The sequence below is a fragment of the Eublepharis macularius genome, chromosome 4 (assembly GCF_028583425.1).
Source record: "Eublepharis macularius isolate TG4126 chromosome 4, MPM_Emac_v1.0, whole genome shotgun sequence".
In the NCBI taxonomy this organism is placed as follows: domain Eukaryota; kingdom Metazoa; phylum Chordata; class Lepidosauria; order Squamata; family Eublepharidae; genus Eublepharis; species Eublepharis macularius.
The window spans coordinates 888,777-1,032,430 of NC_072793.1; the positions used below are offsets into that span (position 1 = coordinate 888,777).

Genomic DNA, 143,654 nt, shown 5'->3' on the forward strand with positions numbered 1-143,654 from the left:
TAGAGAAGTGCAGATCACTGATTGTCTATACGTACCTGAACTTAAATCTAATTTAATATCGGTTTCTGCTATGGCCAAGAAAGGAATCGAGACTGTATTCAAAGGAGAGAAATGTTTTATTAGCAATGAAGGTGAATTAATTGCACAAGGCACATTAGAAGATGGCCTGTATATGCTGGATTGCTCTGAAGGCGCAGTGAATTTAATTGAAAAGTGCACTCACAAGAATTGTACTAGTCTTATCCATAGAAGGCTTGGACATGCTAATATGGATTATATATATCAGCTTGAAAGGCAGAATCTGACTAATGATTTGCAAATGAGAAAATGTCCTGATGCAGAGAAATGTGTTTGCTGTATTCAAGCCAAAGGCACAAGACCTTCTTTCACCAAACAGAGTGAGAAGCAGACGACAAGACCACTGGAGCTGATTCACAGTGATGTCTGTGGACCCATGGGAACAGAAACACCCAGTGGAAGTAAGTACTTTCTGACTTTTACTGATGATTTTTCAAGATTTACTGTGATTTACCTGCTCAAGGAAAAGAGCCAAGTACTGGAAAAATTCAAGATGTACCTAGCAATGGTGCAGAACAGATTCCAGAGAAAACCAATAGCTATCCGCACAGACAATGGAGGCGAGTACGTGGGGAAGGAGATGACAAGCTTCCTAGCAGATGAAGGAATAGAGCATCACCTAACCGTGCCATACACCCCCGAACTCAACGGGATCGCGGAGAGGAAAAATCGTTCTCTCACAGAAATGTGCAAGAGCATGCTGCAAGAAGCACAGCTACCTCAAAAATATTGGGGAGAAGCTATCAACACTGCTGCCTATCTGCAGAACATGCTACCTACAAAGGGTGCAAGCAGCACACCATTTGAACTGTGGTACAACCACAAGCCCAATGTAAGGCATCTGAGAGTGTTTGGATCAAAAGCCTACACTTATGTTCCGAAGAAAAAGAGGTCTAAGATGGATCCCAGAACAGAAGCAGGCATATTTGTTGGATATGCACTGGGATGCAAGGGATATCGAATCCTCAACCCAGAGACAGACACGGTGAAGATCCGCCATGTGGTGTACATTGATGAAGAAGAGAAGGCAAGCAAGCCTGACACCAGAGAGTCTACACCAAAGGAAGCTGATGCAGCACAGCAGCCAGAGATTGTGCAACTCTGGGACCTGACTGAGACGCAAGAGACACCTGCAGAGCCCACAGAAAGAGAAGGGGAAGCAGAGCCAAGTGTCAGACGCTCAGACAGAACAAACAAAGGAGTTCCACCACTGAAATTCTCTTACCTGGCAAAAACAGAAGCTGTACCAGAACCTTCTAGCTGGGAAGACATAGAAGGAATGCCAGCAAGAGAAGCAGAGAAATGGAGAAAAGCTGCAAAAGAGGAAATTGATTCTCTGATCCAGAACAAGACATGGATTCTCACAGAACTACCACCTGGAAAAAGGACAGTAGGATGCAAATGGATTTTCAAAACCAAACTTGATGCAGATGGAGAAGTACAAAAGTACAAAGCAAGACTAGTTGCAAAGGGATATTCCCAGAAGTATGGAGAAGACTATGATGAAACCTTTGCACCAGTAGTGAAACACACTTCAGTAAGAACACTACTGAGCATAGCAGCAGCAGTTGGAATACTGTGCAGGAAAAGTGCATCACCAAGTGTGAATGACTGGCAAGCAGTCAAAAGACTGGCAAGATACCTGAGAGGTACTGCACAACTGAAGCTCAAGCTACCAGCAAGCGACAATCCCAGACTAGTGGGATTCATGGATGCTGACTGGGCAGAAGACATCACAGACAGAAAGTCTACCAGTGGACGAGTATTCTTTTATGGTGGAGGAGCAATCAGTTGGACAAGCAGAAAGCAAGACCTAGTAGCGGCATCAACTACAGAAGCTGAATACATATCAGCAGCAGAAGCATGCCAAGAACTCAAGTGGATTCTACAACTATTAAAAGACTTTGGGATAAATGAACCCAAACCTATACAACTCTTTGAAGATAATCAATCTTGCATAAAGCTTGCAAATACAGAAAGAATTGGATCAAGAACCAAGCACATTGACATAAAGAATCACATTGTGAGAAATATGCAAGAAGATGGACTTGTTGAGCTACAGTACTGCCCTACAGAAGAAATGACAGCAGACATCCTCACCAAGCCACTTGCCAAAGAGAAATTTCAAAGTCTACGAGAAAGACTGAACTTTGTGGACTTTGTACACTAGACATTGAGAAGGGGTGTTAGAAATAACAATGTCTGGTGTACTGCAGCAGCAAGAAGTAAGAAGAGCCTACCACGCAGGGGGCAGCAAGGATCACTTAGTTAGGACAGTGAGAGCAGCACCTCTCTTGTTTCCTGGGGGTCATTTCCTTGTCTTGTCTCCTATTGGGCTAAACAGGGCAATATCCTGCTTCTTCTCTCTCCTGCCACACTTCTTCTCTGTCTCTGCAAGATGTAGTCAGATAGCTAGGATCTATCTCTCCCCCTTTCCCTCAAGTATGTAACTTCCTCAAATAAAGCTTTTGCCTCTCTGACCAGCTCGGCGTTTAATTCCGCAGCGTAGTTTAACACTCGCTCTAACAGCTAGGACTGGCGGCTGCAGACAAGTATCAAGCAGACAGAGGTTCCCCAGATAAAAAAGGTAAAGGTGCAAGCACTGAGTCATGACTGGCCCATGGAGGGACGTTGCATTACGACGTTTTCTTGGCAGACTTTTTGTTACGAGGTGGTCTGCCACTGCTCCCCCCCCCCGCCCCACCATCTACACTTTACCCCCAGGAAACTGGGTGCTCCTTTGCCTTAGGTTCCCCAAGGCTACTCCCAATTCCCCCCCCCCCCTTTCTCCAAACAGTCCTCTAACTCTGCAAGCAGAAAGACAGGCTGTGTGATTCACAGGCTGCTCAGGTCAGGCAGGCTCCCGGATTCGGGAAAGAGATTTCAACAGGAACAGACACCTCCTGTTCTCATTTCCCCACCCCGGGTTCAAATAACAGAATCACCCCCAACAGCATCAGCTCCAGCTGCAGGGGCTATTGACTGTGACGGGTGATCCTGAGCACCTGACACTGTGGAGGGTGGATCTGCACCCCCCCCCCCCGGTTTTCCTCCTGCTCACCTTCTAGTGTGTGCCAGTTCCCATCCCATGGGATGTTATTGGTTTCGGCGAGCGTCATGAGCTGCCACATAGAGTTGTTATTGTTGTACTGCACTTTGTTTTTAATGTGATTTTATTACGCTGTGTTCTTATATGGAGTTATCCACTCTGAGTCTGCTTGCAGGGAGAGCGGAATCTACAACTAATAAATAAATAAAAATAAATATGATAGGGGCCACAACAGAAAATGCACATTTACAGGCAACAGTTGATTTTGCCCAATTGCAGGCTGCTGCTACCTGGAGAAGGCCCTGCCCAGATAAGCGAAGCTGTTGCGGCAGAACAGAGGGGGAGAGAGTCCTGCAGATGGGGAGAGCTTTGTATGCCACAGCAAATACCTTAAATGAGCCAGGGAAGCGACGGGCAGCCAATGAAGCCACAGCAGGGTGGGGCTAATCTGCATGCTCCAGCTACCACCTGGCAATGCCTGGAATGAGGTCCGCCTCTCCCATTAAGCCCCACCCCACCCACCTGCTTCGTTCATCTTCACGGGGCTTGCTGATGGTGGCGCAACTTTCTTCCACCAAAAACAGGGCCTTTACAGTTGTGGCACCGTTGGAAGGCCCTCGTGCTCTGAAAGGCAGAACGATTCCGGCACCGCCGCCTCTACAGCGAGCCCGCCGGCAGAGCCAGGCTGCCTCCGGGGCCATCGAGACACCCGTCCCAGGCTTGCTTGAACGCCGCGGCCCCCGGGCAAGGGAGGCTGGCGGGCCGCCAGGCCCTGGCTGGGCTCGTCTCCCCCCCCCCTGAAGGCCGGCAGCGCCTGGCCAGGGCTTGCAGCTGGGCCGGGGCCTGCGGAGGGCGGGACTAGCGCGCAGGAGGGGAGCCGGACGGTGGGCAGAGGAGAGGGGCGGCCTCCGTAAGGAGGGGCTGTGCGGGAGGCGCAGCGGGCACGGGCAACGGAGCCCGGGGGAAGCGGCGGCGCCGGCCGGCCTCCCCTCCCCGAGCCCCCCCTCGCCCTCCCGCCAGGCATTTCCCGACCCGGATTTGGCAAGTCCTGGGGAAGAACAACGAGTGGGCGGCACTCTCGGGAGATCTGAACCAAGCTCCAGCGGATTCTCCCCTGCAAATCACACTCTCAGGAAGCTGAAATTTTCATCTATCGCAAAAGTGCTCACAAAGTGAAAGTGCAAACAATCTTGTCCAGTGCAATAAATAGACAATCCAAGTTGATCAATCTGTAAAGTTAAATACAATCAATAAATAGCAACATGAAAATATGTATATAGACTATTAGTAAAGAGTCCAGTAGCAACTTTCACCAACTTGACTGTAGCATAAGCTTTCGAGAACCACAGCTCTCTTCGTCAGATGCATGGAGGGTATGAAGAAACTGGCCAGATATATATAGGTGGTGAGGGGAAGATATATAACCTGCATATATCTGGCCACTTTCTTCATACGCATCTGACGAAGAGAGCTGTGGTTCTCGAAAGCTGATGCGCCAGTAAAGTTGTTTAGTCTTCAAGGTGCTGCTGGACTCTTTCCTAGTTTGCTACTACAGACTAACACGGCCAAGTCTTCTGGCTCTATACAGACGATGTTATGGGCTCTCAGTAAATCCTCCGCCCATTAAATCCCTTCTCCTCTAACATCCCTTCGGAAAGTCCTCGGCGGGTCTTGAATCCAGATTCCGTCTCACGCCCGCGACAAAGGGAAGAGCCCGGAGCGCAGCCCCCCGCCCCCCGTGCGCAAGGCGGGCGTCGCTCCCGCCTCCGTCCTGCCCAAGAAACCGGGAGCCGCGGCGCGTGTTCCGCCCCCGGGCTTCGAGAAGGGCAGCCCTGGCGCCCGGTCCCGCTTGCCAGGCCCCGGAAGCCCCCTCTCCCCCACGCCCCGCGCCCGGCAGCCGGGCCGGGCCCTGGGGACGGCCTTGGCGCAGCCCTCCCCGCCCGGCCGGCCCCTCGCCGCCTGCGGCCCAGCCCGGAGCGCCGCCCTGCCCTGCCCTGCGCTGCAATCCGCTGCCCGGGCGGGACTGTTTTCGGCGGCCTCCTCGGGAGACTCGCCCGGCCGGCCGCGCAGCCTCCTGCTCCCGCCGCCGCTCGGGCCTCGGGCGGCCCGCGGCATGGCTCTGCCGGCAGCAGGAGGACGCGCGAGCGGCGCTGCAGACGAGCTGCTCTTTTACGTGAACGGCCGCAGGGTAAGCGGGGCGGGCCGGCGCGGGGCGGGGGGCGGGGGGGGGCTGCCTTCCGCGGGGGGCTCCCTGCTGCCGCCCCCTGGCCCCGGGCCCGGCAGGGCTGCTGCGTGTTGCCCCGCAAAGACCGACACGCGTCCTTCAGGCCCCCCCCCCCGCCCCCGCCGCTCAAAATCTTCGCATAGCCGCGGCTGTCATTGGCCCGCACGGGGGCGTCGCTCCTGTCGCCTGTCCTTCGCGCCCCCGGTTTGTTTGTTTAGCAAGACTGGAGTCCAGGTGCTGCGTAGAGACGAACTCGATTCCTAGGGAGGATCTTGCCAAAGCCCCCTAACGGGGCTGGACTCTTCTTGCTCTCGCTCTTCTGCTGGGCTCCCCTCCCGAAGCAGCTTGTGTTTGCGCTCCTGCAATTCAGCCCCGTTAGAGTTGGATGTTTTCGGGGGGGGGGGGGGGCTGCTGCCCTTCCACTTCAGCAGCCTGGTCTTCAAAAAAAAAAGCAGCGGGACAGGTTGTGTGGCCCCCTCAAGCCGCTCTGGTGCCATGCCCCGGTTTCCAAGAAGTCCCGTGCTATGCCCTTACAGCAAAGCAGCCTCCCCCCCCCATCTATTATGCGGGAATAGGCGACAGTTGCGGTTGGTGGTGGACTGGGATTAAAGGTGGAATTTTACAAACTAGTAACAACACACCTCTGGACTTGTGTTTTGCTGCAATGAACTCTGTCCTAGTTAGTGCAGCTCTCAAGATCTCAGCTTGCAAGCTGTGGGTGGAGAAGGAGCCAGTCAGGAACTAACTTGCAAGCGGTGTCAAGAGTTCTGGGGCTCTGGAATTTCCCTGCTGCTGGTGGAAGAGAAGCTGGAGCCGGTGGCGTCCTTTTTCTGTCTGAGAACCTGAATACAAACTCTGCAAGGAAGCGCTAAAGCAGCACCCTGCGCCTTCTGGCTCTGGAGCCAAGCATCTCTCAGCAGGGAACCAACCAAGGGTGGCCCTTGGAAAAAGAAAATGCCAACTTTATGTTAAAGTATATTGGCAAGGGGGGAGATGGCATGCAAAAATCACCAGGATGTGAAGGGAACGGCAAAGGTGGACATGGGACTGAAGGGCTTCTTGGAGGTGCTTTCCAGAAAGGGAAATGATGACGGAAGGGAACAGTTGCCAGGAATCCAAGGGCAAACCATGCGCTGTTTTATGCCAGTGCATGAAAAGAATTGTGCAAGATGCTCCTGTGTATATTTAGAGCTTATTGTGACACCCTGTGTATGCCACATCCATACAAAGGACTCACAACAGCCCGTATTTGGGCTGTGAAAACTGTGCACATTACTAATCAACATGTCCGTGATCAGTAATGTTAAATTGTATAATTCCATGTATTTACTTCATGTATACCTCGCCTTTGTCCCCAGTGGGGGCCCAGGGCAGTTTGCCATTTACTTCTCCATTTTATCTTCATAGCAGTCCTGTGAGAGGTAGGTTAGGCAGAGTGTGTGTGGCTGGCCCAAGGTCACTTATTGAGCTTCCATGGCAGAGCGGGGGATTCGAACTTGTGCCTCCCAGATCCACTGTACCGCTCTGGCTCAGTTATGAAAATGGGTCTTCTTCCGCTGGCTCTGTGCGGATCCTCTGCTCTGAATTTGGATACAGCTTGGCTCGTTCATTCCAAAAGGTCACCGACCCGCTCCCTCTCCCACGCAGGAGGCAGGGGGTGCTCAGCTGCTGTCCTCCAGGCGAATCCCCTCCCTCTGCTTGGAGGCTGAAGGGTCGAGAAACGGAGGAAGAGGACCGAGGGAAGGGTTAGGGTTCAGTCCCCCAAACCGAGAGAGGGCTCAGCAAGCACTCTCGGAGAAGGGGAAATGTCCTCAATGCCCTCCTTCCCCATGCGTCTAGCTCCGGTTTAACCCCACATGCCTGCATTGGCTTTGCTTTCCCCACCAGTCTCGACTTCTCCCATGTTTGTTCTTCTTTCTTTCTTTCTTTCTTTCTTTCTTTCTTTCTTTCTTTCTTTCTTTCTTTCTTTCTTTCTTTCTTTCTTTCTTTCTTTCTTTCTTCCCCTCCTTCCTTTCTTCTCTGGCTTCCTCCACTCTCACCTCCTCTGGGTTTGGTTGCTATGGCAACTCATTATGCTCCCCCAAACTCTAGCGATTACCGGTTTTTAAAAGGTCTGCACATCACTTTTAATGATTTAGGATTTTTTAATCCTGCCCATAGAGAGATGAAGCTGGGAAGAAGTTTCTTTTGCCTTTATTTTCTCTAATTCCAGAATCTAGAATGACAACCAGATATAAGATCAGTTGGCCCCTTTCAGGTTCTGATTGCAACGTTATTTCATTTCTTTATTTACAGTCATTTGACCAATCACATGACACGGTTATATGATTCAAGGCACACAAAGGCATAAAATGAAACAAACCAGTTTAGAATCAAAATCTAGTTACAGTACCAAATCATTTCCAAGACCTGCATATCACCAAGCAATATCTGGTTACTTGGCAGGTCGTCTTGGCAACCTCATATATCGAGTGTATCTTTGTTCTGTTATAATCTATGTGGCTTTTAACAGTATAATTGAAGTAGGGATTTTTTAATCCCCACTTTTGGATGTTTTAAAATCCATACATGGTTTTCTCCCAGGTTTTGATGTAGTTGAGGCACTGCTGATTTTTAAAAAAGAAATCTGCCCAGGGCCAGTCCTTTACTCTTGGAGATTATCGCAGGCGCCAAGATGGCACCTTGTGGGATCCCCTTGTCCTCTTCTGCCTCACATGTTCTCATAGAGGATATGGGACAGATGCGTGTTCCTGTGTGCACTGCTCAAGTCATCACATGCGCTTTGTGTTTGAATATGTTTTTGTAACCAAAGAACCATCATGACCAGTTATGGAAGATTGACATAGTGTACGTTCCGAGGGAGGGAGAAAGGAACCTTGACCAGTAAAAAAGGCTGTGCTTGGTGTGTTTTTCATTCTCCACTGCAGGTGGTAGAGAAGAATGCTGACCCTGAGCAGATGACGTTGTCTTATCTGAGGAAGAGACGTATCCTTCTCTTGTAGAGATGTGTGTTCAGAGTTGTTCCTAGTTCCTTGTAAATGACCTGGATAGCCCAGGTGAGCCTGATCTACTCAGATCCTGGAAGCTAAGCAGGGATGGGAGGCCTCCAACGAAGACCAGCTTTGTGGGAGCAGGTAATGGGAAACCACTTCTGTTAGTCTCTTGCCATAAAAACCCCGCCAGGGGTGGCTGTAAGTCAGCTATGACTTGAGGGCAGGATTTCAGTTCCCAAATGGGTTGAGATTGTGGCCTGCCATAAAACTTCAGCTTGCCTGTGGTGGGCCGGGGTCTCTTCAGCCTTCAGCTGCCTCTGACCTGTTTCCTGTCTTCTCTGGCTCAGTTTCACACACCCCTATTACAAAGAGGTTCTAGATCCCAGGTTGTCTCTTATGTTTATTGTTCTCCGGGACCGACCTTTTAACTTACTGGCCCAGTTGACAGTTGGCCACTGGCCTGGAGGCTCCCTGGCAGCTAGGAGCCAGCTCAGCCAAGGGGGTCCCTTCCATTCGGACCTGAGCTGCGGTGACAATGGCAACAGGTTTGCCATCCACACAGCAGTGATGTCAGTGAGTGTTGGCACTCCCAAGGGCAAACGTCCTTCAGTTGCCGCTGTCACTGCAACCCTGGTCCAGCCTCGGGGGAACCTGCCCCCTTGGCTCAGATTCCTCCACGGCTGCCTCAATGTACTAGTCCATTCTTGTCCAGCCACAGCGTTGCTATGAGCAGGATCTGAGCCCAGTGGCACCCCAGAGGCCAACAAGATTTCCAGGGTAGAAGCTCTGGAGAGTCAAAGCTCCGTTCTGTGGTGCTGCTGCTGTTACTGCTAGGAAATGGATAACTTGTATACACAACATAAACATGCCCTGCCTGGGATACCCTTCGTGGCCCTGGACAAACACTCCTGTTGCTCACTGCCGTAGGTCTGAGAAGGAAAGTAATGATTTATAAGATTGCAAATTTTAGTCTGAAGTTCCCTGTTTTTTCATATCACTATTTAATCTATTAAAATTTATTGTCATAATTCAAGTCTGTGGAACTTAGATTTGAGGAAATTTTAAAATGTCGGTACTTTGATTTAATTTATTTTGGAAAAGTTGTTGAATTTATATGGCTATGTAAATTCCTTTTGTATAATTTAAATTAATATCTTGAGATCAAGCCCAGTTTAGGAATGGCTGATTTATGAAATTCCCAACGAACATAGATAAAGCAGGGAGACAGCATTAGTTTATGACATTTCTAAAAACAGAGGCCAAATGTTAAACAGAAGTTCAGGAATATGAAGTCAATAAATCTTAAAGTTAACATACTAAGCAACATGCAGCTTGAAACAAATATTTGTTCTAAGTTTTTGTCACATCCTAAATTTGGTGGGCTTTAAGCATGAACATTTTCATACTGAGTATAGCTTTTTGTTTTAAATGAGTAATTCCCATTTCAAGTGATTCACAGTCTATATCTGACGAAGGGAGCTCTGACTCTTGAAGGCTCCTGCCCTGGGAATCTGGTTGGTCTTTAAGGATCTAAATCTTGCTCTTTTCCTACAGACCAACATGGCTACCCACCTGAAACAGTCTATACTAGGAACGAAGTCGTGTATTTTGCCGTCATTCCCATAAAGGCCCTCGAGGAATAGCATGTTTATACTTTTATTGCCATTTGTTGTGTGGCTGAGATGAGCCGGGTTTGGGATGGCAACTTTGGCGGTCCAGGGTGGAAAGGGAGTCGTCAACAATGCACAGAATAAGGCCCTCCAGTTATCCCTCCTTACCTCCAGTTCTTTCAGTCCGCCTCACAGGAACCAAGTTTGGGTGTGGAGGAGGTGGATGTGGTTCCTGCACTGTGATGGTCTCAAGATACGAACCACTTGCCAAGAAGATCATGTATCCTTCGGAGGAGGCCAGTCAATTGCATGGGGGCAATGATCTTCCTTCCAGAGGAGTTAGCCGTGTTAGTCTGTAGTAGCAAAATCAAAAGAGTCTAGTAGCACCTTTAAGACTAACCAACTTTATTGTAGCATAAGCTTTTGAGAATCACAGTTCTCTTCGTCAGATGCAAGAGACGAAGAGAACTGTGATTCTCGAAAGCTTATGCTACAATGAAGTTGGTTAGTCTTAAAGGTGCTCCTGGACTCTTTTTGATTATCTTTCTTGAATGCCTGCATCGTTTTTGACACACCAGCAGTGACCAGGGAGATTGTGAGCTCCAAGGAGCCTGCCTCTCCCCCTTGCTAGGCTGCATCTTTGCATACCAGGGACGAGGCTCTCATCCTATTCCTTCTGTGAGCCCCGTGTTGCAGGTAGCTGATGTTACTCATGAGCAAGGAGTAGGAACCCCAATCCCTTTCGACTAAACCCCAACCAACTGTGAAGCGAGCCAGCATGCAAAATGGAGTTCAGAAAGCAAGGCACATGAGTGAAGTTGCCAACTCTTTTGTTCCAGCAAGGCTCCAGTGCCTTTGAAAGCAGCACTGGCAGACCCCAAGGAGGCTTGTTCCAATCACTGCATGCGCACGAGAAGGACAGCTGTGCTGGTAAAGCTGCTGGTTCTGAAGCAGTTTGCAAGGGTGCAGGAGCCAAACTTGACAACCATACAGCAGAACAGCTAAGATGCCCACTTTACTGCCGCTTCCTCTTGTGTCATAGCCTCAACCAGTAGCTGGCACTGGAGTGGGCATGGGGCCCATCATTGCCTCTCCTTCATTGCCAGAAGAGAGGCAAGGACGGTGCTGGGTGAGGTTCCACAGCAGCAGCACGCGGCCTCAAGCACTCTGTTCTTTCCCAGTGCCTGCACCTTCTCCCCCCACACCTCCTTGGGAGTTTCTGCATGCCGTGGCACCCCTGCTGTGTAGTAACCGAGCAAATACTTAGCCATCCCTGGTTAGGGAGTTGCCGTGGCACTGTGTCTGCAGTTTCTGTTTTGGATGCTCTGCGGGGCTTACCCTGACAGACAAAAGGTGTCATGAGTATTTGGCCAGCTGTACCACGGGTTGGAGTGGCTGGTGGCCAACAAAAATGTCTCCCCTGTGTGGGAGAGAAGAGCGCGCACCTTGCGGGCAGCAGGCTTAGCACCCAGTGAAGGTGAGGCTAGCGGACTGACTTGCTTCCTGTCTAAATGCTGAGTTGTCAACAAGAGGGAGATAACTTCTGAGGAAGGCTAACTTCAAAATGGGCTTACATCTAGAGGCTGGTCTTACTACAACTTGTAGAAGCTTTCCTACAATATCACAAGTATGGGACTTCTAAATTTGTGATACGGGATCATATTATCTGTTATGATATTTTTCTGTCATTGATGTAAGATGCAAGGACCATATGTAATTTCTGTTCTATAAGGACAGCCCATAACTTTATTAATTATAAACCCTAATAGCCATAAATCACAGTGATTGTTTGTTGTTGGGATTTTTTTACAGTGTGATCCAGTTTGTCCCCCCCCCCCATGTGGGAGACCCTGTGAGCAACTGTTATGGGTTAAGCCAGTGCCAAGGATGCAGGAGAGCGTGCCCTCCGTGCCTGGAACGGGGGCGGGGGGTGGTCCCTTCCCTTGCGTACGTGCATGGGAGGGGGGGCGTTGTCCTGATGCCCCCAGGTGGAGGGCTTGGGTCAGTGTTCGTGTCCTGTGGTGGAGGGCCCGTCAATTCCTAGTGGAGTGGTTTTCCTTGGCAGTTTGAGCGAAGTGCTCCTGTCAGGGAAGGAACTCAAGCTGGAGAAAATATACTGCCCTGAGTTCTCTTTAAGAGCTGTCTTGTGAGGAAAGTCCGCTTTACAGGCTCGAGAGGGGGTTCAGCAGGCAAATTGCCTGCACCTGTGTGAATGTGGCAGGACTTGTGTGGTGGCACGCCTTATCTCCTCTCACAAGTTTCTCAGGGTAGGGATTGTTAAGTGGTGTTTTGCCCTGATTGGCTAGATTTGCCTTGAGATGTGACTGATTCCAGCCATGGGGGCGGCTCTTCTTCCTACGGACGTTGCTGGACCATTACTTTGGTTTGAGCATTGCAAGACCAGCTTACCCTGTTACGGGCTCTATTGGGGAGGCCCACCTGTGGGATTATTACGCTGAATCTGCACTTACCGGCACAGCGCTAAGCAGGCGGAGTGAGAGCGTCTTTCTGGCGCGATTTATGACATCACACCATGATGCCGCTCTCGTGGCACGATGACGTCATAAAACGCGCCAGAAAAGACGCTCTCACTCCGCCTGCTTAGCACTGTGCCGGGTAAGTGTGGATTCGGCCTTAGTCAGCTAGTTCAAGTGTATCAGTTAAGTTAGCCCTATTTAGTCTTTAGTAAGGATTTGTTATTTTATAGAGATGCTTGCAAAGCTTGAATTTTCTAGAATAAAAACTTTTTTGTGTGTGCCTTGGTTCACTGTCTCTAATACCACAAACTGTGTCACACTGGGTGAACTCCCACTTAAAGACAAAGGGGTAACCCCCCCCCCCGACAGCTCCCCTTTTGTTCTTTAGAGATCCTGTTATGCAAGTCTGCACCCCCACTGCTAACCTCAGGCACGTGCCAGTTTCTCATGTTTGGGAGAGCAGTGGCTTGCTGCAGACTTCCTCAGTACCCTCAGCTGCACCGTGGCTTAGTGGTGTGTGTGGTGGGAGGCCACGGATGAACACAGTTGTTGTTATTTTTGGTTCCTGTTATGTTCAGTGGGGATATTGATACTTATACCAGCATTCCCACTCCTGTAACCTTACACTGGTGCAACATGATCCAAGGGCCTTCGCATACCAACTTCTTCCAGTGCTGGCCCAAAGACATTTGGTGCCCTGGGCTGGCCAGCTGATCGCAGTGGGCACCTGCCAGATAAGTGCTGCATATCAGCCGTGTACCTGATTGCATCTGTATCTGTAGTGGGCTTCTGAGTAGATACAGAGCGAAGGCTAATGTCTAATGGGCTGAAACGACTTGTTTATCTTACAGGAGAGACGTTCTCATACTGAGTACGTGTTGTTGGCAGGGCTGTGGTAGCGCTAGGGCCAGGGCACTGCAAGGGTTCCCTGGCACCCTCCACTGCCTGGTGCCCTGAGCAATAGCCTAGGACTGCCCAGTGGGCAGACCACCGCGAACTCTCCCCAACACACTTCAGTGTAAGGACTACACTGGTGCCCTCACAATGCTGTGCAGAGACTCCTCCAGATAACCTGGTGAGCTACGTTGGTGTATCTCTGACTTATGCTGGCATTGGGCTTAGTTAGCTGTCACTTTTAGGTCAATGACGATGTTCACATCTTCTGAGTTTTGAGACTTTAATAAGATGCGTCTGGGATTGTCAGTGTCCACCTCTGAATGCTGAGATTCTCCAAGTTCAGGGTGACATCCTTAGAATTCTAAGCTACAGATAACTGTAGTACATCATGCGGTAGCACAAATAAGGCATGATAAACACTAAATATATTTTCCTTTACCCTCTAAGTCATTATTCCGCCAATGCATGCTTGCTTCCCTTGTGTTCACTGTATGGCTGTGCCGTGACCACTGTGGAAGGAATTGGGAGTACAAAAACCAGGATTCACCCCATTCAGGTAAATACATGTGGGGCAATTTTATAAATACGATATTTATTTATTTAGGATATTTCTCTGCTGCCTCTTCATATTCCCACTCAAGGTGGCTTACAATGAAAAGGACATAACATTATGAGGGCCTAAACCCAGGCCTAAATGCAGATTGAAATGGGCTGTAGATCATCTTTCATCTCCAAGGCCGCCTGAAATTGCCTCGCCATCGCTTGCTGGAGCCTCCGGCCCCTTTAGGAAGGGCCTCACATCCTGCTCTTCCAGACTGGCCAGAACTGCCTCTCTTTGTGCCACTTCCTACCTCCAGGGCCCAGCCGCCTAAACCTCCACATACATTTCACTGAAACAGCGACGCTACAGCTTTCTATTATTGGGGGAAATGGAGTCTTTGCTCTTGCGTTGTGGCCTGGGCACATTCACATAGAGTCCAGGGTCCGTGCTCATTCTGTGGCTGCAGCCATTTCTGGTCTTTTGGGGGGGTGGGGGTGGGGAATGGTTAAAACTCTTGCTGTGTGAGTTTTCTTGCTGTTTCAGTTTGCCTTAATAATGTTTGGACCTGAGCAATGGGATTGTGAATAAATAAAAGCACTAAATGGACAGGTTGAACCCAGCGTAGGAGACTGTGCTACTTCGGTGTAACCTGCAGTGCATAGACAGGTTTCATTTACCTGGGGAGAGGGGTGCCTCTTGTTAATTGAGCTGAAGAGCAAACCATGTGCCTAAGCATATAGCGTAGCCAGGCCCACAAGCCCGCTTTATTTTGTCCAGGTGTTGCCCATAATTCAGTGCCTTATCTTGTTTTAGCTCAATTAGTAAAGGAGAATACGCAGGAGTCCCACTGAGGGAAATAAACAGAGGCCTTTTTATTTGCTTATAAGCAAAGGAAGAATAATATAGCTACCAGGAAAAAAAACCGATCAGTTCTTCAGAGCGATGATGCTCCAACATAAGAATTTTTACCTTTGGGTCAATTAGCATAAGTTATAAATTACAACCTTGGGATTACATTGGTCCAAGCAAGTGACCACCCACTGGTCCAGTGGTCACACATTGGCCAGACAATTCTGGACATCATTACAATATGCACACTTCTCAATATCTCATCGGGGATCATCATCTTGCGTTAGCCTTGCTCATCACTTTAGAACATTGTTAGTCCTTTCAAGGAACATCTTCTTCTATTAGCAACATTTTGTGCTTTGCAAACAAAATACTATTTCTGAAGCTACTTAGGCTCCCTTCTGACACCTGGGAGCTCTCCATGTCCTTGACACCTCCTGCTGGACTAGGGGAAGGGACGTGAGCCCCCCTCTCTGCGTCCCTGTTGCCTAGAGCAAAGTTCAGCCGGTCTTCTACAGCTCCTTCCAGCATGATTAACTCAGAAAGAGATTTCTGATTTGCATAGCGATACAAGTGTATCATCTTGATAACCCAAACTACAAATGTTTAGCACTTCACATTAACAGATATACACTCACATGTCTTTTGGCCCCCTTCTCTGCTTTGCATAGTGAGAACACAGCAAGATTGCATAGGAACAGAATAACCCATGAAACATATTTTAGCCCATTAAATTCACTTTCCATACAGGCATGCCACAAATTCCCATTGCCACATGGCACACCCATGCCACAGTTTGGCCACCCATGTTTTATGATGTCACATGGTAAGTGCTGTCCCTGCCATAGATTTCTTTGGCATTTAGGTATCAGTTCTTGCAAACAGCCAAATCCATTACTGCAGACTTTTTAATATTTGTTTCACTAATTAAGTTGTTTTCTTTTTAAAAATAAGTGAATGTAGTTACGCTGCAGCAGTTTTTACGTTCTTCCAGGAACGGGTAGCTAAAAGCCATGGCTCTCAGTGTGGCTTCTGCACCCCGGGAATGGTGATGTCTGTCTATGCTCTATTGCGCAATCAGATGGAACCCTCAACAGAGCAAATCACCGAAGCTCTGGCAGGTAAATTGAGAAGCAAAAGCTGTTATTTAGATGCTCTATTATGAAGAATAACGGTCTTGTTTTATTGTTTAATTAGGGAATTTATGTCGCTGCACTGGCTACAGGCCCATTATAGATGGCTGTAAAACCTTTTGTAGGGTAAGTATTTCCACAATCGGATGACAGAATTGCAAGTTTAGAAGTGCCCTAGGAATGAACAGGAGCCGTAAAACATTCAGAGCAAACCTTTGAGAGCTCCATTGAAGTCTTTTCTTTAAGTCCTCTGCTGTAGTGATACTTAATGGGTTTTATATTTTAGGAATCATTTTGCTGCCAAAATAAGGAAAATGGGAGCTGTTGCTTGGATGAAGACGATTACTTGTTACCTAACAAGGAAAAGAAGGTGAATTACAGATTAATACATTCCTTTCCTCTTCATTAATTCAGTATCAAACTGGCATGACTGGGAACGTGCTTTATTGATGATTTGCAACAAAAGTAGATTGTTTATTTATTTAGATATTTATACCCTTTTCTTCTCACTGGGGACCCAAAATGGCTTACGACAGTGTTCTCTTCGCCTCCATTTTATGCTTACAACAACCATCACATGAGGTGAGCCAAGCAGAGAGGGGGGGATGACCAAGGTCACCCTTTGCGCCTCCATGGCAAAGTGGGGATTCGAACCAGTGTTTCTGAGAGCCTCCTAGTGTGAAAGTGGAACCGCTACTCCACGCTGGCTGAATAAGACACTGGCTCCAATGTACAAGCTAGACCCTTTGGTGAAAAATTCCACGCTACTTTCTATTTCTCTAGTCTTTTTTAAAAAAAAATTGAACCTGTAATCACAGAAAGTTAGAAATGACCCTGGTTCATCTCTAATCTATTTTACAGCTGTGTATCTAGTGAGGGTTATTTTTTTTAGTATAACTACAAGGATGAATAAAGATGTATATGGATGCATATCCTGTTTCCAACAGCTGCTAGCACTTTTGTAAAAGAGAGAAGGTTGTTTTAGAACCCAGGAAGGCATTTGGGGCATCAGAGCAAGCCTGGTGCTTAAGTCACTGACACTGCAAACCTAAGAACTGTTCCACTTTTCTACACTCGTAGACTTCAACAGAGCTCCGTTTAGGATTGCCCTGCCTTCTTGGACCTGCCTTGCCTAACTAAACCAACACCGCTTCACAAGCACAGCAGTGTCCTTTTAAACCTTTTGTTTAGAAGGAGGGAGATTCTGTCAAACCAAATTCTTTCCTAGGCCATTTTCCACATAGGTTATCTGCCCCATGTTCATGGCTCTGGGAAGTGTTTCCCCCCACGTTTCTTCCTGCTTCCCCGTAGTGCTGTGGGGTATTCGTGCACCACCTGGGGGGTTTCCATGGCTTTTCTCCAATCTTTCTCAAATCTGCTTTGCTCTGAAGTTTTGGGAAAGATTGCAGTAAAGCCTGGATGGCCGCTGTGTGTGTGAGTGTGGGGGGGGGGATTCAGATTTTCTGGCTGTTCTGGCAGCCCTTTCCCCAACCCTGATTGATTTCAGCGGAATTCACTTTTTTTTTTTCATTTCCAAGTTTATGAGATCGCTTTTGCTCACCAAATGTATTCTTCCTCCCCCCCCCCCTTTCCTTCTAATTTCTAAGATTTGCACAGAGTTGTTTTCAGCAGAAGAATTTCAGCCTTTGGATCCCACCCAAGAGCTAATATTTCCTCCGGAGCTCATGGTAAAATTAAATGCCATTTGTATTGTATGTTGTCTTAAGACTTATGGCTGACTCTCATTATGTGGGGAAACATGAGTTAGGGTCAGGGCTGCTGGATAAATTGCAAGTAACCTAAGATGAAGCCCATCATCCAAGTGCATTGCGAAAACTGCAGTTTGGGGGCACTTCTTGGAATTGTTCCTTCTTAGGATGGCTCCCAATATTTCCCAATTGTGACATGCCAGAACATTATAAAAAGGCTGGGGGAAAGTGAGATAGAGCCTACCAGCTGATATTTTGAAACTAGGCATTTGGACAGTGATTTGGGCACTTTAGGAAACAATTAGATAGAATTGTTGTTAGCATTTGATTAATTTTAATAACAGCAACAACAAAGTTCGATCTATATAGCACCTTTCAGGACAACTTAAAGGCCACTCAGAGCGGTTTACAAAGTATGGTGTTATCCTCACGACAATCACCCTGTGAGGTGGGTGGAGCTGAAAGAGCTGTGACTGACCCAAGGTCACCCAGCTGACTTCAAGCAGTGGGGAATCAAACCTGGTTCTCCAGATTAGAGTCCTGCTGCTTTTACCTAGTAACTTTTCACTCTCCATTCCAAGAAAGTTATATAAGTCACCCTTCTAAAGAATCCTTCTGCCCTGCTCAGCTAATGATGTCACATACAGTCAGCGTGAGGTGCAATCCCATATATGGAGGAACCTGTCTCAGGGGAAGGGCGGGGCATTGTCTTGCACCCAGGGAGCATACCTTGCCCTGATGGAACACGCCACCATTTACTGAGGGTGGTGGCAGGATACAGCCTGATCATTAAAGACTATGTGTGGTGATGCTGCTATAGTGATCTTTGGAATTATTCAGGCACTTGGAATTGAGGACGCTTCTCAACAAACTTTGTAAATTCTTCTTGATTGGGCCCTTGAAACTTCTTCGAAATCTGTGAATAAAGCTTAAAATACTTTTTTTTCCCTATCAGCTTTCCTTCTTAAAATACTTTACAAGATGAGGCAAAATGTTCCTTTTTGTCCAGAAAGTGTCCTAGCTTTTTAGCAAAAAGCTTTACGTTAGTATCTTCAAGTGCAGAAAAAGTTCTTTGCAAGCATCAAACTTCTGTTTTCAGTTGATTTCACTACTGGGATTGTAGGAGGAAGTCTCAATTCCCCTCCTAATCAAATGATTATGACTCAATGAAAAAAGTAAATGTCCAAGGAGGGTCTTTAGGAGAGAACGAGTTGAAACAGCAGGCTGGAATCTTCCCCCTCTAGCATGTCAACTTGGGAGCAGACCTCCTTGCAAGTCAGCTTGCTAGCCTTCCGTATGAAGCGACAATCTTGCTTGAGTGGGAGGATTTATTGTTGTTGTTGTTGTTGTTAATTGGACTTATAGTCTGCTCTCCCTGTGATGCAAGCTCACAGCAGATCACAACCTGATTAAAATACAATATACAATAATAAAAGTACAGCTGAAACAATTAAAACTGGCTGCAAAATTCAAGACAGACAGCGGATTTCATAGTCCTGCATAATCAGTGGGTCCACGGATGCTGGTGTACAACAATAAGCCAAGAACCAGGGGTGGGGTTCTCCCCCCCAGTAGGAGACCAAGAGGCGGCCCTCCCGCCTTAACCACCGAAAGCCTGGTGGAACATTTCTGTCTTACAGGTCCAGCGGAATGCTAAAAGATCCCAATGGGCCCAAGTTGTCTCAGACAGACAGAGAGTCTGACCAGGTTGGGGCCAGGGCCAAGAAGGCCCGGGCCCTGGTTGAGGCAAGGTGGACTTTGGGGGCAGGGATCTCTAGTAGATGTTTCCCTACTGAGCAAAGTGCCTTCCGGGGTATATAGGGTGAGAGGCGGTCCCAGTCTGCTAAGGGCCTTAAAGGTCAAAACTAGCACCTTAATCCGGAATTCCACTGGAAGCCAGTGCAGCTGGCGCAAGACAGGTGTCATATGAGCCTGGAGTGGCGTCCCAGTCAAAAGATGTGCTGCTGCATTCTGGACCAGCTGAAGTCTCTGGAGCAGGCCCAAGGGCAGCCCAGCGTAGAGTGAGTTACAGTAGTCCTGCCTGGAGGTGATCATTGCATGGATCACTGTCGCAAGGTCGTGGAGTGAGAGGTAGGGGGCAAACTGCTTGATCCGGCAAAGATAGTAGAACGCCGATCTGGCAACTGCCATGACCTGGGCCTCCATAGATAAGGAGGCATCCAAGACCACGCCCAGTCTCCTTGCCGTCAAAGCAGGTGTAAGCAATGCCCCATCAGGAAGTGGGAGCCGGATCCCTGAACCCGACAGCCCACGGCCCAGGTACAGGACCTCCGTCTTTGTTGGATTCAACTTCCGCCTGCTCTGCTTCAGCCACCCAGTCATGGCCTCCAAAGCTCTGGCAAGATCACCCAGAGCAGTATTTGGCCAGTCACCCACTCAACCACCTCACCCAGGAACGGGAGGTTCGGAACTGGCCGGTAACTGGCTGAATCAGTGGGGTCCAAGGAAGGTTTCTTCAGGAGAGGCCATGCCACCGCCTGCTTCAATGCTCCAGGAAAAACCCCAGAGCTAAGGGAGAGATTGACAAGGTCCTCCAATGGAACCCAAAGCCTATCCAGGCTGGCTTTCACCAGCCAGGACGGGCAGGGGTCCAAGGGACAGGTGGTGGGCCTCACCACTCGCAGTATCCTATCAAACTCATCCTGGGAGAGCAGACTGAGTTGATCTAACACAAATCCAGAAGACGGCCAAGGGGCCTCCAGTTCCCTTACTGTATCACTTGTGGCCAGTAGGTCGCGGTGAAGAAACAGGATTTTACCCGCAAACTAGCTCTCAAATGCCTCACAGCTAATATCCGAATTAGACAATTGACGGTCTCCCTGTTATATTAATGTTATATTTGTCCAAACATAGCAAAAAGCATTGCTGAGAAACTCAGAGTTACAAGGCTCTCTCTCAGCTGAAGACCCTAGCAGAGTCCGACACAGGCAGTGAACTGGGGCCTCTGTTTATATCTTGGGGCACTGCTGCGTTGCAGGCTCTCGAGGCATTATGCTGCTCTCTGCATTTCTCCACCAGGCCTCTCATTTTCCTGCTTTCTGCGACCAGCCACAATTCCAACCTTGTCCCATCGTAGGCGAGTGGGGAAGGCGAATAGTGGAGGGACAGGACAACCGGATGGAGTGTTGGTGCTTCAGAGCTTATATAGGCATTCTCTCCTGGAAACACCTGACCGCTGTAGTGGAAAGTGGGGACCTCTTTCCCCAAACCCTAATCTGGGAATCATCCCAGAACGTGGGTTTTCACAGGACATGCATTGAATGTTCACACATGCAGCCTTCTTAAGGGGCAAATCACACCCCCTGGGCCCTTTCAGCTCCTGAAAACAGCATGTAGGGGAGACAGGAGCCCCTCTTCCCCCATGCCATGTTCCAGATCTTAACCAAGCTCCTGCTGTGCTTTTACACAGGAGTTGCCTCCAGATGCTGGCAACGGCAATATGGATTCCAGTCCCCATCAGCAACTTGTGTGAAGTGTAACAAGTAGTTTGGTCCTCAGGTGTCACAGGGCCAAACTAGATGTAGCAGTGTTCTTGTGGCTGCCACAAGGACACCGTTGCCATTTTAAAGTGATTTCAAAATGCCACAAAGGGCCACTCCTGGTTGGCCTTGTGGCACAGAGCTCTTCCTCCCCTCCTTTTTAAGTGCCAAAACGGTTGCAGGAGGTCACCCTTGAACTGTTTTGGCAGTTGAAAAGGTGTGTGTGTGTGTGTGGGGGGGAAAGTAATCTGGGTTGGGCCCTCACAGCATTTTAAAATCCCTTTGAAATGGCAACGGCGTCCCCACGGCTGCCATGAGGGTGCTATCATGGCTAGTTTTGCTCATGGTTTAAAGACTGACATGACTTTGTTTTCTTTACAGCAAATGGCAGAACGTCAAACAGCACAAACTCTTGTTTTCCCTGGGGAAAGGAGTACGTGGATTTCTCCTGTAAATCTCAAGGAACTTCTGGAACTGAAAGCCAAGAACCCCCTGGCACCTCTCGTAGTGGGGAACACTTGTGTGGGTATGGAGGTTTAATTTCCTACAGAAGTGACCAGTTCTCTTGTTGACTTTTGGCATGCTCTGTTGTAGATGCCTCATCTTTGCCTGGGGCAGTCTGGGGCAGAAGCCCCCTCCTGAGGTACCTCCTCCAGGCCTCTTGAGGGGAGTCAGAGATGCCTCAGAAATGGGGAAGGAGAGGGGGCTATAAGCGCACCCTGCTCCCTCTCCTCCTCCATCGTTGGGCTGCCTGTCTTGGTCCACAGGCATGCCCATGCTCTCCCTCCCCCACCCTCGTTCCCCTGGCCTTTTGAAGGTTTTCCCAGGCTCTGCCTCCCTGTCCACCCATTGATGGGCCTTCCCAGGGCTGACCGGCCACTGGGCTGATAAGGTTTCTGGGTCCCACTATCAACCCTTGGCTCCTCACAGCTCCTGCCCTTCAGGAGGCAGGGGCTGCATGCCCCTCACAAGGGCAGTGCTCAGCGATGTCTCCACCATCTGAACTGGCAGTGTCGACTGTGTCTTCGGGGTCTCACTAGCCCCCTGGGTGCAAGCGGGGTCTCTCTGGCTGCCTCTTGCCGCTGCTGGGAGCCTGGGTCCACGGCGGCTCCCAGCATCTCCATTTGAGGCTCTTCTTCCATCGGCCCAGGCGGCATCAGGCCCAAGGGGCCTCCCCCAGCCTTGCCACAGCCCTTGGGAAAGCCTGCATCACTTCCCGAGAAGACCATGGCCACCTCCTGCTGCCACAAGTCCCCCAGAAGATCTGCTCTGGGCTGGCTGGAGCTCTCCGGTGGTGGGGAGAGGGTGAGAGGCTGGTATCGGGGGTGCTGCTGACTCTGGACACACAGATCCGAATTTATTCAGATGACAAGTCCTGCATCCCTTTGAAAGCTCTTCTGCTGATATGTACCCCCCTGTAACATGAGATCTATGCTGCGTCTTCCTTCATTTTCAGTGATGAGATCAGCAAGAACTATGCAGGCACCTTTCTAGTCTAGAGTGCATCTCAGTAAACATTTTGTCAGAAGTGAGGCATGTCTGCGTTTTCTAAGGTTTTGACCAGGCCTTGGCTTGTTTGTTCTGCTGCTCTTTTTGACAGCAGTGTCGTATTTAATCTGAGGGTGACTTTAAAAAAAGTTGAAATCCTGTGTTTATTCTTGAGTTTTCTCTGATTGTTTTGAGCTTGATAAGAATATTTGAGCACTCAATCCAAAGGGACATATTTTAGAAACAAGCAAAGTATTTTCCTAGGGGAAGAGTTTACAAATCAGTTAACTTTCCATGTTTTCTATCAACCTCACTATTTTCTTCCACTTCTTAGGCCCTGATATGAAATTTAAAGGGGTATTTCATCCACTTATCATTTCACCCACGAGGATATTGGATCTACATGTGGTAAAACACACAGGAAAAGGTTAGTTCCCTCTGATTTGGCCATTTGGAGACCCCCCCCCCCCCCTGTGCTTATGTTGAAGGCTTGCGACATTTTAAGAGCGGTGGGATCGTTAAATGGAAATATAGGCGAAATGTAGCTAGGTAGCTTTTTGTCCTGGGGTGAGCTCTGAAAAAGGAGCACCACGAGAGTTTTAACGTGTTTGATTATTATATTGCTTTGCATCTAATATATTCAATATGTATTTTATTTTTGCTGATTAATGTGGAGCTTTTAGCATATGTTACCATGGGTTAAATGCATGCTGCTAAGGGAAGGAGGGAGGGCTGGCTGGGTGAATGGCGTTGCCCTCAGACGGGCTGGTGGCCGTGCCCTTGGGGCGGGGGCGGGGAGGGAACTGCAGCTTTTAGCAGAGAGCTGAAGGAAGAGGTTTGAGTCACTCTTTGGGTGTCTCAGAAAGGTCATTCTGGCGAAATTAGGCAAACGGTGTGTGTGCCCAGGTCAGTCTGTCTGTATCTGAGGCTGAGATTCGTCTATCTAATCAGGCAAGCCGGGGAGAAAAGCCTTAGGGAATCTGTGTCTGTGTGGATGAGAAGAGAGTTTTACTCTGTCAGTGAAGACCTGTGTGGAAAATTAGCCTGTGTAACTGAGTCCATGAATATACCTTCAAGAAAAACACCATTATTTTTGAAACCACTAAGCTTAAGAACTATTCTGAAACCAATATGCTTATCAGAACTCTGCAACCATTACACATATGGACTTAGACATAAATTCTACTTTTGTTTTAAGAAAAAAAAGATCCCTTTTTTACCTCACAACTACCCACGTGCGTTGACCATTCTGTCACACGACCATCTATAACCGGGGTCCCCAACTCCCTTGATCCTGTGGGCTTATTTGGAATTCTGACACTGTGGTGGGTGCAGCCACAAAATGGCTGCTGCAGGAGGCATAGCCAGACACAAAATGGCTGCTGCCGCTTACCTTCAGTCACACAGTGAACATCCTTGTGCTGTGAAAGCAGCTTCTGCCAAAGCAATGTTTTTACAAATCTGCACAGCCAATCAGAAGCTATGTTTGGCAAAAGCCTCATCTGGCCCCACCCACTTTTAAAAACACTTGGCAGGCACCAGGAAAGGTGTCGGTGGGCACAGTGGGCCCATGGGCACTATGTTGAAGACCCCTGATCTATAACAAGCCTTCTTATATTACCAGTTAAACCAAGGAGGTCTAAGTCAAAAGACTTTGGTGGCACAAAAACCTATTGAGGGAGTCAGGGAGGCAACAATAGATAGGTCACACAAACACAAAAGGGAAAAGCCTGAGTAAAGTAGAGAACACCTGAAGAACTGTGTGAATGGAGAGAAGAAAAGAGTATTGGTTGTGATTGCAGCAAAAAGAGTCAGCCAGGAGGGTAGATGCTGCTGGTGGAAATGGTGAAGGAAATCCTTTGCTCAGTGGAAAATCTTGGCAGGATCCAAGTCGATCTTTATCCCTAGTTTGTAAAAAAAGAACTCTGCATGGAGACAGTTCTCCTCAGACCTCCCCCACCCCATAAGTGCCCTGACAAAAAGTACAAGCCGCTCTGCTGTTGCGTTGGATATACACAGAACAGCACTTTAACAACCTCAGTCTAACTAGCATTACTCAGAAGTAGTTTCAATAGCCCAGTGTAGCCCGATCTCATCAGATCTTAAAAGGTAAGCAGGGTTGGCACTGGTTAGTGCTTAGATGGGAGATCAACAAAGAAATCTAGGGCTACTACAAAGAGGCAGGTAATGGCAAACCGCCCCTGAATGTCTCTTGCCTCGAAACCCCTTGGTCCTGTGGTTTCCTTGAGTTGGTTGCAATTTGATAACACACAACTATTTATTGTTGTTGTTGTTGTTGTTCCCTGCTGATTTCAGTGAGCCTTACTTCCAAGTATTTGTAGGATTGGAGACTTCCATGGGTTTCCAATGGAAGTGCCATCCCTGCTTCAGGATTCAGGAAATCAAGCCATGATGTTTTCTGTGGTGCTTGTGTGACTGTTCACTTCCACTACTATTGTTGAAATGGCAAGATTGTTTTGCAAAACAAGTTGAAAGTCTGTCAACCTTGTAAAAAATAATTTGAAACTGACCCATTCACATTAATACTCTATATGTTCTATACTTTAAATGAATACACATCATAAAATGGATTTCTTCTTTATATTGTCTTGTTGCTAACTTCAGTCTGTGAAGGGGTATAGTCTGGATGAATCAGTCTGAAATGTATGCTAGTAGATTGATTCTCATTTATTTATTTATTTATTTATTTATTTATTTATTTATTTATTTTTCAGGGCTGCTAATCGGAGCTGCCTGCAGCCTCACTGTAGTGAAAGATGTTCTGACAAACGCCGTTTTAGAACTTCCAGCAGAGAAAACGAAGATATTCTCTGCTCTTTTGATTCAGTTAAAAACTCTGGCTGGAGTGCAGATCCGAAATGTGGCTGTATGTTTTTTTTAATCAAAATAACAAGCATTATAAATGTGTGTAGCAAACCCATCCACAGAGGTTTGGGGAAACTGACTGAGCAGTATTACAGATGGAGTGCGTATCTCCTGTTCAGTTTATTTTCTTCTACTGTGGGTATTTTTTTAATACTAATACATGATGTTTTAAAGCTTCTTCTAGTAATTCACAAATAGTTTCCATGTATCATAGCACGTAAGTACAGTTTTTAGTACACCTTCCTAAACAAATACACTGAATTTATTCACTGATTCTCAGGTTTTGACCCTGGTTTTATTTATTTATGTTATTCATTAATCCCAAATCCCAACAGCTCAGTCTAAAGGCAGCATGGATTTCTTTAGGTGTGATATCCACCCTTTCAACTTTTTACAGTTTTAATACTCTGGGATATGATGATATTCACAGTAATACATTCTGGGTATCTTGGGCTGTTTTTACCAATATACCTTGGTTCAGTTTGCATGTGTTGTACTCTGTGTAATTATTTCTAATTAGCTAATGTTGATTTTGTGGGTACTTTTTGATATTGAAACCACATCAGTCTTTCCTTCCTTTTTTCCCTTTATCTTAGTCTTTTGGAGGAAATATCATAAGTAGAAGTCCGACTTCTGACATCAATCCTGTTCTAGCTGTTGGAAACTGTGTCCTCAATGTGGCATCACAAGGTGAGATCAAAGACACAATTAATATATCAGTTACTATCAGTTGGCATTACTCATGTCTTTCAGATACTTTATGAATTATGAAACGTTTGTTAGAAAGCCCGTTGCTGACTATATAAGGGGAGGACCCAGGAACCTGTTTATATTGCAGGTCGCTGCCTTGGTCCCCAGAAAAATGCCAGCAACAACAAATGTGTAGCACCATTTAGTAGGGCCAGTCAAATCTCACAAAACAGCTTTTGAGCTATCCAGAACTCTTAATCAGGCTGGGTATACAGTGCAAAAGGAGGGACACGAGGCGGTGGGGCGGGGAGGGAGAGAGAATAAGTTGCTTTAGGGCATGATGGAAAACCCGCGACTCTGAGGCTTGTAGAGTCTTGCAGAGAGAGTGGGATTAGATGGGGCTGGGTACAAAGCAGGCGTGCCAAGTTGCACCAAAGAAGGGAGGGGGGAAATGGCCGTTCTTGCCCTGTGAATGCAAAAGGCAGCAGTTGCGTCCCTTGTCTCCCCAGTGTAGGTCTCTTGCATCACGGCAGGACTGCACAAGAAGATCAGGGCAGTCTTTGTATTCAGAAAGCTGGAGATTCGTTTGAAGAGTTGCACTAGCAAGAGATTCAGAGAAGGCTCAGCTGGGGGATAACTTTTGCATTTCACTCTGAAAGCTTCGCTTTCGCTAGTGGGCAATTACTCCTCCTTTGGTTTACTGGAGAAACGGCACAGGAATGCTTCTCGTGATCCTTTTTTTAAAAAGCACGTCTGACTTTAAGGAGTCAGACTAATTTCAAGTTTTGATCTTATTTATTTATTTACTTTGTTGCTTAAATACATGACGATGTATTTAAATATATATGATGTATATGTTTAAACTTTACCCTCTTACAGAGTTCTGGCACACTGAAAAGGGTCAGTGCTTCTCCTACCAGTGTGTCCTTCTTTTTGAAGATTGGCATGGGAAGGACTTCTGGGACTCTTTTCCCGAGATTGTAGTAAATGAAGAAAAAGTTACTGCTCCTCTCGGTGGAGCGAGAGAGCCCCGAAATTTGCATGGAGTTTCTCCACTGCCCTCCTCTAGCCTACCCGCAACACAAGTGCCAGAAAGGCCGTCCCAGTCTTTTCTAAGCTCTTGGGTATTTATTTTTCATTGTTTAGACGTTGATTTCCTCCATTAGGGAGAATGCGGCAGATTCCCTTGAGTGACCTGTTTGCTGATGGACTCGAAAACAACACCCTGGAACCTGAAGAGATCCTAGTATCTGTTCACATTCCACATTCTAGTAAAGTAAGTTTTCCCCCTCTTTTTTTCTAAGAAAGATAAACGTTCAGAAATCGCGTTGTGCTGGTGATTTGAAGAGCGAGAAATGTCACCATGCACCCCCCCCTCCTTCCCCGTCCCGGACTCCCAGAGCCCCTCTGCCGGCAGCAGAGATGTATTTTGAAAAGCATACCTACATGCCACGTGCAGGCAAACACATTTAATGATGGTTGTTGTGGGTTTTCCGGGCTGTATTGCTGTGGTCTTGGCATTGTAGTCCCTGACGTTTCGCCAGCAGCTGTGGCTGGCATCTTCAGAGGTGTAGCACCAAAAGAAAGGGATCTCTCAGTGTCACAGTGTGGAAAACATCTTTTCTACACTGTGACACTGAGAGATCTCTGTCTTTTGGTGCTACACCTCTGAAGATGCCAGCCACAGCTGCTGGCGAAACGTCAGGGACTACAATGCCAAGACCACGGCAGTATAGCCCGGAAAACCCACAACAACCATCGTTCTCCGGCCGTGAAAGCCTTCGACAATATATCGAACACATTTAATGTTTTAGGCTTTCATCTTGCAGCTTTCTTAATAAATTGGGAGTGGGTAACCATGGAAGAGGATCCTTTCCTCCAGCCCCTCCTCCCATTTTATGCATCTCAGGGCAAACTCTCCGTTGGCCAAGAGCAGGATCTCACCAGTAGCGAAAGCACATGTAATGCTGAGGCTGAAAGAGGAGCAATTAGCAAGTGCATAAGAAACTTACCTTTTGTGCAGATTCCTTTTTCTCCATGAGTGCAGTCAGGGAATCCAGACCTTAAAATGTTTAGGTGCCACCAACTGGATCTTCAAGCACGAGCCTGCAATGTAGGGGGCCATGTGTGCACACCTACCTACGCCTGCCTTTGCAAGACAATTGCTTACGGTGGCGCTCGTTGCTCTCTGCTGTGATGGGTAAGAAGAGCAAATAAATAAGCCTAGTTGTTGCTTTAAATTGGGGTGCAAAATTTTCAAGACATCATCAACCTAGGTATATTTTTAACAGTGTAGAGATTTTGTGTTATAATGTTTGGGGTTGAATTGGTGGCAGTCTTACTGCTATGAAAGGTAAAAATAAAGGGGGGGGAGGGTTACTTTCTCAACATGTGTAAGAAGAGCTGAAAACTGTAGATGAGCCTGGAACAAAACACAGCGTGCCAAAATGTGATTGTCCTTTAATCCTGTCTTTTAATTTCCCCCCTTGCACTTCAGGGAGAGTTTGTATCAGTGTTCCGACAAGCCCAGCGGCGGGAAAATGCTTTACCGATTGTTAATGCTGGGATGAGAGTCCTGTTTGAAGATGACTGTAACATTGTTAAAGACATCAGCATCTTTTACGGAGGTGTCAGCTCCACTACACTTGCAGCCAAGCAAACATGCCAAACCCTCATCGGAAGGTACTGTGTGATGCTTCGTATGTTATCTTTTGATTAAGGACTTATCCAGATGGTAGTTTCCTGTTCCTATCAACAGCAGTTCCAATAAGAGCCATCTGGATAAACTGTGAGTTCTCGTATAATAAATGCAGGGCTTTTCTTCTGGGGAAAAAAGGTGGTGGAACTCAGTGGGTTGCCCTTGGAGAAAATGGTCACATGGCTGGAGGGGAGTTTAGATTGCCCTCCGCGCTGCTCTAGCGGCACAGAGGGCAATCTCAACTCCCCTCTGTCTGGAGATCAGGGGGCGGGGCCACCAGCCATGTGACCATTTTCACGAGGTTCCAGAACTCCGTTCCACCATGTTCCTGCTGAAAAAAAGCCCCGAATAAATGTAACCAATTTTCACTGTCTGGGTCACATTTGATTATTTAACCATAAGCATTGCACAATTGCGTTTAGTTCCAAGTGTGCACATTGAATGCAAACCGGAATCCCTCCCACACAGAGATTCATGTTTGTACTGGGAGATTAATGTATTTACAAGGTAAATGCTTAGCATGTATGTAGCACTGACGTGGTCAAACCACTGTTCCTTTTTACGGAAGCAGGCTCTGCAAATATTTCAGTCTTTCCTGTGTTGATTATAATTCTCTGAAGATTAAGCAAAGAAAGGCAACAGCTGCATGTTTCCATTCAGTTGATCTGAGATTACACCAACTGAAATTAGTAGTAGTAGTAGTAGTAGTAGTAGTAGTAGTAAGAGTAGTAATTTTAGTCTGTCTTTCTCATTGGGACCGAAGGAGGTTTCAAGTATAATAAAATAAAATTTTCTGTCAATCAGTAAGTGGATTACAAATTATGGTAACACTTGAATCTAACAGCAAAGATTCCTAGTGAGACAAAATAATGCATTTGAGCTGAGCTGGGATTATAGAATTGGGTGGGGGGCAGAGCAATGCATAAAAACATGTCTGTATAAGGCAATCAGACAATCAGTGTAGGAATCACCACATCCCTGTTAGACACAGCTTTGCCCTTTCTCCAAGAAGGCTCCTCTGAACCATTCTGATTTGCACATTTTGCAAAATGGTAGAACAGCAACAGCGACAGCTGTGGGACTCTAGACTGGAGAACTGGGTTTGATTCCCCCCTCCTCTGCCTGAAGCCAGCTGGGTGACCTTGGGTCAGTCACAGCTCTTTCAGAACTCTCTCAGCCCCACCCACCTCACAGGGTGGTTATTGTTGTGCTGATAATAACAACATACCTTGTAAACCACTCTTAGTGGGCATTAAGTTGTCCTGAAGGGCAGTATATAATCGAACGTTGTTGTTGTTGTTGTTGTTATTCAAGCAGAGGAGTGAGGAATCAAACCTGGTTCCCTGGATTAGAGTCCTGCTGCTCTTAACCACTACACCAAACTGACTCCCTGTAATAGCCTCAGTAGACCCTTCTACAGTGTAGAAGCCACCCCGGAGAATGCGCATGAGTTGCCTTTTTTTACCTTTTTGCAGGATGGCACCTTCAGAATGTTTTTCTCAAATGACCCAGAGATAAGATGCCTATTTTAAATCAGATGTCTATATATAAACTACATTTGAGGACAGGTGATCCATGCTTTGAGATAGTTGCTCATGGATGTGACAAAACAGAGGCCGCCCTTGAGAAATCTTCATTCGTAGCCATGGAAATCAAGATACTTGATAAATATATTCAGTATTAAGTTGCTTTTTACCTGACTCCTTCCAAGTGATCCTTTATGGTGTTGTTTCATTTTAAAAATAATCTCTGTGTTTTGGAGGCCAGCAATGCAGTCCTGGGCAGAGTTGGTCCAGTTTGTATTCATGTATTTTAGTGGGCACAGACAGGAGTAATACTGCAAAAGATGGCACTGTAAGACACGTATTTTTTAAAAAGGTGAGATTTTTAAAGGTTAGGTTGGGCCCCCACCGACCACACTACAAATCTGTCCACCACCCTATATGTGAGCCTATATGTGAGCTAGGCCCTGAATTGCAGTATTTTATCGTCACCATCTGAAGAGAAGCTGTATTGTATTTATTGTATGAAGTTCTTTTAATATTATTTGTATAATATTTTATCTGTTTTTAACTGTTATTTATGTAAATTGCAATGCTGTTCTCTACCCTGAGCTCACCTGCCTAAAAATCTAATAAATAAATAAATAAATAAATAAATAAATAAATAAATAAATTCTAATAATCTAATAAATAAATAAATTTAACATTTTAATAAGGACGCCTTGGGAGAAACAAACCGTTCGGGGCGTGGGGGTGGCTTATGAGCTGTATGCATCTTGCAGGAATGGGCAGCGTTGCCTCGTGTCCTTACCCTCTGGGCGGGCGGGCGGGCGGGGGAGAGAGAAGTCCTGGCTCTTACCTCTGCACTCCTGGTCTGCATGATGACATCACTTCTGGGAAGTGACATCATCGTGTAGGCCACATGCCGCCCCTGGGAGCACTCCCACACTCTGAATTGGGCCACTGTGGAGTGCAGGAGCACTGCCGGAGCGGTGTGACAGGCCCAGGAGTGCTCCTGTGCTCCACAGCAGCTCGGTTTGTCCCAAATTGGGCCCCAAATGGGCTGCTGCAGTGTGTGGGAGTGCTGCTGGGGCAGCACAACAGTCCCGGAGTGCTCCTGCCCCCAGATGCGTGATGGTGTCACTTCCATACTCCACAGCAGCCCAAATCATGCCGGATTCGGCCCAAATCAGGCCCGGATCAGGCTGTTGCAGAGCATGGGAGCGCTGCCATGGCAGCATGATGGGCCCTGGCATACTCCTGTGATTCACAATGTCCCGATTCGAGCCGAAATCGACTTTCTCTGGCACGTGGGAGCATGCTGCGCCACCTGGGCGTGAGCCCCGGGAGGCACATTCCCCCGCCTTTTCCCCTGCCAGCGAGGTAGGCGGGGTGGAGTCTGGGAGTGGGGGGATCCACACCCCCAGTGGGGGTGGGGTTACCAGGACCCTCTTCCCTCCCACGGGTAGGCTTCCCAGCACTAACCTCACATTGGGCACAAGGATTCTCTTCTCTGGGGCAGATGTGGTGATGTCACTTCCAGACGGCCTCCAATTGGCCCCAAACGCTCCTGTAGCCAGCATGACGATGTCACTTCTAGAAGTGACGTTCGCCGTGCCCCCAGGGAGCTCATGCACGGCACGTGTTCCCTGGGCGTCTGTCTGTGGTGGCCACTCTCTAGCCACTCTCCAGCCTTGGGCCTAGGAAAGGGAAGGCAGTAGAAATCAGTGGCTCAGAGACCCACATTCATGACCGTGTCCCATACGGCAGCTTTAATCCATTTATGAATGTAATTAGGCATTATATTTCAGTACAGAGATATTAAAGCACCTGCAATACATGACCCTTGGATAGGGTTGCCAAGGCCAGCCTGGCAACTAGCAGAACAGGTGGAGGGGGACATGAGGGACAACCAGGGGTCATTTCGTAGAAAAAGAGCGGGAGGAACTCATTACCATAACTCATTAGCATATGCCACGCCACCTGACATCACCTATCCTGGCTGTTTTGGACCCAATCCTGGCCATTCAGGGCTGAAATTGGGCCCAAAATGGCAAAAAGGGGCTGAAAATGGCCAGAAAGGGGGCCCAGAATGGTCAGGATCAGGCCACTGCTGAGTGGGAGAGTGATCCACCACCTGTCAAAGGCCCAATCTGGGCTGTTTCAGCCCTAATCCAGGCCAAAATGGGCCCCAAATGGCTGAGAGTCAGGTGTTTGGGGCCACCTGTCATGTGACCTCTTTGGAGAACTGCTGGAACTGTGTTCCCGCATGTTCCCCCTCAAAATAAGCCCTGGGGACAACTATCAGCAACAATGTGTCATCACTTGCAGGAAAAAATGGAAGTGATGTCACATCTCTCTAGGAATTGCTAGAAATTCTATAGTAAAGCATAGAGTTTCTGGAAGTTCCTAGAGAGTACTGATACCACTTCTGGGGAAAACCTGGAAGTGATGTCAAGCCATCATCAATGGCTTTTAATTACTTTTCTCCTGTCAGCTGCTAGAGTGCCAGTGGGCAAGGCCTGCTGAGGGTGGTAGATCTCCCTCCCCCAGTGGGCAGATGGCAACCTTACCCTTGGGGCATCCTGAAATGATCACAGCACATTGGGATCTCTTTTCTTTCCATGATGAATAATGAAAATCTGCAGAGGTATGAATGTGGGTTGAAAAGTCAAAGGACTTTGCTGTTTCAGGATCTGATTCTAATCAGTCTCAGTAGCAGTTTGAGGCTGGGCACTGCGTTCCTGTCTGACAGTATCCACAGATGTGACCCGTGTAAGCCTTGTGGTCTGATATCTTCTTACCTCCCTGCTGAGTATATTTCAACTATTATTGTTATTACTAGACCTTGGAATGAGCAGTTGTTAGATGAAGCTTGCAGAAGAATTCTCACAGAAATCCGTCTTCCAAGCTCAGCTCCCGGTGGCAAAGTGGAGTACAGAAGGACTCTCATTGTTAGTTTCATGTTCAAATTCTACCTGGAGGTGCTGCGATCACTGAAAACAATGGTAACATCCAGCTTTGTAGATCTATATGTTTTTACAATGTTGTATATAAGCATCCTAATCAACAGACTTTGTGAAGATTTTTTGTGGTTTATTTACTTACTTGTATAGCTCTTTCTAAGTTGCTGTCAGGCATCACCTAAAGTGGGATATAAAGCAAAACTTACACAAAAATTATAAAGCAGTCAGACAAAACTCAGTAACTAACTGAAATCACTCTAAGAGTTTGAAACTCTTCTGGTCTGTCAAGATTTCAACTGGCAACAGAAGACAGTCAGTATAGGAGCAGGTGAACCCCACTTGAGACGGCATTCCGTAATGCGGGTGCCCCCATGTAGAAGGCCCTGCTATGTATCTGACCCCTCAGTAGGGAAAGGGCCTCCTTAGCACTGAGTTAATCTGTTAATCTGTTGCAGCCAAAGCAACAGTCTTGCAGCAACGAAGGCCAGATTCACCCAGCAACTTAAAATGAGTTTCGGTCTGTCTGCTGTTGGTGTCCATGCATGAAAAACAAAAAGTCAGTTTTAGATGTGCGACTACCATATTTCTGGTGTGTGAAAAGCAGAAAGGCAGTTCTTAATGGGCTGGTATGAGTTTCTGAATTAGTTGATCGGCATGCAGGGAGATGGATCAAGAATGGCATTTCAGCTTTCTGGCACTTGAAAGCTTGCTCATAATTTCACTCCAACAAGTGTGTTGTAGGATAAGCATTCAGATATGTGAAGTGTAAGGAATGAATGAAATTGTTAAAAATGCAATCCCTCTGAAGTAATCTCTTTTCAAGAACAGGCAGATTAGAGAATCAAACAGGTGGTGTTTTTGTAACAGAAGGATTAGTATTATGTCATGCTTTTTGGCGTACTAAATGTATTTGAACAAGTGGGGGACCTGCAAGGATTCGCAGGGGGCATTTCGTTGTCCCCTCCGGCACCATGGCCTCTCCCCCTTGTCCCTTTGTCCCTTTGTGCCTCGTAGCCTCTCCTCCTTTTCCTGCTTCCTTCTCTCCTTCCCACTTCCTCCCCTTCTCTCTTCAGCATTTTCCCCCTTCCCACCCCTGGCAGCCTCTCCCCTTTGGCCCAGTCGTCTGCTGCCAGCTGAGCCAGGCCCAGTTACATGGGGGGTAATCTGCAATGACTTGCTGGGGAGGGGGGGGTACTGCAGTTTTCCTTGTATCCCGTTCCCCACACAGTTCCCCCCTTCCCTCCTCCTGGCAGCCTCCATAGTCTCACTTTCCCCTGCATCCTTTTCTTCTTCAAACCCTCTACACAATACTATTATCTGCCCCTCGTGTTAAGCTGTATGTCGTAGTTGACTTCATTTATATATTACTTTCCTCCGCAACGGGGACCCAAAGCAGCTTACATCATTCTCCTTACCTCAGTATTATCTCCACAACAAACCTGAAAGGTTGGTAGGCTGAGAGTGTGTGACTGGGTCAGAGTCACGCAGTGAACTTCCACAGCAGAGTGGAGATTCGAACTTGGGTCTCTCACATCCTGCTCTGAAACTCTAACCACTATGCTACTTTGGCATTGGCTTTTGTGGGGACGGAGAGCGGTTGAACTGTATCAAGCAGCCGGGCCTAGGTGAGTCATACAAGTCGTGTGGGATCAGGCCGCCTGGGGGTGGCTTTTCGGCCTGGCTCCAGCGAGTCTCCCTCAAAGGCCAGGACAGCTCTGGAAAGGTCCTTGCCCCCCCCCCTTGCCTTTTGCTGCCAGAAACCAAGCCTGAGATTTGGCTAAATTTATTTTCCTTCATTTATACCCTGCCGTCCTCCCCAGTGGGGACCCACGATGGCTTACAAAATTCTCTTCTCCCCCATTTCATCCTCACAACAACCTTGTGAGGTAGGTTTTGCTGAGAGTGCGTGACTGGCCCAAGGTCAGCCAGCAAGCTTCCATGGCAGAACGGGGATTTGGGTCTTGGTCTTCGGGGATTCTAGTACCACACTCTAACCTCTGTGCCGTGCTTTACTCACGAAAAGGCTATCCGGACATTTCCTCCTTGGTGGGGCTCATTTAGAGGAAGCTTCCGGACTATGTCCATTGTCTCAGGCAGTATGGTGGACCTGTATGCTGATTTTGAACTTTCAGGAATTGTAGAAGAGCTTCTTCCTTCCCTCCCCCTCTCCTTGTGTGTGTCGGGTTGACATTCAATTCTGTTTCAATTCAATTAAAATGTTTCCTTCTAAAAACACAACTAAATTATTTTCTTTTAGTATCCAAATCAGTTTCCTGACTTTCCAGAGAATTATGCAAGTGCCCTTGAGCATTTCCACTCCAAAATACCTCAGAGTATGCAAATGTACCAGGTGAGTCGCGTTACTTTACCACTGCCTCATTGCACATAAGACGATTTGGGGGGATTCTGAAGCATCAGGTTTAGATTTCCTCAGATGGCCTGGAAATTAGATCACGACTTACCTGGTTATTTTGACTTTGGCTACGCAGTTCACACAGACCCACGAGGTGCTTCCGCAGTGCTGGGGTACGAAATGAAAGATGTTGCTATTATACAGCAAACTGTTGTGAATATCCAGTGGCAGCGCACCCCCTATAGAGCAGCAGCTGTTTAAAACTAGAATTTGGGGTGTGGCAGTTCTGAGAATGAGAGTTTGTGCATGACCCATTCCGCGGGTGCCCTTGTGACCCCCTTGAACTCAGCTCACAACGCATCACTCTGGAGCAGATGTTCCACACGGCTTGTTTTTCTCCCCTTACCACTGCCTCTGTCAGTGTGTGCATTGAAAGCAAAACCACAAGTCTTTCGTGCTGACATTTATTTTAGTCCGTTACTCTCATGCAAAAAATAAATAAATCTGTGTACAGCACAGACCATTGTGGGCTTTGCAATCCACCTAGCTGGCTTCCTCTTGTGAACACACGAGTTGCCGGCCGCCCTGGAGGAACAACATGCCCTTGACCTTGCAAAGCCATTTGTCTGTTCTGGGGATGCTTTCTGCCATTGTAAAGTAGAGCCCTGTATTCAGAGGGTAGGAAAAGCTATGTAGGAGTGCCATAGAAGAACAGTAGCTAAGTTCAAACTGTGGTCTTACCTCTGATATTAACGTGAAGAGGAAGAAATTGTGGCCACAGGTCCCATGGTAAATTTTTGCAAATAGAAGCGGCAGTGCTTTTTGCTTATTTCCCTTCTTCCCGCTGCAGGCCCTCCGACTTCCCTCCTGCCCTTCCTGGCAGTTCGTCGTCCCCCAGAAGCAACATTTTGGGCTTCTGTGGGAGGAAAGAATCAACGGCTGATTCCGCACACATCGGATAATGCACTTTCAATGCACTTTGCACTCAATGCAATCATTTGGAAGTGGATTTTTTGTTTCACACACGAAAAATTCAGTTCCAAATGATCTCTAAAGAGGATTGGAAGTGCATTATCCAACATGTGCAGAATCAGCCAAAGTCCCATTCCGCTCATGAAAATGCCTTCCACTAGTGGGGATTTACCGTGGAATCCAAGCCATGCGTTACGGATGATGCCAAAAGAAAGCACAACCCTGCCACGCTTTCTCTTTGTTTTCATTTTAGAATGCAGCTTGTCTAATTATGTCTGTAGTTATTGTTGCTGTGCAAAGGAGTGGAGGCTTCTAATGCCAAATTCCAGAATGAGACTAGAAAACATCTTGCCTTGGTTTTTCTTTTTGTCTTCTGTGGCGACTGAGAAGGATGTGGAGCCCGAACAACTTCCCCAAGACCCCGTAGGCCGCCCGATCATGCACCAGGCTGGTCTGAAGCACACCACGGGGGAAGCCCTTTACTGTGATGACATCCGTGCCGTGGATGAAGAACTGGTCCTGGCTCTAGTAACCAGTTCCAAAGCCCACGCAAAGATTGTGTATGTGCCACTATGTATCGTGGGAGGGGACGGGGGGGGGGAGGCATTTGAAAGTGAACTCTTGGACTGTTTGGAAAAGTTCCGTCTTGGTGTTTGACAGCAGTGAATAGGTAAGAGCAAGGAAATGGAGCTGGAGACACACACAGCTTTCCAGTAGATTCCTGAAACACACTTCCTGTTAGCTTTACTCTGTGGTTTCTTTAAGAGGAAGCCTCAGAGACAGTGGCTTGAATCCAGCCGTGTGCAGGCAGGAACATAAACTGACGTAGAGCCTCTCTACACAAGACACTTTGCCTGGAGACGCCCAGGTGACCTTCCTTTCCGTGTGGTCTTATATTCAGGTGTACTCTGCCTCCCTAGCAGTGCAGGTGTGTCCAGAATGGCAGAACAAGTGTCAGATCTTTCACTTGAGCGTCCCCCCCCCGTGTAATATGCCTTGTGTAGAGCGACTCCAAGTGCAGCCCCACTTGCCTGAGAACTTGTGCAGCACCCACTGCTTTCCTCCTTATAGCACCAAGAAATGGGGTGCGCAGGATCTCCGCAACTGGAACACAGAAATCTGGATATCATAAACTTGACTTGGCGCATGTGGTTATCGTGGTCTTCTTCCCGTGTTTCTGCTTGCTCAGGAGCTCCAGCCCAAGTGGAAAAGTTGCACAAGTATTCGGAACAGAGAGTCACAATGGGGCACATCTATACTACAGACTTAAAACTGATGCAACAGACCGTCTCACAAGAGACCTGCCAATCAAAGCGGTGAAGTCTGATAGGGGGTTGTAGGATAGGTTTATCCTGGAACTACTTTTGCCTCTAATCAGACAGGGCAACCTTGATTTAAAGGGATTCGTTTGGCCATCCCCAACACAAACCGTAATCCACCAGTCCATGGCTACAGCCATTTTGTTTTGTTTTGTTTGATACATTTACATACTGATTTCCGGCCCTTGCATTCAAGGTGGTTTATAGTGCAAAAACAGCGCCTGTGATTTAACACCCAGGGTGCAAAAGGAAAGGGGGAATGAAAGAGATGAACAAAGCAAGACAGTTCTGAAATGTGTAGGTTTCAAACTCTTTAGGGTCGTTTGTGATGGTGTGCAGAAGCTCTAGTAGGTGCCTTACAGGGGATGGCTTGGATCACCGCTTTGCTACAACCACACTCAAACATGGGCTGTGACAATGCAGCTCGTGGCATGACTGTCAGCACGCTCCTGTTTGGAACAACTTCAGCCCAAGCCCATAGGAGTCAATGGACTTACACTGGTGTAACTCTGCAGAAGATTGCAGTGCGAAAGGCAGGTGACATAGTCTTTGCTGGCTCACTGGTAGCATCAACCGACTGTCACCAGAAGGAGGGACGGAGTCTTGCGACTGCCCTTCCCGCCTCAATATCCTTCACCATCCCTGACTTCTTATTAAGGAAAAAAATAGTGATAAAAGCACAGCCGTCCCACAGCAGGTAAATGCATTGAGCCTCTACCACAAAATAATTTCTAGGCAGGGGATTCTTATATTCCATATACAATAAGGTAAAATGTACCTTAATGTTTTTCTTCCACGAAACAGTTACCAGATCTGATAGAAGAGCTTTTCCACGTAGCATTTGTATATCCAATTGGACGGTTTATCAGGTTTAAAACTGAGGTTTACCAGGAATCCCATAACAACATATAGTCTGTCTGCCCTTGGGTGCATCATATAGCCCTTGAATTTTCAAATTTGAGTCTCCAACCCTAACAACAACATTCAGTTCATATACTGCCCTTCAAGACAACTTAAAGCCCACTCGGAGCAGTTTACAAAGTATGTTATTATTATCCCCACAACAAAAAACCCTGTGAGGTGGGTGGGGCTGAGAGAGCTCTGAGAGAGCTGTGACTGAGCCAAGTTCACCCAACTGGCTTCAAGTGGAGGAGTGGAGAATCAAACCCTGTTCTCCAGATTGGAGTCCTGCCACTCTTAACCATTACACCAAACTGGCTAGTTTGTATGTGGTGTTTATATCTTTGTGTGATGATGCATTAAATAATAGATGTTTTTGTAACAGAGGTGTCTAATGGAAGTCAGCGGTGCTCTGTTATAAGCATTCTTTTCTGCCTTCATGCCAGTGACTCATCCCCCAGCTCCCCTTTCCAGCACTTTGGCCCAACCTTGTTCAACGTCAGCCTTTCTTTTCTCAGCCCTCCTCAAAGACTTGTAAAATCAGAATAGAGTTGGGCCGTGGCTCAGTGGTGTTTTAATTGCATGGTACGTAGAAGGCCCCAGGTTCAATCACCAGCATCCCCAGGTCAAAGGTCCAGCTAGGAGGTGATGTCAGAGCCTTAGGCCGTAGAGAGCTACTCCTCATTGGAGTAGATACCAGTGCTGACTTTCATGGACCCGTGGTCTGATTCAGTAGGAGGCAGCTTCATCTGTTCACGTGAATTTTCTCTGCAGATATAACGGGACCAGTATCTTTCATCACAGCTGCGGCTGTCTAATTGTCAACTGCTTTGTGTTGCTTGATTCCTCAGATCAATAGATGCTTCAGAGGCCCTCAAGATGCCCGGGGTGGTTGACGTTGTCTCTGCTCAGGATGTCCCAGCCACGAATGAGTTTTATAACTATGATGTCCCAGACATTATATTTGCCAGAGAAAAGGTATGCTATGTTTGGTCAGAGCCAGAAGGGCGGCGTGTGGTTCGTGTGTTAGTCTAGGAGCTTGCTGGGGCCAGTTGCACACTCTTTGCCTAACCTACTGCTAAGGGATTTTTAGGAGCCCTCTCCTAGAATCTGTGTGTGAGCACATTCAAGCAAAAGACACACACACACACACACAAGGGGCAAGTTTGACTCAGTAGGCAGATTCTTTCTCCTTCACTGTAAAGACTGGACTACAGGTCAGCTCAATCTTACAGTGAGGCAAGAAAGTTCCTTTCAACTGTAAACATTTTTCATTGTTTTCGATCCATAACTAAGATTTTAGCCTTGAATGTATTACTTCCCAGAAGCGTTTTGAACCCATAACAAAAGTGTGACTTCACCACTGATGTGTTTATATTACAGTGAGATATGATTGCCCTGAAGAACTGTTTGTATTTACCCTCTTGATCGTTTATTCTGTAAACAATTAGCCATTATTCTGTAAACAGTGCTGAAGGTATATAAGATTCTCTGATGTAACTGGTCTTTACACCCATCAGCCAGAGAGAGGCAATATGTGTCTGAGTTTTAGTTAAAACACATTGAAACTCATATATTTTTGTCTCACTGTGTTTGGTGTCTTGAAATATATTTAGTAATAGGGGAACTTATAATTGGCAGCAGAGTACTATTAAAAAAATTCCCCTACCACCTACCTCACAGAGTTGTTGTGAATATAAAATGGAGAACAGAACAACAGAAGCTGCTTTGGGTCCCCACTGGGGAGAAAGGCAGTTATAAAAGAGGAAAATAAATAAAATAATAAATCATTAGTAATTACTTCCTAGTTACCTTTTTTTTAAGAAATCTAAACAGGAGTTTACTTCACATTGTATAGAGGTGGGTTTTTTGCATTAGTTAAAGGTTCGTCAGTTTTTTTAAAAATCATATATTTCCTTCTCTCCATTCCCACATAGGTTCCTCCCAGTTTATAGGATAGTTTCTGTATTTGACATGACTCAGGGCCTACTATTTGTCAGAGCCAAACTGAACTAGCAGAAAAATACACCGTGAAGGTGTTGCTAGGCCCTCAGGTGGGCCTGCGTGTTTGAATGACTTCCCGTAATCATAAAACTCCCTGCACTGCTTCCCCCTAATTGACTGCTCTTCTTTGATCTGCTCGTTTTCCATGTGTAGAAAGTTATTGTTGTATTTTTAAAATATATATTATATTTTTTTATGTTGGGGAGCATTCAGATGTGATGGCTGCTTATGTAATCTGAGGTAGGCTATCCTTACGCTGTGTAATCCACTTTGGTTCTCACTGAGACAAGCGGATCATAAATAAATAAATAAAAATGGGAAAAATGTGATTCACATGATTGTGTAGCTTGGCTTTCAAGAGTTTGAGGTGCAGGCTGCTCCTTTCTTTCAGCTTAATTTTCGGGGGGGGGGCACCTGTTTGTGCAGAAAGAGGTGCAGTCCGGCACCTGGAAAGTAGACCCACGCCCTCCCTGACAGTGAACGTGGAGCGGGACAAGCAAGATACGGGCAACGTTTAAAACTAGTTTCTATAATTAGGCAGATGCCAGAATAGTCATCGCAGTGTTGGTGACCACATCAATCAGCAATGCAGATGCCACAATTCAGTCTGTGTGCCGCTGCAAAGCCCTTATTCTGCTATCCAGCTACACTGAAAATATGAGTCAGTTCTGAATTGGTGTGAATCAGATATTGCCACTGCAATCCTATGCAGAGCTCCTTTACGCTAAATCGTTAATAAGCTCGCCGATTTGTACTGGTGTAATGCCCTCTGGTGTAATGCCCCTTCCACCTTCTGACCCAGATTTAAGGTCTGATGGATCCCCGTTCCTACTTGTATCTGATGAAGAAAGCTTTGGCTCTTGAAAACTTAGACCCTGGAAACGTTTGTTGGTCTTTAAAGTTCTACTGGACTCGAATTGTGTTACGCTACTACTACAGGCTAATACAGCTGCACACCTGAAACTATCCTGAAAAAAAGTATTTCAGTTACTACCTTTTTGTAATTAGATGGTCCAACTTCCCATGTGTGTATGTACACAACTTTAAATACAGGATGAATGAAGCAGGTTTTTTTTTTAATTTTTCAGGTGAATTGTGTGGGCCAGATAGTCTGTGCTGTGGTTGCAGATTCAGACATTCATGCCAAGCGAGCAGCTGCCAAGGTGAACATTCAGTATGCACCGGAGGAGCCGGTCATCCTGACCATAGAGGTGAAAACTAGTTTTCTTGCTACTTTATAGCACAACTTTTTCCATTTATTGTTTTGCACCTAGTACTGTTTTGCACCTAGCACCTAGTTACGGGAAACTCAGTCCATAACAGCTGCATCAAGATACTTTGCAGTTACACCATTTAGGTAGCAGTCCTAAGCAGGTTTCCTCAGGCCCATGTGATTCGCTGGGGCTTACTCCCAGGATTACAACTTTCATCCCCTTGAAGCTAAGTGGGTTTAAGTCTTTGTGAAAGGAGGATATAGCTAGAACGGTAGGAGAACAGTGGCTGGATTCGACCAAGAAAATCATAGATGTCCAGAATGTGTTGACTATCTTGATTTTACTAAACTGAAAATGGAGAAATAAAGTATTTCCTGGAGCGTAGCTATATTACAAATATGTTTGTTTTATGAGTACAACTGTCATGATTTCACCATGAAAACCTAGGAGTTGTAGTTTTGAGAAGGTGCTCGCCCCCCCCCCCCGCCACCCACAACTTTACAGGTCCTTTGGGAGGAAGAATACATTTGGAACCCGTTTATTGTCTGACTATGGTGTAAATGAATCCTTTGAGTGGCTGTTACAGAAACAGCTGTAGCTATAATCCGTTTGCCCTGGGGGCGTCATATAGCCTTTCAATTTTCAAATTTGAGTCTCCAACCCAAATAACAACAACATTTGATTTATATACTGCCCTTCAGGACAACTGAAAGCCCACTCAAAGTGATTTACGAAATATGTTACTATTATCCCCACAACAATCACCCTGTGAGATGGACGGGTGAGAGAGCTCCATAGAGCTGTGACTGACCCAAGGTCACCCAGCTGGCTTCAAGGGGAGGAGTGGGGAATCAAACCCGATTCTCCAGATTAGAGTCCTGCTGCTCTTAACTACTACACCAAACTAGCTTACAGTTGCAGGACTTTAAGCCAGGAACTGATTTGCTTATTATTGACCAAGTCTGTCCAACTGCTCAATAAGCAGGCCAAATTTTATCAAAAACATATAATACCTTTAATAATTTTAATAGTGTTTATTCTGCACTGACGTAACTCCTCCCGTAGTTTTCCCTTAATATCCACAGTTGCCACCACAACATCCCTGTTTATGGACCTCTGGAGAATATTTTTGCTTTTGGCAAAAATGTGTCTTGCTCCCTGCAACCTGGCCCAGTTAGGTTTCCTCAGAAGTGGCGTCTTACCCTTGGGCTGGGAACACAGAGCTTGTTCCTGGTGGACCAGTTGATCCAGCAAGGCTGTCTTCCCAGGCCTCAGCCTAAATTGGCAGAGAGGCAGTTGACCCCCAGCTCCTGAGGCTGCATTGTGCTCTAACCAGAATCCTAATTGTAAATAGAAAGAGGCTCCTCCACCAACCAGGGAACTACAAACGGGCAGAACAAACTGCAAATGGAGGGGGGAAAACAGTCCTGATATACAGAAATCAATTCTATTGTGAAAGTCAACAGCTATATACAAGCAATACTATAACAGCATTACTCCACAACTAAACAAATGAATAAATATCCAAAGCAGGCAAGCCACTCCAAAATATATCAATATCAATATAGTCCAACAGGTGAAGTCCACCAAATGACTGGACTCCACTAAAAGGAATCCATGAGATAAGAGACCAAGTCAGTTCAGGTGAGTGTAAGAGATCGGTGAACAACAATCCGCAGTGCCAAAGATGTTGATTCCTCTCTCCTCCTTCTCTGTGATCCACACAGGGGTGTACACCCACCTGGCATCCCACTGACTGTCATCCCATGGTTCCCCCCCCCCCGCCTCAGCAGGGGTCTGAGGGGGTGTGTGATTCATTGGCTTGGCAGGCAGGTCAGCCGATGCTCGGACCTGTGCCCTATGCGCACCTTTGCTCCCGAGCTGTAATCTCAGTAAAGTTGTGGCCTCTTTACCTCCAGCACTGTGTCTGTGTGTTTCTTGTCGCCGTGCCCCCTCCCCGCTCTCCTCCCCCCATTTATTACTCGCCTGCAATTCAAGGGGCACTTGCTCCTCCGCCCAACAACCAGGGCCGGCTGTTGCCAGTTGTTTTGTGCCAAACACCTCTTCAGGGGTGGATAAAGGTGTCACCTGTATTCATATAGTCAACCATTCATAAATAAAGTACACACATACTCAAAGTACGGCATTATGTTCAATCATGCCACACCCTCACTGAAACTCACCGATATAACAGAACAATTAAATCATGAATCCATTAATTAAAGAGGGAATGTTTCTGGATACACCATTTGTGTTCCTTGAAACCGAATGGGTTGAATTTAGAAATGAACCTGTCTTGTTTTCTACAGATGATGTTATCTGTGGATTGTGTGGACAGTCATATGTGATTAGAACGTAAGGAATTTTTTAGAAATGAACCTTTATCGTGTTCTGTAGACTGTGTGGATAGTTTTGTACAACGTAAATGTAGCACAGTCACTTTAACATGATATTGTGATGTATCCTTTTAAAGAAATTGCCAGTTAAGGCTTTAAAAGCTGGGTGTGTCTGGGTTTGGCCGGTGCTTGCCGCCATTTTGACGACATCGTTTGACTTTTTCTTATGTAGATTTGGAAAAGTCTTGTATTATTTTGCATTGGGTCAGTTAGTATTTGTATACTTCAGAAATAAGATTATTATTTGTTTGACTGCATTGCACATATATGCATTCTCTTGGCTTTAAAAATACACTTTTCCTCCTCTTTTTTAGTCATTCAGACTAACAAAACGAAGAGAATGCTGTTTGGATCTGAAGTTTTCTGCTGGGGTGCATTTAGGTTGCTTTTGAAAATGATGTCGCCTGAAGTTTTCTACTTGCAATATATTTATATTTAGCTCATTTTTAATGTGAGGGAACAAGCAGGGAACTAAAACAAGCGGCGTGTGTTTTTTGCCATTGAAGGAGGCGATAGAGCACAATTCATTCTTCAAGCCGTCAAGAAAACTGGAACATGGGAATGTGGATGAAGCATTTAAAACTGTCGACGACATACTGGAAGGTAAATTGCAACCTGCTGGGTTGAAAATTGAGATTTGTACATCCACCCAAACTCTGCTGTCTGGGGTGCTATGGCTAGATAATTCACTTTCAGATTAAAATGATTTAGGTTTTTAAACTCCTGTAAATAGAATTAATGCGTACTATAGTGTGGGAAGCAGCCATTTTATATTTGAGTTCAGTCCCGAGGAATGTGAATATTAAATGTTGTCACGATGTGCCCTTTTGATACCTGTGTACAGACACTGCCTTAAAGATGCTCCTACTTCGTTGCCTGTCAAAGTTGTTATTGAGAGCTGATGTATCTGCAGCCACCTGCTGCTGGCCTCTCTGTTCTAGGCTTGGTATTTATAAGACTGCACAGATTAACATTTGAATACATTTATGAACCCCCCTCTCAGAGTAGGATGATGTCAAGTTATTAGGAAGCTGTGGGATTACAGTTTCCGAGTCCCTTGTAAAAGAGGGACCAGGTTAGGAATCGGTCCTATGGCAGGTTTTCAGCTGGACTGAGGAGTCAGTTTCAGAGGGAAGGGCACATGAGGATTTCTGTCTGCTGGAATTGGATGCCTGACAACATTCTGCTTCGTTTAAGAAATCCTCCTTTGTGTCTTGTTCCTTGGCTGAAACTGTGAATATCAACTTCCCACCTAGCAGAGCACATCCATAGTTTCCCCCCATCTCCCCCTCCCCATAACAATATCAGTTGCATCTTAATTCATCCTCAGGCAGACATTGCAGTAATTAAATCGGCCCCTTTGTCCTCCAAAGGAGCATCAGCTTCCTAACTCTGATGATAGTTCTGTAATTTGTTTGAAGTAGGATAGACCAGATATTGACTCTTCTTGGGCCTTAGGTAAGCTTTCATGTAAGCCCTCAGGAGCCCCTTCTGCACTGGGAACGTAACACTTCGTGATCCCAGACCTCAAGCCAAAAGGCATCAAATCGGCTTGTCTGGGCCCTTTCGCACCTCTCATGTTTGGTCAGTGCGGTGCCATTCTTTTTAGTCTGCAACATGTCAAAATGCATTGGGAATTGATGAGCGCTGGCGCTTTCATCACCAGTGTGTCATTGGTGACATCACAGCACCAGCCCGTTTTTGGGGGCCGGGGGGGCACACGTGGTGAATCGATGTATTGCTAGAATACTGGATCAGTCTATTTCCTGGATTTCTCCCTCTCAATCCATCAGTGCATCGACCCTACATTGGATTTTTAATTAAAAAAAAAAACAGAAGAAAGAAAAATGGAGAGGAAAGAGGGGAAGGGGAGGAATGGAAAGGAGGGGAGGGGAGGGGAGGGGAGGGGAGGGGAGGGAGTGGCTGGCTAGACAAGCGTGGCCAATCACAATGAAGTGGGCTGGCAGAGGGTGGGTGGGAGTCAGAAGAAGATAGAATGCTAAAAGACAGGTTAAAGAGCGTGCACAGGGAAACAGCAGACCTGAAAACAGATCTTTTTTAAAAAGTCGGGGTATAAGTGCTCCCAGGAAAGCCACGGAAAAGCCACGTAGTAGCCAGAGTGACGACTCACGGCAGCAAATCTGGTGCAGATGGTCACAAGAAAAACACTATGCTATGGGGACTGAATGGCCAAAATTACTCAGTGCAGGAGCGGTTTGAAAGTCGTCATCACTCCTCAGTGCTTGCCTCACGCTATAGGCCAGCAACGTAATCCTAGCCTCCCCCTGCTGTGCCCTTGTCTAAAATGCCCCTGATATTCCTTTGCCTTTCATAAGCCACTTTCCCTCCTGCTGAGGATGATTAAAGCATAGTTATATTCTGTTGGACCTTCAGTCTGGGCATTTTGGGGACTCTTAAGTAGGTATTGCCCTGTAAACTGGGGCACAGTCCTACTGCTTTCTCCCACCAGGCCAGGACTCGGGGACCTAGCTGCTAACAGTGTAATCCTACGCAGAGTTACACCAGTCTAAGCCCATTGAAGTCAATGGCCTTAGACTGGGGTAACTCTCCATAGGATTGCACTGTAAGTCCCATTTTATTTAATGGGGTTTACTCTCAGGAAAATGGTCTTCAGACTGCAGAGTTCCTTTCACCCACCGGGCCAGGCTTTAGTCTTGCTTTCTCAAGACAAACTGACACAATTTTGTTCCGATAGAGCCTCCTCAGTTCCCTGTCCTTCCGCATTCGTCATGGTCCCTCCATGTGTTTTCTGCCGTGTTTCTGACACCGTGGGAAGAAAGAGAGGCAGCGTTACCAACTTGTCCCCCGTGCTTCTCGTCTGCCTCCCTCTCCCCACCCCAAAGGCCGGACTCCTCAGTATGGGGAAATCTGATTGGAGACTTCCCCCCTTCTTTGGAATAGGTGAGATCCGCATTGGGGGGCAGCAGCACTTTTACATGGAAACTCAGAGTGTTCTCGCCGTTCCAAAAGGAGAAGATAAAGAAATGGATATCTACGCCTCAACACAGCACCCGGCATTTGTACAGGTTAGCGGGCAATTTTAGAACTGTTGTTTGTTCTGTGTGTGTCTTTAAAGCCATAAAAGGTTGGGGTCTGACATATCCAAGAGATTGCTTTGTCCCTGATGTTGTCGTTTGAAAACTGGGAACCTGGTGATGGAGTGGAGACTCAGGCAGTGCTCCGCCCTTGCGGCCTGGAACTTCTTGGCGTGGAGGGGGGCCATGTTACAGCAGCCCCCCCATAACATCAGATGGAACAGGGCACTATCTCCGTCTCTATTGAAATGGTCCTAGACCAGCATAAAACGTAACAGCAGCCCTCTAAAAATCAGGAGTTCAGAAGTGAACATTGCGATAATACACCAGACTAAAAAAATACATGTCAGCATTTCATCAGTAATTTTTATACTTTTCTTAGCTGGCAAATTTTATGGGCTGCTGCAAAAAAACTGGGTCTCTAACCAAATTGGCTCCCATGACACTAAGAAGGATAACTAGATGAAGGTAGGACATGTTTACTTTGTAGGGCTGATCCATTGCTCTGGAACATCCTTCCCCTGGAGACTTGCTAAAGGCTGAGCCTGAACATCTTCCAGAAACACGAGTTCTTTTCCAGAGGAAAGGGGCATCCATTGATGGATGGGGGTAGATTAGATGGATGGGGTAAGATTTCTACCTGAGTGCTGTCGTTTAATTGATTTGAAATCCCATGTTCAGCTCTGACCTCCTCTATGAACGGGGCACAGTCTTCGTCCACCGTCCTTACGCTCCCAGAAACAGGGAATGGCAATAATGTTGGTCTGCCTTACTGGGTTGTTACACTGTAATTATATTTTGTGACTTTGCTTTGTGATTTTATTATTGTTTAATCTTTTTATTGCCACTTTGCTTGAGTTGTAAGTTGCTGAACTTAGGAAAGGAAAAGTGTATGTGTGTGTGTGTGTGTGTGTGTGTGTGTGTATCTATCTATCTATCTATCTATCTATCTATCTATCTATCTATCTATCTATCTATCTATCTATCTATCTATCTATCTATCTATCTATCTATCTATCTATCTATCTATCTATCTATCTATAAATTTAATTTAATGAATTTCTATCCTTACCCTCCCAGCAAGCGGGCTCCAGGTAAACAACAACATTGTTAAAATACTATATAATAAATGCAATATAAAATTAATAGTATAGTACTAAATACAAAATACAATTTAAAACCATAAACCATCCAAGGTAGTAAAACAATACACCTCTTTAGCAACCAGGAAGGGTAAAGCAGGCAGGTTATAGAAGTACCAGATAAATAGTGGACCATGGCCACAGCAGAGAGGACGACCAGGTAGCCCACCCAGATATCTCAACCACTACCGTAGACCCGGCGGAACATCTCCATCTTGCAGGCCCAGCAGAATTGTAGTAATTCCCTCGGGGCCCTGATCTTGACAGAGAGAGAGTTCCACCAGGCCAGTGCCAGGGCCAAAAAGGCCCCGGCCCTAGTTGAGGCTAGGCGAACATAACGTCCTTGGAGCCAGGGAGCACCAAAAGATGTTGATCAGCTGAGCAAAGAGCTCTCCGGGGAACATATGGCAAGAGACGGTCCTGCAGGTATGTAGGTCCCAGTCCGTTTAGGGCTTTGAACGTCATAGTCAGTACCTTAAACTTGACCCCGAAGTCAACTGGGAGCCAGTGCAGCTAGCACAAAACAGGTCTAATGTGTCCTGACCAGAGTCCCGGTGAGGATGCACGCTACCGCATTTTGGACCAGCTGTAACTTCCGGGATCAGCCTCAGGAGTAGCCTTGGATAGTTACAGCAGTCCAGTCTGGAGATGACTGTTGCTTGGATCACTGTTGCCAGGTCACAAGTCGAGATAAACAGACACGTACCCAGCATCTTCACAGTAAGGAAAAGCACTGCACCATTATTATTATAAATGGAAGTGCAATGTATTTAAAGGTTAATTGAATCTGCGTTCAATTGCTGTTTCTATGAAATTTACATATTAAAGTCTTACAAAGTATTTCTGTGGCTCCAAAGAGTTTTGTGAGGGTAATTTTTGTTTTGTTTTGTTTGCAAAAGCTATATATTATGCTAAACAATATGACAGCCCCGTAAAAATGCACTATATAATAAGCAGAGTTTTCTTTTTTTTTCTTTTTTTTTTGCAGGAATTGGTGGCATCGTGTTTAGGTGTCCCCAGCAGTCGGATTATGTGCCACGTAAGACGAATCGGAGGAGCTTTTGGTGGGAAACTGCTGAAAACAAGCCTGCTGGCCTGTGTTACGGCTGTGGCGGCCCACAAGTAAGTGTGGAGAGACCACACGTGGTGGTGGTGGTGGTGGCGGCGGCGGTGGAGCTCAAGGAATGAGAACACCCTGCCAAGAATTACTGCAGCAGGGTCGAAAGAGCCGTTCACTTTTTAGGCAGCGCAGTGGACACCCAGCCAACAACTCATAAGGAAACTAAGCATGTCTATATGTTGACAATTAAATGGTATTGGATAAAGTGAGTTTATAGAATTTAAGTGCCAGGAAAAAAATTGTCCCAACATCCTTGATACTTTTATAATGTGAACCCATACTATGTGAAGCCAATGGTTCATAATCTTAAGATCGTTGTATATTTATTACTGGAAGTATAGGACAGGGTAACTGTGGCCTGGCTGCATTCAGGTGTCATAAACTAACCGGAGTTATTCTTGGGCTCTAATGCTCCTTCCCTCGACCCTCCACACACACAGAGTCAAGACTGAAAACTGCCTGGTGTCTGTTCAGACCTCAAGAACAAACCAGAATTGTGCTTTCCCGCTCACCTTCTTTCATTCTGGGAGCCAAGATTGAAAATATCTTGGCCTAGGAAAATTCTGTATGGAATATAGTCATGTTAGTCTGTAGAAAAAAAATAAATAGGAATTCAGTGGTACCGTTAGAGACTGACATTTATTCCACCATAAGATTTCAGGAGTCAGAGCTTGCTCCTCTGATGAAGTTTATGGAGTAAATATAATATTGTTCATCTACGGTCTTCCTGTGCAGTCCCACATGGGACTGCGCACGCGCAGGCCTGCCGATACCGGAGATTTTAATAGCTAAACACCACCAGGGGGCGCTCCCGCCTCTCAGCGCGCATGCGCGGCCGCTTTCCCGCCGAAACGGACCTTAAGAGGCGGAGCGCCCCTCACATACCCTCAGTTTCTCTTTCGCCGCCGATCGTTGAGGTTTACAGCTTTCTTCGTTCGCGATGTCTGAGAAGGCCTTGTTTAAGCGTTGCGAGACCTGCAATCGTAAGATGACAAGGTCGGATGGCCATTCCATTTGTTTATATTGCCTTGGGGAAACTCACAACACTCAGGCGTGCAAGCATTGCCGCGCGTTTACCTCAAAGGCCAGGGCGGAACGGACGGATTGTTTGCATGCCTTTCTCTGGCAGCGTGCGATGTCGGTCGAGGACCCTCCACCGAAGTCTTCGTCTGCTCCGTCTGCGTCCTCTCGTCCTCCTGTACCTTCGGGTTCCAAGACTCCTCGTTCTCAGCCGTCTCCGAGTTGCTCGGAGTCGAGGTCCGAAAGGATCCCTTCGGGTCGGAGTTTGTCGGAACCGACCGCTTCGGTTCCGAGACATCTAGCAAGTCGACCTCCTTCGATCTCGTCAGCTGTCTCGGCTTCACCTGCTCGTGGCGCCCATAGAAGTTCGACTCCGTCGGTTCCGAGGTCGACTCCGCCAACTCAGACCACCTCTACGGTTCCGATGACTTCGGATCCTTCTGTGAGATCGAAGGCCGTTCCTGAAAAGAAAAAGAAGAAGCATAAGCATTCCAGTAAGCATGATAAGGCAGTGTTGGAAGGCTTACTCACCTCTTCCCCGTCGGTTCCGGTCGACTCCGCTCCCGTCCAAGTGGAGCAGCAGGCAGAGGCGAGTGATCGTCCGCAGTCCAAGACTCCTCCGGACCGGGTGGCTCAGGAGGACGATGTCATTCTCCTCGAGAAGCCTCTTACCCCTTCCGGTCGGGCTCGATCGGCCTCGTACGAATCGGACTCTATTCAGTCGGCTCGGAGTCGACGGAGTCGGTCTGCCCGTCGCTCTAGCTGTCGGACCCCACGGTCCTATCGGAGCCGATCCAGGGAGAGTCGACGTCGAGATGATCCTGTCCCTCGTTACTTTAGTAGGGAGAGTTCATACTACTCGGACCGGCATTATAGAGGTGCTTCGTTGTCTCCCTCATTTCGAGTCGGTTCCGATGTTGGCTATGACCCGTCCCGCCTCCCGTCGGATCGGGTCTCTCCACGACCCCGGGCCCGTTACAGTGTTTCTCCTCTGTCGGAGTCACCTGAAAAGGAGATTGGGCCATCTGATGAGGCCTCGCCCACTGATGATTTTCGGGCCTACAACGAGTTGCTCCAAAGAATGGCGAAAGCCCTGGACCTTGAAGTGACTTCCACTGAATCTAAATTTACTGATAAGATATTGCAACATATCTATTCGGGTTCTACTCCCTCGATTGCCTTTCCCCTTATTGAGGGGTTTGCTGATCTATGGAAGAAGCTGCAGTCTCGACCTGCGTCTGCTACCGCCACTAATCGAAAAGTGGAGAGCTTGTACAGAACCAAGGACGATGCTCATCCGTTCCTGGCCGTTCACCCTCCTCCATCCTCACTTGTCACCGAGGAGATGCAAGCTCGGCCTCGCCAGGGCTCGCTATCGGCTCCAACTGACAAGGATAGTAGAAAGATCGATGCCTTGGGTAGGAAGTTGTATACTTCGGCTACGTTTGGCATCAAAGTGGCGAATTATGCCGCAATGATGGCGGCTTATCAGCTGTTTTTATGGAAGAAGGTGGCGTCTTTTCTTCCTAAGCTTCCCGAAGATCAGCGCACTCTGCTTCGGGTCATTCAGGAGGAGGCTGTTCGTCTATCCAGACACCAAATTAATGTTGGGAGAAGTATGGCTGACACTGCGTCTCGATCACTTCTCTCCTCGGTGGTACTGCGCAGGTACGCATGGCTTCGCACGACCGCCCTGCCAGTTGAGACAAGGAACAGGGTTGAGGACCTGCCGTTCGAGGGCACCACTCTGTTTTCAGAGAAAACTGACGAGTTCCTCTCTAAGAAGAGGACTGACCGTTTGACAGCCCTCTCGTATGGGGTTCTACACCAGCCGTCGCAGCAGCCTTCTCGCCCATACTATCGCTCCTTCCAGCGTGGCAGACAACACCGCTATCAGCCCTATCAAGGGTATGCTTACCAGCAGCGCAGGAGCTACCAGAGCCCACAATCTGCCTTTCCCAGACGAAGGCAGGGCCAACGTCCCAAGCCTGGTTCCCAACAGCATCAGGCCAAGGACCAGGACCAATTGCATAAGCAATTCTGACAATCACAGGGACCTGACCCCACATTTGGGGACAGGCTTAATGCTTTTTTGGATGCCTGGTGTTCAATTTGTTCCGATGTTTGGGTTTTGTCTATTATCCAGTTTGGTTATAAAGTTGAATTTCTTGGTTTACCTTACCTACGTCTCCCTGTGTTTTCTTCTGACCCCCCTCGTTCAGAGATCCTGGGAGAGCTCTCAGCCCTATTGCAGAAAGGGGCTATAGAGGAGATTCCGGTTGCTTCAGCTGGTTTGGGGTTCTATTCCAACCTGTTTTTAGTGGAGAAGAAGGATGGTGGGCTTCGGCCTATCCTGGATCTTAGGGGTTTGAATAAATTTATACGAGTTCGTAAATTCAAAATGGTTACTTTACAGATGGTTTTGACCTTGTTGCCCCAACAGTCGTGGTTTGCAGTCCTGGATCTGAAGGATGCGTATTTTCATATTTCAATTTTCCCTGAACACAGGAAGTTTTTACGTTTTGTCTATGGGCAACGTGTCTTTCAATACAATGTTTTACCCTTTGGGTTGGCCACTGCACCTAGGGTGTTCACCAAGTGTGTGGCAGTAGTGGTGGCTCATTTACGCCTCCAGGGCTGCCAGATCTTTCCTTATCTGGATGACTGGCTCTTGGTTGGTGATTCTGCTGACTCTGTGTCCAATCAGGTGTATCTCACCTTAAATTTATGTTTACGCCTGGGTCTTTTTGTTAATCAGAAGAAGTCCAAGTTGACCCCGGTGCGCTCCATCCAATTTATTGGAGTGGTTTTGGATGGTGTTCGGGATGCAGGCTTCTTGCCTTCAGAGCGTGCTGCAAAAATTAAGAGGCTTATTTCGACCCTTCAGAGGTGTCGTTTCCAATCTGTTCGCTTTATCCAGACCCTTTTGGGTTGCATGGCTTCTACTACGGCTGTGGTTCCGCTGGCCAGGTTATTTATGCGATCCTTCCAATTGTGGTTCAATTCAGTATTCTCACCGGCCCGTGATTCTCAAAATAGGAGACTTTCCGTCCCTAGGGGGGTGCTGTCCTCCCTGGAGTGGTGGCTGGATGATGCTAATTTATTTAAAGGGATGGAGTTTGGTTTTCACCAAACTCATCTGTCCGTTACTTCCGATGCTTCCCTTTTCGGTTGGGGGGCTCACTGTGCTGGCCTTTATGCCCATGGGTTATGGTCTGAATCTGAACGTGAGGAACATATTAATGTTCTTGAGTTACGGGCAATTTTATATGCATTGATCTCCTTTACAGATGTCGTGCGGAACAAGTCCGTTCAGGTCCTGACCGACAACACGACGGCGATGTTTTACATCAACAAGCAAGGTGGCACGGCGTCTGTGGCTCTCTGCACAGAGGCGATGAGACTCTGGAAGTGGGCCATAGATCATGCGGTCTGGCTGCATGCAGTTCACATCCCGGGGGTGCAGAATTCCATGGCGGACCACCTGAGCAGGCTCCACAGGGAAAACTACGAGTGGTCCCTCCAGGACAAGTATCTCGCCCCTATCTTCTCGGAATGGGGGACTCCAGAGTTGGACCTGTTTGCGACTGTGGAAAATCGCAAGGTCCTAGCTTATTGTTCCAGAGGAGGAGTAGGCCCAGAATCAAGTGGGGACGCGTTTCAGTTAAGTTGGTCAGGTCCCCTGTGTTATGCCTTCCCTCCGTTCCCGCTTCTGGCACGGGTCCTCAGCAAGATCCAGAGGGACAGAGCGTCCGTCATCCTGGTGACCCCGTATTGGCCGAGGCAACCATGGTTTCACTCCCTTCTGAGTCTACAGACTCAATCGATCCGTCTCCCGGTGGTTCCCGATCTCCTGACCTGCGGGGGGGTTCTTCACCACGACATCAGGAGACTCAAACTCACAGCGTGGTTGATCAGGCCGGGGCTGCCTTCTCCGAGGCTGTGACTAATGTTCTCTTAAATGCTATACGTTTGTCTACCAGGCAGTCTTATGCCCTTAAGTGGGACAAATTTTCTGTGTGGTGTAGTCGCAGGGGTTTGGATCCTTTTGAGTCCACCCTTTCTGAGATTTTGGACTTTTTGTGGGAGGTAAAACAGGAGGGTTTGGCCAACTCCTCAGTCAAGGTTTATCTGGCAGCCATCTCTGCTTTTCACCCTCCAGTGGATAGAAAGTCTGTTTTTTCCCACTATTCTGCCAAATTATTTTTGAGGGGATTGAATAATTTGTTTCCCCCTGTGCGGGCTTTGGTCCCTCAGTGGTCGTTGCCCCTGGTTCTGACTCGTTTGATGTCTAAGCCGTTTGAACCCTTGGCTTCCTGTCCACTTCGTTTTTTGTCCATGAAAGTGGCCTTTTTGGTTGCGGCTACTTCAGCCAGGAGGGTTGGGGAGCTAGCAGCGTTATCTTGCGAGCCCCCTTATTTGAAATTTCACCCTGAGAAGGTCGTTCTTCGTACAAAGGTTGAGTTTTTACCTAAAGTAGTATCCCGTTTTCATTTATCTCAGGAATTGGTTCTGCCGGTTTTCTTTCCGACTCCGGCTTCTGAGGCAGAGGCGGCCCTTCATTCTTTGGATGTTCGCAGGGCCATTTTATTTTATTTAGATAGGGTAAAACCATTTAGGATTGACTCTAATTTGTTTATTTGTTTTGCTGGACCGAAGAAGGGTACCCGGGCTTCGGCTCAGACTATCTCTAGATGGGTGGTCCAGGCTATACTGACCTGTTATTCTGCTGCTAACTTACCTTGTCCTTTGCAAGTGCATGCCCACTCCACCAGGTCCCAGGCGTCGTCAGCGGCTCTCTTCAGAGGTGTTCCACTCCAGGACATCTGCAGGGCGGCGACGTGGGCCTCGGCGGATACCTTTGTGAAGCATTATGCGCTGGACATCCTAGATAGAAAGGAGACAGCGGTGGGCACAGCAGTTCTGCACTCCATCTTTGAGTGATGCTTTGGCGTCACCTCCACCCAGGTATTTAGCTTTGGAATCTTCCCATGTGGGACTGCACAGGAAGACCGTAGATGAAAAACAGGTTTTACTTACCATAACTGTTGTTCATCTAGGTCTTCCGTGCAGGCACACATGCCCTCCCTCCTTCCCCGCTAACTCTCTTGGTACTTACCTTGCAGGGGGCGGCGAAAGAGGAACTGAGGGTATGTGAGGGGCGCTCCGCCTCTTAAGGTCCGTTTCGGCGGGGAAAGCGGCCGCGCATGCGCGCTGAGAGGCGGGAGCGCCCCCTGGTGGTGTTTAGCTATTAAAATCTCCGGTATCGGCAGGCCTGCGCGTGCGCAGTCCCATGTGTGCCTGCACGGAAGACCTAGATGAACAACAGTTATGGTAAGTAAAACCTGTTTTTAGTCTTTAAGGAATGACTGGAGTCCGTTTTTGGTTTAGGAATTCTTGGATCTAACTCCATTTTGTGATGGTAGCTGAATGTGGCTGTTTAACAAACTGAGGGTTGTTTCTTTCCAAGAAACAGGCATACTAACAGTGCAGTCCTAAGTGGAGTTACATCCTTCTAAGCCCATTCATTTAGGATGACATTGTAAACCACAATTTAATGCTAGGATGGGAATGCATGATTCTGGTTTTTCTGTGATGTATGAGTACAGGCTAACAGAGTTCCCAGTTGCCTGCCAATGGCAGGCAAACTCCCAAGGATCCGCCACATTGCTGGCAATTGACAGGAGGTGGCAAGCCCCCCGGGGATCATCTGCCACTGGCAGGCAACATGGGAAAGCATGCACCAGGCACGCTCCTGGTGGCGTGCGACAACATTGCTTCCTGAAGTGATGTTGTCACACTGGCTGCATGTGGCTGCATGTGTGGTCCGCGCTTCATTGGAGCCAGTTTTTGGTCCCAAATGGACCAGAATTAGCCCCACACAAAGCATGGGAGCATGCCTAAAACCAGTGTGATGACATCACTTCCTGGAAGTGATGTCATCACACAAGTGCCGGGAGTGGTTTTATGCAGTAGTTTTATGTTATACACCCTAAGATGATGCTCTGACAGGAAGATAGGAAAGCTTGGGAAGAAATTACCTGCCTCTGAGCATCTGCAGAGTGAAATTTCGTGATTTTGCACACCCTCCCTTCCTGCCCCTTGTCAATTTTCTCTTTGATCAAAAGATAATGGATTAGAAACTGACTCCAAATTCCTAGAAAGAGGAAAAGAAAAGCATTATTTAATTTCAAGGAGAAACGAGATAAAGAAGAATTAAGAGAATTTCTCTTAACAACCCTGCTCCACGGCCTTAGCAGATTTCAGTCTCCCTGCCCCCCACCTCTGGCCAAGACTGGGACGGAATTACACGTTCATCGTCATTCTTCTGTGCGGTTATATTATACTACATTGGAATTGGATGGTCTGGCTGTTTTGCTGCTACAAACCAACACGGCAAACTCCTTTGAAGCCTCACACAAGCCAATTCATCTCCATACCAAGAGGAGATGTTTACATTTACTAGCAAAGGAATGTTTTGGTTACATCCCTCTCCCCCCCTAACTGCATCTTCTCTCTCCTCCCCGCTCCTCTTCTGTATTTGACCAGTTTCTGTACCATGCATCTGACGAAGAGAACTTGATTCTCGAAAGCTTATGCTACAATAAAATTGGTTAGTCTTAAAGGTGCTACTGGACTCTTTTTGATGGAGGAAATCAGTGTGTGGTTCCATTCCCCCCTCAGGCTTTCCTTCTTTTTATTTCCCGGTCTCTTTCTCCATCTCCCTGGCGTTCCTTTGCTTCTTTATATTCCCCAATCTCTTTCTCCCCCCTCCTCCACTCGACTTCTCCTTCATTTCTCCTTATTTCCCGCCTATCATTCTTTGGCCAAGTGAGGAAGAGGTATTGATAGCTGCCTCCTTGACAGCCATTTTGGATTGGCATTCACCACCACCCCGTCTCAAAATTCCAGGGCAGCCCACAGGCTCAAGAAGGTTGAGGACCCCTGCTCTGTTGGGTTGAGCAAGCTGGGTTTCTAACATCACAGGATGAAGTACAAAAATTTCAACTAATTGCACCCCCTTCTTTTTTCCCCTTTAGGACGGGCCACGCAGTTCGCTGCGTTCTGGACAGAGGCACTGATATGTTACTCTGTGGAGGCCGGCACCCTGCCATTGCCAAGTACAAAGTAAGCAGTGGGGCACACCTACGTGCTATAGGTGGATTGTAGGAAAAAACAATATTTAAATGGCAAATTGTGCATTTAGTTCAGTTCAGAATAGTTTCACGTAGGCTGGTGCAGGCGGAGCTGAGAAAAGAGGAGTCGTATCCTGCCTCAGGTGTGGGCTCAGTGGGTTGCTCTAAGTGACCCGCTCTTTCCCAGGGCCAAACTTGACAGAATGTTGAAAGATCTCTTAATTTCGGAGTGATTCCGCACACGTTGGATAATGCACTTCCAATCCTCTTTATAGATCATTTGGAACAGATTTTTTTGTGTGCGGAACAAAAAATCCACCTTAAACTATTGATAATGTGCATTGAAAGTGCATTATCCAACGTGTGCGGAATCAGCCTCTGTCTGCATTGAAGAACTGTTGGAAGGAACACTGATCTATTTGAAGAACTCAGCTTGTTCAAAAGTAAATTCTAAATATTGTAATGAAATAGCTAGATTTCTTTACCCAGCCCCCTAAAGTGGTAATTAGGAAAAACATTTATGCTGTCTTCTTTATTAGCCAGATATGCTTTAGCCTACAGATCTCATCCAGTGTGTCCACAAGATGCTGATGAAGATGAGGGTTTTTTGCATTCTTTATTTGGTTCATTTATACCCTGACGTTCTCCCCAATAAGAACTCATTTTATTCTCACAACAATCCTGTGAGGTACATCATGCTGAAAGGGTGTGACTGGCCCAAGGTCACCCATCGAACTTCCGTGGCAGAATGGGATTCGAACCTGGTTCTCCCAGATCATAGCCCGACACTCTATTGCCGCACCACTCTGGCTCGCGCGCAATGCACAGCAGCACATATACCCAAAGTGTGGATACGTTTGTGAAAGCATCTCTCATGACGCTTACATTGGCAGTTCCTGCTGCCTCCTGCAGACCACTCTCGTGTCCATCCTCAGGGTCCACTGCCCCCCAGGAGCAGCATTTTGTGGGGACCGGTGGGCTCCGGCATGAAAGGAGGCAGAAAAGCTCCATTCTGCCTTTGAATAACAACAACAACAACAACAACAACAACAACAACAACATGCTATTTATATACAGCCCTTCAGGATGACTTAACACCCACTCAGAGCGGTTTACAAAGTATGTCATTATTATCCCCACAACAATTATCACCCTGTGAGGTGGGTGGGGCTGAGAGAGCTCTGAGAGAGCTGTGACCGACCCAAGGTCACCCAGCTGGCTTCAAGTGGAGGAGTGGGGGAATCAAACCTGGCTCTCCAGATTAGAGTCCCGCGCTCTTGACCACTACACCAAACTGGCTCTCAGCGTGATAGCCTATGTCATCATCTGGATACAGAAGACTGGAAGGAAGAATTTTGTTCTAAGTATTAAGGGGTATGTCTTCTGATATACCCAAGTTGAAAATTAAACCAGAAATTAGCTGTTTTGAGTTATCTTCGAGATATCCAGAATGGTCCCAAATGCTCCCAAATTCTAGGAGTAATGAAAATTCATCGCCCAGGATTTCAGGTGTTTGGGGTTTCAGGCACTAGAAGCCAAGAGGGAGAGAGAGGAAGATCAGGTGGGAGGGCAGGTCTATCCCTATAGAAAATGTAAGCAGACTGGGGATGCTGACTAACTCTTAATCTAGTAGACCTGGCCTCCCAGGCTAGGTCAACCAGTCATAGGAAATAATTGAGCCACTATTTCCCCATGAAGGTAGACCTGGGAAGCCAGGTCTATCAATCAGCTGTTAACATCTCCAGTCCCTTTGAATTTTAAAAGGCCAGTGACTGTGGAGGTAGACCTAAGCCTCTTATTTCAGACATCAGATTTTAAATGATACGATGGATCTGTGCAGTGGGCTTGCTCCCCTTTTCTCTTGAGCTGCATATCCCCCAGCTGAGCGAGGAAAGTGAGCGTGGCAAATGGTATTCCTTTTGCCTTGTTCTGTTTGGAGATTTACTGCCAACAGAGAATCCTTGACTGCAGGCAGATGAATGTAAAGTGAACTCATTAACAAGCTCAATTTGCATGTATAGTTGTACACATTTAATTGCATAAAATTGCCTCGTTGGTGGGAAAGAATGAACTTGCCATCAGTTTCCATTAAAAATTTGAATGCCAGTCGCAAAAAGAGCTGAGAAATCTTTCTGGTAAAACAAACAGCTACAATGCACAGGTTGTGTATGCACACAAAGTGCATCTGTTGAATTTGTCCTTTTTACACAGGCACTTTTTGGAAACCAGTTTTATTCTAAAGATGTCTCATTACTTTGCATCGACAGAGTTCATAAATATCAGTGATTTTTTTTGCACAGAACAGCTTTTTTAGAAGAAGCTTTCTCCTTGATATCCCTTTTTTACCTGATGCTGCCGCTTTAAAACAAGCAAAATAGCTTAATGCCTTCATTAGAACCAGCTAGGTCACAATAGCGAAGGGATGCTTTTGAAATGTCATCTCTTTAATAGGCCTGGTTTGCCTGTCACAGCCGTAAGAAGGTAAAATGGTCCACTTAAAGGACTGGTTTCTGTTTTATTCTCTGGTGTACAGTTAAGAGCTAAGTGGAGAATAGCAATATAATGGAGCTCTAAATAAGTGAATAACATTTAATCTAATTCAGATCGGCTTCATGAATGATGGCAGAATTTTGGCTGCAGATGTCAATGTGTACATTAACGGAGGATGTACTCCTGATGATTCTGTTTTGGTAAGTACTTCTCTAAGCTGATTTTCCAATAGTGTCAGAAATCTCTGTTAATGAAATCGGGGGAGAGTTTCCATATCCCTTTGTGGCACTGCCTCAAGGCTTGCACAATACACAACTACTTCTGGTCTTGAGTCGACATGGGCATGAACAAAAAAAAATTAAACCATGTGATTCGTCGTTTGTCAAGTTCCGTGAACCACGAAGTTCCACGAACTCTTCCTAGTTCATGAATTGGTTCGTGGTTCGTGGCATTTCAAACCCCGGCACTGGCTGCTGATGCTGAAGCCGGTGTGGGGTGTAAGAAACTGACAGCCCCCCTCTCCTGTTGCCCAGAAGTGGCAGGAGAAGGCTGTCAGTTTCAAAACACCCCGTGCAGGCTTCACCCCATCGGCTGAACCCAGCTGTGGGTGTGTGACAGTTACAGCCCCCTTCTCCTGATGCTCGCTGGCAGCAGGAGAACAGGGCTGTCAGTTTCACATACCCCTCACTTGCTTCAGCTAATCAGCTGAACCCAGCGCGTGGTGTGCGACAGTGAGAGCCCCCTTCTCCTGCTGCTTGCGGGCGGCAGGAGAACGGGGCTGTCACTTTCACACACCCAAAAACCAAGGAAAAGGCAGCAATATAGAAAATGCAAAAGTACGTTTTATCTTGTCAGTTTCGTGTATATATCATCCAGTTATCAAACGCCACAATATATTAAATAAGTAAATACATAAATGAATTGTTCCACATGAACTGATTAGTGTTCAATATGCAAAATGGACACGTGGGGCCAAATAACAAAGTCACACAGACAATAACGTTGGTTCAGTCAAGAAAGCCACACTGATTCAGTTCTCTTGGCAAGTTGTCGTGCTCCTGTGTGGACAATTCTCCAAGTGAAGAAGGCAAGTCAGCTCCGTTCGATAAGCCTACGGGTTCATGCCTGCATCATATATATCCCCGTTTCACAAGCACACGCTTCTTCAGGGCAATTATTCACTAAGCACTCCACACATCTAAATTCACAGAACCAACAAAATCACAACCACAATGGGATCAGTCCAACAGAACAATGCCGTCACACACCCTGCAGCCTGAACCATCGGCTGAACCTGGCGCAGGGCGTGTGACAGTGACAGTCCCGTTCTCCTGTGCCCGCGGGTGGCAGGAGAATGGGGCTGTCACTTTCACATGTCCCGAACTGGCTTCAGCCCATCAGCTGAACCCAGCGCGGGGTGTTTGAAACAGACAGCCCCCTTCTCCTGCCGTTTGCAGGCAGCAGGAGAACGGGGCTGTCACTTTCACACACCCCATGCGGGCAGTGGCGCCAGTCTGTCTGGTTTCACAAACCACTCACAACTCTCATGAACCGGGCAAAAAAGTTGTGGAGTTCATGGAAAATGTGTCCCCACGAACCGCATTTTCATTAACCATGAATTGGCCCGGTTCATGCATTTTTTTTGTTCCGTATTGCGATTCGTGCCCACCTCTGCTCTTGAGTGACACAGCAGAAGAGTATTTCATCTCCGAAGAAAGCAATTAAAAAAATAAAATAAATCTTGTAAAATGTTCACAAAATGGCTGACGCATTGGGTGGGAGACAGAGCGGAGGAACGGCATGGCTTGTCACTTACGATATTCTAGATAAATGTTATCTTCAGGCCTGACACCAGGTAGCAGACACCCTCGGAAACCTGCTTCGGCCTATAAGTGGCCGAGAATAGAGCTGCAAAGGCCTGGGGGGGCGGGGGAAACCCTGAAACTATTTGGAAAGAAATCCTTTCTATTCTCCAAATACTGGGGAAAAAATGAAATTTTGGGGAGCACTGGAAAAAATCCATTCCTGCAAAATATGTTCTCTTTTGGAATGAATGGAATCAATGCTTTTTAAGAAATGGTTTTACTCATTGAGAATAGGTAATGTAAAGATTTTTTTTATAAGGCAATCTATAACATTAAAGAATGGTTATTCTTGTGTATACTGTAGGCGTATAAAACATATTTTTGGCTATATATTTATTCAAATGTGACTAATTCTGTCCACAATTAATAGGTTATAATGTTATGAAGATAATACACTGTTGAAGAGTTCGACATTTTCAGTATTACAAAGTTTTACCCAAATAAGCTTGCTAGTATTCTGGTTGTGAGTGACTATGTCCATTTCCGCACGTCCTTAAAAGGGCTGGCCCGTTCACCAAACGCTGCCAGCTTTTCCTCTTCCCTCCACACGTCTCCAGTTTCAACATGGTAGCAGGCTGTTTGGCTTCTGTTTTGTTGGTGCATTTTTGAGGGACCGCATTTTTGCGACTCGCGAAAGCTCATACTCTACCTCAAATTTTGTTAATCTTATAGGTACTATTGGACTTGCTCTTTTCTACTGCTATAGACAGACTAACATGGCTACCCATCTCGATATAACTGTGTTAATATATTATAGGATGCAACAGTTTACAACTCTATCACTCCGATATCGGCTGTATTGTAATTTTCTTTGCAGAAAATTAAGGCATTTTTAATTCTTTCAAAAAAATTCTGCAACATAAAACATTCTTTCCTGGTTCAAGTTTCTTAACCACTCTTTTTTTCAAATAACTTTAGCTCATAATATAAGCTGACAGCCAGTTTGGTGTAGTGGTTAAGAGCGCAGGACTCTAATCTGGAGAACTGGGTTTGATTCCTCACTCCTCCACTTGAAGCCAGCTGGGTAACCTTGGGTCAGTCACGGTTCTCTGGAGCTCTCTCAGCCCCACCCACCTCACAGGGTGTTTTGTTGTGGGGATAATAATAACATACTTTGTAAACCGCTCTGAGTGGGTGTTAAGTCATCCTGAAGGGTGGTATATAAATCCAATGTTTTTGTTGTTGTTCTTATTACAACTCTAACGTCCTGTCATTAATGTTCCTATAATGTAGGTTACAGAAGTAGTTCTATTAAAATTGGATAATGCCTACAAGATCCCAAATGTGCGATCGTGTGCTCATGCTTGCAAGACGAACCTGCCATCCAACACAGCTTTCCGGGGATTTGGCTTCCCACAAGGAGGACTGGTTACTGAAGCCTGGATAACACGTGTGGCAGCCAGATGTGGTTTATTACCTGAGCAGGTGAGAAGAAAGAAAGGGAGATGGGATGCTTATTATTATGAAATTTTTAGAACAAGTACAAAAGTGACACACTGTTGCCAAGAGGAATCTGGAAAGTGGTTTGAAAGTATGAATGGGAACAGTAGTTCCAGAGCTCCCAGAACAAAGAGGCCTGTAGAGGAAAAGCTAACCCAGACAAGCAGGCACTCCCAGTGTAAAGGTGAAGAAACGGTAGGTAGACACCCCAACTAGGAGAAAAACACTTTCCGTTCGCCCTCCAAAGCAGCTATTTTCTCCACAGGAACTGATCTCTGTCAGCTGGAGATCACTTGTAATTCCAGGAGATCTCCAGCCACCCTCTGGAGGCTGGCAACCCTAGAAACATGTATGTCCATGAACTGTCACAGACCTTATGGAAGATTTTCCAGCAGCCCTTGCCAGGAATACAGGGGAGAGAAGCAACGCAATGTAACTGACTCTTCCATTCCAGCTTCCCGGTAGAGGGAGCAACTGTTTCCACTTTCTCCTAATTTTGGTCTCACTAACACGAATGGGTTAATGATCATCCCCTGAACCACCCGTTACTGATCAACTTATGAGCCGGTCCAGGAAGGGGGCCTGCCAGAATCTCGCCAGGTGAGAGGGGCGGTGCCCTGTGCCTCACAGCTGAACGTACCATGAGAGATTAACATTTTTATTTTCCTCTTTACCTCTAGATGTCACCTTCTGTTGAAAACGGTGTGTTATCAGTTGTTAGGAACTTGGTCACCTTTATTTCAAATTTAACAAGTATAAACCATATTTGTGACTGGAATTAAAATCTCTTTTTATGGTCTTGAGTATTACAGTTTGCAACTGTATAAATTCCTCCATAATACTTGTTTTATGACCTGGTAGCGTCACAAAACAAGTCACTGTTTTTGTCATGCTCGTGTCTGGTGTCCTTTGGCTCCCTACCAAATTTCTCCCGTATTCCCAGAAAGTCTTGGTCAGACTTGATGTAAATGTACCCAGAAAACTCATCATAATTTACCTTTTGGTGCAGCGTTTATTGCAACTCTTTGCTTCCAGGTTAGGGAAATAAACATGTACAAAGAAAATGGACTGACTCCTTATAAACAAGAGCTCAGGCCAGAGAACCTGCTTAGGTGTTGGAATGAATGCATGGGGAAATCTGAATATCGCAGCAGAAGAGCGGCTGTGAATGAATTCAACAAGCAAAATTACTGGAAGAAAAAAGGGGTGGCCATTATACCCATGAAGTTTCCAGTTGGTTTTGGCTTACGTGCTCTAGGACAGGTGAGTTTGTTTGAAAATATTCATAAATATCTTTATGTTAAAGTCTTCCGTAAAGAAGGACTTACAGCATCCCTTAAAGGAGGACTTGGGAGACATCTGTGGGTGGTTTGGGCACTCGGCACACCTATCTATTTGGGGGGAATGAGACACAGAGAAAGATTTATTTCTTTCTTTTTTTTTTGCAACATTTCTGTTGTGCCTTTTTGCCCCCTCAGGGCCACCAAAACAAGCAGAATAAAAATACATCACAAAGTCATTTTAAAGACAGAGCTAAAAACACATAAAACACCAGACAGCCAATGAAAGCGTAAGGCAAAGAGGAGGAACACCAGGCGAAACAAAAAAGTCCTTGTGTGCTGGCAGAAGACAGTGATAGTAGAAGGCAGTCTGATATCCCTTAGAAGAGACACACTTCTGGGTAGCAGTGGATACGAACACGATCTTGGGATACAGGTGGATAGGAAGCTAAATATGAGCAGTCAGTGTGATGCAGCAGCAAAAAAGGCGAATGCAATCTTGGAGTGTATCCACAAAGACATAACATCCAAATCACAGGACGCCATTGTCCCACTATATACCACGTTGGTCAGGCCCCACCTGGGGTTTTGTGTGCAGTTCTGGAGGCCTCATTTCAAAAAGGATGTAGACAAATTAGAACGGGTGCAGAGGAGAGCAGCCAGGAGACCAAGCCCTACGAGGAACGACTGAGGGGCCTGGGAATGTTCCGTTTGGAGAAGAGGAGGCTGAGGGGAGACAGGATTGTTCTCTTTAAGTACTTAAAAGGCTGTCACTTAGAGCAGGGAGGGGAGCTGTTCCTGTTGGCAACAAAGGACAGGACTCGTAACAATGGGTTTAAACCTCAGGAGGGAAGGTACCTGCTGGATGTTGGGGGAAACTTCTTCACGTCAAGAGTAATTCAGCAGTGGAATCAGCTGCCTAGAGATGTGGTGGGTTCCCCCTCCGTGGCAGTCTTCAAGGAGCAGCTGGACGAATCCCTGTCGGGGATGCTTTAAGCTGTCCCTGCGTTAGGCAGCGAGCCGGTCTTTCAGCTCTAGGATTAGGGTGTCTTCTGTTGTCTCTGGGAATAGAGTGGTAAGAGGTAAGGGACAGTTGCAGTCTTTGGTGGATTATAATTTGAACCACATCTTTTGCAGATTAGGGTGGGATGGGTCAATCCCTGAATAATAACAGGATTAAGCACATTCTCCTCCCCGCCCCCAGCGCCCCCCCACACACCAGCCTTCAGTCTTTGCTGCTTTTGCTGCCGTTGCAGTACCTCTGAACAGGTCGTTGTTACTGCATATTATATCTCACACAATGGCAGTGCTGTGTTGGCATAATATATTGTTCCTCTGGCAACAGTGATCCTGTCTCTCAGTAGATGTAACTGCAGAATCGGACTGTTCTCTGTTAGTTTTATGTAGTTTTATTGACAAAAGTTAATACCCCAAAATACTACTGCTCATTTTTAAAAGTACTGTTTCAATTTTTTTGGTTTGGGTTTCATAGGCTGCTGCGCTGGTGCATTTACATACCGATGGGTCCGTGCTCTTGACACACGGCGGCGTAGAAATGGGACAAGGACTTCACACTAAAATGATTCAGGTGCCAAGGACCGAAGTCTCTCTTGTTAACTCGTCTAAAGCATAATTTTGAGGAGATTTTGTTTTTTCTTTGTTCATTCAGCTGTGGAAAAGCCTCTTTAAAATAGCACGCACTGGCGGTATTACTTGCAGGCACAATTCCACTGGCCTCAGTGAAGCCACGTCAGGCTGTTTCTTTGCGCCCGGCATACAATGGTTCTTTCCTGCAAAACGAGGGCACTTGTAAGCTTCTTGAAGCTCCAAAGGTGCTGGTACAGACCAGACATAATGTGAAGCTGTGGTTTATATCAAACTGTGGTTGCTGTGCTTCTCTGCATACAGGCACTAACTATGGTTAGCTGGGGTCTATCACACACGGACCTCAAGTTTAAAATTGGGTTGTTAACCATAGTTAATCTTAACTGTGGTTTCACATGATGTATGAATGCATCCTGGCCTCTTCCACACTCCCCAGTGCCTTCCTGGTTAACTCCCCAGCTCGAAAGACACGTGGCTGGAACACAGGTTATGCAACTAGTTTCTGTCGAGGCAAGCCAGCAGTTGAGTCATTGACTGCAAGGAGAATCCTGGTTTCTACACAAGCTTTCTACAGCCAAAAGAACCCCTGGTTTTGTGTTATGTCACAACTGGTAGAAGTCTTGTCTTCTGGCCATTATGACGGTTGGGTGGGAGGAGGCCTAAGGGATGATGGCTGCGGCAATAACCAAATTGGTCTCAAATGATGCCAGGAGGTGGAGGCGGGTGATGGCTTTACCAGCCAGAAGGTGGCAGAAATTACTGTGATATCCCAAGTCAGGAGCTGAAATTCTCCAGCTCTGCCTCCTGCCCCAGCGTTGGAGCCCACGGGCACCATTCCACTTGCTTCAGTCCCTGAAAGAAATACAAGGCAATAGTATACGTTGAACAGACTTTGATCATTTTGTATATGTGCCCGGCCCATCCTTAAAGCAGATTATGACCGCATTCATTCCTCTTGCTAGGTTGCTAGCCGAGAATTAAAGATGCCAATGTCCAATATCCACTTTTGCGAGACAAGCACAACAACAGTCCCGAATGCCTGTGCTTCAGTCGGATCTATGGGCACTGATGTCAACGGAATGGCAGTGAAGGTAAAGTGTGATCATTAGAGAAGATGGTCACCTTGAGTTCAGCTCTCTGTGCCCTAGAAGGAAGGGGACCAGAGACAGGGTTTTCTCTGTGCCGGTGCCCTCATTGTGGAATGCCCTCCCGCAAAGCACACAATTATTGGATTTACGTTATTGGGTTTTTGGTGCAATAAACACCCAATAAACACCCATCCTTTGGGACATTTGGGTGATTTTAGCACACTGTGTGGTTTACTGGGAGAGTTAATACTGGTTTTAGTGATTTTTTTTCTTTTGTTATATAAACTGATGTGATTTTGCTACCAAGAACGTTACTGAGCTTTGGGAGGAGGAGGTTTGCGTACCCCCAATAACAGTTATTGGCCCTCCTGTCTGTTTTTTGTGTTGGGTATGTGTGTGTGTGATGTCCAGTAAGGAGAAAAGAAGCACAGGGCAATGGGGAGATGTTTGTTTATCTTTTCAGATCCCAACATGTCACACAATTAGCTTCATTAGGGGATCTGAGCCAGAGAAGTTTGCGGCTCAGACCCCCTGATGAAGCTAATTGCGAAACTCATTGGCGCCTGAAAGGATGAACAAACGTCTCTCCGTTGCCCTGTGCTTCTCTTTTCTTCTTACTGGACCTTGTTGGCGACCCCATCTTTTCTCTCTATGTGTATGTTTTGAATTGTTTGTACACTATTGTAACTGTTGTTTTAAATTTCAATTGTTTTAAAATGTTTTCTTTTTTTATTGCTTTAATGTTTGCCACCTTGGGGCTCGATTTGGGAAGAAAGGTGGCATACAAATGTTGTAAATAAATAAATACCGTTGAGGATTACTTTTGTTTCTAACTGTTTGATGAAATGTATTTTATGGCTCTGAATGTCTAACATTTATTGTTTTATTTCAGTTTTATTAGAACTCACAAACTTTTTAGAGGGGTAGAATATAAATGATTAAAATTAATCTTCCATCTAATCAAAGTTTTCTAAGTATCCATTCTTGCATACTGAAATATATTGGCAAGAGACAGATTGCCACCAAATCTATGCAACCCACTTTAGTACTTATTTAGTCAGAAATTTATTCCCAGTATGTGTCCTAATGTAGAGTCTCTCTGTACGAGAGATCTTATACAAGGATGCTCAGGTGCAGGGGGATGCGATGTTAGGCGGGAAGCATAGTTTAAATAATTTCTCCTCTCTGCGCAGAACCTACCGAGATCGTTCCTCAGATGCTTTGTTAATTTCATCTTCAGCTCCGGAAGGAGAGGTAAAATTGACAGAGCCTTTGGGGAGGCAAACCCTCCGAGGAGTGATCTCTACTGGCCCTGTGTAGAGAGGTGAAATTTAAACTATGCTTCCCAGCTAACATTGCATCTCCCTGCACTTGAACATCCTCATGTAAGATGTTTCGTGTAGAGGGACTCGTCGTTGCTTGTGAATAACTTCTGTTCATTCAAGAGTTCTTACTTTCAAGTTGGTGTGCTTAGTTAGGTTTGCAACCTTGGGAAAACTATAAATGTCCATTATGTAGCCAAATTTTCAATTATATGGTATTCCTGTTTGGAATTGAATTTGTGTTTAGTAGAGGAGACAAACATATTGCTGAGCTACCAAAGTTAGTGGGAAGGAAAACTGGAGGCCTGTTCAAATATACAGTGGGCTACTATGCATCCAGTTCCGAGGATACCCAGTTTTGACAAACATCATGCTTTTCTACTACACACCAAGCTTATTCATTTATGGAGCTTCCCCGAAAAAATGGGAAGTGGGGAAGGAATAAAGTAGACGTATTGTCGAAGGCTTTCACAGCCGGAGAACGATGGTTGTTGTGGGTTTTCTGGGCTGTATTGCTGTGGTCTTGGCATTGTAGTTCCTGACGTTTCGCCAGCAGCTGTGACTGGCATCTTCAGAGGTGTAGCATCAGAGGTGTAGCACTGTGACACTGAGAGATCTCTGTCTTTAGGTGCTACACCTCTGAAGAGGCCAGCCACAGCTGCTGGCGAAACGTCAGGAACTACAATGCCAAGACCACGGCAATACAGCCCAGAAAACCCACAACAACCATCAATAAAGTAGACCTCTAGATTTTTTCCTAAGCACCTTCTTTCTAACTATCATGGCCCAGTCTGGGCTCGGTGACAGCAAGGACTCCTCAGGAGGCGAGGGGCTTCGTGTAGCCAGCCAGGACTCCTCAAGAGAAGAGGAGCTCCATGTAGCCGGCCCTGACTCAGCAGAGGCTGGTAATCAGGAGCCGCAGCTGCTGCCTAATCGGAGCCTACAGCCAGCAGCTGAGGCAGAGCCCCCAGTACTCTCCAGTCCCAGCACCACAGGGGAAGCTCAGCCAGGGACTTCCACAGGGGAAGCTCAGTCAGGGACTGCCAGCACCACAGGGGAAGCCCAGCCAGGGGCTTCCCCCCACACACACCCTGTGGTTGCAAGTAGTTTGACACTTTACTTCCACGCCTGGCAGTTCCCTCAGCTCAGCTTTTATAGCCAGGCCTAAAGAACGCCGCAGACAAAGGCTGAGGCTGGAGCTGCAGGAGAGACAGCGCAGTGCTCGTCTCCTGGACCGATGCCAGCCGCTGGAGAGCGATGATGAGTAGCAGTAGGATGGAGCCTCAGCAGCTGGCTGTAACCCATGCCTGGCTTTAAAAGATGAGCTGAGGGAACTGCCAGGTGTGGAAGCAAAGTGTCAAACTACCTGCAACCACTCCGTGTGCCGTGTACCTTGCTCGTGCCTGCCTTTGGATCTGACACTATTGGCAACTGACCTTGGACTGTACCTGACCTGGCTCTTGGACTCTGGACTCACTCTTGGGCCGTTTCCAGATGGCTTATCTTCACCCAGGACGTTGAGCCTCATTGCGGGGAAAATGTGAAATATTACGTTTCCTCGCACGAGTTTTGTGTGATGACGCGCAAACCTCACGCGAGAAAACGTGATATTTCGCATTTTCCCCGCAACGAGGTGCGACGTCCTGGGTGAAGGTAAGCCATCTGGAAACGGCCCTGGTGTTTAGTTCATGCTCTGACCACAGTTTGGACTTGGCTTTTGACCCTTGAACTCTCCCCTTGGGCTTTGTGTTGGTGCTTAGACTTGAACCACCCTGTTTGGGCTGGCCCAGCCCGTGACACCAACACTGTGGGTTAATGATGGTTGTTGTGGGTTTTCCAGGCTGTATTGCCGTGGTCTTGGCATTGTAGTTCCTGACGTTTCGCCAGCAGCTGTGGCTGGCATCTTCAGAGGTGTAGCACCAAAAGACAGAGATCTCTTAGTGTCACAGTCCCATTAACTGTGGGTTAATGTTTAGTGATTTTTGTGGTATAAATAGCAGGACCTGAGTCCAGCGGCACCTTAGAGACCAACGAGTTTGTCAGGGTGCAAGCATTTGAGGGTCAAAGCTCCCTTCTTCAGATACACTACAATAGAAATGGAAGAATCTGAGTCACTTCATAACCAGATTTCCTTTTTTTCTGTTCTTGCCGATCTCCAGAACGCATGCCAGACTCTTCTAAAGCGCCTTGAATGTATCATTTCTCAGAATCCGAAGGGCTCGTGGAAAGAATGGGTAAGATTATTTCTGCGGATACCAACAGGAAAACAACAGATATTTGAACTGTAATAAAATATTTGGGGGGCTGGTTCATAATAAAAGATGCCTAACAGGGAGAGAAAGTGTGTGACCATTGATGAGATCGGCTTAGGGAAAGCAGATTAGTTAGTCGTTTAAGATAGATAAAGAAAAGTGATCTCAATTGGGAGGGAGTCTATCTTCAAGCAGTGGACTATTTACCCTCCTATCGCTCTGACGGGAACGTCTGGCTGATTTGCTCAACTCCCGACAGTTGGTTCTATCTGTGTTGCGTATCATGAAGCAAGCATAAGCTTATTAGGCTTATTATTTTTTACAGGCTAAAGAAGCTTTTGAACAGAGCATTCATCTATCAGCAACAGGTTATTTCAGGTAAAAGATCTGGACTCTTTGCTGAAGCCACCTGACGGACTCGTGATGACTTTACGAGGTCAACGCTTAAGGAGACTCCTGGTGCACTCCTAAACCGAGTCATACCTTTCTACGCCCATTCACTTTGATCGACTCAGAACAGAACTCTACTTAGGGTGGCACTGTTAGTAATAGAACGTCACCAAGCGAGGACCGCTCTGATCATGCATGGATGAGCTTATATTTTCATTTTACTGTATTTATTTATTTATATTCAATTTATATTCCGCCTTTCCCACACCTGCAGGCTCAGGGCGCATTGATGATGTAACCTTTTTAAAATCATGCTATGCTATGCTATGCTATGCTATGCTATGCTATGCTATGCTATGCTATGCTATGCTATGCTATGCTATGCTATGCTATGCTATGGTTTAAAAATGAAGAGTGCAGGCCATATCATATGACCTTCAGGAAGAAGATATTTGCTCAGAAAGTCTGAATACATTATTGATGGAAAACATTATGGGGGGGGCTTGCCCACAGAGGTTCATGTACTTAGTTAAAGTATAGTTCATCATGGTGGTGGTGATGGAAAGCGCCTTCAAGGCATAGTGACCACTACTGGGGTTTTCAAGGCAAGAGGCTAACGGGTGGTTTGCCATTGCCTGCCTCTGCAGACCTGGTCTTCGTTGGGGGTCTCCTATCCAATTACTAACCAAGGCCGACCCTGCTTAGCTCCCAAGATCTGATGAGGCCAGGCTTACCTGGGCTATCCAGACCAGGGCATAATTTATCATACAGAAGTCTCTCATAGATTCATTTATTTGAAAGAAAACTATAGAGTCCATATTCTCATTGTGAAACTAGGGAGTTCTGAATGTATAAGACTAAGTACACAGCTACCACCCTCAAGGTAGGACCTGGTGTTGCCCCAGAATCACAACTGATTTCCAAGCTAGAGAGATGAGTTGCCTGGAGGAAATGGCAGCTCCAGAGAATTGGTGGTCTTGTTAAACTAGACGGGCTGGTAGGAGGAGAAGTCCTGGAGTTTGAATGCTGTAGGAGGCTTGCTTCTCTTATGGTATATCATGGAGATGAGGATAAACTGAGTGATTATCACTTGTTAGGACATTGAAGGCCGGAGGGTGGCTGGGGACTGAGAGAGGGACAGGACAGCTGTTAGCTGCCATCCTCCTCTGAGGGCCAAGCTACAAGTGACGAATGACAAGTGAACAGACTCACATCAAGTGGAGCACAAGTGAACAGGGAGGAATACACGTGAGTCTGTTCACTTGCCGTTAAAGTGTCATTCGTGACTTGTAGCTTGGCCCTGAGTCTTCAGGGGAATTTTTCTCTTCAACAAAAGCTGAAGAGGATTTTGAAAGGTTTTTAACCTGACTGGGTAGCAGCCGCTTATTCTGGCACATATATTTAGGATCCAATGGTTAGTACAACATACCAAAGGCGTTGTTCTGCCAAGGGGCAGTGGTTCTTTTTGAGGATTTGGACACAATAACCTCTCAGATGCTGAGGGAAGAAAGAAAGTTTATTACACACATTATAGAACAGTACAAAGAAAGTCAGTGCTCAGTGAGATAATATACAAAATACAAGACAAACCACCCATAGACTAGGAAGAATAACAAAAGAGAAGAGAAAGATATCACCCATGCTTCCATGCTCTTGTACGATTGCTGGTAGCCCCCCGTCAGCAAAGAGCAAACTCCTGATGGCCCGGTACTGCACGGCACTCTCTGCAGTGAAGTCCGTGCCGAGGCTCTGACTTTGGCTGGCTCTGCCTCAGATTTATATACATGAAAGTGTCGATAGGGTCACCTGGTCCTGCCACCCTCCCTAACAAAGCCTGATTAAAGGGAGGGATGATTGATCAGAGGACCAAGGCCAAGGAATGCGGTCAGTGTCAAGCTGGCCTTGGTGAACTGATGAGGCCAAGCGCCTGGCACTTCTCCAAGGCCTGATTGCCCGGTCCTCCCCTGATCAAGATATAAGCTCTTTGAGGTCAGAGCTTACCTCAGCCAGAATCAGCACCAGCTGGCAAGAGCCTGCATCAGCAGAAAGTGAAACAGAGCAACAAGACATAATGTAGTGTAAGGCACATATTCAAAGGCTTATGTGAGCCAAATATGGCTCTTTAGGCAAGATGGATGGACCTATGGCACCACTAATTCCTCGGAATACACCCTTCTTCCGCAATTCCCATTACAGGCGTCCAAACAGAACCTTGCAAGTGATGTAAGGGGGGAGAAAAAGGTGGGGGAAGCGATATGACGTGGGAAATTTTTAGTTTTGATGGGTGGAAGTAACTTCACAGGAAGAGGAGGAGTTGGAGGAGCTGATCTTTGGCTTAGGTGGGACATCACAGGATGTGATGTCACATCCCTCCTCTAACTGTGCCCTCCCCAGGCACTTGTCTCAGATCTTCAGGACTTCTACGCTAGAGTAGCCGAACATAAGACTGAGAGGAGTGTTCCTTCATGTGTGCTAGTGTACTGGCTGGCCATTATTTGATATTGGTTTAAGTGGGCATTTGGACTAATCCAAAGAAAGGCCTTTTTTATATTGATGCACTAGCAAATCAAGTAAGTTGAGGCCTCATCTTTTTTCATATGCTGAACAATGTCATTGCTGTGGCTGGCCCCATTCCATACTTTTCATTCCCACTGCTCTTTCCGCTTCCTTCCAGAGGTTACGATGCAGACATGGACTGGGAGAAAGGGGAAGGCCGCCCATTTGAATATTTCATTTTTGGAGCCGTTTGCACTGAGGTTGAAATAGACTGTCTGACTGGAGATCACAAGGTAACCGCTGGACTTCACTTGGGAAGGAAGCAAAAGACGACAGCTGATCATCTACGTTACTTTCAAGGGCCAAGCTAGACGGGCAGGTTTTCAAAGAGTGGGGTCTGGGTTCCCCAGACGCAGCTCAAGTTCCCTGCAGCCACACAGCAGCTTTGGGGAATGGCTGTTAAAAATAAAGGAGAGCCCAAAGGGCCTCAGGACTCATGATGACTTTACGAGGTCAATGCTTAAGGAGACTCAAGCTGTCCCCCATGTCAGAATAGCAGGGGAGGGAGGTTTCCCCCCCTGTTTTTTAATGCTGCTCATGGAGTATTCTGTTCACATGGAGCAGTAAAAATGGGGGGGGGACACTCCTGTTGTGCTATTGTGACATGAGGAAATGGCTTGAGGGGGGAGGGGGAGCCCTTCCTCCCCCCACAGAGGCATTCTGAGGCCCTTTGGGCTCTCCTTTATTTTTAACAGCCATTTACTTTTTAACTGCTATGGGGCTGCAGAAACTTCAGTTGGGTCTGAGGAACCTGGACCCAACCCTTTAAAACCTGCACGTCTAGTTTGGCCCCAAGTCAGGTTTGAAAAGTTTGGTATAGCTGAACTTTTTGAACATTCTTCAGGTCTTGCTTATCCTGTTACAAAAAAACAACCCAACCATGACACGCCCAGCTGTTTTTCTCAGTTCCTGTAGCCCTGCTTCCTCTCCCCTAATTTCATACAAATTACAACTTGTACTTTTTCACAGAATATCAGAACAGACATTGTTATGGATATTGGGTGCAGCATCAATCCTGCAGTGGATATCGGTCAGGTATGTCTTAAAAATTTTTCTGATGAGTCCTTAATCTCTTATCTGCACACACATCAAAGGGCACATCCTGCACTGAATGGGTATCCTGTCATAAATGTAGCAATATTAAAACCAGAATTAATCATATGACTGCTACTCAAAATATGTAGATGTGAAGTGAGGCACATGGCACAAATGTCTAGGTTTACCAAGACTGTACATTGAAAAGGAAGTCAGAAAATAGAAATATTGGTAACAATGCAATGTTTGATGGTTGTTGTGGGTTTTCCGGGCTGTATTGCCGTGGTCTTGGCATTGTAGTTCCTGACGTTTCGCCAGCAGCTGTGGCTGGCATCTTCAGAGGTGTAGCACCAAAAGACAGAGATCTCTCAGTGTCACAGTGTGGAAAAGATGTAGGTCATTTGTATCTACTCAGGAGGGGTGGGGTTGAGCTGAGTCATCCTGTAAGAGTTTCCCAGGGTGTGGAATGCTAATGGCGGGAGGCTTCACTGTGTCCTGTGGAGGTTCTTTTGCATATGGATTGGTACTTGATGTGCTAATCTTCTCTGCAGGGCTATTGTCGGGGATAGAATGTTTTGTTAGCCTGGTGTTTTTCAGAACTGGAAACCATGCTCTGTTCATTCTTAAGGTTTCTTCTTTCCTGTTGAAGTTTTGCTTATGCTTGTGAATTTCAATGGCTTCCCTGTCTGACAAAGTAGTTGGAAGTGTTGTCCAGTATTTTGGTGTCCTGGAATAAGATACTGTGCCCTGTTTGCATTAGGCTATGTTCAGCCACTGCTGATTTTTCAGGTTGTCCAAGTCTGCAGTGTCTTTCATGTTCTTTTATTCTTGTCTGGATGCTACGCTTTGTGGTCCTGATGTAAACTTGTCCACAGCTGCAGGGTATACGGTATACTCCTGCAGAGGTGAGGGGGTCTCTACTGTCTTTTGCTGATCGTAGCATCTGTTGTATTTTTCGGGTGGGTCTGAATACTGCTTGAAGGTTATGCTTTTTCATAAGCTTTCCCATCTGATCAGTAATTCCTTTGATATATGGCAAAAACACTTTTCCTGTAGGAGACTGTTTTTCCTTGGTTGTTTGATTCATCCTGGGTTTGATTGCTCTTCGGATTTCATTTCTGGAGTAGCCATTTGCCTGAAGTGCGTGGTTTAGATGATTAATTTCCTCATTGAAAAAGTGCGGCTCACATATCCGTCTTGCACGATCCACTAATGTTTTCATTATGCCTCTTTTCTGTCGGGGGTGGTGATTGGAGTTTTTGTGTAAGTACCGATCAGTGTGAGTTGGTTTCCTGTAGACCTTGTGACCTAACTGAAAGTTTGCTTTGCGGATGACCAATGCCAAGACCACGGCAATACAGCCCGGAAAACCCACAACAACCATCGTTCTCCGGCCGTGAAATCCTTCGACAATACATCAAACACCTCTACGGGGAGGAAACATTCCAACAGACCCGGAGATTGGAAACACTTCGGAACAAGAAAGCACATCTACTCTGTTCTTTAACCTTTCTCCTATGCTGCAGGGACACGAGAACCATTCCATCTTTTCTCACAATTAAAAGAATCTTCAAAACCACACAGGCGAACCGCATTTATGACCGTCTAGAACAGGCCCTCTTACGTGAGAGAATCCACACTACCCGCAGAGAACTTGCTGCCACAGACAAGGAGCTATTTTGCTTGCATATCAACACCAGCCATAAAATGAGAAGTCAGAATTGGGACAAGGTCGATAATCTCACCTACAGGAAGATGGAACAAGTTTTTACCAACCACACATCCAGACAGAAGCAGAAGTTTAACAAACTACAGGAAAAAAGACAGACAAGCCCAATGCTCGACAATGCACGCATTGTCATCAATCTGACAGACCATCAACTCTCACCAGAAGAAACCTCCATCTTGGCGAAGGGAGGAAACTTTGCAGTCACCCCCACCAGAATTCCTGTGGAAGACATCATTGCAAATGTAGAAGCTGCCATTCGTCATCTACCTGAAGAGGAAGCTGAGGAAATAAGAGGAGAGACAGCCAGGATTCTACGAAAGGCAAAGCTTCCCACCAGCAATATAACACGCAAAGAGAGAAATGCCATCAAGACCCTCAATGCAGATCCAGACATCATCATTCTACCAGCTGATAAAGGCAATGCTACAGTGATCATGAAAACAGAGGAATACAAAAAGAAGATTAAGGAACTCCTGGACCCCTCCACTTACAAAAAACTAAAACGAGATCCCACTTGCAAAATCACCAGGCTAACAAATGCGCTGATCAAGAATTCCTCACTACATCCCGACACGCACAGAAAACTATGCAAGACTGAAGCACAGCCGCCTAGACTATATGGACTCCCCAAAATACATAAGGATTCAGTCCCACTCCGACCCATTGTGAGTGCCATTGGTTCACCGACATATGAATTAGCTAGACATCTGGCAGATCTCCTGCAGGACCACATCGGGAAAACCTCGTCTTACATCAAAGATTCAGCAGATTTCATCAACAAAATCAGTTCTCTGAAACTTAATCCACAAGACATACTTGTCAGTTTTGATGTTGTATCCCTGTTTACCAAGGTTCCAGTAAAAGACACTATTGCACTTATTAATCAGATTTTCCCAGAGGATGTAACAGCCTTATTCCACCATTGCCTGACAACCAGTTACTTCCAATGGGACAACGAATTCTATGAACAGATGGATGGGGTGGCCATGGGGAGCCCACTCAGCCCAGTTATAGCAAACTTCTACATGGAACATTTTGAAAAAACAGCTCTAGAATCAGCACCCCACAAACCTAGTGTATGGTTCCGGTTTGTGGATGATACATTTATCATTTGGAGCCATGGGGAGGAAGAATTGATGGGGTTTTTGAATCATCTCAACAACATCCACCTGAACATACAATTCACAATGGAGAAAGAAATCGAGGGAAAACTCCCATTCCTGGATACCTTGGTCATCCGCAAAGCAAACTTTCAGTTAGGTCACAAGGTCTACAGGAAACCAACTCACACTGATCGGTACTTACACAAAAACTCCAATCACCACCCCCGACAGAAAAGAGGCATAATGAAAACATTAGTGGATCGTGCAAGACGGATATGTGAGCCGCACTTTCTCAATGAGGAAATTAATCATCTAAACCACGCACTTCAGGCAAATGGCTACTCCAGAAATGAAATCCGAAGAGCAATCAAACCCAGGATGAATCAAACAACCAAGGAAAAACAGTCTCCTACAGGAAAAGTGTTTTTGCCATATATCAAAGGAATTACTGATCAGATGGGAAAGCTTATGAAAAAGCATAACCTTCAAGCAGTATTCAGACCCACCCGAAAAATACAACAGATGCTACGATCAGCAAAAGACAGTAGAGACCCCCTCACCTCTGCAGGAGTATACCGTATACCCTGCAGCTGTGGACAAGTTTATATCGGGACCACAAAGCGTAGCATCCAGACAAGAATAAAAGAACATGAAAGACACTGCAGACTTGGACAACCTGAAAAATCAGCAGTGGCTGAACATAGCCTAATGCAAACAGGGCACAGTATCTTATTCCAGGACACCAAAATACTGGACAACACTTCCAACTACTTTGTCAGACTGCACAGGGAAGCCGTTGAAATTCACAAGCATAAGCAAAACTTCAACAGGAAAGAAGAAACCTTAAGAATGAACAGAGCATGGTTTCCAGTTCTGAAAAACACCAGGCTAACAAAACATTCTATCCCCGACAATAGCCCTGCAGAGAAGATTAGCACATCAAGTACCAATCCATATGCAAAAGAACCTCCTCAGGATACAGTGAAGCCTCCCGCCATTAGCATTCCACACCCTGGGAAACTCTTACAGGATGACTCAGCTCAACCCCACCCCTCCTGAGTAGATACAAAGGACCTACATCTGTTCCACACTGTGACACTGAGAGATCTCTGTCTTTTGGTGCTACACCTCTGAAGATGCCAGCCACAGCTGCTGGCGAAACGTCAGGAACTACAATGCCAAGACCACGGCAATACAGCCCGGAAAACCCACAACAACCATCGTTCTCTGGCTGTGAAAGCCTTCGACAATACAGTGCAATGTTTATTTTTCAAAAATCTGGAAATACAGTCATAATATTAACTTATTTTTCCCGCTTTGCAGTGTACGAGTCTATCTTTTTAAACTGGAGTCAGTTTTTTGTGCCTTGACCTGGAAGTCCCAGGTTGGCCTGAACTTGTCATATCTCAGAAGTCAAGTAGAGTCAGCCCTAATTAGTACTTGGATGGGGTAATAATAATAATAACATTCGATTTATATGCTGCCCTTCAGGACAACTTAATGCCCACTCAGAGTGGTTTACAAAGTATGTTATTATTATCCCCACAACAAAACACCCTGCAAGGTGGGTGGGGCTGAGAGAGCTCTGGGAGAGCTGTGACTGACCCAAGGTCACCCAGCTGGCTTCAAGTGGAGGAGTAGGGAATCAAACCCGGTTCTCCAGTTTAAGAGTCCCGTGCTCTTAACCACTACACCAAACTGATAGACCACCAAGGAAGGACTCTAGTGTCTGGGCAGAGGCAGAGGCCCTGGCAAACCACTTCTGTCTCTTGCCTTGGAATCTTATGGGGTTGCCGTGAAGTGGCTGCAGCTTGGCAGCACTTTCCACCATCACCACATTTTTATATGTTTTATTTTTTAAGATTTAATTTATTGCAAACACTACACAAGTTGAAAGCAGTGGCAGCCAGCGTGTCACTTCTCGTTGGCAGATTGAAGGTGCCTTTGTACAAGGTCTTGGGCTTTACACAACGGAGGAAATCAAATACTCCCCAGAAGGAGTCCTCTACACGCGAGGCCCAGATCAGTATAAAATTCCTGCAGTGTGTGATATCCCGGAATATTTCAGCGTCTCCTTGTTGGCCTCTTCCCAAAGCACAACAGCAATCTACTCGTCCAAGGTAAGAAGCCTAAATCCAAGCCACGTTCAACACCGAAGAACCCCATTACTGAAGTAAAAGCTACAAAGAAGCTCTTCATGGTTTAGTTAGGAAGATAATGTTATCTTTTTTTTAAAAAAAAATGGGATGCAGTCTTGCCTGCCACTTTATATATGCACTGAAATTAGCAGGATCTAAGTGTGCATAGTTGTGGTTAGGATTATACTCACCATTGGTTGTAGTTCCAGGAAGTTGTCGCCTAGTTCGGCAACATGTGGCCATGATTACTCTGGTATTGCTCCCGCTGAAATGGTCGGGCAAAATGGTTCCCTTCAGACAGATCTGCAGATTCGCTTGGGACTTCTGGTAGTGGGCCAACCAGGACAAAATATTGTTTCCTAACAGGGGCATACTTATTATTCTGACATTTATATCCCAGACTTCTTCCTAGGCCCTCGAGCTTGATATGCTTGGAGCTTTCCCTCATGGAAGCCCTGTCTGATAGGTTAGTCTGAAGGAGGGGGGCGAGCCAGAAGTCAGCCGTGGCTCAGCAGAGATTTGAATCTGGATTTCATTGTTCCTACACTCTAGCCAAGGGTGCCCAATTCAGACGGTTGCATGTTCAAGGATCTCCCTTAAGTGGAATTAACTGGGCTGCATTGTGAACGTATGTAATGACACCAGGCCCTACTGCACGAGTCTCAAGATTTGGGATTTGGCAACACTTAAATATGACTATTTATGACATCCCAGTACAAGAAGGCAGAATCAGATTGTGTGAAAGGGAGTGACCCACCCAGCACGCGCTAAGCTTTCCCCCCCAGTCCTTTATCTGAGACCAATTCCTGAACATCCCCAGCACCTAGATGTCCCTCCCCCTTCGGCATTCTGCCACCTCCGATCTGCTGGCCCTCAGTCCCCCTTGGCAGGTCGTTCCCTCCTGTCCTCTCATAGGCAGAGAGGACACAGGGATGCCAAAGACAAGCCTGGAGCGGGAGCAGGTGCGTGGTGTGAGGTGTGAGTGGAGAGAGACTGCCCATTGCTCATGGAACGGTATCATTTGCCTCGTTTTGTTTCTTCCCTTCCATTTGCCACCTCGGAGGAAGTGTTCCAGCCACCGGGACTTACTCTGCTCTCCTTTCTGTCCCCCGCCCCCAGCAATGCCACCACTGCCGCCATTCTCTTCTCTGCTCTCACCCACTGCGCCACCAGGCAGAAGGCAGAGTGTATTTCTCCTCTGTCACCTCTCAGCCTTCTTTCATTGAAGAGATTATGTATGCACCATTATTGAATGGCAAAGAATTGCTTGTAGGGATATACAGTTTCTGCAGTCTTGTTAACTTTTGAAGGACTACTACATGTGCTGATTGAATAATTAAAGCTCATTCTTTCATGTGTTCAAAAAGATTTTTTTTAAAAATTAGAAATGACTCCACAATTAACCTTGAGTAAATGGCGAAGGGTGCAGGACTTAAGAATATTACTCGAAAATTCAAAATAAGCTAATGATGAGAGCAAGCTGATGACATACATGGAGAAGTGAAAGACTGTATGTTAAAAAACCCTCTATATTCAACATGCTTCCAAAATCACAAAGCAAAATAGTCACTGCCTGTCTTCTTATGCATTTGTTTTGCTTCGCTCTTCTTGGGACAGGGTCTGGGTGAATCGGGGCTTTTCCTTGGGTGCTCCGTGTTTTTTGCCATATGGGACGCAGTGGCTGCTGCGAGAAGAGAAAGGAGATCGCCTGGGGATTTCGTGCTGAACAGCCCCTTGACCCCTGAACGCATTCGGATGGCCTGTGTGGACCAGTTTACCGAAATGGTAAAGAGTTTTGCATCTGTCAAAACACCGTGTAATTGGTTCCCGTTCATCCAGTGAGGAAAGGCAGTCAGGACTGGTTTTATGTCTGTGTTCCTGTATCAACTGGCAGGATTGAAAATCTTCTTACAATAGGAGCCCTGTCCCCCAGATTAAGCAAACCGTAATCTGGGGAATTAGATAGCCCAGGTGAGCCTGATCTCATCAGATCTCAGAAGCCAAGCAGGGTTGGCCTTGGTTAGTACTTGGATGGGAGACCTCCAGGGAAGACCTGGGTTGCACAGGCAGGCAAACCACCTCTGTTCGTCTCTTGCCATGAAAATCCCAGCAGGGGTCACCATAAATCAACTATGACTTGAGGGCACTCTCCACCACCCAAGCTTGCTTAACATGGAACCCCCACATATTTTCTGGTTAGCTCCTCAGTGTTAACTGTGGACCAAGGACCTACTAGCTTCTGCAGAACACCAAGGTGATTTAGCAATGACCCTTCCAAACTGATCATTCCTCCTTGTTATTTCTTCTAGATCCCAAAGGATAAAAATAAGCAGACTCTTTCTTGGGCCATCTCCCTGTAAACGCGACACAAGAACAGATACAAAGGACCTACAATGGCGCCGACTTCTTTGACTAACATCTCCCAACAATCAATCAATGCGGGTCTTTTTAACTGAGTACCTACTTTCTCATTGAGGGAGAAAAATACTGCGAGCTTCATATTCCATCTCAGGAGAGTCAGCTTCCTGCATTTTCAGATAATATGATACTAGAGGATTACAGCTTAATGGGTTATATCAGCTCCCATACTATACAATGGTCTGCGATAGTGGAATATTCAGTCAACATCTCCAGAATATGAGAAAAAGTTGTTTTAGGGTTGCTGAGTGATAAAAACTGTATTCAAGTGAGAATAGCATGGTGTGCCACAGGTTTCTGTAATGTTCCAAGCCATGTGGGGGCTGGGTGTTAAGACTGGGCTTAGGCTGGAGTAACTCTGCTTAGGGTTGCAGTGTTAGTATCTTTCCAGAACCTCAAGAGGCAGATGTGCAAAACAAGAGCATGGAAGGATTTGTAAATAACTCTTTTTAATACAATTTATTTTATTTCGAAAAACAAAATAATAGTAAGAGGGGATACAGAAAGAAAAAAGGAGATTATATAACAGTTATGTAAATCAGAGAGAGTTATATATAACAAAATACATACAACAGAAAATGTTTCTCCCCACCATTCCCTTCATTAAATTTCTTAAAGACACTTTCTATAAGATACAATAATACTTATATTAAAATACATTTATATTTAACATTTCAGCTACAAATTTGGTAACTAATGTGTTTTACGGATGGCCTTAGTTATTCTTGATTTTCAGCTACAGTTGGTGAAAGACCAAGAAAAAGGCCTTGGGGCTGTGGGGGGTGGGGGGAGCTTGTTGAAAATGGGAACTGAGTGTCCGGTTGTGATCAAAAAGGCAACTTCCACGGTAGTGATAATCAGGAAAGGGACCGAGAAACTGCATGTGTAGCTATGCCCTAATGGAAGTTGCTGGTGTGGCTCCATTTGGACTTTTCAGTTTAGAGAGAGACATGATACTAGTGGTTTATAAAATTATGCAGGGCCTAGAGAAGAGAAGAGAGGCCATTTTCTCCTTCTTCCGTTATACTTTATCTCAAGGGGAGCCCAACGTGGTTGATTCGGAGCAGCTCCATTGGGCACATCCCACTCGACAGGGCTGGCCTCCCCCGCCCAGCCACACACGTGTGGGGGCGAAGGGGGTGGCCTGCTCCCTGACTCTGACTCCCCTGTTGCCCAAACGATCTCTCTATGCAGATGGGGGGGCAGCCTGGTGAAACCTGCTCCCAGGTGTGCCCTGCTGGGCAGGTCCTCACGGGGATCTCGCTCTGGCGGTTGCCACGACTGCCACCTGCAGGGGATGAAGGGGGCGCTGTCTTTAGATGGCTTCATGGGGCACCATAAGGCTATTTTATTTGACAGAGCTTTTAATGGGGTCAAAGCTGCAGTCATTTTCTTCGAGAGACGTGTTAACGGGTTTGACTGTATTGTATATGTTTTTAATTTGGAATAGTAAGCTGCTTTAAACAGCAAGAGAAGGGCAAGGTATAAATATTGCCGTAACTAACAAACAAAATAAAAGGCACTGTTAGTGTTGTGTGCCAGTGTCCTTGGTCTGAGTGGTGGTGGGCTTTGGCACAAACAATGATCACCAGTAAGTTGTACATCTTGATGCAACAGTTGAGTTTTAAGCCCAGAACCTTCATCCTCCGGGTTCCTGGTCATGCAGACGTCACTCTCATATCTCAGCAATTGTAGCTGCCCCAACCAAGTTCGCTTTATGCCTCCACAGTAGAGCAGCTTCCTGACCAAACTTGCTGCTGGAACATACATCAGGTGTTGCTAAGAAGGCGGAGCAATGATCCACCTTTGCTTGCAGGTCAGCACTGGAGACCACTGCGCATAAGCCTAGCAAAATATTTGGTGTGGGATCAGTGGGACAAGGATGTATGTCCAGACATGCAGCACCGGATGAACTCCCCAGTGCTCCCAGATGCCCTCCATGCAGATATGCAACTTTGGATGCTGTTCAGGAATGCTGCACATTACGAATCACATTCAGCGTAGGATAATTACATCAACAGCTGTTGGCAACAATTACTAAATGGAACCTCCATGTTCAGTGGCAGTATACCTGGTACAGCAAAAATGTTATCATGGAAGGCTTTGGGCTCTGTTCTGTTGCTTGTGGACTTCTGGGCAACCTGGATCATTTCAGCAAGACGCAGGTCCTTGGTTAAATGACTTTTATTCAGGAAATCAGCCTTTTCCCACATACACAGGTCCATAGGAGTACATGAAAGTAAAATGCATATGAGCATGACAACTTCCCATTGAAAGGAGTAAGTTTCAAAGCAGTTACTGAACTATGTATTGTCGAAGGCTTTCACGGCCGGAGAACGATGGTTGTTGTGGGTTTTCCGGGCTGTATTGCCGTGGTCTTGGCATTGTAGTTCCTGATGTTTCGCCAGCAGCTGTGGCTGGCATCTTCAGAGGTGTAGCACCAAAAGACAGAGATCTCTGTGTCACAGTGTGGAAAACATGTTGGCAGGTCATTTGTATCTACTCAGGAGGGGTGGGGTTGAGCTGAGTCATCCTGTAAGAGTTTCCCAGGGTGTGGAATGCTAATGGCGGGAGGCTTCACTGTATCCTGAGGAGGTTCTTTTGCATATGGATTGGTGCTTGATGTGCTAATCTTCTCTGCACTAATCTTCTCTGTGCTAATCTTCTCTTCCAACTACTTTGTCAGACTGCATTGAAATTCACAAGCATAAGCAAAACTTCAACAGAAAATAAGAAACCTTAAGAATGAACAGAGCATGGTTTCCAGTTCTGAAAAACACCAGGCTAACAAAACACTCTATACCCGACAATAGCCCGGCAGAGAAGATTAGCACATCAAGCACCAATCCATATGCAAAAGAACCTCCTCAGGATACAGTGAAGCCTCCTGCCATTAGCATTCCACACCCTGGGAAACTCTTACAGGATGACTCAGCTCAACCCCACCCCTCCTGAGTAGATACAAATAACCTGCCAACATCTTTTCCACACTGTGACACTGAGAGATCTCTGTCTTTTGGTGCTACACCTCTGAAGATGCCAGCCACAGCTTCTGGCGAAACGTCAGGAACTACAATGCCAAGACCACGGCAATACAGCCCGGAAAACCCACAACAGCCATAGTTACTGAACTATATACTCACACAACCCCCTCCCTCCTAAACCACAAGCCCAGAAGCAGCCTGGGAAACATCTTTGGAGTTCATACACTCGGCAGACAAGATACTGAGAACTGCAACATTTCAGACACCCAAGGTCAGTTCGAAGAACATCAATAGGAGAGATTGTCCACAGCCCTGCCAGCTGCAGGGTTATGCTGTGAGAGGGAGAAAACGAAAGTGATTCCCAAAGCTATGGACCCAACCTGAAGCGTACCTATCAGTTGCCACATTAGATCAGTACTGACAATCCTGAGTTAACTCCATAAACAGTCTGAGAATCCACTAGAATCCTAATAACAGGAAATCCTAACAACAGGAACAGGAAATCGGGTTACACCAGGATTATGATTACAATAACTGGCAGTAGAACCTAATTAAATTATAATTGGCATTTAAGCATCAGAACTAACATTGGCATGGATGAATGGGTACAATCAAACATGACAACACCACTCCTCAGTATTCAGGAGTTATTTCTCCACAGTAGGCCTTGCTTATTTGCTGTAGTTGAAGAATTTTTCCTGTTATGAGGATTTTTTGTCTCTCTTAGAGGCCTAAGGCTGCTGCCCTCCCAACACATTCTACCTTGTATTCTAGACACTCATCTGACAGATAACAGCTAAGGTTTGCTTAGTATGGAATATGCTCTGGTGATCTAGCTCGTGACCTAGCTAGTGTTTGAGTGCTTCTGGGCTTTGATTTGGGGTGGGGGGGGGGGGGAGAAGAGATTTTTGCTTTCTTTAGATAGATCAGTGCCTTTTCTCTTTGTTGCTTTTAGTCTTCAGGCCTGGTTTAATGCTGTTCACTAACTAGAGTTTGATCTTAATTAGCAATCTAGAGAGATACTTAATAAAGGTATGATTGTTTTAAAATGGAAAACCAGTCTGTGTTCTTATCTAAGAAGAACGTTGTTTTATCACTGGACAAGGCATGCTGCTGGAGAATATTAATGGATAGGATCCAGCCAAAGTTAGACATATTTGCCCCATTCGTTTCAGTGGGACAATCCTCAAGTTTAACTCTGCCCAGTGAGATCTGTAGACTTTCAGTCTAGGGGAAAATCTCTTTGAAGGCTCATCCAGTGGCTGTGCAGTTTGAGATCCAGTTTGGTGGAGTGGTTACTCTAATCTGGAGAACCAGGTTTGATTCCCCACTCCTCCACTTGAAGCCAGCTGGGTGACCTTGGGCTAGTCACAGCTCCCTCGGAGCTCTCTCGGCCCCACCCACCTCACAGGGTGTTTTGTTGTGGGGATAATAATGGCATGCTTTGTAAACCGCTCTGAGTGGGCATTAAGTTGTCCTTTATAATGACTTATAATGATCTTCCATAGGGATTGTAAAGCTTGACAGAAAATGTAACACTGGGAAATGAACTGGAACTAGCCTTGGTATTAGCAAAAATTTGGGGAGATGTGGATATTCAGAACAGAAGTCCAGGGAAGGGAGGAGCTGAAGTTTAAACTATTGAATCCATATTAACTGCTGCACAGTGTAATATTAAAAATTATATTAAATAATCTAAAGACTGCCTAGTGATGCTTCTACTTCAGACCAATTGTTGTTAAATTGTTGAACTGTGGAGATAGCTTTAAAAAGCACAGTTTGAAATGCTCAGCGGTGCAAGAGCTTTTTGCCATTTGTCAAGTACATGGCTATTCTTGGTTTGTGATCGGTCTGTTGCCATTGGAAATGTTCAGTTCTATCATTGTGATGCTTCAGCATCTTTTAACTTGGTCTCTCATGTCATGCATCTCAGTTCAATAGAAATTCAATAAAGCTTGGTTGTGATCATTACAAAAGAATGATTTCTTTGACAAATTTAAGCATACTGCAAGGTAAAATAATTTTAAACTGTGGAGATTCCAATCACTGGAAGTGGGGGAATTTCAGGTTCAAATAACTGATTTAAATAAAGTGTCCATTGTTAGCAAACTAACAAAAAGCAAACTAATTTGTGTTATGCTCAAAAAACATATGGATTAAATTGGAACAGTCTTTATACAGCTTCAGAAAGTAAACTGTAAATTTAATTCACTATTATTACTATTTTAAAAAGTGGAATCTAAAAGATAAATAATGTATTTTTAATAACAGTGTGGCCTCAAGATTCATGACACGTTTTGTAAACAGGTGTTGGTTGGAATCTACACCACCAGGTTCTTGCCAATATTCTTTTTGGTTTTAGTTTGTCCCTTTTCATTTATCTTAGAACTGCTCTGTGCCCCACCTCACAACAGCTAACCAACCAGAAGCAACTGCTGCTTGTAGTTATAGGCCAGATTTGGAGTGAATTGGACCTAGATGAATTAGTGGGCAATACCGCTGGTGACCCATTCCCCGGTATACAGCCTTAATATAAATACATAGTGCTGTCTGATAATCAAGGAAGATACTTTTCACAAGATATTTTCTTAACAAAGATAAGCAGCCATTTTTAATGTCATATATTGTTGTATGAGATTAGGACTTTTTTTCTGGGAAAAGAGGTGGCAGAACTCAGTGGGTTGCCCTTGGAGAAAACGGTCACATGGCTGGTGGCCCCGCCCCCTGATCTCCAGACAGAGGGGAGTTGAGATTGCCCTCCGCGCCGCTCAGTGGCACAGAGGGCAATCTCAACTCCCCTCTGTCTGGAGATCAGGGGGCGGGGCCACCAGCCATGTGACCATTTTCATGAGGTTCCAGAATTCCGTTCCACCGCGGTCCAGCTGAAAAAAGCCTTGTACGAGATTATTTAATTGCTTTAAATTAAGATTCTGTTATTAACCAATTTCTTTAAAAAGAAGCTTGCTGTTTTAAATTATACTTATTTTTCATCAGTTTTTATCCTTCCAGACACATTCCTTTGCATGATAGAATTAAAAAAGGTTTATATGACTGAAAATTTCTAAAGTTGCTTGCAAGAAAGCTTAACTGGAACTCATAGGGCTTGCCTCAAGGAAATGTATTGGCTCGAGTCTGATGTCCCACTTCTGCTTTCTACCTCGCTGCCCTCTGCAGATGTGGTCCCCTTGCACACCTTGCTCAGGCAGGATATATTCTTGTGCGAGTGGGAAGCGCCTAGTACCAAAGGGCTGCCTCCCCAACAGAAGACAACGCTGGTCAGGCAGAAGGAAGGCAGGGGAGAGCCAAGCGAGGAGGAGGTATTGGCGCACAGTGAGGTCCGGGGCCCGTTTATTCAGAAGCCAAGAGTCTTAGACTCATGAGACAAGAGTTATGGAGCAGGAAGACCTGGTTCAAATCTCAGCAAAACCAGCAACTCGCTGGCGTTCAACTCTGCAGCTGTGACTGTGGAGTCAAACTGCTTCCCTGACCTCCTAGGAGTGCCAGCAGGTCCCGAGGAAAATGTCCTCCTGACCTTTTTAATTGGGGCTGAATGTGTGGAAATGAGAGGCTGAAGTTTTTCATGGCATGAAGGAGAGTCACATCTGGTATGTGACATTCCATTAAGCCTGTTAAAGGGACAGGGCATTTTTTCCGCCAGACCTATTAATAACCCTAGCCTCTTCCTTCCAGCATTAATAGCATTGCCTCATTCACTCTTTATGAGTAATATGTAGCAATTGCACTTGATTAATTGACTTATAAATTTATAAATTGTATGCTCCTGTGAGTGTATTCTCTTTTGGATTTTGTCTATTTGGTACAGGAACAGCCATTTTTGTTTAATTTCATTGTTACGTATGGCTACCTTTAAGGAAACATTAGCCTTCACGGCAGAAGAACAGCATGAAATCTTGTCTGGTATGACCTCGCTTATGAATGAGTCCAGCAATGCAATTAAGGATGAATGGGACACTCTTTCTTTTCTCAAATCTAAAAAGGTTAAGTTTGACTTGCATGCCTCCACCCTTTATGATTATCATACTACCCAACGTATCCCGCGGGGACTTAGGGTCCAGAAACCCCCTGGAATGTTTGGGGATGATGAAGACTTTAAATCAGATTGGGCATCGATCCTAAATAAGTGCAGTTTTGATTTGATGTTATTAATCATTAAACGGTGTAAAAAGGAGAGTAATAATCTAAAGGAGGAGATTCAGACCTTAACTGAATCACTCAAGGTTCCGTTAACGGATACGGTGTATGAGGAGAAACTGAAACAGGTGGAACAGCAGGTGCAGCAGTTTTCTGCCCGTATTAAGGAGGTTAAAATTAAGAAATATAAACGAGACACGTTGGACTATTCAAATAACAGAGTTTATCTCTGGTGGGATAGACCTGGAAGTAACAAAATGGGCCAACGTAAAGTCTCGTGGGCTAAACCGCTTAGCACCTTTTCTGATTTGGAGACTTCAGGGGTATCAGATAGCTCAGGGGACGAGGGCCCTAGTGGTCGGAACTTGCGTACTAGGATTATATATCCCAATCAGAGATCTTTTTTAGACAGGGGAAAGAAACCCTTTCAAAGAAAGAAGACGTAAATTTGGTATTTAATTTATCCTCTCGCTCTCTAAATAACTTAGAACTCTCGGCACTCAATAAAGGACTAGGTTTTGTCCCTACACCCAAATATAGATCATTGCAAACTCGCATAGATATTTTCAAACTGATCCGTCAGGTAAAATTGAAATTGTTTTTCAAGTCCTTACCTCCATCTACTAAGGAATATCTATTACCTAAACGCCTCAGGGGCACTTCCTCCTTTGTTCCACCTAGTACAGATTTTCGACTGGAAACCTTTGAATTTTTAGTTTTGAAAGAGATTAAGGCATTGGAAAGTAATCCACACTCTGCTTGGCATAATTTAACTTTTGGGGAGAAACAGACTTTAAAGAATTTACAACAGGACGTGAACCTGGTTATTAAGCCAGCAGATAAAGGTGGGGGGGTGGTCTTAGATAGGAGCACATATGTGCAGGAAATATATAAACAACTACAGGATACCACCAGTTATTTACATATTCCCTCAGATCCTACAGACCATATCTGTGGTCTTATTAAAGTAGTCCTGGATGAAGCTAGGGAGATGGGAGAAATAGGAGACACCTTATATCAGGCGTTACAAGTGAAATCTCCCAGAATACCCTTATTTTATGTTCTTCCAAAAATACACAAGGGAATCTTTCCTCCCCCGGGAAGACCAATAATTTCGGGCTGTGGTTCTGTTTTGGAACCATTAGCGATTTTTGTTGATTGGATTCTTCAACCTGCAGTATCCCGCATAGAATATCTCATTAGGGATACCAGGGACTTTATTAATAAGGTAGAGAACTTTGTCCTTGAGGAGGATATGATTTTTTTAACTATGGATGTTAAATCACTTTATACTATAATCCCACACGAGGAGGCTAGATCAGTAGTGGAAGAAATTATTTATGATCAACAAGTGGTCTCTTGCCCTTCGACATTTATTATGCAGTTGGTGGATTTATTTCTAGAGAAAAATTATTTTTGCTTTGAGGATAAATTTTATTTTCAGATTAAGGGTGTAGCGATGGGGTGCTCGGCAGCGCCGAGCATCGCCAATTTATTTATGTCACGCTGGGAAAAACAACATATCATGAACTTATCTAATCCATATAGAACGTGTATATATTTTTTTGCTAGATTTTTGGATGATTTATTTTTCGTATTCAAGGGAAAGGAGGAAGTGGAACCCTTTTGCAATTGGCTGAATACCAGAGATAATAATGTTCAGTATACTTGGACTTATGATGGACAGGAAATTAATTTTTTAGATGTGATTACTTATAGGGACCAAACTAATAAGGTTAAGATCAGGACATATACAAAGAGCACTGACCGGAACTCATACTTGGAATATGGGTCGTTTCACCCACAGCATTTAAAAAGGAATATTCCCTATGGCCAATTATTGCGTATCAAACGTAATTCATCAACAATGTGTGATTTTGAAAGGGACAGTGAAAATATGTGCAGGGATTTCCTTAATAGGAATTATCCCTGGAGGGTTGTTCGGGCGGCCCTAAATCGTGCTAGGGCCACTGATAGATCACGCCTGTTTGAGACACAGCTCCAGCAACCAACACAGAGAATTAAATGGGCTCTTGACTTTACCCCTTTGACAAATCAGATTATCAAGATTGTAAATAAGCATTGGCATATTGTTGAGGGTATTGAAGGATGTGAACAGCGCCCCGTCTGTGGATTACGCAGAACAGGTAGCCTAAGGGATAGGCTTGTCCATGCTAAGCTGGGAAAACCGCAAGTTGATTCCAAACTCCCGTCAGGTACCTTTAAATGTGGTCACTGTAGTGTGTGCAGACTTATTTGGGAGGGGCAGGAGATACAGATTGGAGACAGGAAACTGATACTGAAACAATTTGCTACCTGTCAAACTTACAATACGGTTTATATAATTGAATGCCCATGTAAATTATTTTATGTTGGATGTACTACTAGACCCCTTAAAGTACGTATACTGGAACACATGTCTCGAATCCGGAATAGAATATTGGAAGCGCCTCTAGTTCAGCATTTTGTGGAAAGAACTCACGATGAGAGATGTTTTAAAGTTGCGGTCCTTGAGGTAACAGATCAAACTGTTCTTTTACGGAGGGAGGCTTTTTGGATTCATGAATTACAAACAGTTAAACCTTCAGGCTTGAATAACGAACTTTCTTTGAATTGTTTTTTGTAAAGGGTTTTCTGATAAATGAATCCACAATTATTGTAACAAGGGTTTTACTTGAGAATTAGAAACGGTCCCTTTAAATGAAATGGTTGATTCTAAAGAATTTGCATAAGAGATACCGATGGACAATAGGGAGGCTGCGCGAATCCACATGCAGCCACCGGTGTCCTCCCTCTCCAAGGGAAATTCAGAAAATACAAGAAAGCAACAGGTCTGTATGGGTAAAATGATGAGGAGTTTATTTTTTATTATTTTTTAATTTGCTGTATTGATAATACAAAGGTTATGTATGAATATATGTATGTATTACAGCGGTATATAATGCCCCTGAGGAAGCAAATGAACGAAATCTGAGCTTATACAGCCGGCAGTCAGATTGGGCATTAACCATCATTTGGAATACTACCGCGGCGTAATATACTGGGAACCTTTCCGGAGAAGAGGAAAGGGAAAAATTTCGTTTGGGACACTGTTGCTTTAATTTGATACAGAAGAAACCACAAGGGAACAACACTTAATGAACTTTTTGAACTTTTTCATCCTGATTCTAATGGACTTAAATGAATGAGGTCACTCTTTATGAGTAATATGTAGCAATTACACTTGATTAATTGACTTATAAATTTATAAATTGTATGCTCCTGTGAGTGTATTCTCTTTTGGATTTTGTCTATTTGGTACAGGAACAGCCATTTTTGTTTAATTGCAATTGAGTGGTGCCTACTTCTTAAATAATATGTCAGTTAAAAACATGTCACGGTGTGGTCATTGTATACCTCCATTCAAAGTCCATGTCATTTAGACTTTCATTGGCAGCTATTTTGTCTCATTAAGAAGTTCAAGGCAGCAATTTGTGAATCTTGCTCAGCCAAGCAGAACTGTGAAAAAAGGAGTTATTTTAAAAGTCAATTAATTGTGGGCTATTGGAGTCCTCCCCATTCACTTGTCACGGGCCCCCATCTGTCAGGTCTGTGTTTCCCAGGCTGCTATCAGATGCCATTATATTGCAAATAATGGGTTTATTCAAGCTCTTTATTAGACTTCATGTGGTAGACACATTTGTATATAATTTTACGGTGTAACAATTCCATTTACATAAAATATAGGCAATTATGTGAGCAAGTCCAAAAGCTGTGGGAGGGAGGGAAGATCGTCCGTTAAAATAATAAAAGCTAATTGAAAAGAAGGAGATAATTTAGGACATCAACAGGGCGGCTTCATTGTCCTCCTGTTGACAGAGAATCTCTGTTAAAACTACTCAATGATTTTGCTTGAAATACCAATACCAATATTGATATCTCCTCTAAAAACATTTTCAATATTGGATAAATAGTACTTTTGCTCTTCAAAATTTAGGGTGCACACAATCCACTTTCTATTGAAATGGGTGATATAAGTAGTACTGGGTTGGATCCATAATTCTCTCTTAATGCTTTAATTTTTTCAAAAAAAAAGAAGAAGCTGCTGCTCTGATTATTTAATGAAATTTTGTGCTAGGGACGAGCTTCTGTTCATCCCGGCAACAGTGATCACAATCAAGTATGTAAAGATACCTCTAAGTTTAAAGACACCTGTAAATTTAAACAGATTTTTCTGAGCATGATTTGTTTTTTGTTATTGTTCAATCCTCCTCCTCTGCAAAGAAGAACTATGCACAAATACCCTTGAGGATGCTAAAAATGTGCACTGGGATGGATGTGCCTTGCTGTCTCGCACCGGGGGGAGGCGTAAGAATAGCTAGAGGACCTGCCTGCCTACTGCAACACCGCATGGACGCTTGTGCCATTTCTTGCGCAGGCCTTTGCAGAACGGCACCTGCTTTCCCCTCTGCCAACAGTTCTTTAGAGCCAGCCCAACTGATGTAAGCTTCCTTTCCTTTACTGGTTTCCTAAAATGTTGAACTAGGGCTCCAACAGGAATGTGAAATTCTCTCCAGAAGACTTACCAAACTAAATGTGATGGAAGAGCTGTGCATTTAAAACAGGATCTGGACCTCTCTCGTTTCATGTGCCTTCTTTCATCTCGGGAGGAGCCTGTATCCAGCCTTAGGTTACAGGAAGTTCAGCCAAAGGACCTCTCCTCCAGCCTAAAGAGCCTTCTTCCAACATACAGGGTAGCTCTTAAACTTGTGCCCTGTTTTGCTAGATGATTGGCATAGATCAGGGTTCGAACATTCAGCCCAGCAGCAGTCAGGCTAGGGGGTCTGGATTTGCGTACGCCTGAAATGTGGCCTGCTGTTTCACCAGAGAGACACCTGTCCTGAACAACTGAGTGGAGAAGCTGATGTACACAGCAAATAAACACTCCTCATGAATGTATTTGTTCAAGGAAAATGTCCTATATAAAGCAGGCCTACAGGCTGTTTCAATGTTATTTTAATGGTTTGTATTTCTGTTAAAGATTCGGTATTTTTTTCTGTAACATCTGAAGGCTGTTTGCATCTGAAAACACACAAATATGTGCTAGTTGGCAACTTTTGTCCATTAGCAACTCCCAGATTACATTTCAGATATGAAAATGCTTTTCAAACACTACTGAAATGATGTGGCTGACCCATATCAAAAACCTGTGAAGCAGCTCTATCTAGGGTACTAGGCAAGTCCAACAACTTGTCTAACACAGATTGCATGCCTTGAATGACTGGGATGCACATCAGAGTATCTAACTGTGCAAGATCTTCTAGGCGTTCATACAGATCTCCAGAATATCTGGGATCCTTTGGTAACATGGGCCGAATCCACACTTCCCTACTTTCCGCTTTTCATATGAAATAATTGCGCTGGATTCTATCCTGCAATGTCCCAGTCTATGTTCGCATCCTCTCTTTTACTGTGCCAGCATAATGCTATACTCCGTTCACATCCCTGGGAGAATCGTACGATATGGGGTAGGTTTAGATCTGCTGTTGCTGATGACATCATGTAGCCTTTTTTAAAAAAAATTAATGCTAGATTTTCGCTATATCGATTTTCTGCTCAGTTGCAATGGCAGGGCCACACCCCCATTGATGCCTGTGATTGGTTAATGTTACCACTCAACTATAATTACAGGATAGCGATTTTTCGCTATACCGATAAAATCGGTATCGGTATGCCGATTTTTAAGTAATTTTTTTTAATTAAAAAAAAAACGGAAAGAGTCAACCTTTGCAGGCACAGTCCGCTTGTTAGAAATTACCTAGGCTCTCCTTCGGCAGTGAAGCATTATTTACTGTAAAAAAAATGGCACCCCCTCCCCGTGATGCCTCCACAGACTTTTTACAACACCACTTCCCAAACCGCTTGTGGGTGATCTTCATGAACGGGATTGCGCAATAGCGCTAGGAATGCCCCCCCTTAAAAAAAATAAACAGGATGGGGGTGTGGGCATGCCTCGGACAGAGTTGGGAGAATTGCTTGGCAAAGAGGGACGGTGTTCCGGAAAGGCAAGAAACAAGTAGGGGTGGTTAAGAGGGGGCGGTCTCTTTTGGAACCGCTGCTATTTGTTCACATGCATGGTGAGAACTGTGCAAGAGAAGCGTTTGAAAGCGTGACAACCTCGTCTGAAGCGCAGCACAACAGATACAATAGAATGGTGGGATTGAGGTGAGAGTATGTGAACAGCCCTCTGAGAAGCGCATAAATGGCGGGAAAATAGCGGCAAACTTGAGCCGTGTGGATTCGGCCACGGTTATCCGTAATGACTCTCTAGAGTCGCTTTTTGCTGTGTTACTTCACACAAAATAGAATCTTCTGCGTCCAAATGTCATGCACACATATTGTCCAGACAGACTGACAGTCATGCACATAGACATTTCCCAGTGCTTCTGTGCTACAGCTACACGTGCAACCTCAGTCTGGAGTCTGTATTCCAAAAGGCACTTTATGTTGCCCCAGCTGCATATTATGGAAAGTAAAACCAATACAGGTTTTTTCAAGATCAGTTGGAGGTTTAAAAGTGAAAAATATAACCCCCCTGCTTTTTAAACAGAGCAGAAAATGATTTTGGAGGTCAGGTAAAACTCTCACAATGTTGTTGAACCTTGTCATCAGAATGAAGAGTCAAAATCTGATTGTAATATACTGGCTGTTGCATTTTCTTTTCTTTTTTTAAAAAAGCAGCCGTGCCTAAGAGCAGCCCAGCGCGAGCATTTGGAAGAGAACTGTGGACTTTAACAGCTAGTTCTGTTCAAAGCCGCCGTTGAAAAGGCTGGTTTGGTCACTCGAAAGCTCATTCAAGATTCTTAACAGCCTTGCGGGGCGGGAGGGGGGGGGAATGCATTTGAATGATTTTGCTCGGCTGCAATCTGCTGCAATCCTCTCTCGTTTTCAAACGAGATGCTAAAATTTAAAATTGGCCATTCTGGAAGTTATGCAGTCCTGCTGAGAACAACAGTCCTGCTCCACTGCCTGGTCCTTTACTTTGTTACAGAATGTAAACTAAAACGGATGCTATGATGCTCTTTCCCTGCTGACCGGCATCTAATGAAGCAGAAGTGAGAAAACTCTCAGTGCCCTGGCGTCATGTCGGTTTGGGGTGTATTTCCATCAGCCGGGAGTTCCAGTTCAAACAGAAGCCTCCATGTTGGGAGCAAAGGTCTTGCTCCAACCACCACTCACAAAAGCCTCACTTTGGGGGGAGGGGCTGTGTCTCAGTGGCAGAGGAGCTGTTTGGCACGCGGGCTCCCAGGCTCAGTCTCTGGACCATCTCCAGTTTAAAGGACTGGGTAGGAGATAAGGCGGAAGATCTCCACCTGAGACCCAGGAGAGCTGCCGCCAGCCAGAGCAGGCACTAGAACACTCCATGGACCAAGGAGTTGATTCAGTATAAGGCAGCTTCCTGTGTTTGAACCAATGGAAGGGACTGCTTTGTAGGCACAATGGGGTGGACCAGATAGAGATGCGTGTCCTGTTTGAGAAAACAGTTCACTCAAGAGCTCTGCCTGAGCTTCAAAGCGTATGTAACGTGGAGGGGGGGGTACTGGGTGACAGTCCTTTTATCCTCTTTCTCATTACACCTGGATGTTTACCTGTTAATGCAAATGCAATCTCAGCAGAGCTGGAACTCATCCATGATATTAAAAGGAGTTTTATTTTGGGATTCAGATGGTGTGCATCCCCTTTCAGAGGCCCTTTCATTTGTTTTTTTGTAGCTTGCAAAAAGTGCTTTACATTCTTTATAGTTTGCCCTCACAAAAATCCTGTGAGGTAGGTCAGCATTCCCAGTGCTCAAACTGGATAGTAATAATTTGCCAGAGACTTCACAGTGGTCTATGCAGCAGGCTGCACTGGTTCTTTTTTAAATATTCCGCTCACGTCCCCTTTTCTGATCAGGCCGTTCTTCCATATGTGAAAACTGTCCTAAGTCACGGCTTATGATGATCCTCATCCACACTCAGTCCAACTGAAATTCACAAGGGTTTGCTCCTTTCTTGCTGGCTATTTGATAGACAGCCCTGAATTCTTTAAATCGTGGGGCACAGCCCAGCCAAGCTTCACCGAAGTGTTCTTTGCCCGTAAAGAGGAAGTCCCCGGCCCCTTTCTTGACTTTGCACTGCAGAAGAGTCTTGATGGGCCCACGCCACTCGCCGGTTGACTTATCGTCCTGAAAGATCTGGGTTTTCTGCCTGTAGACCTGCAGCGCAGCCACTTCAACCTGGGACATGTGATTCTCCAAATCGTGACTGACGTTCTGGATTGAGCCTCTCACCACTAAATAGAAACACAAGACTGTTAAAAAGAGGCTTAAAAGGGAGGCGGTTCTTTCCTGTTATTATTGCCAGACCAATCTAGGGTTGCTGTCCAACTTCCGGGTGATAGTTGGAGATCTCCTGCAATTACAACTGATCTCCACGCCCCAGAAATCAGCTTCCCTGGATAAAATGGCTATTTTGGAATGTGGACTCTATGACATTATACACCACTGAGGATAATGAAGGATAATACACCACCACGAGATAATAAAGTACTCCTCTAGTCAGCTTAGAATCTAAGATTGAGTCAATTTCATCACGTGGTGGTCCATCTATCATTAGAGGAGGGGGCTGGGCTGGTGCAGGGTGCCGCTTGTTTTCTCCAGGTATTGGAACAGTTTCTTTAGCAGACTGGAATGAAATACTGGATGAACTTTTTTCAGACTCTTTGGGAGATCTAATCCCACTGTTACTGCATTTATTACTTTCAGCACCTTAAAGGGGCCTATATATCTCCATCTGAGTTTTTTGCTTGGCTGGGTGCCCTTTAGATTCTTAGTAGACACATACACCTTGTCCTCTACTTTCAAATCCCATAGGGGAGATCTGTACTTATCTGCTTGTTCGTTATAGTCCATTTTAGCTTGTTCCAAAGTTTCCTTTATGATTTTCCACTGACTGCTGATATCAGAACACCATTGTTGCAAGTCGGGTGTCTTCCTTCCATCTAAGACCACCACTTCTTCTGGGGCTGCCCTCGGCCATCTGCTATGCCCGTATACAGACTCCCAATATTTGTTTAAATAGCCTGCTCCTGGACTATTTTAATGACTTTTAAAAAATTATTATTGATTTTTTGTTTTTGTGACTTTTAATGTATTTTTGATGTTGTTAGCTGCCCTGAGCCCATCTGTGGGGAGGGCGGGGTATAAATCAAATAAATAAATAAATAAATAAGCCCCCCCCCAGTTAACTGTATACTGCTCTAGTAAAGGCTGACAAGAGGAGTATTTTATTATCTCGTGCAATGGAAGTTTTTCCCTAAGAGTCAAGCTGAGTGGGTCAAAGCCATAGACATTAGAGCCCCCAGGCTTTTAAGAGATTTTCACAAGAAATACCCACAAAAGCCAGGGGGAGGCTAATTTTCAAGGTGGCAGAAAATGTCAGGAGGTTGGCATCTACCTTCCTCCCCGCCCCCCCCGCCCCCCGCTTCTTTGGGGGATGAGACCAGCTGCAGTCCCTTTTCCCTTTCAGAGGATGTTTAGCCTGCAGCGCTGACGAGCCGACCTTGAGAGCCCGGGTTCTCACATTCTGGCCCCCAATAGACTTGGCTTGAAAATGGAAGCACTTCACGTAATTGTAAATGGAAGTTCTATTGACTTCCAACCAATATTGAAAAATGATTTTAGCACTGTTCTCATGTATAAATAGATGGACCAACTCCTATTATCTCAGTTTTATAGGAAGGTGGAGCAAATAGTGAAAACTTAAATTTCTCTCCATAATTTATATCCATATATATTTTTTGTGCAAAAATATCACACTTTTGGCTATAGGGTTTTACACTACTTTTGGAATTGGGGACACAATGACCCTCCAAGGAAACCATAGTTTGCAACCTGAATTGTTGGGTATATAGTAGGAGCAGGTAAAAGCCCTGTCTTTGCAAGCTCTCAAAGCTTCCCTTATGTCCATAGCCACATGGAAAAGCTCAAATTGAAATGTATCACCATTTTGGGAAATGGGGTCATTCTATTCCCCTGCAAGCTAAGTCTGGGAGTTTTTGTAGGCATCCTCGAAACCTCCTCACTTTTTCCAGACTTGATGCAACCATTCAGCATGGAACTTTAGATGACCCCTAGCCATCTGTCCACTGAGCTGATTGTTTCCCTCTGTTGTGCTATATCAAAGCTGCTCCACAGCTACTCTGAAAAGCTTAAATTGAACTGTATTGCAATTTTGGAAAATGGGGTCATTCTACCCCCCTGCAAGACAAGCCTGGGGATATTTGCAAATATCCTTTGAACCTCTTCACATTTTCCAGACTTGAAGGAACTATTCAGCCTGGAACTTTAGATAACGCATAGCCATCTGTCCACTGAACTGATTGTATCCCTTTGTTATTCAGGAAGAGCTCTTAATTATAAGGCTCCAACATGTGTAGCCTGAGGGCAGATTACAAGACGGCTAGCAGAAAGAATGAAGATATTTTCTCTTCTTTTTGTTAACCCTTTAAATGGCAGGAATGGAATGGCCTTTCTATTGCAAGGTTCTGTTACATGTCTATTTTTTCCTTGTCCTGAAGAATAACTTTCTTCAGAAACGCAAGACAAAGAAGAATACAATTTGAAATCAGGGTCAAAAATACCCCTCACTGAAAACATGAAATCCTCATAGAAATGTAATGGGGTAAAATTGATCCCATCACTTTTAAAGCACAAGACACAGTTTATTTTAAAGAAAATAATCATTTTAACCGTTATAATACTGAAACTGGCACTATGTGTGATTTGCTTGCTGCTGCCACCAGATGTGAGTCAGCCACATGGTGGCAGCAGCGGGAAACACATGTGGTAAGGGTGGGCAAGTCACACACAGTGGCAACAGTGGACAAGTCACACGTGGTGGCAGTTTCAGTATAACAGAAATTATTGCTTTCTTTAAAATAAACTGTCTTGTGTTTTAAAAGTGGAGGGGGTCAATTTTACCCCATTTTAAAATTATTATTATTATTTATTATATTTATATCCCACCCTCCCTGCAAGCAGGCTCAGGGTGGGTTACAACAGAAGATAAAATATACAAGATAAAATCACAATAAATTAACACAGCTTTCTACTAAAACTCCTGCTCACTGTATAAAAACCATATAACATCTGACAGAGATGGAGGTGCAGCTTAACCATGCGTGGTCACTCATATATGTGGGGTAGATGGTCAATGCCCCCTACAGACATAGAGGAGACCAAGAGAGAGGCTCATTTGGTGGAAACCCTGATGGCCTCAGCCATACACCTGGCAGAACATCTCCGTCTTACAGGCCCACCTGAAAGAGACAAGATCTTAGCGGGCCCGGGTGTCCTCAGACAGAGAGTTCCACCAGGTCGGGGCCAGGACTGAAAAGGCCCTGTCCCTGGTTGAGGCCAATCGAGCCTCCCTGGGGCCAGGGACCACCAGTAGGTGCTTACCGGCTGATCTCAGCACCCTCCGGGGAGTATATGGGAAGAGTTGGTCCCTCAGGGATGCTGGTCCCAGTCTGTTTAGGGCTTTATAGGTTAATACCAAAACCTTGAACCTGATCCAGAACTCCACGGGAAGCCAGCATAGCTGCTGCAGAACTGGAGTTACAGGTGTCCTGAAAGGCACACCCATCAGGACACGGGCAGCAGCATTCTGGACCCGCTGTAATTTCTGGGTCAGGCTCAAGGGCAGCCCTGCGTAGAGCGAGTTACAGCAGTCCAATCTGGAGGTGACCGTTGCGTGGATGACTGCTTCCAGGTCACGGGTCGAGAGAGAGGGAGGAAGCTGCCTGGCTTAGTACCTGGATGGGGGCCCACTCGGGAAGACCAGGGTTGCTCTGCAGAGGCAACGGCAGACCACTTCTGCCAATGAAAGCCCCGGCAGGGGATGCCGTAAGTCAACTGTGATTTGACAGCATTTTACACACCTCTTAAAATCCTTACAGTTTGTAGGAACTAAGCTGTTCCACTCCTGCACATTCATCGCGGCAACATCAAGTAACGGCTTGCATGTGTGAACAAACCACCGTAGATAAGAACATAAGAACATAAGCAAAGCCATGTTGGATCAGGCCAGTGGCCCATCCAGTCCAACATTCTGTCACACACAGTGGCTAGAAATCCAGTGCCATCTAAAGGACTGTCAGTGAGGCCAGGACACCAGAAGCCCTCCCACTGCCTTCCTTCCAGCACCAAGACACAGAGCACCACCTCCCCACAAAGAGAATACCATCTATCTCCTGTGGCTAATAGCCACTGATGGACCTCTGCTCCATATATTTGTCCAGTCCCCTCTTGAAGCTGGCAATGCTTGTAGCTGCCACCACCTCCTGTGGCAACGAATTCCATGTGTTTATCACCCTTTGTGTAAAGTAGTATTTTCTTCTATCTGTTCTAACCCGACTGCTCAATAATTTCATAGAGTGCCCACGAGTTCTTGTATTGTGAGAAAGGGAGAAAAACACATCTTTCTCGACCTTCTCTAACCCATGCATTATCTTGTAAACCTCTATCATGTCTCCCCTCAGTCGTCTTTTCTCCAGGCTAAAGAGCCCCAAGCGCCTCAATCTTTCCTCATAGGGAAAGTGTTCCAACCCTTTAATCATTTTAGTTGCCCTTCTCTGTACTTTTTCCAGTGCTATGATATCTTTTTTAAGGTGTGGCGACCAGAACTGTACACAGTACTCCAAATGAGGCCTCACCATCGATTTATACAGAGGCATTATGATACCGGCTGATTTGTTTTCAATCCCTTTCCTAATAACCCCTAGCATAGCATTAGCTTTTTTTATGGCAGTCGCACACTGTGCTGACGTTTTTAGTGAGTTATCTATCATGACTCCAAGATCTCTCTCTTGGTCAGTCTCCGCCAGTTCAGACCCCATCAACTTGTATTTATATTTTGGATTTTTGGTTCCAATGTGCATTACTTTGCACTTGGCTACATTGAACCTCATTTGCCACATGGATGCCCACTCTTCTAGCCTCGACAGATCCCTTTGGAGTGCCTCACAATCCTCTCTGGCTTTCACCACCCTGAACAATTTCGTGTCATCTGCAAATTTAGCCACTTCACTGCTTAATCCCAATTCCAAATCATTAATAAACAAGTTAAAAAGCATTGGACCCAATACCGACCCCTGTGGCACCCCACTGCTCACCATCCTCCACTGTGAGAAGTGCCCGTTTATGCTCACTCTCTGTTTCCTATTAATTAGCCAGTTTTCGATCCACAAGAGGACTTGGCCCTTTATCCCATAGCTACTGAGCTTACTTAGGAGCCTTTGATGAGGAACTTTGTCAAAAGCTTTCTGGAAGTCAAGATAAACAATATCTATCGGGTCTCCCTTGTCCACTTGTTTGTTCACTCCCTCAAAGAACTCTAACAGATTGGTGAGACAAGATCTTCCCTTACAGAACCCATGCTGAGTTTTCCTCATCAGCTTTTGGTCATCAATGTGCCCACTAATTTTATTTTTGATAATAGTTTCCACCAACTTACCCGGTATTGACGTCAGGCTGACTGGCCTGTAATTTCCCGGATCTCCCCTGGAACCTTTTTTAAAGATGGGGACAACATTAGCTACCTTCCAGTCCTCAGGAACAGATGCAGAGTTTAATGACAGATTACATATTTTTGTGAGGAGATCTACAAGTTCACACTTGAGTTCTTTCAGAACTCTTGGATGTATGCCATCTGGGCCCGGTGATTTATCAGTTTTTAAATTATCTAGCAGTCGCATAACCTCCTCTCTCGTCACCTCAATGTGACTCAGGTCTTTCAAAACCCCTCCCAAAGTCAGTGCTTCCGGAGTGGGCATGCACTTCTTATCTTCCACAGTGAAGACAGAAGCAAAGAACGCATTCAGCTTCTCGGCCATTTCCCTATCACCCTTTAGTAATCCTTTTACGCCTTGGTCATCCAAGGGCCCCACGGCCTCCCTAGCTGGTTTCCTACTTCTAATATATTTAAAGAATTGTTTATTGTTTTTCTTTATGTTCTTTGCAATATGCTCCTCATATTCCCTTTTTGCCTGTCTGATCACAGACTTGCACTTTTTTTGCCACAGCTTATGCTCCTTTTTATCAACCTCACTCCGACTAGTTTTCCACTGCCTAAAAGAATCCTTTTTACCTTTTACAGCTTCTATTACATTGCTTGTTAACCATGCTGGCCTTTTCCTAAACCTATTTGTGCCTTTCCTAACCAGCGGTATATATTTAATTTGAGCTTCCAGGATTGTAGTTTTAAATAGTCTCCAAGATTCCCCAAGTGTTTTGACCTTTTTTACTTTCCCTTTCAGTTTCTTCTTCACGTACCCCCTCATCTCAGAAAAGTTACCCCTTTTGAAGTTAAACATGGCTGTGTTGGTCTTATTTGGCAATTTCCTATTTATACATATGTTGTACTCAATAACATTATGGTCACTGTTCCCAAGTGGTGCAATCACATTTACATCTCTCACCAGGTCTTCAGCATTACTGAGGACCAAATCCAGGATCACCTCTCCCCTAGTAGGTTCTGTAACCATCTGTTCCATAGCACAGTCATTGAGACAGTCTAGAAACTCACTTTCTCTCCCCCGATTCGAACACCCATTGGCCCAGTCAATGTGTGGGTAGTTAAAATCACCCATTACAACACAGTTTTTTTGTTTAGCAGTCATCTTTAATCCTGTCATCATTTTATAATCCTCCTCTATTTTCTGATCTGGAGGGCAATAACAAACTCCCACAGTTAAGTTTCCATTTGGGCCCGTAATTTCAACCCATAGCATTTCCAGAAGCGAATCTAATTCAGTTACCTTCTCAATCTTACTGGAATGTATACCTTCTCTGACATATAGAGCCACCCCACCACCAACCCTTCCCTCCCTATCCTTCCGATATAATTTATATCCAGGAATCACCGTGTCCCACTGATTTTCCTCATCCCACCAAGTTTCTGATATGCCCACAATGTCTATGGATTCGCCCAACACTAAACATTCCAGCTCCCCAATTTTACCTCGGACACTTCTAGCATTTGTATATAAACACCTGTAACTTCCCCGGCACACTTTGCCTCGAGACGTAGTTAGGTCATCTGCACTGTTTGTCTCCATCTCAGTTGACAACTCTAATCTATCTCCCTGTAGAAGTGTTATACCTAGCCCTTCATCTCTCTGAGATGAACCATCCTGAACCAGAGACACTTTATCTCTTGTCGGCTTTCCCCTAGCATTTAGTTTAAAAACTGCTCTGCCACCTTTTTGATTTTAAGTGCCAGCAGCCGGGTTCCTTCTCGGGACAAGTGGAGACCGTCTCTCTTGTACAGCTCCCGCTTGTCCCAAAAAGAATCCCAGTGCCTAACAAACTTGAACCCTTCCTCCCTACACCATCGTCTCATCCACGCATTGAGACTCCTGATCTGCGTTTGTCTCTCTGGCCCTGCGCGTGGAACAGGTAGCACTTCTGAGAAGGCTACCTTGGAGGTCCTGGCCTTGAGTCTCCTGCCTAACAGCCTAAATTTTTGTTCCAAGACCTCACGACTGCATTTCCCAACATCGTTGGTTCCAACATGGACCACGACCGCTGACTCTTCCCCAGCACTATCTACCAGCCTATCTATAACACGCGTAATGTCCGCTACCTTCGCACCAGGCAGGCAAGTCACCATACGGTCAGAACGCGGTTGTGCCACCCAGCTATCTACTTGTCTAAGGATCGAATCACCAACTACCAAGAGCCTCCCTCCCGCCCCACCCAGGGATGGTTCCTTGATGCGAAAGGAAACCTGCTCACCAACTGAAGAAGAGGTCCCTTCTGAGGGCATGTTCCCCTTATCCTCAATACGGTGCCCTGATTCCACAAGATCCTCATTCTCCTTGACAACAAGAACGCTGCCATTTTTAGAGTGGGACACATCTGTCCTGTCCCTGAGAATCTTGTCCTCGTGCCTATCTAACTGTCTCCGCTTCTCCAGGTCAGCCACCTTGGCCTCAAGGGTACGTACTCGTTCCCTGAGAACCAGGAGCTCCTTGCAGCGAGCACACATCCAGGACTTCTGACCAGAAGGCAGATAGTCATACATGTGACACTCAGTGCAATACACTGGAAAGCCCCCAACCCCCTGCTGGCATTCTGACTTCATTATTCTGTTTTAGGAATAACACACTAAGAGGAAAGAAAACGGCTATGATCCCCCGGCTAAGAGCCACAGGCCAAGAGCCCTTTAGCTCTCGCCCTTCGGCTCGCGCCAAAGGCTCGCGCCCCTGCCCAGCAGTTGCCTTTTCAATGCAAAAGGTCACTTCCTGCTAAGCACAGGAGGTGAGCACAAAGGGGGTGTGTGGCTTGTACTCCAGCAACCCCCAGCAGCCTTACAAACACACTCACCCTCAAACACAATCAAGCCCAAACACACTCAGCCTCAAAACTACACTCAAATCAACACAAAACTACACACAAAAAGCCCCAAAGCTAGAGAGGACCACCCTTAGCTTCTCAGCTTAACCCACCACAGCCAAGAAAGGCAAAAAGCCCTTACCTCCTCTAGCAGCTGCAGACCATGTGCTCCTGAGCCCAGGTGACTCTGCCAGAGGCCCAAACTTTTGCATAGCCTCACAGAGTGCCTCCTGGCAGAGAAAATTCACTCATTTGGCTGCCGGTCATGTGGACAGTGGAGAAATAGCATACGTTAACACGGCTAATTCTCTGGAATTAATACATGCGTGTATGAACCAGCCCACTTTGTAACCAGCCCATCGTGTAACCTAAGAGACCACTGAAAAGCCAATTCATGTGACTATTTTGGAGCTTTATTCTCAGTCCCTTGGTTGTCATCTCTCCATCCGAGAAGCCTAACTCCAGTGCAGCACACCACCATGCTCTGTGCAGCCCATGTGCTCAACAGTGGCCTCAGACCCACGAACCAGCAGGGCCGCATCTCCCAGTGTGGCCCACACAGCCGCTCTGCTCCTCTGACCAACATCTGTGTGGGTACTCCTTCCCGCAGTGCTGCTCAATCTACAGATTTTCCCAGTGGCTGTTCCTGTTTGTGGAATAGCCTTCTTGAAGCTGTTAGGAAGGCTTCCCCGATGCAGGCCGAATAACTCTGGCTTTTAGCACCAATGCCTAATTTATGATATTCAGATTTGTTAGTTCTAATGAATTTTAATTGTATATTGTTTTTAACTAGAATCATAACTTACACAGAGTCTTCTTCTAGTTTTAACATGTTCTAAAGAAACAAACATACAGGACAAATGCAGCAACATTTAGATGACTGCAAACATGGACAGACTGGATTCTAGCTGACAATTTCCCTCTAATTCAGAAAATAAGTCTATGAATGAATAAACCTTAATTCTCAGTGAGAAATGAAAGCAGAGGGGCTGTTTTCATCAGGGCAGATTCCATTTGCAGCCAAAATGCACCCCAATCAGATAATCAATTACAGAATTTGTTTGCAAAATAAGGCATCATGTACATCTTTCTTTTGGGGGATAATTACCTCACACATGTGATGCACACAAAGAACTTGTTTAGGAAGAGCTCAGGGGCTTCCTCAAGTAATCCAATTTCCTGGAGACGCTAGGCTTTTAGCATAACAGAGGCCCTTTGTTCTGACCCTCCCCCTGCCTCCATGGGCTTCGGGTCAGCGTCTTTGCCTCAGATGTGGTCCAGTCTGCTGGCAAGCTGTAACGCTCTTGTTCCACCCGCTCCGAGTTGCTCCTCCACAGCTCATGGCCCAGCAGACTGAGGATCTCTGTCTGAACAACCCTAAAGCTCCAATTCACTTGGACTGTCATTTAGACTTCCATTAGTACCTATTTTCTCTAATTCCACCCCACCCCCACCCAGCCCAAAATTTTGATGATAGTGATTAGTGAACTCAGGACATGGATGTCAAGCCATAAATAGACTCTGAGCCAAGCTACACGTGACGAATGACACTTGAACGGCAAGTGAACAGACTCGCGCGTATTCCTCCCTGTTCACTTGCCATTCAAGTGTCATTCGTCACGTGTAGCTTGGCCCTTTGTTAAAAGGGTTTTTTTCCTGGTCTGTTGGTGCTTTACCGATAAATGCCCCCCCCCCCATTGTGCGTCCCTCACTGCCACACCTGTCAGTTGTGTTGTGCCCCCTGCTGCCCCGGCAAGGAGAAGCGTGCCTTCCTGGAGACCCAATACCTTCACGTAATAAAAACAACGGGGCCAATTACCTCTGAAAGCAAATCGAGGTGGGCAAGAACCAACCAGCTTAAAATGAGCATAAGAAAATGACTCCGCGAATGGTCTGGGAGAACTGATTCAACGAAGCAAATGCAGACCTAGTCGGTTCCCGGATAGAACATTCCTCCAAGTGCCAAGTAAGTAGCTCAGCGCTTTTCAAATAAAAAGCAGGGATACAATGTGGTTTTAAAAAATCAGCATGAAGTAATTAAGCCCCCCAATATAGTTAGAGAATAAGGAAAATATGCACAAGTCTTTGTGTTGGATCGCATCAATTATTTCTGTGTAAGCAAGAAGGGGGTGATTTTCTGTTACGGAATATAAGACCACGTCTTAATGCTGAGCTTAGTGGAAACTCAGTGCCCCCTGCTCTGACCTTGTTACATATAGTGCTGACCAACACTCCTTCTGTTTAGTGTGATAACTTTAACAATAGCAGATGTTCTCTTGTCTGCCCACTTTCTAAGAAGCACCCTTCCCTCTTTGGATATACCCTCCCTGTTATTATCTCTTATCTAAATTGCTCACATGCGTAACGTTCACTACCAATATGCAGGGAAACAATGCAGTTTTAAAAACCAATAGATGCCGCTTTGCTAAACTGATAGCTATAAATGACCTCAAGCCTGCAACAGTAAGACATGTAACTGGTGATGCTCATTGTCATATTGTACTGTATAAAAACTGGAAGCTAAATGACGACATGCATTCTAGCTTGGCTGGTTTGCTTTGGGTAGCCACCCTAAAAAAGCCTGTCTCTCTTTGCCAACTGAATCACTTTGAGTGTTTCCTTGCTCTCTAAGATCCGACCCATACTGGGATTTCCCCTGTCATTGGCTTCTTAGAAATTCCTTGACGTTTCTCCTTCTATCACCCTTAAAATAACATGTGGCATAGGTGCTCCAACGAAGTCTGTGCCGAAGCCCAAGCTGTGTACTTCTTTCTCCCAAATAAGGTGCAAATCTTTAGCCCGCTGCAGAGTGAGCAGCTGCCTCAAACACCCATGCCGTATATCATAGTACAACTATGCTGCGTGCCAGAAGGTGCACCCGGACCTCACCTGTGAAGGGAATAGGATCTTTAGCCAGTGCAAGCCTCTCAACCAGCCTGGGCTCTTAAATTAAAAAAAAAAAAAAGATGGTTTGAAACGGGAAAGGAGCCTGTTACATGAGTCTACTAGCGTGCCCCACTTTAACATTCCCCCAACAAGGAGGGCTGCAGTGCATCAAGTTGATCTCAGAATAACTTCTGCAAATCTACTTACCAAAATCACTGCTGCAAACGGCCATGAGAAGTTCCAGATGGTCACAAGGGCGACACTTTGCTGGAAAATAGAAACATCCCACAGGAGACAAAAGGGTCTTTGCTAGCAGGCGTCTGAGCATATGCAAAGAACAGCAAGCCTCGCTCAATACAGGAAGATGGACACATGAGAAGAAGCAAAGCCAGTTTTCTGATTATTACCATGTTTTTAATTTGCAAAGTACTGTCCGGTTCTAATTCATGAATCTTTGTAAATGACCTGCAGAGTATTTGAATCCTCTGAGACTGTACACGAATATATATTTCAAGTGAACGAAAAGGACCATTTGCCCACTGTCCATTTCCCACAGTGCACAGGCTTGGCATTTGAACAGCAAAGCCCGGGAGACCAAACTCCTGCCCTCGACCCCAACCTTCCACCCTCAAGGAAGTCAGGCGTGGGAGAAAAAATGGCTGGGAAAGGGCCTCCATATTGTGACGCTCTAGGAATTTCCCCGTTTCAATTGTCTTTACCACTGAGGTTGTGGAAAATTCCTACAGCATCAACCAAGTGAACATCCTGTCCTCCCCAGGCACTGAAATATCCCCGCATTTGCCAAGGCAGCACTGCCAACTTTAACAGAGTGCCACGTACAACCTGGGTTGCATCTGCACATCATCATTGGCTACTGCGCAGTCATAATCATTTCCAATGGGTTGACATCTCCACACAGGGAAATGCAACTGCAACTGACTGCGGAAGGGCACCAATAGTGCAACACGCAACGATGTGTGCAGCCCTGTTGCGCCAGGCCTCCACAGCAGGTGGCCAAGTGATTTGGAGAAGGCTTCCCTGTTTTACTTGATTTCCTATCAGGTGAATATATGGAATCTCTTTTGTTCTCAAAAGCTACAGAATTGGCTAAAAAATGGCCTGGGCCTTATATGTAAAAAATCCACATAATATTACTAAGTTTCGGGGGGGGGGGGGGTAGCTGTGTTGACCTGCAGTGGATCAGCGGGATTTGAGTCTAGTGGCACCTTAGAGAAAAAGGGAGCTCTGACTCTTGCGAACGTACACCCTGTAAATCGTCTTGGTCTCCAAGGTGCCATTAATGACGACGTTACTAAGAGTCCCGTGACAGTAAGAGGAGTGGAGTCTACAGGGATGATTCTCCTCCAACCTTGAAGATATAGAGCACGGGACAGTAACTGGAGGCACCTGGGCCAGATCTGGCCCACCGAGAAGTGATGTCTACCTGGCTACATCCTAAATGAAAGACAAGGGGTTTGTGGACAAAATGAACATGCTGGAAGTCCACACAGGGGTCCAGGGCAGGGGCGAGTAAAAGCTAAATGCTGACCTTCCCACCGCCTTTCACATCCAGATCAAAATGGCCATTCACAAAAAGTAGTTGCTAATCAGAGCCATTCGGTCAGACTTGCTCTCCTGCCTGGTCTGTTCAGTCAACCACAAAAGTGTGAGGTTTTTAAAAAAGGGTTTTATCTAGCTTTACCTGTCATGTTTTTATTGCTTCATTTTTTTCTAAGCCACTCAGACATTTCCATGTGGAAAACGAGAAAGAAATGTCAGCTAATAAATAAAATAAGAACTGGGAACAGAGGGCTACATAGCACTACTTTGGATGATGTAAGATACCTTTTAAACAAGGTGGCCACAGACTGGGTAGTAATGATCGTGGTGCTACTGTGGACAATAATACTCTCAAGAACCCGCATTTGAGAAGCAACACAACTTCTGCCGCTTAGACTGGGAAGGACGGCAGGAGCAGAGAGCAATGTCGGGGGGGTTCCTGTCTGTGTGGAACCAGGTCCCCACAGTTTCTTTAAAAATGGCAAATGCTTTGCTTGGGTGGTGGGGGTTGTTATCAATAACTGCTTTCAAATATTTTTTTAAAATTTTTTTTCCTATTTTATTGTTTTAATGCGCATTTTAAAACTTTTTTTATACAAGGATTTTTACTTTAAGGTGCTTTAATGGACCTCCAAGAGCCAGAAAGACAGGCTACAAAATAAAATAAAATAAGCCTAGCCACTTCTTGACTGAGCCTTACCTTCCACAAGGGCCATTTTCTGGAAGCCTGTCGTGCTCTGGTTGCTAAGCAACTCGTACTGGAAATGGGCTGTCCTGCGGCTGAGGTCCCTCTGGGGACTGGCCTGTAGGAAAAGGGCCACCCGCTGAGGCGTGTGGGTGCTGAAGCAAGACACCTGGTGCAGACGGGGCGCCTCCGACTCGCTCACCAGCAGGTGAAGCTCCTTGTCCTGCTCCACGTAGATGTCGGCCCCTCGGAAGGTGCTGGAGGGCTTGATGCAGACAGCAGTGTGTCGGGCACTTGACAAGTTGGGCTCCAAGATAACGCGGAGGGCTCGGGCTGGGTACATCCATTCTAGAGAGCCCTCGGTACAGCGGAGGTGAACCTGCTCCACTGCACGCGAGTGAAGCTCCCAGCTCAAACCACTGGAAAACAAGGGGGTGGGTGAGGAGGAGGACAGGAGAGGGAGTCAAGGAATGGCAGTCCTAGGACTTTCATTCCGTTCCCAGAAGGCTGGTCAAGTATTCTATCGATACTAAAACAGGATAAGACATGGGAAAATAAGACGTTAATGATAAGGAAGAAATGGTCTAGATCTAGAAGATGGGTGAGAGGAGGAGAGACCAACCAAATTATATTAACGGAACTCCAGAGAGTGCGCTCCTGGTTAAAGATATAAAGTAGATTATTTTTGTGGTCGTTCCTCGGGGGGGGGGGGAGAAAAGGGGGAAAACAAGTCTGTATCAGATGTATGGATAGTTAAATTTATCCTGTATGTATATGTACATGAAGTATAGATTGTACGTACATCAGTACAATAAAAAAAAGGTTGGTCAAGTCCAGGGCAGTACGAATTTCAGGAAACAGGCAAATGTACCCAGCTGCGGGGTGTTTTTTCTCCATCTGCTGTAGTGCTAAAAAAAGCAACAGCTGTCATGTCTGAGCCCCATCCATGCCAATTTTAATGATCCTTTTGTTCTGAACCAGTGTCTCCTGCTGTAACTCGATGCCATTTTACCAATGCCATAACTATTTCTTTCACAGGCGTTCACAGGTGTTTATCAGCTTCCAGTGTTTCTGACCTTGTATCTACTCCCTCTCCAACTTTGCTGTTTTGTTTTCTAGTGACTCAACTTGATATTACAAATATGTGAAACATTTTCACACAAGAAGAGCGCCAAAACCTTGTTTATGATTGGGAGGGGGGGAAAGAGCAGACTTGAATGTTAAAAGAGAAGCTCTCTCACATGTCATTCCTGTCAACTTTTACTCTTGCTGCTTAGATGCTTGCCTTGCTTCTGAGTAGTTCTATGGACATATATATGGAAATGATCTGATTTCTGAATAAAAGCCATTTAACCAAGGACCTGTGTCTTGCTGCAGTGGTCCAGGGATCTGTCTGCCAGATCCTGCCATCCATAGCCGGACAACAGCAGGGGAACTTTTTAAAGAGGTACAGGGCCCCTAATCAGGGTCACGGTAGATGTGATTCACAAAATGGCTGCATCCATACGATACTGAACACTTGCTCTTTGGATCTAATCTGGATCCATTATGTCAGTGTGCACCTACATATTATTTATTTATAGTGTTTTAATTGTTTTAAAATATATGTTATAAATTGTATGTTGTTACACTGCCCTGAGCCCGTCTGACGGGGAGGGCGGTCTAGAAATGTAAAATAATAATAATAATAATAATACAGTATAGATGAAGCACCCTATTTCACACCAGTCCACACAACTCACACAGCAGCTGCGAACACAGACACCTCTGTATCGTATCACCATGAAAAAAAAAACCCTTCCCCAAACCAACTTTCAAAAATGCTTGTCATGCGATCTTGGAAAGGGGAGGAGGAGGGGGTATTATTTACGAAACAGAAGCCCAGAGCGCTACTGCTGAATGCGTTGCACAATTTCCTGGATTGTGCTTTTACTCCCATTCTGTATCTAAGAACCATTTTTTATATGCTGGTGTTTAATTAATAGGAGAGGAAAATCAAAGGGTGAACATATTATATAATCTGTCAGCCATGCTAGGACACTGTGCATGAAGAAACAGGCTTGAGAATCAAACGTGTAAACATGTCCCAAGTGGATGTGTGGCTCTTTTCACTGGATAGCTGCATCCAAAGCTAACCAAGACAGATGTCTGATGGTGTGTTTATTCAGATATGCACGTGCCTTTGGGGTGCAGACGCAGAAAGAGCTACTGTTAATGTGACAATTTATTCTAGATTATTAGAGAGCTGCTGTGGGATAGTGGTTAAGTGGCTGGGCTATGAATCAGCGCCCTGCTAGTTTGACTCCCATGACTGCCGTGAACTCTGCAGGTGGCCCTGGGAAATCCACTCCTCTCCGCTCCAGCTCCCCAGCTGTATTGTGGGGATAATAATAACACTGACTTTAGTGCCCCACTCAGAGCGGTGAACAATCTGTCCAAAAGGAAGGTATATGAGCACACCGTTGTTGCTGTTGTTGAAAACATTTACACCCCGCCTCTCTTCCCAATGGGGACTCAGAGCAGCTTACATCACTCTCCTCTCCTCCATTTTTTCCTCACAACAACCCTGTGGGTTAGGCTGAGCGCGTGTGTCTGGCCCAAGGCCACCTGGCAAGCGTCCCTTACGGAGCAGGGACTCCTACACGGGTCACCCAGATCCTCGTCGGTCACTCTAGCCGCTACACCATACTGGCCCTCTGATTTTATTCCACCCTTCAGGATAACATATTAAGTGGTTCCCTTCCACTTCATTTCATCCTCACAAAACCGCTGTGAGGCAGGTTGTCTTAGCACAACATTGCCCAGAGGATTCCAGTCAGACTGGGAACTGGGATCTCAGGTGTGCCAGGTCTATCACTCCATTGACTGCACCAGCGTACCCCAACACAGTGCCTGTTGGCGCCATGGTGGTTGCTGATGGGGGGGGGGGGTTGGTACCTGCTTCCTTTTTTCCCCAAACATATTTTCCTCCAAAGCAAATATCTAATCCTGGCTTTCTTCCATCTCTTTGGAGCAACAGATGTCCAAGAGGCATCACCTTTCTGCCTGCAGTGCAGACAGCTTCTGTACAGAAACAGCAGTTTTCATCACAGGAGGCTGCTTAGCTTTGAACCTCCCATTATGAGGTCATTGGTTCCAGCTCCTATTTTAGACATTTGGGGGATGGTTGTGCCTCCCCCCCCCATCAGCCATTTAGTGGAGGTGCCCGTTCTCAAAATTCCAGAAGTGTCCACAGCTGGAGGAGGTTGGGGACCCCAGTACTACCCCATACTGACTGTTCCTACATGGGTTAGTTACCCTGAGTTTGACGCTGCTGGGAAGTGGTTTCTCTTCTTCCCTAATTCCCCACTGCATTTGTGCACTTCCTGGGGTTTCTCAAAATTTACTCCAATCTCCCCAAGTTTCTTCTCTTTGGGGGGGAAAGATTGGACAAGACTGCAGCAAAGCCACAGATGGGTGTCACGGAAGTGAGAATGTTTGGATTTTCCCATTCCTGCCCCCCACATGGCAGCCATTTTTCCTGCCTCTGTCCCCACAGCACCTGCTTCCTTCTCCAACCACCATCAAGCTTTAAAAAAAAATATCGAACATTATTATAGATTATACCATTATAATGATATAACAATTTGTTTATCGGGCTCTCTGAATTCCCAGCTTTTAAGTTTAAAAAAAGTAAGCCTCTCTCTAGCCCCTTTCATTTCTGATATATAAGGGGAAAGGCATATTTGTACAACTAAAGGGGCAAGAGACTGAACTCTTTCAAAAATGAAAGCTAGGAATTTAAACAATCTCCTATACATATTATTTCATTATTATGATATAATGATTTCCAAATGCCAATTTTAAAAACCCTGAAAAACATCATTGACTCTTACACTATTTTTGAGTATCTAATATTTAAAGGCAACCTCAAATATGACAATATATTTTATTTGTTAATTCCTTGTCACGCCCATGTTGCAGACCTGAACACGTCCCCTTTTATTTAATCAATTCATGCATTCCGCGTAGTGCTCAGGGGGGAAATTCAGTTTAAACATATTTCTTAGAAACTCTAAGTACTCAGTTCTGTTAGACTAGGAACTAATAATTAGCATTTTAAGAATAATAAACTTTATTTACTGTATAAACTTGGGACACAATCCAGGCCAAGTTACGCCCTTTTGATAGATTTCAGTGGGAGAATTCAGCTTAAAGCCTCTGCCCTCAACATGGCCACCGACTGCCACCACCTTCCATCCTGCCTTTTGGGGTGTTTTTGCCCCTGGTCCACTGCTGAAGTGGGCTGCAGCACAATGCAGGGGAGGGTGGGCAGGAAGGAGGCGAAACGCCATGCTGTAGTCAGGTCCCTGCACGCCTTCTCTTTTCAGCACCCCCGTTCCCAGTCAAACAGCCTAACACCAGTTCCAGCCTCTTCTGCAGAAGGCCCTTGCACTGCTGCCCAGTTTGGGGGCTGGGCCTGAAGGAGCAGAGTTTGAGCTTCCTTCTCAGCATCTCTGGGGGAAAAAAAAATCTTGGGATGAGGGGGGGGGGGCAGCTATGTCCTGTTTGTTTGAGAACTTTTTTCAGACTTTGACCTCAATATAAGTCAGGCTATACCCGTCCTCAACCACCAGTCGAGGGTAAGACCTTCCTGACACCGCCTTCCCTGTGCCATCCCCTGCCTGGCACCGCTGGGTCCCCCCCCCACCCACCCCCGACTTGCTGGCCTAAGCACTCACCCCGGCTCCTTCCCAGAAGTCTCAGAGTCTCCGGAGATCTTCCCATCCTAGCAACCAGTATTGGCCACATACGCATATTTTCAAGCTACATAAAGTGTTCTTCTCCCAAGGAGCAACTGTATCTTTGGACAGATGAACTTATTGGTTCTCCCTGCTGAATAGCTATTATAAATCATTAAATGAGTCTCTTCACTCTTAACTATGCATATCAAAGGCACAAATTACCTTTTTTAAGAAAGTAGGTGTATGCACACGTGTGCACACTTTACCCTAAGTTGATAACGTTACTCTGGCTGTAAGGACCTGCTAGACTTCCTTCTTTGTCAGGGCTTTTGACGGGATATGAGCAGCAAACATCTTCTAAGGGGGGAGGGAGGTATCTGGGGTTTTCAATTTTATTTAGTTTTTAACTTGTAAATAATTAATTTGCAAGCCACCTTGAGCCCTGCACATGGGCAAAAGCAACAGCCGCCCATCCCCACGTGCACTCTCTGCGGTGGCCCCACCTCGGGACAAGCCCACCTGAAGAGGTCAGGAAGGGCCCCCCTCGCTCGGCTTTCCACACATGATGCAAAGCTGAACTACTCAAGAGAGCTTTTTGCTCAGATGGGACAAGGAAGTGTCCTCAAAAGAGATGCATAAATGAGGGATGAGGACTATAGGTTTTACTACGATGTACTGTATGTTGCTGTGAATAAGATCCTGCTGCATAGTTTCTATGCTGTTTAATATGCCAAGTCTTAGAGAATTGCTATTGCTCTGTTTCAGCATTTCTTCAACTCTGTATTGGATTCTTGTTAGTTTTAAATCTCTGCAAATTTGCATTTATATATCCTATTACATTGTTTGTTGAAATGTGTTTGAAACTGATTGTGATGACTTACACTGAGTAGTCTGCCTTGAGTCTCAGTGAGAAAGGTGGAATATAAATAATGTAAATAATTTTTATTTCGTTCTACTAAATGGGCTTAGGGCCAAGCCACAAGTGACGAATGACACTTGAACGGCAAGTGAACAGACTCGCGTGTCTTCCTCCCTGTTCACTTGCCTTCCACTCGCCCTCCACTCGATCACTACGTGATCAAGGGCAAGTGAACAGGGAGGAAGACACGTGAGTCTGTTCAAGTGTCATTTGTCACTTGTGGCTTGGTGCTTAGTCCCAAGAAAGTTCTTTTTCGGACTAATCCTTAATGTTGGCCTTCACAACATACAAGAATTCAGATTTGTTCCATTCAGTTTCTCAAAATTCCAGCAGATTATAAATAGCAATTAAAAAAACTACAAAATTATAATCCAGTCACAGTGAAGCACTTTGAAAACCCCTTTGATTCCTTAGAGTTAAGTGCTCGCTTTTAGATCTCTTCTGGCAAAATTAAGAACCTAAACAACCTCAACTTCGACTGGACTGTGTTCTTAATGTTTACTGTTTTATTCAAGGAGATAAGTTGAGTTTCAAGGGCGTTTCTGCTTCTGAAATTGGAGGCAGCTAGAACTGATTCGGCGGACGAGACCTGGACATCCCACACTGCGCAGAGACGCTGATACGCTTTGGCTGAGTTCACACGTCGGGGTTTTTCTGCGCAGGCCTGTCTGCCAGGGTCTTTCTGGCGAGGAGGATTCCCAGGACCGACCGTCTCCATTCCGATTCGGAAGCCGGAGAAGCCGAGGCAGGGCGGTTTGCGCAGAGCCGAGCCCAGCAGGACCCGAAGCGGAGCTGCCTGCAGGCGCCTGCCTTTAGGGGGGCATCCACACGTGCTCGGGTGCCGCGCTCGCGTTCGGTGGGAGGCTCCGTCGCGACTGGGTTTTTCCGCCAGGCCAGGGCAACCCACGGCTGCGAAACGTGCCCCGACAGCCCGCCTCCCGCCTCCCTTTCTGCGCCGTGACCCGAAACGCGCCCGCCCCACCGCCCGCTTACCTGCCCTTCCAGCTGCAGCGGTCGGCGGGGCAGCCCCGCAGCAGCAGCAGCAGCAGCAGCAGCCAGCCCTGCGGCAGAGACCGCGCCGAGCGCCGGCCGCAGCGCTCCCGCTGCCGCCGCGGGGACATGGTGGCAGGCGGGGAAAGGCGGGCGCCCGCTTGCCCGGCCGCACCGGCCGCGTCGTTGCGAAGACGAGAGCCGAGGGGGGGGGGGGGAAGGCGCCCGCTCCCCGCCGCCGGGAGGGAGGGGCTGGCCCTCCGGGGCGCCCCCTCCCCCCACCCCCCCCAGCGCCGCGCATTTGAAAGCGCCGAACCTGCAGCCGAGCGGCCTTGACGGACGGCCCCCGCCTCCCCACTCCCCCCCCCGCGCCTCCCGATCCCAGAGCGTCACGACGCAGCGGCAAACCTCGCCGCCGGCCTTTGTCCCGGAGAGGCCTCCGGAGCGTGTGTGTGTTGGGGGGGGGGGGGGTTGTAAACAGGCCTCTTCCTCCTCCTCCTCCTCCTGCGCGGCGCTGCCCCGACCGGACAAGACCCCTTGACGCCGGCTGAAGCTTGCGCGGAGCAGCGTTTTCTTCCTTCAGGCGCAGAGGAGGCTGGAGGGGATTCGCCGTCGAAGGAGCCGTCCGCGGCAAACGCCTCCCTCGCCTCGCCCACGGGGCCCTCCGTCCTGAGCGTCGCAGCCCCGAAGCTGCGCGCCCGGGTTCGTCTGTCGGATGAATGGTGCCTGCTGCGCCCCCTGGGCACAAGAGTCTCGTTGCCCGCTCGCCGGCTGGGAAGGCTGGTCGGAGAAGGGAGTGGGGAAAGGGGGGATCCAGATGATTTTGAACGGATCCTCGTGAATTTATATGATTTTTTATATTGAAATAAAACAAAAGGGCTGTCATACAGCATGTCCCAGTCTACTGACAGCACCGAAACTACCATGCACCCACCGCTCCATGGCACCGCCACGACACAAAAATGTCATATAAAAGCAGGGATCCTCATGAATTCTCAGAATTTTTAAGTGGGGTCGCCCAGAACTCACCATGCAATTCCATATCATGTTCATTGCCGCAGAACGCACCAAAAAAAAAAATCATGCACCCACCAATTTGGAGCTCTGCCATGGTGCAAAAATGTGGTTCAAAAGCACAGATCCTCATGGAAGCTCTGGATTTTTACATGAGGTGGCTCAAAATTCGTGTTGTGTCCATAGCCACAGACTGAACCACCAAAATTAGACACCCAGAGCTTCATAGGGCTACCAGGCCACAAAAAGGTGTTTCCAAGGCATGGATCCTCCTGGATCCTTTGGATTTTTACAAGGGTGACCCAAAACTCTCTGTCCAAGCCATTATTGCTCCATAGCCACAGACTGAACCACGAAAATGACACTCCCACCACTTTGGTGCCACCACGGTGCAAAGACCTGGTTCCAAAGCAGAGATCCTTATGGATCCCCTGGAGTGGTACTTGGGGTCAACCAGAAAACAAACCCCCCCCCACCCCCACCCCCACCCCACTCTCTCTCTCTCTCTCTCTCTCTCTCTCTCTGGGTAAAAAGAATAATTAATAATTATATGAATTAATTAATAATTCATATGATTTTTACCTTTCAATGAAATAAAAACGCTTCCATATTGTAGATCATGTCTTACTCTTACTGCGACAGGGAAACTTGCTGAGTGATGTTGAGCCTCTTCACAGAGTTGTCGAGTAGGGAGAGAACAGGGCCGTTTCCAGACGGCTTACCTGCCCCCGGAACGTCGCGCCATGTTGCGGGGAAAACGCGAAATATCGCGTTTTCTCGCACGAGTTTTGCGCGAGAAAACACGATATTTCGCGTTTTCCCCGCAACATGGCGCGACGTTCTGGGGGCAGGTAAGCCGTCTGGAAACAGCCCAGGAGATTGATGTAAGTGACTTTGAGTCCCCATTGGGGAGAAAGGTGGGGTATAAATGAAGTATGCGAGTAAGTAAATACACTGTGCTGTGGATACTGGCGAAACCTGGTGAAAAAGGAGATTCCATTCACATGACCTGCCATTCACATACAGAATGTGTGTGTGTGTGTGTGGGGGGGGGGTTCTCCACTTCAAACGAGAACATATAACTGAGGACCAATAGGTTGCGTCGTTGCCTACATGTAGTGCGGCTTGCGGAGGAAAATGGCCAGAGGCAAAGGGTTGAGTGTTTGCTACTAGTTGCTTCTTTAGTCGGAATTTCAGCTTTCTAAGGCTTCTTTTTCTTATAAAAGTCAAGTCACCATGCATAATTTGCAATTCTCTATTCACAAAGTGAACTATGACGGTGCGCACTTGCACACGCACACAAATCTGGGAAATCTGTATCCAAGTTTCAGGGATCCTCAAAAAATCTGGGATTTCTGAAATCCGGGAAAGATTCTCTAAACTGGTTAAGACAGATCAGAGAATTCTGGATTTATTCAACCATTATTCCCTATGGGGAAAACTATTTAGGGGCTATCAAAGGGCTGGAAAAGGGTCATTTTTCAAGAAAACGCCACCAAATTTGTGAAAACCTACTGTCCTTTAAAGAGAGCTCAAGTTTCATAGAAAATGAGATCCTGGTGTCCAGTTTTATGAGCCCCCAAATAAGGTGCCCCCAACTAGACATGGGCACGAACCGCATTATGAACGTAAAAAACCCATGAACTGCCCAATCGTCCGTTCACGATCCGGCAGTTTGTGAGCACCCATGGCCAACGAACCAGCGTTCATTATAGGCCCGGTTTGGTTGCGTTCTTCTGCAGTTCGTGAAGCCAGACAGTCAGGCACCATCAATCAATTCCCTTGGAAATGGAGCCGGGGGAATGCCTGAACTCTGTCTGCACTCCTGTCACACTGGAAACCCGAATGGAAGCCCAGCTTCCCTTGATCGGCAGGTCTTCCTTCCAACCATGGAGCTGCAAAATGGTTACAACGTGGGAGAAGACACTTGGGGGAGGGAGGGGGAGGGAGTTTTCTGTAGCCATGGGCACTCCAATCTCATCCCTGCAAACCCTGATAGGCAGCTCTGACGGCCAACCACAGACCTCCTGTGCTGCTCAATGGGACCTCAGCTTATAAAAAGCAGTGGGCTCCCAGGCTGGGTTTCACTTTCAGCAAGCTGTGGAGTGTGACAGAGCTGTTGCTTGCCACTTGCTAGCCTTTGGGGAGAGAGACAGAGAGAGTTTAATTGAGCTTGGATTTTGGGGATAGGCATCTATCTCCTCTGGTTCCAGGGCTGCTGCCAGGCCTTGGGGCCAAGCTCAGTGGGCACCTCGGCTGAGGGCTCACATTATTATCAGTGCCTGATCTGATCAGGCTTTTGGGAGTGCTGCTGGGCTGGGGCTCTAGTCCCTCCCTCGCTCTGGTGCCAGGGCTGCTGCCAGGTCCTAAGGCCAAGCTCGGTGGGCACCTCAGCTGAGGACTTACATTGATTATTATCACTGCCTGATCTGGTCAGGTCTGTGGGAGTGGTGGGCTATGGCTCTAGTCCCTCCCTCGCTTTGGTGCCAGGGCTGCTGCCAGGCCCTGAGGCTGAGCTCAGTGGGCACCTCGGCTGAGGGCTCATATTATTACCAGTGCCTGATCTGGTGGTCAGGGATCTTGGCGTGCTGGGCTAGGGCTCTAGCAGCCTCTGGTGCCTGGGCTGCTGCCAGGCCCTGGGGCCAAGCTCGGTAGGTACCTTGGCTGAGGGCTCACACAGTATTATTAGTGCCTGATCTGGTCAGGTCTCTGGGAGTGGTGGGCTAGGGCTCTAGTCCCTCCCTTGCTCTGGTGCCAGGGCTGCTGCCAGGCCCTGGGGCCAAGCTGAGTGGGCACCTCGGCTGAGGGCTCACATTGATTATTATCACTGCCTGATCTGGTCAGGTCTGTGGGAGTGGTGGGCTACGGCTCTAGTCCCTCCCTTGCTCTGGTGCCAGGGCTGCTGCCAGGCCCTGGGGCCAAGCTCAGTGGGCACCTCGGCTGAGGGCTCATATTATTACCAGTGCCTGATCTGGTGGTCAGGGATCTTGGCGTACTGGGCTAGGGCTCTAGCAGCCTCTGGTGCCAGGGCTGCTGCCAGGCCCTGAGGCCAAGCTCGGTGGGCACCTCAGCTGAGGACTTACATTGATTATTAACACTGCCTGATCTGGTCAGGTCTGTGGGAGTGGTGGGCTACGGCTCTAGTCCCTCCCTCCCTCTGGTGCCAGGGCTGCTGCCAGGCCCTGAGGCCGAGCTCAGTGGGCACCTCGGCTGAGGGCTCACCAAATGATTATTATTATCATAGTCATAGTCATTATTATTATTATTATTAGTCTCTATGCCTGTTCTGTCCAGGCATCTTGGTGTGCTGTGATACGGCTCTAGCCCCAACCTCTGGTTCCAGTGCTGCTGCCGGGCCCTTGGGCCAAGCTCAGTGGGCACCTTGGCTGAGGGCTCACAAAGTGTTATTATTGCCTGATCTGGTCAGGTCTGTGGGAGTGGTGGGCTAGGGCTCTAGTCCCTCCCTCCCTCCCTCTGGTGCCAGGACTGCTGCCAGGCCCTGGGGCCAAGCTCAGTGGGCTCCTTGGCTGAGGGCTCACATTAGTGCCTGATCTGTTCAGGTCTGTGGGAGTGGTGGGCTATGGCTCTAGTCCCTCCCTCCCTCTGGTGCTAGGGCTGCTGCCTGGCTCTGGGGCCAAGCTCAGCGGGCACACAAAGTCATCTCCTTTTCTGTCCTCCTTAATTCTAGTTTGATGGCACAATGAGTTTTCCTGTTGTGTTGGCCGCCAAGGGTGGTCGTGGGGTGAAGTGCGATGGCAGTCCTGGTTTACTTGTGGAAAGCAGTACTGGGTGTGGCTCAGGGGCAGCAGAGAGTCCTCCCACTCCCCCCAATTCACCTGTGGGGGCTGTGGAGGAGGCCCAAGAGGGGAGAGAATCTCTCTCAACATTTTGAGGAGGGGGTGGGTGACGGATCCCTGGAGGAATGGTTTGTGTGTTATGAAAGATCCCTCCCGTCCCCATCCCAAACTCTCGGTGGTGTCCCCGCCTGCAGTCCACCCTTCACCCCATCATCTGTGGCCAGCTCCACAGCGCAGCCGGTAACCATTTGTCCTCCTTCCCCTGGGACAGTTAGCGGTCCATGTTTCAACGCCTCCATATGGAGGCACTTTCAGGCCCTTCCTAATAACCCCTGTGTGGTGTGGTGCCATGCCTGTGATGTCCTGGTGTGCAGGGGCAAAACCCCAAAGCACCTGTCTTCGACGGCCCTGACTCGGCACCTGAAGACGCACCACCCGAGTCTGTCTCCCTCCTCACCCAGTGAAACATCCATTGGGGGGAGAAAGGGGGTGACCAGCTCTTCTGAACGGGGATCAGTGGAACGGTCACTTTGCCCTAAGGGTGATGCTGGTGGGAGCAGAGCGCACCGGTGGGCTGCGCTCGCGGAGGTTGTCCCCTCCGGGTCTGGGACAGTGCCGCTTAGAACCTCGAGGTTGATGGCTCAGGAGGCGGGCCTTTGCATCTTGGCAGAGACGATTGCCCTACATGGCTTGCCCCTGTTCAGTGTGGAGTGTGTGGGCTTCTGCAGGCTACTAAAACATTTCGCCCCGTGGTTCTCCATGCCATTGCCGCGCACCCTTGCCCGTCGAGTCCTGTGAGTATCTCGAATGAGGGCTGGCATATTTGGGTCAGGTTTAGTCAGGTCCACTCCCACTGCTAACAGGCTTCTGGGACCCTGATAGGCCTTTCTGGCCCAGCCAGATCATCATGACACCCCCTTTCTGCAAAGGCAGGAAAGCGGGTGACGCTGGAGGCAGCCTCCTTTGGGCACTTGTGCAACAGCTCAGGAGTTGTTGCACATGTAGTTGAGCCGCACGGTGCTCCTATCCATCGCAAACGCTGAGCCCTCTGAACAGGAGGGAATGGGTCTCTCGACTTATGTGGGACTCAATTGGCCGATGTCAGCTGCTGCTGCTGCTGCTGTCCTGTTTCTGTCTCTCCCTTTCAGGAACCACTCTGACCCATCCAAGCGATGTCTCCTGTCCTGCCCATCCCCTTCTTTCTGCAAAGGCAGGACGGCGGGTCATGTCAGCCATCACTTCATGAGGGACTATCCTGCTGCTGCTTCCTCCTTGGTCATGAGGGACAGCTCAGCTGCGACCACACAGCCAATTGTATCATATAGGGATACAGTCGGTTGCACAGTGTGGTGGATCCCCTGTCAACGGGACTGACTGGGTGGGAACGTGTCCTGCAACTCCCATCCTTTCTGTCAAGGCAGGAAGGTGGGTGATGCTGGCTTCTGCTGGAGAAATCCTCAGGGGGACCCTCGCGTGAGGCCCTGCAGTTTCTGGGGGATCTTGCCACTTCCCCTCCAAATGACATGCGAATACGACACATCCATAGATAAAAGGATTGAAAGTCAAAAACAGAGAAAGAGACAAATGTTAGAGAATGTATAAGTAGAATGAACAATACACTGGAATGTATGTGCATACATTAGAGAATGTTAATGGCATTCGTGCCGCAGCACAGAGGGCAATCTAAACTCCCTTTAGTCTGGAGATCAGGGGGCAGGGCCACCAGCCATGTGACCATTTTCTCCAAGGGCTACCCACTGAGTTCCACCACCTCTTTTCCCAGAAAAAAGCCCTGAATGTATTTATCACTCCCCACCAAATGACCTTTTAAATTTTACTAGCTACAGTGTCAAAGCAATTAAAATTAACAATACAGTTATTAAGCTGTTAAGATTGATTAGTAGCTCTTATGATTCCTTATCTATTGAAAGCATTTGTACCTCCAAAGGGGCAGGACTTTGATTCTCACCAGACCTGTGAAAACATCGTGTGAAGATCTGGTGTGATTCCTACCTTTTTTCTGACAATCAACCAATGTTAGTTACGCATTTCTGCGTTGATTAAAATTAAACTATCCCCTCTTAGGTGAGATCATTTCTTTTTTCACAGATGTCACTCTGTTAGAGCTCTTAGAAAGTTTTAATTCTGTGGCACAACGGCTTTCAAAGATTTTGTCTGGGATTATAAATACTGATCTTCCCCTCTTGAAATCTACCCTGTAGCACAGCAATTTTACCAGTGTTGGAAAAGTTTTTGGTGCCCTTTTCTCAGTTCCAGCACATTCGCTCCAAAAATTCTGAATTTTGGTTCTGAATTTTCAAACTTATTGAAGGAGCATTCCACCTCTCTTGGCTCTTGGCTATTTCTAATTATTGCCACTGTGCTGATTTTGATCTGTTTACATAAACAATGACTCCCCTTCTGTGAAGAAGTCGTTATTCTTTGTCCAGGTACTGCATTAATTTTGCAAAGGTTTTTGATTTTGAATTAAACACTTTTGGACTTTTTTTAACAACAGAAGAAAAAATCTTTCCTCTCTTCAAGTGCTATTTTGGAACTAGGGAGATTTCCTGCGGAATGTTGACCTCTGCCACAGAGGGCCTGGATCTCATATGTGGGCTGCTAATATGTCACAAATCAAAGCACATCTTGTGTGCTGTTGTATGAGATTCCTCCCCTGGTTGGAAACTGTCACCTTTGAAGATCCATCTTATTTACAGCCTGCAAATACAGCATGAATGCGAAGCCTGAGACAGTGACTTCTAAGAATTCTCAGCTCAATTTTAATGTTGGCTGATGCAAAAACAGCAATTTGGGTCCCAGATGGAGGAAAATGTGACAGCGTGTTTGGGCAGATGAATGAATCAGGACTGCAGTATGGGCCAAATCTAAAAACCCTAGAGGGAATAAAAATATTTTTCCCCCACCCCGACAAGTTTGGACCCGGGCACAGCTAAGTGGAATATCAGTCTCTCTAAAGGCTCAATAGTGAATATTGGGAAGAGAGGTCATGTTCTCAATCTTTTCTTGAGCATTTAAAGCATCCAATGTGTGATAAATGTATTGGACACCAGAAACATCATCATCAACGTTAACTAGAAAGTTTACATTATGGCCAGCTTTCACTCCATAATGTGTAACCTGATCTTAAAAAGCGTGACGAGCAGGCCCTAAAATGCCTGTCTGCTGCGCCATGGTATAACAGCTGAAACCACCCCCAGGAATTTAAAATCTGTATTGTCGAAGGCTTTCACGGCCGGAGAATGATGGTTGTTGTGGGTTTTCAGGGCTGTATTGCCATGGTCTTGGCATTGTAGTTCCTGACGTTTCGCCAGCAGCTGTGGCTGGCATCTTCAGAGGTGTAGCACCAAAAGACAGAGATCTCTCAGTGTCACAGATTAATAAGTGCGGCTCACTGTGACACTGAGAGATCTCTGTCTTTTGGTGCTACACCTCTGAAGATGCCAGCCACAGCTGCTGGCGAAACGTCAGGAACTACAATGCCAAGACCACGGCAATACAGCCCTGAAAACCCACAACAACCATCAATTTAAAATCTCTTTTATATCGAAGGTCCTCTAGAACTTTTAACTTCGGGTCAAAAGAGAGAAATTAAGACTTTGAGACCTGAAAACAGCTTTCACAACTTTAGATAAATTGTTTGTCACCTCAAAATAATTTATAAGGTTAATCTTGCAATATTTGTCCCATGGAGACACAGAGATTCCTCCTAAGAGTTTAATGATTTCTTTTATTAAAATAAAACTCTAGCCTTTTTAATAATGCAAGATATCAAAATATAAATTTTTTAAAAATAAAACGTACAAAGATGGAACAGGAAAAGGCTATAAGAATTACGTTTCCTAACATTTCTTAATTAAATGTAAGTTTAAATCAATCAGATTTGCTATGGAAAGGCCCCAAACCTTCCTGAAGCAACCTAAATCGCTTCAGGAAACTTTGATTTGGGGTTTCTGAATCGGGGCCAGCATGCTGGCCCCAATTTGAAATGCCTGAATCTTTACAGATCGGGTCCAATTTGGGCATTTCCCCCCAATCAGATACCTGAAGCACACGCCTCCTAATGGTAAGTTTCTCATCAAGATCTTAAAGAGATTTCTTTCAACTCAGATCTGCTATCTGGTTTAGCCCTTTTATATGTTATTTTAGGCAGAAATCTAAGATACTTTTCATGCAATAACATAGATAAACTGTGATTGGTTTGAGAATTATTTTATTCATATTTCCAATCAAGACATTCTACCTAGCTAAAAAGTGACATTATGACCCTTTTCACACTAGGGCCGATTCCAGACAACTAACCTGAAGGCGCTGCATGCCGCCATGTTCCGGATCACGATGGGGAAAACGCGAAATATCGCGTTTTCTCGTGCGAGTTTGGCGCAATATCGCGCCAAACTCGCGTGAGAAAATGCAATATTTCACGTTTTCCCCATCGCGATCCGGAACATGGCGGCATGCAGCGCCTTCAGGTTAGTCATCTGGAATCGTCCCAGGTGTTTACCGCACTGTTAATGCGCAGTCGCCGTGAACGTGGCTGCTTCAGATTAGCACCCGTGCATTTCACATCTAATCCAAAGCCTCGAATTCTTGTCCTACCTTTTCCTTTCATATTCATGTTAATGCCCTGGGTTGGTTGCAGTGTTTCTGGGCTTTCATATGCACCTTTTTTTTTAAAAAAGTTTGTGCATGTGTAGTAATGCTGTGATGTTGCTGTGTGTTTCCCGCTCTGAATTGCACACTTTGCTGTGGCCGATCATGACTCTTAAATCATCTGAGAAATGTCTGCGGTCAGAGCTCTGATTATGGCATGGATGCAGATCATCCTCATATACATGAGGCAATCTATTGAAGCCTGCAACAACTATTGGTACTGTGTGGTCAAAAGAAGGTGGATTATGCGGTCTTCTCTGGCACTGTGGATCATCCACCCAGAACCCCGGAGATGGAAGAGGTCTAGCAGAGTGCGAGCTCATTGAATGGCTCTGGCAGGTATCCATGTTTCCAGACACTACTGGGTCTATTTCAGAAGCAATGACTGGTGGGACAACTTTGTCACTGCCATATGGGATGATCAGTTATGGATAGAGAACTCTTGGATGTCCAGGGAGGCCTTCCATGAGCTGGTGGCGTCCATCAGTCCATGCTTGGCCAAGCAGGACACCAGACTTCGACATGCAATCCCTGCGGAGAAGCGAGTGGCCATAGCCATCTGGTACCTGTCCAATTGCTATAGCTACAGAGGTTGCATGAATCAGTTTGGCTGATTCATGTCCACTGTGGCAGGGATAGTGTTGGAGGTCTGCTTTGCCATTGAGATTGAGCTCCTCAGTAAGCTCGTTTGTCTGGGAACAGATGCGGCAAAGGTAAGCACCCCCATTAATAACCCTTGTTGTGATTCTCCATTTCGCAGCAAATGATGACGACTGCCCAAAGCACGCTGCCTGCACACGTACAAAAGATCTGCATCATCTGCTCAACGTACTCTGTTTTTGTTGCCATGATTGTAGAGGCATCCTTTTTAAGTTGTCATTTTAAGGCATTGGTGTTTAGACTGTCTGAAGGTGTCTGATTCTCTTGGAGGTGCTGCTGGACTCTTTTTGATTTTGCTACTACAGACTAACACGGCAAACTCCTTTGAACCTTTACAGAAGCAAACTGATCCCCACATCAAAAGGAGCTGTTTGCATCTCCATATCAAAGGAGTTGTTTGCATTTCCCCTCTCCTCCCCCCTCCCCTTTCCTCCTCTATATTTGACCAGTTTCTGTTGGCCCTCCATGCATCTGACGAAGAGAACTATGATTCTCAAAAGCTTATGCTACAATAAAATTGGTTAGTCTTAAAGGTGCTACTGGACTCTTTTTGATTTCGCTACTACAGACTAACACGGCTAACTCCTCTGGATCTCTTATTTTAACACTCCTTTCAGATCATGGCTGGGTTCCAGAGCCTAGGCTTTCCGCACTGCGTTGGTGCAGTGAATGGTACACACATCGCCTTTTGCCAGTTCAAAGGGAGAGGCCACGAGTACAGTAAGTGGAAGAAGTACAACGCCATCCTAATCCAGGGAATGGTCGACCACACCGGGCGATTCATAGATGTGGAGGTGGGATGGAGTGGGCGCAACCACGACGCTTTCATTTTTGCGAATTTGGCAAATTTGTGAAGCCATGGATGCCATAGTGTTTGTGCTGGGGAACCCATGCCTGACTCTAAAAGGGGTCGCTGTGCCACCCATCATAATTTCGGATGCAGCATATCACATGCGAAGGTGGCTTATGAAGACTTATAACACGCCGGCCACACCTGCCAAGGTGAGGAACGTGGTGGAAACTGCTTTGGGGAGGCTGAAGGGGTGCTGGCGGAGTCTCAGATCTTGCCTAATGGTTGCGGAGGAGAATGTCACCAGCATTGCTGTTGCTTGCATTGTGCTCCACAACCTCTGTGAACAGAAGGGACATGGCTATGTTGAGGATGAACTTTCCCTGCATCCAGCGCAGATGCTAGAGGACCAACCACCTGTGCCAGTGTGGCCTCGACAGCACCTGGAGGAGGGAAAGGTGGTCCAGGATGTTCTCGCTTGCCACATGTTCTGGCAAGCCCAGCACCACTGAAGCTGTTCCTGATGTAGGCTTACAGTTTTTGCTCACCCCCCTATTTTTCTTAAGAGTGAACTGTTAATTGCTCTAGACTACTGTGGATACTGGGGAGTGTTTTTTCATTGTCGTCTTATCAAACACCTGTTTGAGGGGATCATGGGTGGGGGGCTTGTTGGGGTAAACCATTGATGTTTGGCGAGTTTCAGATGTTTTGCTGTTTGACTTAATACATTTTAAATAAACTGTTTGCCACTGTTTTTCCTGATGGCATGTTGGTGTGATTTGTGTGAATTCCTTTTTCAACCAATGAAGTCCAGCAATGGTCAAATCACACCACAGGTGCTGCCTAGCAGAGTAATGCCTGTGGTTGCAGATTAATATGAATGGGGTATGTGGACAGCAACTCTCCAGCATTCTGAAGAACCTTTGATGAGAGATCAGCTTGGGAGATCACACCGGTGTTCCCATCAGGAGAGGAGGGCATCGAACTTCACCAGCGGGCTGCTGTGGTGGGATTCCAGGAAACGCGTTCCTCGTTGCTGACCTTGGGCCAGCGGTTTTTCATTATGCCTGTCTGTTATAAGGCAGGGAGAGAGGGCTTGTTCAGCATCATAGAATCTTGTGTGGGCAATCACAGCGGGCCCAGGTGTCAACGTTCCCAAGCACGACCTTTTGGAGGTGGCGCCCAGTGTTCAACACGGCCTATTCCAAAGCAGGGAAAGTGTGATTCATTATGGTGCATTTAAGGCTCACTAAAGCATGCTCTCTGTGGCCACGTTTAACATCACACTCCTTGGGCCAGCAGTCACTTCTCCTGCCAATCTCTTACCGTGCTGGGAGACATGGGTTCTATAGTGATTACATGCATTTATGCGTCGCTGAAGCGGTATCTGCATCACAGCATTCCCCTTTGTGGATGTCGGGCAACCGGTCACTGTGCCTTCCTGTCCCTTCAAAGGCAGGGAGAGAGGAGGGTCACTCATAAGGGGGTAATGGGTCGTGGGATTCCACCACCACGTCTCTCTTTGCAGACTTGGGGCTAGTGGTTGATGATGCCTCACCCCCACCCCAAAGGGGGGGGGATTTAAGCCATCATTGACAATTCTTTGATGAGACACTGCAAGGGTATTCCACATGGGAGTGCTGGTTGCAGCTGTATTTGTGGTTTTGCTTGACAACAGTCACCGTGATCTGAACAGGGGTTGGGCCACATTATGCATTGGGTTTACATTGATCTGATGATGGCAATGCAGCCTGAAACATCGCACCAACTAGGCGAGGGGACGCATGCAGAGATTAAATAACAGAGGGAAGAGAATTGTCTCATGCAGGACACTACACACCAAAGGGGAGGCATGCTGATAGCTTCTCCCTAAGCGCCACCCTCTGTCCTTGACCATGGAGAAAGGACACAAGCCACTGTAAGGCAGTCCCTTGTATCTCCACATCAGTGAGGCAGTGGGTCAACAAGTCAGAGGAGACCATTTCAAACACTACTGAGAGATCTAGTAATTCCAGCAGCTCCAACCCACCTCGATCCAGGTCCATGCAGATCGTCCATGCAGGCAACCAGCACTGTCTCAGTTCTATGGCTTGGACAGAAGCTGGACTGAAATGGATCCAGGACAATGGAATCCTTCAGAAAAATCTGCAGCTGTTCCACCACTGCCTGCTCAATCACCTTTCCTAGAAACAGGAGATTCAAAACTGGTCTATAACTGGATGGCTCAGTCGGGTCCAGGGATGATTTTTTCAATAGGGGTCTCACTACCACTTCCTTAAGTACCCTTGGAAAAACTCTGGAGCTCAAAGATAAGTTGACAATGGCCTCCAATGGGACCCTCAACCCATCCATGCTGACTTTTACCAGCCACAAAGGGGAGAAGTCCAGGGAGCACGTGGTAGGCATCAGCTGCAGAATCCTGTCAACTTCCTCCTGGGAGAGTGGACTAAAATGGTCTATGGTTGAATCAGAAGATGGCCAAGGGGCTGCCAGTTCCCTCACTGTATATAAGAACATAAGAGAAGCCATGTTGAATCAGGCCAATGGCCCCTCCAGTCCAACACTCTGTGTCACACAGCGGCCAGGTGTCCTCAGGAGGTCTGCCAGTGGGGAAGGGACACTAGAAGCCCTCCCACTGATTGCCCCCCCAAATACCAAGAATACAAAGCATCACCGCCCTAGACAGAGAGTTGCATCTATACCTTGTGGCTAATAGCCACTGATGGACCTCTGCTCCATATGTTTAGCCAATCCTCTCATAGACAGCTTCAAGAGAGCTGTCTATGAGAGCTTGAAGCTGCCACCACCTCCTGAGGAAGCGAATTCCATGTGTTAATCACCCTTTGGGTGAAGAAGTACTTCCTTTTATCCATTCTAACCCGACTGCTCAGCAATTTCATTGAGTGCCCACGAGTTCTTGAATTGTGAGAAGGGGAGAAAAATACTTCTTTCTCTGCCTTCTCTATCCCATGCATAATCTTGTAAACCTCTATCGTGTCACCCCTCAGTCGTGGTTTCTCCAAGCTAAAGAGCCCCAAGCACTTTAACCTTTATTCATAGGGGAAGTGTTCCATCCTGTTAATCATTCTAGTTGCCCTTTTCTGCACTTTTCCCAGTGCTATAATATCTTTTTTGAGGTGTGGTGACCAGAATCATACACAGTATTCCAAATGAGGCTGTACCATTGATTTATACAGGGGAATTATGATACTAGCTGATTTGTTTTCAATTCCCTTCCTAATAACCCCCAGCATAGAGTTGACCTTTTTTATTGCCGTCGCACACTGTATCAACATTTTCAGTGAGTCATCCACCACGACTCCAAGATCTCTCTCTTGGTCAGTCTCCACCAGTTTGGATCCCATCATTGTGTATTTATATTTGGGATTTTTGGCTCCAATGGGTATTACTTTGCACTTGGCCACGTTGAACCTCATTTGCCACGTTGACGCCCACTCGCCCAGCCTCGACAGATCCCTTTGGAGTGCCTCACAATCCTCCCTGGCTCTCACCACCCTGAACAATTTAGTGCCATCTGCAAACAGCCACTTCACAGCTTACTCCCAACTCCAAATCATTAATGAACAAGTTAAAAAGCACCGGACCCAATAATGAGCCCAGCAGTACCCACTGCTTACCACCCTCCACTGTGAATATTGCCCATTTATACTCACTCTCTGTTTCCTATTCATTAGCCAGTTTTTGATCCACAAGAGGACTTATCCTTTTACCCCATGACTGTTGAACTTACTTAGCAGCCTTTGATGAGGAACTTTATCAAAAGCTTTCTGGAAGTCCAGGTAGACGTCTATTCGTTCCCCCTTGTCCACATGTTTGTTCACTCTCTCAAAGAACTGGTGGGTCACAACAGAGCAACAAGATTTTATTTGCAAAAAAGCTCCTAAAAGCCTCGCAGCTAATAACCCAATTCATAATTTGACCATCTCCCTGGGATAGGGAGATCAATGACCAAACTACTTTAAATAATTTTACTGGGCATGAGCTTGCGGACACTATGGAGGCAGCACAGAACTCCTTCTTCAGCACCTTCACAGCCACCTCATGGACTTTCATAAACACCCTATAAGATGATCTCATATGATGTTGTTGTTGATGATGATGATAGATTTATATACTGCCCTTCAGGATGACTTAACACCCACTCAGAGTAGTTTACAAAGTATGTTATTATTATCCCCACAACAAAACACCCTGTGAGGTGGGTGGGGCTGAGAGAGCTCCAGAGGGCTGTGACTCGCCCAAGGTCACCCAGGTGGCTTCAAGTGGAGGAGTGGGGAATCGAAACCGGCTCTCCAGATTAGAGTCCTGACGCTCTTCTTAACCACTGCACCAAACTGGCTTTCATCCCAAAGTCACCGCCACACTTGCTCAAGACAGCTCAGCTCCTGCTTCATCTGTTGTAGCTCCTCTGTATAGCATGAGGCTAGTCTGGTAGAAGAATGGAGAAGGTGACGGGGAACTATTTTGTCAATGGCTTCGGAGAGATGGACTTGCCAGTCCCCCGCCAGCTCATCCAATGAACCACCAGGGGGCCTCAGATCCTACAGAGAACTCTGGAAACCAATTGGATCCATTAGTCTCCATGGGTGAGCATAAACTGGCTCTCCGCCTTTGCAGGGGGAGTAGGTATACCCAGACCAGCCTTCAGAACAAAGTGGCCTGACCTTGGCACTGCTTCAATTTCATCAAGGTCCACATGAATCCCCAACCCAAAGATCAGATCTCGTGTGTGGCCTGTTTGATGCGTGGTGGCCAAAACAAATTGGGAGACTCCTAGTGCAGCCATGGAAGACGCCAGGTATGCAGCCTGAGAGGAGGCAACATCATTGGCATGGACATTGAAGTCCCAGGACTAAAAGCCTCAGGTGCCCCAAGCCCCACTCTGCCTCAGCCTGCAACAGGCTTGGCAGGGTGGCTGCTGGTGTGCTAGGCGGTTGGTACACCAGACAGATAACCCAACTCTCCTCAGCATCCCACACCAGGCCTGCAATCAATGCCAGTGATTTTTGGAACAGAGAGCAGCCTGAAGGAGAAAGACTCTCAAGTGAGTATCGCTACCCCTCCCCCTGACTATCCTTCTGGGATTGATGGAGGACCGACAAACCTGAGAGAGTCAGCTCTTTTAAAGTGACTGTCTCACCATCATTCACCCAGATCTCAGTCATGCATACCAGGTCCATATGCCTCACAGTGAAATAATTCAGTAGTGTGTTTGTTTTATTATCAATAGACCAGGCATTACACAACATCAGTGTCAGAGGGAGGCTCTTCATGCTCCTGGCCCCACTACCAGCATGCCTCAGGGTGGGATGCAAGTTGGAAGGGCACTGCGCCATTCCATATCTCTGTGACCTTCCACTAGAAGACCACATTCCACCACCATACCTCCCTCATCCCTGGAGCAGCCCACCACCGGTCTCATCTCCCATGCCTGCCCCCTCCATAAATTCTCCCCGTAACACACTCACAGCGGTACCAATGTAGATTATATTTTTTACAACAATAATTGCAGAGAGATTAAGAAAATGCATTCCAGATATAATTCAGAAAGATCAAATAGGATTTGTTTCAAAGAGATATGTGAGAGATAGCATCAGATATCTGCTTAATGCAATTGAGTATTCAAGGAGAAAAGGAGAAAAAAACGCATTACTGTTTTGCATTCAGAAAAAGGTTTTGATAATGTTTCTTGGCAATTTTTGATTGAAGTATTACAAAATATGAAGTGTGGGACTGAATTTTTAAATTGGATGCAAAGCATCTATATTGATCAGCATGCCCAGATTTTAATAAATGGTTCCCTAACAAAGAAAATTGAAATAGCAAAAGGAACTTGACAGAGGTGTCCAATATCACCACTATCGTTTAGTATGGCATTGGAAATATTGGTTGTAAAGATTAGGCAACACATTAGAATTGTCTAGAAGGAGAAGAAGAATACAAAATGAAGTTATGCAGATGATGTTGTTATATCAAACCCATAACCAAGTTGAGAACATGTGACACTTGGGAGTCATCAAACCTTTGTGCACTGCTGGGCGGAGTCCCATAGTCCTGGTGCCCAAGTCAAATGGCAGCATTCAGTTCTGCGAGGACGACTGTGAGGTGAATAAAGTGGCCCAGTTCAATGTGTACCCTGTGCCTCATGCCAAGCACCTCATCGGCCAGTTGGGAACAGCCTGTTACTTATCAGCCCTCAACCTCACCAAAGAATGCTGGCAAGTACCCGTGAGGCCAGCTGATAAGGAAAAGACAGCCTTCGCAACCTCTCAAGACCTTTTCCAGTGATAACTAAAAATATGACTATACAGCAAAAAATGGAATTGACTAGAATGACAGGATTTCAACTGGAAAAGAAAGTAAAATACCTGGGAATACAATTGACCTCGAGATGTAGCTCATTATTGAAAGAAAACTACATGAAGCTTCTACAAGAAATAAAAAGAGACCTAGAGAGATGGAAAGGATTACAACTCTCATTGATGAGAAGGATTGCAACTATTAAAATGAACATACTGCCACGTATAATATTCCTTTACCAAACTATCCCGATAAATATTAACATGTCATTCTTTGAAGAATTAAACAAAAATATAAACAAATTTATTTGGCAAGGAAAGAAACCAAGAATTAAGCTGAAAACGCCTCAAGGTCTAAAAGAAAACGCAGGCCTGGCTTTACCTGACTGGAGAACTTATTATCAAGCGTGTTGCCTGGTTTGGATGAGAGAGTGGATTTCATTGGAAAATCCAAGACTTCTAGCTCTTGAAGGTCATGATTTACAGTTAGGATGGCATGCATTTATATGGTACAGAAAAGTAACTGGACACAAATACTTAAAAAACCACCTGATAAGAAAATCTCTTATAACAACATGGGAAAGAATTGTGCCGTAAATATATGAGAAAATCCCACAATGGGTTTCCCCACTAGAAGCATTTACACAGCCAAATGTATTCTCTATGGATAAAGTTATTAGGTATAAAGAACTTTTTGATGATAAAAGAGCATTAAAAACAAAAGAAGATCTACTAAACCAAGGTATTAATTTAGACTGGTGGTCAAGAGCACAAATTGAATCTAGATATAATAAAGATAAGAAGTTGAGTGGTTTTTATCTAGAACAAAAAGACTTTGAAAAATTATTATGCAACTCAGATGAAAAATTGATTAAGAAAATGTATCTCTTTTTAATGCAAATGAAAAGGAATGAGGGGGTAGAAAAATGTAAAACTTTATGGATACAGAATCTAGGAAATAACATTGACTCAGCACAATGGATCAAAACATGGAAAGTGAATGTAAAAATAACTATTGCATTTAAAGAGAATTTATACAAGATGTTTTATAGGTGGTATCTAACACCGGATAGATTGGCCAAAATGTATAAAAATGTGTCAAATAAATATTGGAAATGTGGGAAACACATAAGGACATTTTTTTCATATGTGGTGGTCCTGTAAGGAGGTTCATAAGTATTGGATAATGGTGCATGCCTTGATATAAACTGTTACAAATTTCAATTGCTCTCAAACCAGAGAGTTTTTTGTTAAATTGTATGCTGGACATAAACAAAGAACAGATGCACTTCACTATTCATGCAGTAACTGCAGCTAGAATTCTACTTGCGTCCTACTGGAAATGACAAGCAATACCTAAACAGGAGGAACTAAAAGAGAAGATAATGGAAACTGCAGAAATGGACAAACTAACTTCCATATTGAGTAGTCAAGTGGAAGAAGACTTTTTTACACCTTGGAATCCGTTTTATGAATGGATAAAGAATAAATATACAGAATAAAATCCAAAAAGATAGCAATACTGTATGAAATATCAGAATTTACAGTTATAATTGTATTGAGATTAATTAGAAGACTTGGAGAACTATAATATTGATATAAGCAAGCCTACTGAAATTGTACTGAAAACTTTCTTGCTCCTGTTATCTTATACTTACTATCTTTCTATCTGGAAAAATAATTAAAAAAACAATTTTTCATCATGCCCTTTGGTCTCCATGGGGCCACAGCCACCTTCCAGAGGCTGGTAGACACGGTACAATCCTAGTGTCAGGGCTTTGCCCTGGCATACATTGATATTATTATCGACAGTCCCGACTGGCCATCTCATCTACAGCACTTGGAAGCAGTCTTGCGGATGCCTACCCCAGGAAAAGCGGTAGCCTTCCAAGAGCTAAAGTACCTCTGATTCTTAGTAGGAAGAAGGTAGATACAGCCACTGCCTGAGAAAGTTGTATCTCTGGAGCAGAGGCCCCAACCCCAGACCAAGAAACAAATGAGACAATTTCTTGGCTTTGTTGGCTACTACTGCCAGTTCATACCCCACTTTGCAGTCCGACTGCCTCCGCAAAGACTATCTAATGAGGATTCAATGGAACCCAACCCGCCGACAGGCTTTCCAAACCCTGCGATTGGCACTATCCCGACATCCGGTGCTGGCCAATCCCGACTTCGACCAGTCATTCAGGGATTCCCCAGAGAGGGCAACGTCTCTCAAGCCCCGCCAGGGATTCCCCAGAGAGGGCAACGTCTCTCAAGCCCCGCCAGGGATTCCCCAGAGAGGGCAACGTCTCTCTCCATCGGGCTGCCAGGTAACAACAGGAAGTCGCTGCTTCTGATCCTGCGTCAAAGAAACGTAAAAGTTAAATCTAAATACAATCCGATCAGCCATCAACCTCCTTGCAATTGGAGCCATGTCAGTCTTCCAATCGGTCCCTTCTGTCCAAGCATCCAGTCGCTGTGCTGCTGCCATCTACACCTCCACCAGCTTTCCCAGACGTGTCCAGATCTGTGTCGGAGTCCCTCAATACCACGATTGTCACCATTACTCTAATAGGAATAGGAGTAGATCCAGGCATCGTTGTTTTCCTCCCCTGATGTAATTCCTGCCTCCCATCCCCACATTGGTGAGCTGTTTATTGGCCTCACGTCCCTTCACTGCGCACCACCTTGGTTCTGAGGAAGAGCTCACACCACAAAGCACCATCAGGTATGCTACCTCTGCCATCCTATCTTTCGGATCACCTGGCCGGTTCCGACTTGGGGGAGAGAAGTCACTGATTCCGAGCGGAGCGCCAGCCGTGCATCGGATCCCTGTCCAGACGATGCTGTAGGCAGTCTGGACATCTCTCCCACTGAGGATTTTAAGATATATTCAGAACAGATGTTGAGAATGGCTTCTCAACAGAACAACTACAGAAAAAGAGAAAAATTTCCTCTTTTCTTCCCCTCCCCCCATGATGATAGAATTTAGGGTCTTCCTATGACATTGATTGGCAGTGTATTCCAGACAGACCTCCCCCTGCCCCCCGCCGCCCAATGTTAGCAGTAGTTGGATGGGGGTCCTTCAGCCCTGCTTTAGCTGCAGCTCTGGCGTCTGCATTTCTGTGGCGATGAGGGAGGGGAGAGAAGCTGTATGTATGTGTGTGAAGGGAATGAGGTTCTTAATGAGGGTCATCTTTTCTTTCTATCCTCGCCTGCCTTCCTAGGCATGCAAAGCTGATTTTCTGGAGACATGGAAGTCCTTCGCTTCTATTTCCACAGGCCAGCTGTGCCTGTGGGAGGAGATACCTCCAGAGAAGTGCCCATTGCCATAAAAACCGATCTTTCTGCGCTACAAAGCCCCTGGGGTGAGGGTTATGTGGAACTTTCTATCTATAATCAGTGTGGGAAACGGAGGCAAAAACAGGCACATGAATGTTAGCATGTGTTTGTCTTGTCTGCTCCTAACTATTGCCCACCTACTGCTGAGCTACTCTTCCTTTTCCTGCCTCCTGTGCTTTGTAGAAAGAATGGAAGGTTTCCCAGAAAACACAATGCAGCAGTCAGGCCTCTTCACAGCAGGGGAAAAAGGAGTTGGAAGAGTAGTACAAGTACTAAGGGTCAAACTAAACGTGCAGGTTTTTAAAGAGCTGGGTCTGTGTTCCCCAGACCCAACTCAAGTTCCCTGGAGCTACGCAGCCACTGTGGGGAATGGGCATTAAAAATAAAGGAGAGTCCAAATGGCCTCAAAATGCCTCTGCGGGGGAAGGAAGAGCTCTTGTCTCCCCCCGCCCTGCTGTTTCCCTGTGTCAAAATAGCACAGGGTGAGGGCATTTCTCTGTTTTTACTTCTCCACATGCACAGAACTGTCATGTCTGTAGCCCCTACATCCATGTCATTATCCTAGGGGATGCTAATTGCTAATACTGTGTTTTGATTTCATATTGCAAATGCTGTGTGCATCACTTTTGTTTCTCCCTCACCCAGCCTGAGAACACAGCTGGGTAATCTATTTCTTTAAAGCTCACCAAAATGACCTTGTGGTGTTTGAAATGTTACTGTTTCTTTCTGTCTTGTCTAGCTAATGCATAAACTCCAGCAAAAGTTTCCCAGACTTCTTCCCACTCAAAACTGGTGGGTTAGGGAGGAGGGAAATGTTTGAGTATTTAGACCTGTACTTGCCTCAAGCCTCTATTCCTCTCAAGGAAGCTGTACTGCTTAGATGCTTCCTTGCCTCTTGCCACTTATGGACCTGTGCATATGGAAAAGATCTGATTTCTAAATAAAAGTCATTTAACCAAGGATATGTGTCCTGCTGCAATGATCCGTGGATCTGTCTGCCAGGGGAGGATGGCCCAGGCCCCTCTTCCCTTCACGCTGGGATGAGAATCAAAATTGCTTTAAGTCCCCAGCAGGAAACTCGTAGACTGCATCTTTCAAAGTGCTGGCAGCAGCCATGAGGATTTTGTAACATGCAAATTGGTGTCCCTCCAAATCTGCCTCTGACACACTGACCACCATGCGACATTCAGCTCTGTTGCTCTACCTTGGCTTCCTAACAGCAGTGCAATTTTCAGGGGCACCCGCATCACGTTGTCCTCTGCTCGTCCCACTTTTGTGTCTCCTCTTACATGGCTGCATTCTTTCACAAACTTTGCTTGATATTATATTTTTTGAAAGATTGCACTCAAAGTGCTATAGGACACCATGTAAAAGGAGAGGTGTGCATTTTTGTAGGACCCACCCACATTGGCGCCACTTCCCTTGCTTTAGCTTCCACAGCCACCATTCCTTCACACCCATCTCAGCGGACGTTTTTCACCTAAAAAAATCAGCAATTGCTAGATCACTCTAATGTTATGACATGATAACAATCTATTGCCACCATCTACTATTTCCATTGCAGAGAAAACTGCTGTGGAGATGCTCCATTGCGTCTTACAAACGTATACGTATATGTTCAGGATGTACAGGCAGTCACTGTAACCTATGCGCAGAGCTTCTGATGCCGCGTGCATGCACACCAGTGTTCCTTAGCTTAGGGAGAGAATCACCTGGCTCTCCCAGTGTGTGTTTTCTACCACCTTCTGCCATCTGAAGGCATGCAAGCGTAGAAACTCTTCTCAGTCTGTGCAAGGCTTCCAGATAGGTTGGAGCAGTGCATGAAACTTGTACTGCTGAAAACTCCAGGGAATTAGAGATTTTTGCCTCTGTCACTCTTTCCCCTGCCCACATGTCTGTTATTCTCAAGCTGTCACCATGTAGTTGCATGATATTGCTCTATGGCGCTATAGCAACCATTTGCTATGGGATTCCCTTGCCCCCCCCCCCCCCCCCAGAAAGGGCAGTTCTGCTGTCTGGGCGGTTCCTACCACCCTAAAGTGCTGGCTGTGGGTCTGTCTGCAGCACCTTACAAAACCCAGCTCTCTGCTTTAGGCCTTTGGAGGTGAATCGCAGTATCTTGTTCCCATGTTGAGCTTGTCAGGGGGGCGGGGATATAGGTCCATTTCTTTCTTCGCTTTGAAGAATCTTACCTTACCTTTCTGCTAGAATAGAACTAAAATGTAACTTACAAATAAAAACTGGGGGTGGGGGAGGACTACAATAAGCATTATCTAACCTAGAAAAATTAAAATAATAGCAGTAAAGCCAGTGTAATACAGTATATTATCAGACTAAGATCTTTTATTTTTTTTTATTTTTCTTCATTTATACCCTGGCTGAATCCACATTACCTCTGTGCATCCGGGTGTTGCACTAAATGTTCACAAAACACCCGGAAGTATAGTGTCTTTCTAGCGCAATTCAGAAATCGTGCTTGAAAGACACTATACTTCCGGGTGTTTAGTGCAACACCGGGACGCGTGGAGGTAATGTGGATTCAGCCCCTGACTTTTTCTCCATTGGGGACCCCAAGTGGCTTACATAATTCTCCTCCCCTCCATCCCCCCCCCCACAACCCTCGAGGTAGGGGAGGCTGAGAGTGTGTGAAAGGCCTAAGGTTGTTAGCAGTCAGACGTGACCCCACAGTCTTAGAAGGGTTATGATTGTGCCCTAAGACCCCTCTCTGCCCCCAGGCCGGCAGAAACATGGAAGCCAGATCCCGGCTGGGAGATGGAACGTGCTTACGTGGGGAATGACGGGCGAGTCCAGCTCCCTCCCTCCCGTGCCCCAGAGGCACGCTAAGAATCCTGACACAAAAGGGCCTTCCTGGAGTTCCTGAATTAATCACCGCAGTCTAATCGAGCGATCTTTCCTTAACCACGGTCCTATTCTTAGGCAATTCAGGGTGCTGGTAGCCTCACCCATCCACCTCGCAGGTCGTCAGTCATAAATGATAACGTCAGTTCTGCCCAGAAAGACCTAATCAACCCTTCCTAGTTCATTGTTACACCCCAGAGATGGTTTATCGGCTTATTGTCCCACTTTGGAGTCAGTCCACCCGCTCTTTGCTTCACCCTGGAGACAATTTCTCTATCCTTTGCCTCACCCTGGGAACAACCACTCAAGTCTTTGTTTTGGGGCAGAAGGCGCAATCTTACCCCCAGGTAGGACCCATGGTATAAAATAGACTGCCCCTCTGCCATAAGCTGTGTGCACGCTTTGGATCTAGCATCCACCCTTGAACCTCAGTTTGAGTCCTTCCACCTTGACGCATCGGTCGCTCAATGTTCTCTGTCTCTTCCAGACGCCTGGATAGTAAATATCTCCCAATCTCTCAAACTCTCTTTCCAGTTAGCTTTGAGTGCGTGTTAGGTGTGTGTTTGTGTGTTGTGTGGCTGTTGATCCTTGCTATTTTCAATAAGAATCCACTTTTTGGTTGAAATATTGGTCTGTTCATTGAAAAGAGTTCTCTAGCTGGAACAATCCTCATATATGTGGGTGGAGATCCCTCAGTTGCACCCTCTTGCTGCCTTCTCCTTGCTGCTAATTCCCCTCAACTCACAAGGAGATCTTGTTGCCCAAAGGTGAGCTTCCATGGGCAGCAGGGTGAGGAATCGAACCTGAATTGCCCAGATCCTAGTCTGCCATGCTAGCCACCACACCACACTGGTTCTCTAGCCGGGTTTGAATCCCCACTCTGCCATCGAAGCTTGCTGGGTGACCTTGAGTCAGTCACACATTCCCAGCTTAACCTACCTTACAGGGTTGTTGTGAGGAAAAAAATAAGAGCAATCTAAGCTGGTTTGGATCCTCAGTGGGGAAAAGGACTGAATATAAATGAAGATAATAAAACACCCTGACCAGGAGTCCCCAACATGGTGCCTTGGGGTCAAACAGGGTTTTGTCCAGCAAAGCTTCTGATTAGCCATTGGAGATCTGATTGTGCAGATTTTTAAAAAGTTGCTTCAGCAGCAGCTGCAAATGCAACACAAAGACTGTCACTGCGTAAGCGGCGCATGTGCAAGAAAACGTTTGTAAACAATGTGTTAATTTTAAAAGGCATCCTGTTAAACAGAGCTTCTGCCTGAAACGTTGAAGAGTTCCTATTAGAGGTATGCATGACCCCTCCAACATTTCGTGTCTGGCTCCATCTCCTGTGGCAGCCATTTTGAAGTTGCACCCACCACCCTGTGGCAGAATTCCAAAGATGTCCACAGGCTCAGAAAAGTTGGAGACCCCTGCCATAACCAAAGCAGAAATAATATCAAGAACCATTTTGGTATGGTGACCCTCAAGACCAAATTTACTCTGTAAGGTGACCCACCCCAGGGCTGGTGCAAGAGAATGAGAAGGCACTAGGGGGAGTTCCAAGCTGAAGAGATGCAGGAAGATGGCAGATGCCAGAGAAGCGGTGAGTGACAAGTGGCTCAGTGTAGTACATCTCCCATAGCAGGTAAAAGTGCTGCAGGTGGCTGGGCAAGAGACTGGGCTGCTGGAGGAGCAATGCCAAGACACAGCCTACTTTCACACAAACCTCATTCTTTCCTTCTCTTGCTTTCCCATGTGCTGAGCATCTCCCACCTGTCCGGGGTCTGAGGCAAAGCACCTGGACTTGCCAGGAGGAAGCGACAGCAGGCAGCCAGGAGACAGCTGTCCAGCCACCCCAGCCGGCATCCAGGGCCAGAACCTGCCTCCACCAGGGGGAAGAGATGAAGCTCCCAAGCCTCAAAGGGCTAGAAGGGACAGGGGGAGGCCAGCTAGCTCCACCCTCCAGCTAAGCTGAGCAGAGGGGGAGGGCAAAGGCAGGGGGAATAGGGACCCAGCAGCTGCCCAAGCAGAGCCCTTACCAGACAAGGAGGAGAAGCAGCCACAGCAGCTCAGAGCCACGCCCCAGCCTATACACCAGCTAGAAGGCAATAACCTGGCTCAGGAGATGCCAGGAACCAAGCAACTCCAGGTGGAGCTGCCACAGGTGTTCTGTCGGAGAAACTGGGCAGCATCAGCTTAGCCAGAGAAGCTTGACAGCCAGCCAGCGAGACACAGCTGTTGCTGACCAACACAGCCAATGCAGCTGCAGCTGCTTGAG

At 46.3% G+C, this 143,654-nt stretch overlaps 3 protein-coding genes across 4 annotated transcripts; 2 read left to right on the plus strand and 1 right to left on the minus strand.

The window, feature by feature from the left end:
- The first annotated feature begins 5,217 nt into the window (after positions 1-5,217).
- On the plus strand, positions 5,218-84,169 carry LOC129329162 (aldehyde oxidase-like). Of its 2 annotated transcripts, XM_054978602.1 has the most exons (35): positions 5,218-5,315; positions 8,279-8,336; positions 10,138-10,234; positions 13,776-13,884; positions 15,713-15,839; positions 15,916-15,977; positions 16,138-16,221; positions 17,459-17,539; positions 21,442-21,586; positions 22,883-22,975; positions 25,284-25,435; positions 26,031-26,124; positions 27,291-27,400; positions 28,622-28,806; positions 33,170-33,332; positions 35,548-35,640; positions 37,006-37,175; positions 39,686-39,812; positions 41,927-42,049; positions 44,955-45,051; positions 47,371-47,495; positions 49,635-49,768; positions 57,827-57,914; positions 60,526-60,612; positions 63,511-63,702; positions 64,753-64,980; positions 66,490-66,585; positions 67,565-67,693; positions 71,172-71,246; positions 71,590-71,642; positions 74,329-74,443; positions 75,180-75,245; positions 80,009-80,197; positions 81,833-82,000; positions 82,525-84,169. In XM_054978602.1, exons 1-35 carry the CDS (start codon positions 5,241-5,243, stop codon positions 82,573-82,575), a joined length of 4,041 nt encoding a protein of 1,346 aa, XP_054834577.1. In that variant the 5' UTR covers positions 5,218-5,240; the 3' UTR covers positions 82,576-84,169. The 2 variants fall into 2 exon arrangements, with proteins under 2 accessions (XP_054834577.1, XP_054834578.1); XM_054978603.1 differs by lacking the exons at positions 5,218-5,315; positions 10,138-10,234 and having other exon boundaries at positions 8,281-8,336.
- Positions 53,945-55,940, plus strand: LOC129329163 (uncharacterized). The gene is made up of 2 exons (XM_054978604.1): positions 53,945-55,754; positions 55,913-55,940. Exon 1 carries the CDS (start codon positions 54,342-54,344, stop codon positions 55,728-55,730), a length of 1,389 nt encoding a protein of 462 aa, XP_054834579.1. The 5' UTR covers positions 53,945-54,341; the 3' UTR covers positions 55,731-55,754; positions 55,913-55,940.
- A 13,284-nt stretch (positions 84,170-97,453) lies between the features above and the next one.
- On the minus strand, positions 97,454-118,078 carry LOC129327040 (meteorin-like protein). Its single transcript, XM_054975443.1, has 4 exons — positions 117,951-118,078; positions 111,330-111,733; positions 109,277-109,336; positions 97,454-98,079 (listed from the first exon to the last, which is right to left on the minus strand). The coding sequence occupies exons 1-4, from the start codon at positions 118,076-118,078 to the stop codon at positions 97,763-97,765; spliced, it is 909 nt and encodes a 302-aa protein (XP_054831418.1). The 3' UTR covers positions 97,454-97,762.
- Positions 118,079-143,654: the final 25,576 nt, after the last annotated feature.

What these genes read in the sequence shown, in the direction of transcription:
- LOC129329162 (XM_054978602.1), top strand. Translation starts at nt 5,241, where the DNA reads ATGGCTCTGCCGGCAGCAGGAGGACGCGCGAGCGGCGCTGCAGACGAG. An exon ending in TTTACGTGAACGGCCGCAGG is followed by an intron (nt 5,316 to 8,278) that starts GTAAGCGGGGCG and finishes TCTCCACTGCAG; the next exon opens with GTGGTAGAGAAGAATGCTGA. An exon ending in AGTGGGGAACACTTGTGTGG is followed by an intron (nt 21,587 to 22,882) that starts GTATGGAGGTTT and finishes TCCACTTCTTAG; the next exon opens with GCCCTGATATGAAATTTAAA.
- LOC129329163 (XM_054978604.1), top strand. Translation starts at nt 54,342, where the DNA reads ATGGGGGACTCCAGAGTTGGACCTGTTTGCGACTGTGGAAAATCGCAA.
- LOC129327040 (XM_054975443.1), bottom strand. Translation starts at nt 118,078, where the DNA reads ATGTCCCCGCGGCGGCAGCGGGAGCGCTGCGGCCGGCGCTCGGCGCGG. An exon ending in CGCTGCAGCTGGAAGGGCAG is followed by an intron (nt 111,734 to 117,950) that starts GTAAGCGGGCGG and finishes CTTGTTTTCCAG; the next exon opens with TGGTTTGAGCTGGGAGCTTC. An exon ending in CGTTTGCAGCAGTGATTTTG is followed by an intron (nt 98,080 to 109,276) that starts GTAAGTAGATTT and finishes GTTTCTATTTAG; the next exon opens with TGGTGAGAGGCTCAATCCAG.